At 43.0% G+C, this 144,179-nt stretch overlaps 1 long non-coding RNA gene across 2 annotated transcripts; it reads right to left on the bottom strand.

Moving 5' to 3' along the window:
• Window positions 1-80,086: 80,086 nt before the first annotated feature.
• On the bottom strand, window positions 80,087-130,141 carry LOC132390884 (uncharacterized). 2 transcript variants are annotated; one of them, XR_009511039.1, is made up of 3 exons: window positions 130,012-130,141; window positions 91,663-91,859; window positions 80,087-80,823 (listed from the first exon to the last, which is right to left on the bottom strand). It is a non-coding gene; the product is annotated as an uncharacterized LOC132390884 (long non-coding RNA). The 2 variants fall into 2 exon arrangements; XR_009511040.1 differs by lacking the exon at window positions 130,012-130,141 and adding an exon at window positions 129,735-129,928.
• Window positions 130,142-144,179: the final 14,038 nt, after the last annotated feature.

Here is a 144,179-nt window from a genome sequence, read left to right as displayed (position 1 = left end):
CAACCTGGCAAATCCAGCCACGAACTGCCCCTCCTCACAGGGTGGGGTCTACCTTTTATAACCTGTAAAAAAAAACCGTCACATGATCTCTACTGGCGGGAAAATGACGTCATTCCACCATCACAAGACCATCACCTCAAGTCCAGTACAGCTTCAAGCCCAGTCACATGACAAGGGCTCCACTGTCATGTGTCACGAGTACGTAAAACTAGGTGTGGGGCCTGCAACTTGGCTTCACCCAGGGAGAACATCTGGAAAGTCTCAGCATGTACCAGTCTTTTCCCTTGCAAGTCGACCAGCAGGCTGTGAGCTCGCAAGAAGTCCGCCCCCAGGAGTGGTTGGGTCACCGCGGCCAGTGTGAAGTCCCACTTGAACCAGCTGGCGCCAAACTGCAGCTGCACTGTGCAGGTGCCGTAGGTCCGTATTGTGCTGCTGTTTGCGGCTCTCAGGGTGGGTCCTGCCTTCCTGTTGCGGGTGTCGTACCCCGTCGAGGGCAAGACGCTGATTTTCGCTCCGGTGTCGACCAAGAAGCGGCGTCCCAACTGTTTGTCCCAGACGTACAAGAGGCTGTCCTGGTGGCCAGCTGCCATAGTCATTAGCGACAGCTGGACCTGGCCCTGGCCCTTGCAGGGCGGGCGACAACGGCAGGCTTCTGTGCCTCACTGCTGGTGGTAGAAACACCACTGTTCACTGTCCTCCTCACTCCTGCCTCTGTGTTGTGTGCGCCCCCCTGCCGGGCCTGGTCTGGTCTGCTGTTGGGCGCGTGGCCTGGTAATCTGACCGACTGACACCATGCTCTCCCTCTTGGCTTTCCACAGCACATCTGCCCGGGCCGCCACCTTCTGGGGGTCACTGAAATCTGCGTCGGCCAGCAGCAGATGTATGTCCTTGGGCAGTTGCTCTAGGAACGCTTGCTCAAACATGAGGCAGGGCTTGTGTCCGTCAGCCAGGGACAGCATCTCGTTCATCAATGCTGAAGGCAGTCTGTCTCCCAAACCGTCCAGGTGAAGCAGGCGGGCACCCAGCTCACACCGTGAGAGGCCAAAGGTCTCAATGAGCAGTGCTTTGAATGCTTCATATTTGCCTTCTTCTGGGGGCAACTGTATGAAATCCGCAACCTGGGCGGCCATCTCCTGGTCAAGGGTGCTCACCATGTGATAGTAACAGAAGATATCTGCTGAATCTGGAACTGGGCTTCTGCTTGGCTAAACCACATACGTGGTCACAGCGTCCAGAAAGTCGGCAGTTTTAACGAAACTGCGTGAACAGATGAAGAGTCGGTCATCTTTGGTCCAAATCCAGTTTGGACCGTTGGGGTCACCGATGTAGCGATGTGCTACATACAGAGCTAGAGACAACAACACGCAGTCGGTAAGTCATTTTGAGACTAGTTCATTCAAACTTCGCGGCGCTGGCATTTAATCCCTAGCGCCCGCCCTCTCCGGGTGGAAATGACGTCAGAGGTGCATCACCAAAGTCTCTCCCCGCGCGCTGGCTATTTGTGAGCCGGTTCGCCTGCACAGAAAGTGGGTCGCCACAAAACCTCGTTCAGCTGCGTGAGGAGTCGCCCGGTTACAAATCCGTACCGCAAAGTATCAGACAGTACACCATGTGCAATTAAATGATTGAAATCTTACTCTGGATAGAGGTTTAGTTAAGAAAATAAAAAGTAAAAGAGCCCATTGAAAGGAAAAAAGTCAGAAGTACATGTTGGAGCTCACTGATATGGTTATTCATCAACCATCGAGCTCCTCCGAGCGTCGTCAGCCCTCAGACCCTCGCTCCTCAATCCACTCCGTCCAGTGGTCTTCCAGCTCTCTGCATTCACGTCCTCTCTCTCCATTGCTCCTTGTCAAAAGACCAAGAAGACCCGGCTCCCATACATACAAGAAAGAACAACATTTCTGTCATTGGTTAGCCCCTGCATTCCAAAGTCCCGGTATCTCTAGTCATAACCCAAACATTGCTGCTGCAGAGAAACCATTACCTTAACAGTGGAACACTACACAGAATCTTAGCCTTAGCAGTGAAACCTTACTAGCCAATAATATCAAAGAGAATACCGGCTTTTTTTCAGATATATGAAGAGTAAAAGAAAGGTGAGAGTAGATGTTGGACCACTAGAAAATAATGCTGGTGAGGTAGTAATGGGAGACAAGGAAATGGCAGAAAAACTGAAAATGTATCTTGCATTCATATTTACTGTGGAAGACACTACCAGCATGCAGGAAGATTGAGAGTTTCAAGGTGCAGAAGGGAGTGCAATTGCTATTACTCAGGAGAAGGTACATAGGCATCTGAATGGTCTGAAGGTAGATATATCACTTGGACCAGATGGACTACACCCCAAGGTTCTGAAAGAGGTAACTGAAGAGATTGTAGAGGCATATGTAAGATCTTTCAAGAATCACTAGATCCTGGCATGGTTCCCATGGACTGGAAAATACCAAATGTCACTCCACTCTTCAAGAAGGCAGGGAAGCAAAAGAAAGGAGACTATAGAGCAGTTAGCCTGACCTCAGTGGTTGGGAAGATGCTGGATTATTAAGGATGAGGTCTCAGGATACTTAGAGGCACATGATAAAATAGGCCAAAGTCAGCATGATTTCCTTCAGGAAAAATCTTGCCTCTCAAATCTGTTGGAATTTTTTGAGGAAATAACTAGCAGGATAGACAATGAAGAATCAGTGGATGTTTTGCACTTGGAGTTTCAGAATGTCTTTGACAAGAGGCAACTTAATAAGATATGAACCCATGGTACTACAGGAAAGATACTAGCATGAATAGAAAATTGGTCAATTGGAAGAAGGCAAAAAATAAAGGGAGCCTTTTCTTCTTGGCTGCCAGTGACTAGTGGTGTACCACAAGGGTTGGTTTTGGGATTGCTTCTTTTTACTTTTATATTGGTTGATCAAATTATTGGCTTTGTGGCCAAGTTTACCGACGATATGAAGGTTGGTGAAGGGGCTGATAATGTTGAAGAAGTCAGGAGGCTGCAGAAGGACCTAGACACATTAAGAGAATGGTCTAAGTGGCAGACGGGATACAGAGCTGGGAAGTACGGTCATGCAATTTGGTAGAAGGAACAAAAGCATAAACTATTTTCAAATTGGTCAGAAAATTCAAAAATCCGAGGTGCAGGATTCCCTGAGGGTTAACTTGCAGATTGAGCTGGTGTTGAGGAAGGCAAATGCAATGTTACCATTCATTTTGCAGAAACTAGAATATAAAAGCGAGGATGTAATACTGAGGTTTTTATAAGGCACTGGTGAGGACTCACTTGAAGTTTTGTGAACGGTTTTGGGCTCCTCATCTAAGAAGGAATGTACCAATATTGGAGAGGGTTCAGAGGAAATTCAGAAGAATAATTCTGGGATTGAAATGGTTATCATATAAGGAGTGTTTTATGGCTCTAGGCCTTTACTTGCTGGAATTTAGAAGATTGAAGGCTGATCTCATTGAAACCTATTGAATGTTGAAAGGCCTAGCTAGATAGAAACATAGAAAACATACAGCATAATACAGGCCCTTCAGCCCACAAAGTTGTGCCGAACATGTCCCTACCTTAGGAATTCCTAGGTTTACCTATATCCCTCTATTTTTCTAAGCTCCATGTACCTATCCAAAAGTCTCTTAAAAGACCCTATCGTATCTACCTCACCACCATTGCTGACAGCCCATTCCACGCACTCACTACTCTCTGCATAAAAAACTTACCCCTGACATCTTCTCTGTACCTACTCCCCAGCACCTTAAACCTGTGACCTCTTGTAGCAAACATTTCAGTTCTGGAAAAAAGCCTCTGACCATCCACATGATCAATGCCTCTCATCACCTTATACGCCTCTATCAGGTCACCTCTCATCCTCCATCGCTCCAAAGAGAAAAAGCTGAATTCACTCAATCTATTCTCACAAGGCATGCTCCCCAAACCAGGCAACATCCTCGTAAATCTCCTCTGCACCCTTTCTATGGCTTCCATATCCTTCCTGTAGTGAGGCGACCAGAACTGAGCACAGTACTCCAAGTAGGGTCTGACCAGGGTCCTATATAGCTGTAACATTACTTATCGGCTCCTAAATTCAATTCCATGATTGATGAAGGCTAATACACCGTACGCCTTCTAACCACAGAGTCAATTTGCACAGCTGCTTTGAGCATCCTATGGACACGGACACCAAGATCCCTCTGATCCTCCACACTGCCAAGAGTCTTACCACTAATACTATATTCTGCCATCAAGTTTGACCAAACAAAATGAATCACTTCACACTTATCTGGGTTGAACTCCATCTGTCACTTCTCAGCACAGTTTTGCATCCTAGCAATGTCCCGCTGTAACCTCTGACAGCCCTTCACACTATCTACAACATCCCCAACCTTTGTGTCATCAGCAAAATTACTAACCCATCACTCCACTTCCTCATTCAGGTCGTTTATAAAAATCTCGAAGAGTAAGGGTCCCAGAATAGATCCCTGAGGCACTCCACGTACAACCGTCTACAACCACTCTTTGCCTTCTGTGGACAAGCCAGTTCTGGATCCACAAAACAACATCCCCTTGGATCCCATGCCTTCTTACTTTCCCAATAAGCCTTGCATGGGTTACCTTATCAAATGCCTTATGAAATCCATAAACAGTTCACTACATATACTGCTCTTCCTTCATCAATATCTTTAGTCACATCCTCAAAAAATTCAATCAGGCTCTTAAGGCACGACCTGCCCTTGACAAAGCCATGCTGACTATTCCCAATCATATTATACCTCTCCAAATGTTCATAAATCCTGCCCCTCAGGATCTTCTCCATCAACTTACCAACCACTGAAGTAAGACTCATTGATCTATAATTTCCTGGGCTACCTCTACTCACTTTCTTGAATAAGGGAACAACATCAGCAGCCCTCCGGTCCTTCCCTTCCCCATTGATGATGCAAAGATCATTGGCAGAGGTTCAGCAATCTCCTCCCTCACCTCCCACAGTAGTCTGGTGTACATCTAATCTGGTCCCAGCAATTTATCCAACTTGATGCTTTCCAAAAGCTCCAGCACATCCTCTTTCTTAATATCTACATGCTCAAGCTTTCTGTCTGCAGTAAGTCATCACTACAATCACCAAGATCCTTTTCCATAGTGAATACTGAAGTAAAGTGTTCATTAAGTACCTCTGCTATTTCCTCCACTGCAAAACAAACTTTTCCACTGTCACATTTGATTGGTCCTATTCTTTCACATCTTATCCTCTTGCCCTTGACATACTTGTAGAATGCCTTGGGGTTTTCTTTAATTTGGCCCACCAAGGCCTCCTCATGGTCCCTTCTGGCTCTCCTAATTTCATTCTTAAGCTCTTTCTTATTAGCCTTATAATCTTCTAGATCTCTAACATTACCTAGCTCTCTGAACCTTTTGTAAGCTTTTCTTCTCTTCTTGACTAGATTTATTACAGCCTTTGTACATCACAGTTCCTGTACCCTACCACAACTTCCCTGTCACATTGGAACATACCTATGCAGAACTCAACACAAATATCCCCTGAACATTTGCCACATTTATAACCATTTAACCATATAACAATTACAGCACAGAAACAGGCCATCTCGGCCCTTCTAGTCCGTGCCAAACGCATACTCTCACTTAGTCCCACTGACCCACACTCAGCCCATAACCCTCCATTCCTTTCCTGTCCATATACCTATCCAATTTTACTTTAAATGACAATACCGAACCTACCTCTACCATTTCTACTGGAAGCTCATTCCACACAGCTACCACTCTCTGAGTAAAGAAATTCCCCCTCGTGTTACCCTTAAACGTTTGCCCCCTAACTCTCAACTCATGTCCTATTGTTTGAATCTCCCCTACTCTCAATAGAAAAAGCCTATCCACATCAACTCTATCTACCCCCTCATAATTGCAAATACCTCTATCAAGTCCCCCCTCAACTATCTATGCTCCAAAGAATAAAGACCTAACTTGTTCAATCTTTCCCTGTAACTTAGGTGTTGAAACCCAGTTAACATTCTAGTAAATCTTGTCTGTACTCTCTATATTTAGTTGACATCTTTCCTATAATTCGGTGACCAGAACTATACATAATACTCCAAATTTGGCATTACCAATGCCTTGTATAATTTTAACATTACATCCCAACGCTTATACTCAATGCTCTGATTTATAAAGGCCAACATACAAAATGCTTTCTTCACCACCCTACCCACATGAGATTCTACCTTCAGGGAACCATGCACTATTATTCCTAGATCACTCTGTTCTACTGCATTCTTCAATGCCCTACCATTTACCATGTATGCCCTATTTAGATTATTCCTACCAAAATGTAGCACCTCACATTTATCAGCATTAAACTCCATCTGCCATCATTCAGCCCACTCTTCTAACTGGCCTAAATCTCTCTGCAAACTTTGAAAACCTACTTCATTATCCATAACGCCACCTACATTAGTATCATCTGCATACATACTAATCCAATTTACCACCCCATCATCCAGATGTATATGACAAACAACATTGGACCCAGTACAGGTCTCTGAGGCACACCACTAGTCAACGGCCTCCAACCTGTTGACTGTTCCTAATCAGACCCTGTCTATCCAGATAATTATATATACCTTCTCTAAGAATACTTTCCATTGATTTGCCCACCACTGATGTCAAACTGACAGGCCTATAATTGCTAGGTTTACTCTTAGAACCCTTTTTAAACAATGGAACCACATGAACAATACGCCAATCCTTCAGCACCATCCCTGTTTCTAATGACATTTGAAATATTTCTGTCAGAGCCCCTGCTATTTCTACACCAACCTCCCTCAAGGTCCTAGGGAATATCCTGTCAGTACCTAGAGATTTATCTGCTTTTATATTCCTTAAAAGTGCCAATACTTCCTCCTCTTTAATTGTCATAGTTTCCATAACTTCCCTACTTGTTTCCCTTACCTTACACAATTCAATATCCTTCTCCTTAGTGAATACCAAAGAAAAGAAATTGTTCAAAATCTCCCCCATCTCTTTCGGCTCCACACATAGCTGTCCACATTTATCCCTCACTATCCTTTTGCTATTAATATAACTGTAGAAACCCCTCAGATTTATTTTCACCTTACTGCCAAAGCAACCTCATATCTTCTTTTAGCTTTTCTAATTTCTTTCTTAAGATTCTTCTTACATTCTTTATATTCCTCGAGCACCTCATTTACTCCTTGCTGCCTATATTTATTGTAGATATCTCTCTTTTTCCTAACCAAGTTTCCAAAATCCCTTGAAAACCATGGCTCTCTCAAACTTTTAACCTTTCCTTTCAACCTAACAGGAAGATAAAGATTCTGTACCCTCAAAATTTCACCTTTAAATTACCTCCATTTCTCTGTTACATCCTTCCCATAAAACAAATTGTCCCAAGCCTTTCACATCTCCTCAAAGTTAGCCTTTCTCCAATCAAATATCTCAACCCTGGGTCCAGTCCTGTCCTTCTCCATAATTATATTGAAGCTAATGGCATTGTGATCACTGGACCTGAAGCGCTACCCAGCACATACCTCCGTCACCTGACCTATTTCATTCCCTAACAGAAGATCCAACACTGCCCCTTCTCTAGTTGGTACCTTTATGTATTGCTGCAAAAAACTATCCTACACACATTTTACAAACTCCAAACCATCCATTCCTTTTACAGTATGGGCTTCCCAGTCTATGTGTGGAAGATTAAAATCTCCCACAATCACAACTCTGTGTTTACTACAAATAACTGCTAAATCCTTGCAAATTTGCTCCTCCAATTCTCGCTCCCCATTAGGTGGTCTATAATGCACCCCTATAAGTGTTACTACACCTTTCCCGTTCCTCAATTCCATCCAAACAGTCTCCCTAGATGAGCCCTCTAATCTATCCTGCCTCAGCACCACTGTAATATTTTCACTGACAAGCAACACAACACCTCCCCCTCTTGTTCCTCCGATTCTATTACACCTGAAGCAATGAAATTCAGGAATATTTAGTTGCCAATCACACCCCTCCTGCAACCATGTTTCACTAATAGCTACAACATCATATTTCCAGGTATCAATCCTTCTGTACTTTTCCCTGAAAACATCTGTTCCCAAATTAAGCTGGCAATTTCCTGCCTGATAGACTCATAACTCCCCTTACTCCAATTAACCACTTTTCTAACTTGTCTGTTCCTATCTCTCTCCAATACTATTGTAAAGGAGGTAGAATTATGATCACTATCTCCAAAATGCTCTTCCTCTGAGAGATCTGACATCTGACCAGGTTCATTTCCCAATACCAAATCAAGTACAGCCTCTCCTCTTGTAGGCTTATCTGCATAGCGTGGATGCGGAGAGGATGTTTCAAATAGTGGGGAGTCTAGGACCAGAGGGCACAGCCTTTGAATAGAATGAAGATGTAAAGGAGTTTCTGTAGCCAGAGGGTGAGTATGTAGAATTTATCGCCCATGCTGTGTAGGTCAGGTGGCTGGGTATATTTAAGGCAGACTTTGATAGTTTCTTGATTAGTCAGGGCATGAAAAGTTACACCCTTCCTATATTGTGTTTACCAGAACTGCACACAATGCTTCAAGTGTGCTTTGACTTAAGATTTATTCAGAATGTTTAAACTTCCCTTAAGGTTTAAGGTTTTTTCCTTAAAGGTGGTGATGAGCTACCTTCTTGAGCCATTGCAATCCCTAAGGTGATTGTATACTCGAGTTGAGAATTTGAGGTCTCAGCCTAAAACGACGATTGTTCATTTCCCTCCATAGATGCTGCCTGATCTGCTGAGTTTCTTCTGCATTTTATGTGTGTTGCTCAAGTTTTCCGGCATCTTCAGAATCTCTTGTTTCTATAAAAACTTAAGCCTTTCCCTTCTCTGGACAGCACATCTATAGATTAAACACAAGAAAGAACAGCCTTCAAGGAACAGTGAAAAATGCTCCCTTATTTCTCTGTAATATAAAATCTCTTGAGGACAGAAAGAAAATCTTAATTTAAACCATTGGAAATAAGTTTCTGGGCATTGTGGATCACAGAATGCACACTCACCTTGAAGTAACATTCACTGTTTGCGATATACTGCTTAGTTGAGGCCCATTGACTGACGTAAGCTTTTAAGCAATAAACTGTTTCTTTTGAAGTCTAACGCATCTATGCTTCTGACTGCCAAAAGACTGTAACAAATAAGAGCAGGTGTATATGCTCTGGGAGCTCCTGAAACCTCCTCTAGTGGTCAATGGAATTGTGATTTATCCTGCGCCTGAATCCATTTTCTCACTTCTTTAATTCCCGTGGTGCCCAAAATTTATTGATCTGAACTTCAATATATTCAGATGCTGATTATTCTCAGCTCTCTGAGGCTGAAGATTCCAAAGATTTACAACCCTCTACATGAAAAAAAAATTCTCAATATTATGGCTGAAGCTTCACGGTGAGACAATGAATTCTGGTTCTAGATACAGACAGAGCAAGCAACAGCTGGACATTTACCCCACCAATCTTTCAGTTCATTTTTCAACAGGCCACTCATACTCTATCAATATTCCATGAAAAATACTTTCATTTGAAGAATTAACCCAGTGAATCTGCACTACGTTCATTCTCAGAACATTCTGTTGGAATGGAGATTAAAAACTACATGTCACAATCAAATGAGGGTCTCACAAGTGCTTACAATCTCAGCAAGACTTTGTTTCTTTGGTGCTTCAACCTCCCTTTGTAATGAATATCAAAGCACCACCTTCCTTCATCATTTACCTAGAACATACCATAGAATATTCCAGCACAGTACCGGCCCTTTGGCCTACCATGTGGAGCTGACCTTTTAACCTATTCTAAAATCAATATAAAACTTCCCTCCTACATGGTGTAGTGCTCCAGAAGGTGTATGATCAACGAGTCCAGCATTCCTAGTGGCCAGCACCATTACTGTTCTTGTGTTAAAATGCTTTCATGGGATTACAGTGGAATGTTCAAGTTCATTCATTGTTATAATTTAACCATAGGTTGTAGTGTTTGTGTTTGTGAGTCACCCTGAGTGTAAATGGGGTGTGTGATCATCACCTCCCCCATCTCCCCGGGTCATAACACCCAGTCTGTCTTTGTGCTTGTCGCAGGCTGTTGAGTTAAATGAGTTTTCCTTGTCCGTCTTTGTGGACTGAATATTCACTGCATTGATATCAGGAGTGGGATTAGAAATTGACGGCGAGATTGAATGGCTATGACATCAGATAGTGCATCCAAAGATGCGGCACCGGAGGTTGGGCCTGGGATCTGAGGATTGTGTTTTCCCAGGGAACCCCAATGTGGCAAGTGTACTAAGACTCTGCAACCCAAGGGACACAGTGGAGTGTATCATCCACCTCCCTTGTGGCCCGCACAGGGGAACCAAGATACTGCAGCCATGGCAAACACCACCGATATCGCCTGAGCAGGAGAAAGACTAATGGGCCTCAGCAATTCACACCACAGGATCCACCCTGAAGCTCCCCAGATACAGCAGTGCCAACCTTACCTGCCGCAGGTCAAACTTACCGCATGGCACAACGGGTGGATGCCCACCGAGACGCCTGTGCATCTTGCCCTGGAGCAGGAGGGGGATAACCTGTGGACCTTCCTCAACCTGACTACAGGGCCCACATAGTGGTGCTTGAGCAGCATTTTGGGCAGGAGCCATTGGAGGAGGCAATGAGGTAAGAACTGGGCAGTGGACAATGCAGTGTGAGAGAAAGCCTGGGAGTGCTTGCAACAGTTCACGGCTACCCCCAGTTCCCTCCCGTGGCACAGGAAGAGCTTGCCCTCCACGCCCTTGCATAGGTGCTGACGCCGGAGTACCTTTGGCAGCGTCTTCACTTGACATCACCATCATTGCTGTCGGAGGCGTTGGCCCAGGTAGGGAGGGTAGAAGCAATTTTGGTCTCCCAAGGCATTCCAGTGTTACTCCCCATGCTGTGGGTCACTGAAGCAGAAGAGGAAACTGACGAGGAGGAGCCTGTGAGCCAGGTAAGACCAGCACTGCGCTGGCGCCACCGCATGCCACCAAACGATCTCTGCTATCAATGTGGTGAGACAGACCAGGTAGCCCAGAACTGCTCCACACTGATCCAGTGTGACTATCGGGAAACACCGAGCGGGCAGTGCCGCCCAAGTCCTCCAGCAGAATCCCTCCGTTGTCGCCTCAGTGGATGGGTCGTTTGGGTTAAGAGCGAGGTTTATACGTGGACTGCATGGTGGGGGGCAACAGATGCCGTGCGCTGGTGGACACAGGGTCAACCGTCACCATCACGGACCAGCCGTCCCCGCCTGGGTGGACAACGACGACAGTCCAGCTAACCACAGCCACCGGCGACTGTGGCAATGACAGGGAAGAGAAGGCTGCACAGCACAGTGGGGAAAAATCACGGTCGAGCACAAGGTGTAGCTAGCCGACATCCGGGGGACCTGTATCATTGGGCCGGACTTGCTATCCCATTGGGGAGCTGCATAACTCTGCCAGGGCAACACTCTGCCTCGGTGCTGAGGCCATGGCTCTTCGGCAGGGCGGCTCCAGGAACCAGGCCTGACGGGTGCAGCAACGACCTCCGGTTTCACAGCGGCCCGCAACGGCCCAGGGCAACACAGCGGAGCCAGGGGCAAGCGGCGGGGCTCCAGGTGGCAGCCGGAGGTGATGTAGACCTCCCCTCCATTGACCGGCAGCAAGCAGGTGAGGGGTGGCTGAGCGTGGAACGTTGGTCAGACTGACCAGAGGTCTTCACCTTGGATCCAGGGCTCAATACTCTCAGTGGGGCACACCGGAAATTCACCATGAGTTTCAGTTCCTGCCGTGGCAATTTCCCGGTGATGACAAACACCTGCAGCTGGTGGTCACCCAGGCACCCCACGCCATGGCGCCCGCCATTTCAGGGTCATAAGGACTTGGGCAAGCTGCTCGAGCGCTTCTACTGAACTGGGTACAGGCAGGACGTGGAGCCATTCGTGCACTGGTGGGTGGGGGGGGGGAGGGCACGGTTGAGATCAACGGCCGCCCCAGCACTCCTAGTGTCCGGCGCTATTTATTGTTCTTATTTTAAAATGCTTTCATGGGATTATGGTGGGAAGTTCAAATTCATTTATTGTTACTTTTTATCTTGGGTTATATGGTTATTCGCATGCGTGTTTGTGGGTCACCCTGACTGTAACCAGGGGGGACCTCCCTCCGGGTCAGAGCACCTGGTCTGTTTTTGTGCTTGCTGCAATAAAAAATGGCTGTTTGGGTTAAATGAGTTTTGTTTGTCTGTCTTCGTGGACCAAATGCTTGCCACATTACCATTCCACTCTATCATTCATGTGCCTATGTAAGAGTTTTTTAAATGTCCCTCAAGTATCAGCCTCTACTGCCTCCCCTGGCTGGGCACTCCAAGGACACACCAATCTCTGAGTAAAGAACTTATTTCTGATATTCCCCCTATACTTTCCTCTGATCTCCTTAAAATTATACTTCTTTGTAATAGCTATTTCCGTCCCACGGTAAAAAACCTTTGCCTATTCACTCTATCTTGGCATCTTATCATCTTGTATACCTTTATCAAGTTACTCTTCATTCTCCTTCAGTCCAAAGAAAGAGCCCTAGCTCTCTCAGCTTATCTTCATAAGACATGTCTTCTATTCCAGACATCATCACAGTAAATCTCCTCTGCATCCTATCTAAAGCTTCTTCATTCTTCCTATAATGAGGTAACCAGAACTGAACATAATATTCCAAGTGTGGTCTAACCCGGGCTTTATCAAGCTGCAACGTTACCTTGCAGCTCTTGATCTCAATCCCCTGATTAACGAAAGCCAAAACACCCCAGCAATTTGTGCGGCAACTTTGCGAGATCTATGCTTGTGAATCTATACACCCCAAGATTCATCTGTTCCTCCACACTGCCATTAAACCTGTATTCTGCTTTCGAATTCAAACTTCCAAAGTGAATCAATTCACACTTCTTCAGGTTGAACTCCATCTGCTACTTCTCATCCTAGCTCTATATCCTGTCAAGGTCCCATTGAAACCTACAACAAGCCTCCACACCATTCATTCCACCAACCTTCCTGTCATCTGCAAGCTTACTAACCTGCCCTTCGACTTCCTTGTTCAAGTCATTTATAAAAGTCACAAAGAACTTTTGTTGTCCAACAAAGTAGCTTGTCAATCTAAATTATCTGTGGAGAAGAAAACTTATAGATTGACATTAATACTGCTACTTTTTTCTATAGACACTGCCTGACTTTTGAAAATTTTTGACATTTAACAGAAGAATATAGAAAACTTCTCATTGAAGCTGGTCAGACTATCACCTTGCAGTTTCTGACACCATTCTGGCTCTTATCTGTCCATTACCCCCTCCTCTATCACCTCCTAGTTTGCTTCGCCATTTCATTCTATACTGGCTAAGTCCCCTGTCTTCAGTCCAGATAAACAGACTTGACTTACTGACTACTTGTTTATTTCTCTTGATAGATGCTGCCTGACCCGGTGAGTTCCTCCCGCGGTCTGATGTTGTAGTGTGTGAAGGAAGAGAAGTGGGTGCAGTTACTAATACAAGAGAGAAGGTGCTCAAAAAGCTAAAAAAATCTAAAGGTACGTAAGTCACCCAGACCAGATGAACTGCACGCTAGGTTTCTGAAAGAGGTAGTGTTAGAGATTGTGGTGGCATTAGAAATTAACTTCAAAATTCTTGGACTCTGGCTGAGGACTGGAAATTTGCAAATATCACTCCAATTTTAAGAATGGAGGAAGGCAGCAGAAAGGAAATTGAAGACCAGTTAGCCTGACCTCAGTGGTTGGGAAGATGTTAGAATCAATTATTAAGGATTATGTGATAGAGTACTTGGTGACACAGGACAAAATAGTACACAGTCAGCATGGTTTCCTTCAGGGAAAATCCTGCCTGACAAACCTGTTGGAATTCTTTGAGTAGATTACAAGTAGGATAGTTAAAGGTGATGCAGTGGATGTTGTATATTTGGACTTTCAAAAGGCCTCTGACAAGGTGCTTACCAAGTTTAGAGCCCATGGTATTACAGGAAAGTTTCTAACATGGTTAGAGCATTGGCTGATTGGTAGGAGGCAGCGAGTGGGAATAAAAAGATCCTTTTCTGGTTGGCTGCCAGTGACTAGTGGTGTTCCACAGGGGGTTGGTGTTGGGACCACTTCTTTTAATGTTGTTTATAAATGATTTAGATGATTGGCAAGTTTGCAGATGATGCAAAGAATGGCAGAGGGGCAGGTAGTGTTGAGGAAACAGGTAGGATGTAGTAGGACTTAGACAGATTAGGAGAATGGGCAAGGAAGTGGCAAGTGAAATACAATGTTGGGAAATGCATGGTCATACACTTTGGTAGTAGAAATAAATGTGCAGACTATTTTCTTAACGGGGAGAAAATCCAAAAATCTGAGATGCAAAAGGACTTGGGAGTCCTTGTGTAGAACACCCTGAAGGTTAACTTGCAGGTTGGGTCTTTGGTGAGGAAGGCAAATGCCATGTTAGCATTCATTTCAAGAGGTCCAGAATACAAGAGCAAGGATGAGATGCTGAGGCTTTATAAGGCATGGGTGATGTTTCACCTTGAGTATTGTAAACAGTTTTGGGCCCCTCATCTTAGAAAAGATGTGCTAGCATTGGAGAGGGTCCAGAGGAGGTTCACAAGGGTGATTACAGGGATATTTTCATCATTCGAGGAACGTTTGATTGCTCTGGGTCTGTACTCACTGGAATTTAGAAGGATGAGGGGGGACCTTATTGAAACCTTTTGAATGTTGAAAGGCCTAGACAGAGTAAATGTGGAAAGGATGTTTCCCACGTGAGGTGAGTCTAGCACAAGATGGCACAGCCTCAGGATAGAGGGGTGCTCTTTCAAAACAGAGATGTGGAGAAATTTCTTTAGCCAAAGGGTGGTGAATTTGTGGAACTTGTTGCCCAGTGCATCTGCGGAGATCAGGTCACTGGGTGTGTTTAAGGTAGAGATTGATAGGTTCTTGATTGGATGTGGCATCAAAGGTTATGGTTGGGATCTGAGGATGAGTATGAGAAAAAAATAGGATCAGCCATGATTGAATGGCGGAGCAGACTCGATGGGCTAGATGGCATAATTCTGCTCCTATGTCTTCTGGTCTTATGCTCTATGGCTTTTGTGAGACAGAGTGTGTTAGTCAACAACAAAGATGAGTATGATGTAGTAAACATCCAAACATATGGGAGGCTTGCAACACAGTTTCTGAGGGGAAAGTAAGAAATGAAAGTTCAAACACATCAAGGTTTATGAAAGTACTTCACCAATCAGGTGACTCACTCATACCTTCTCTGTAGAGTATAGAGATGTTTCTCATGGACAACATCAGGTGGAAAGCTTGTGCAGAGGGTGAGCAAGCATTGCTCACCACAGCAAAGGAACTTAATAATGTAAGCTGACCTGAAATGATCTGCTCTCACAAGGAGATCCTCAAAAAGGTAAAGAGATCCCATTTGCCACATCGATTTGATACACATGGTGGAAAGCTTCCTATTCAACGCAATCAAACAAAAATGGGAGAAATCATTGTCCACACTGAAAGACATTGCCTGGTATTCTACAAGTGGCTGAGTTTCAGAGTGTGGACTGAGAGATTCAAGCTCGTTTACTGTCATTCTTCAGTACACTAGTGTAAAGGAGAACAGAATGATTGTAACTCCGGATCAAATGCAGCATAAAAAAGACACTAAACACAAAGAACACAATAGCTATAAATATAAAAGCAATCCCATGCAACATAATGTACAACTGTTATTTGCACAGACTGTTGGCATGTGCATAAAAGTGACTCTAGGCCTCGATATGTCCTGGTGGTGTGTTGGGTTAATGGATGGAAGTGTACATCAGTCTGATAGCTTGGGGAAAGGAACTGTTTTTCAATCTAGTGGTGTTGGTGAGGGTGCTGAGAAGCCTCTTCTAAGATAAGAGTGAGACAAAGAAGGGTGGACGGGATCCTTCATGATATTGCGAGCCTTTTTCCCTCAGCTTTCTGTGTGTATGTCATTGATGGCAGGTAGACTGGTGTTGGTGATGCAACGGGTTTAACTTCCCATTGTAGAGCCCTCCTGGCAGGATCACATGTGGTCTAAAAGGAGAGAGAATCTGGTCTAAACTGTTCAGCATATGAGCCTTTTGTTCAGTTTAGATTGTAGGACATCCAAGGGGTTGTAGCAAAAATGCCAGTGATTCTGCCCTCTTGACAGCAGCAGTGCAACGTTCAACGATAGCCAGAAGACATCTCCTAATGTTTTGGTCCAGATACAGGAGGAATAGCAGTGATCAAACGCTTGCGAAGTTAATGTTACAGGAATATTGGCAGTCATTACCTTGTAATTAGCCTGTTGAAGAATCCAAGTTTTATACATGCCAGAAGAAAAGATAGATTGCAATGGCCTCAAAATCAAAACACAAAGCAATAGTTGAGCACTCTTTTGAATTCAACGCCAGGACCAAGAAATAGTTTTCTGACAACATGGAAATCTTCACCACATTAACACTGCTGTAGATATACATTGTAGTATCCACACTCAGTGGCCATTAGGTACACCTGTATACCTGCTTGTTAATGCAAATACCTAATTAGCCAACCAAGTGGAAGCAACTCAATGCATAAAAGCCTGCAGACATGGTCTGTTGTCTCTCAGATGAAATATCAGAATGGGAAGAAATGTGAACTAAGTGACTTTAACCATGCAATGATTGTTGGTGCATATTTAATGGTTTGAGTATCACAGAAACTGCTGATCTCCTAGGATTTCAAAAGTTTCAAAGGTACATTTAATGTCAGAGAAAGGTGTACAATATACATCCTGAAATGCTTTTTCTTTGCAACCATCCAAGATGGAGTCCCAAAGACAGTTAAATATTGGAACCCCAAAGTCCCCCTCAACTCCCCTCCCTCCTGCAGCAGCAAAGCAATGAAATCCCTCCCCACCAGCAAAAAAAAACATTGACACCCATCACCAAGCACCCAAGCGTGCAGCAAAGCAACAGCAAAGGCACAGACTTGCAGTACTCCAAAGTGTACTCACTCACCCAGTATTCAACATACCACAGGCATTCAACATCCACAACATTCAACATACCTCTCTCCCTAATAGTTCCACAATAGTCTCTAGAGTTTACAAAGAATTGTGCAAGAAAGGAGACATTCAATGAGCCGCACTTCCGTGGGAGAAAATGCTTTGTTGATGAGAGAGGTCAAAGGAGAATGCCCAGACTGGTTCAAAGCTCACAAGAAAGCACCAGTAACTCAAATAACCATATTACAACAGTGGTATGCTAAGGAGCATTTCTGAATACACAACACGTTGAACCTTGAAGTGGATGGGCTACAGTAGCAGAATACAACAAACACACACTCCATGGCTACTTTGTTAGGTACAGGAGGTATCTAATAAATTGGCCACAAAGTGTATACTGTTATCAACCATAGTATGAGACCACAGAATTTTACGATTACAGTCCTGATTGATGGAACACTGATGGATGTAGCTGCCGATTTTTCAAGTATGGACAAGGATATATATGGCAACCAGTTCAGCTTCCTAATCTTGGTGAGGAACACCGTTAGCTGTTAGTCTTAATACTTATCCAGAACTTCTGAAAGTCTGGGAAAATTGCAATGTTGTTCATGGTCAGAATGAGTTACCAATGGCCATTCTGGATGTTTAGCGTCAAGGCGATGACTCTTAAGTTGTGTTGAAACTCAATTGGAAGGATATGTTCACCACTCAATCAGAAAAGCTTATGTTGTGTCGGGAGACACTATCGTCTAAATATAATGATATCTTCAAAGATGCAAACACAGGAATCATCAGCTATAAGACATACACATGCATATCAAGATGATTTCTTTATTCATGATCTAAGTGGAAGAAGAAGTCACAAAGTTGGAAGGCAATGGAGATTTGGGCAGTCATTGCAATGGGGCAAATCTAATAGTACTACACAGAAGACAGATGTAGTAAGATAGTGGTGGCAACTACAAGTGAACTGCAAATCAGTTGATAATGAACAACATATCCTTTATAAATGTAGGCACAGTTGGCAGTCAGGTTTTGTATAAAAGTTGATTAGTCACAGAGGTACAAGAGGATGTCAGAGACATCTCCCAATCAAAATAGTTGGCAAAAGACTGAGAAATTACATGCAATGTTGTTGTCGGTCTCCAATGCAAACAGCTATCAATAGAATGTGATCTTAAATGATCAACATTCACAGTCCATCACACTTTTGCAAAGTTATAATGTCAAAATTCATCTCTAACTCTGTCTGAGTGACAACTGTGTAAAATGACTCTTGTTGTGAGCATCCAGCTACATGCCACCTAAGGCATCTGCTTCAATACCTGCAACATCACCAGCACCTACACCTATCACAGCCCTCTGCAATACATTATCTGCATTACCTTTAGACCTTCTAAATTCCTGGACTCCATCTTGCAACCTACCTTGATCTCATCCAAAATCCGCATTCCTCCATGCTTTCTGACCTCAATAGGCACCCAATACAACAAAACAAAACATTCGCACTACTTTTGGGCTTTCCCACACCCTGTTTCTCCAATGCATTGACCCTCCAGGATCTCTACACGCATCCATCTTAACCTATTGAAAATGCTCACTTCTGTGCGACCAGAGCTGTTGACTCACTCTCCCCTGAGCTCTGAATTGCTGTCTGTTAACCTCTCAGACTCACAGAACAGAAAACAATGCGACAAACGAACAGTCCATTTGGCCCACAATATTCTGTGTTGTTCATTATTCCAAATTAAACTAGCATGAATGCTTATGATCCATATCCCTCCATCTCCTGCATATTCATGTGCCTCACTAAGTACAACCATTTTGTCTGTTTTCGCCACTACCTCCAGCCATACTTTCCAAGCACCTACCACTCTCTGTGTAAAGCATAACTCACACCAGTTTTAAACTTTCTCCCTCTCACCTTAAGTTCTCCAGTAGCTGACATTTCTACCCTGGGGAAGATCTCTCTGCTTCTCTCATCCCCAGAAACCCCCTCCTGCAATCTTCCTATGTGGCTTAGTGTCAAACTTATCTGATAACACATGAATGATGCATTTTGGGACATTTAACTAACATGTACACCTTATGTACATATCGTTATCACAGACATGAGAAAATCTGCAGATGCTGGAAATCCAAAGCAACATACAAAGTGCTGGAGGAACTCAGCAGGCCAGGCAGCGTCTAAGAGAAAGAGTAAACAGTTAATGTTTCGTGCCAAGACCCCTGATTGGACCCTGCTGAGTTCCTCCAATATTTTGAATGTGTTGCTTTGTTAATATTATATTTTATTTACAGTAAAGGTATCCAAACTTGACTCAATATAAGGGAAATGTTGTTTTATTTGATATGTTCAGCAACATCAAAAAATATAGATTTATGGGTTTGTTAAAATTAAGGTCCAGAAGAAATTCTTAGCTGTTTACGTCCATATGCCTGTCTTCCCTTGGTATTCAATAAAGTAATTTCTTTTTGATCTCAGAATATCCCAAATCTCTTTTCAGCCAAAAAAAAAAATTACTTGAGCGGTATAAAGGGTTGTTATGAAGCACTACTCCGAAGTCTCATTAATAATACTTGCTTCCCTTTATGACAATGTAATCCCCAGGCACCATTACAATGCATGTCTTTTTTTAAATCATGTTAAGCTGTTGCAAAAATATTAGAGAATTTTACAGACAAGTAATAACACAGTTAGTTAAAAACTCTTAAAGTAGTACAACATTGATTTATACAGCACCAGTAATGAAAATAAATTTGATATTAAACAAAATACATCAGTTTACAATTATGTTCTAAATTTAAGTACATAAATTAATTCACTTGGCATTGAAGCACAGAACAATTTGACTAATTTTCAATTGAGCTGTAATTATCTGTTAAATTTTTATAAGTGTAATTCTCTGATATTAGGGAAATGATTTTAACTCCTTGAAATCTGTATTAAAGGAGTAGATCTGGCCTCATGTATTATTTCTCTCTTTACAGATACTGTCTGGCTTGTTGAGTATTTCCAGCATCTTTTACTTTTATTTCTGATTCTCAGCATCCACGAGATTTTGAGTTAAAACAGGATAACTAGATTTACCTAATCAGGGAGTCTTGCTGCTGCAATTTTGAAAGTGGTGAACAAAAATACTTGTCCCAAGCGCAGCCTGGGGTCATGTTGGTTGTTAATGCAAGTGACACATTTCAATCTATGTGTGATAAAAAAGGGAACCTGAATCTGAAAGTTGATTCTAGGCACTGAATCCTTTCTAACATGCAACATGTGATGTGGTGAGGTGTCATTTTAGGATATAAATAGTTGGACAGAGCTTCAGCTTCACTTATAGTAATGAACATCCAAACCTGGCATGCTCTTAACAGCCTTGTGGAACGAAGAGGAGATGGAGTACCCTGTAAGTAGCAAACATAAGACAGTGTTCCTGAGCCTTATATTCAAATATAAGACAAAGTATAAAGACAAAATCAAGTTCGACTTCAATTTTTTGTTGTCATAGGCTACATACATGAGTATGTGCCATTAAAATTAGCTTTTTGCACCAGCAGCACAGTACACTCAAAGATGAGGATAAACACAGGTAAATATAGACTTAAATTACCACAAAATATACATAACTGCCATCTGTGCAAAATAAACATAAGGGCTCTAGTCAAGATTGAGACAGCAACAGAGACAATGGGGGAGAGACAGAGACAGAGAAAGAAAGAGAGAGACAGACAGAGAGACAGAGAGAGGGGGAGAGAGACAGACAGACAGAAAGACAGAAAGAGAGAGAGGAAGTGAGACAGAGAGATAGAAAGAGAGACAGACAGAGAGGGGGAGAGAGAGAGAGACTGTGTGTGTGTGTGTGTGTGTGTGTGTGTGTGTGTGTGTGTGTGTGTGTGTGTGTGTGTGTGTGTGTGTGTGTGTATGAGAGAGAGAGAGAGAGTGAGCCGGGGCGAGGAACTTTATTTATTGATTGATTGATTGATTGATTGATAGATAGATAGATAGATTGAGATACAGTGTGGAATAGGCCCTATGGCACTTCAAGCCACACTGCCCAGCAATTGCCTGATTTAATCTGAGCCAAATCACTGGACAATTTACAATGGCCAATGAATCTACCAACAGTACATTTGGGGAGAACAAGCTCCTTACAGGTAGCAGCAGGAATAGAACCCAGCTTGCCTGAACTGTAAAGCATTGTCCAAGTGTTAGGGCTCTACAGTTCATCTCAAAAACATGCTGGCAGTAGGAAAGGAGCTGTTGTTGAATCTTGAGGTGTGGATCTTCAAGCTCCTGTACCTCCTGCCTGATGGCAGCATAGAGAAGAGGGTGTGGCTTGGATGCTGGGGGTCGTTGATGATGGATATTGCCTTCCTGAGACATCACCCCTTGTGAATGCTCTCGATGGTTGGAGAGCAGTACCCATGATGGAACTAGCTGAAAACATCACTCTGTTTAGTATCTTGCATTCCAGTGCATTGGAGCTTCCATTCCAGGCCATGATTTTCACTGTGCACCTGTGGAGGGTTGTCAGTCTTCAATTACACCATTTATCTCCTTAAACTTCTTCATACAAAAAACCTTGAGACTACTTTGTCCCAGGTCATAATTTGACCTTCACTGGAGTGAGACCAGCCTTCAGCCATATTCAAATCCAGAAGCCTGCAAGTTGTCACTGAGGTGGCATCTCCAGGTTACTACATGAATGCAACTCTGATTCTTCCCAGGAAGCAACTGCCAGAATCCCAAAGTTTGATACCTTCTCAAAGCTCCCTTCAAAATATTGAGGTTGCAATTTCCAGTTGATTATTCACTGATTTCACAGGCATCTGCTCAATGTCCTGGATCAGGAGACAACCAGAAGAAACTGGGGCTAAAAGGCAAGAGTCAGAGAGAAGAGCAGACAAGTAGAGGGCTTTTGATTTTACATCTATGGCATCTATGTGTCATGGTCCGGTCCGTGAATTCTGCATTCCGGTTCACGGTCCGGTCCATGTCCCTTATTCCAGGTTTTCCGGGTTTCCCCAGTTTCTGTTGAGGCACCTGATTCTTATTTGGGCTGGCTTCATAAATAGCTTCAGGATTCAGCCTCTGGCTGCTGGATTGTTCCTGTCCAACCTCCTTGTCTATAATCCCTTCCCTTCACCTTCCTGCCTGGAGCCTCACCCTGTTTGGAACTGTCTCATCGTGGTTAGTGTTCTGAGTAATGAGTCCCAGCCCTACATCCTTTACCAAAGGAGGGTTCCCAGCTCGGTGTTCCATGTTCCTGTTTCTCCCTCAACCAAGGATCTGGGTTCTTGTCATGTCCATGTGCCTTGCCCAGCCTGGTTCTGGGATTCCCTCATCCTGTGCTGGGGTTCCCTTGTCCAGGAGTCTCATGTCCAGTCCTGTTGTCTCTCCCTCGACCAAGGCTCTGTGTTTTTGTCTTGTCCATGTGCCTTGCCCAGCACAGGAGTACCTTGCCCAGCCTGGTTCTAGGATTCCCTCGTCCTGTGCTGGGTTCCCCTTGTCCTGTCCAGGAGACTTATGTCCAGCCCTGTGCCTCTCCTCGTCCTGTAGCCAAACCTTGTCCTCGCTGGGTTCTGGAGTCCGAGCCTGAGTCAAGACCCAGTTTCTGGGTCCTCGTCCAGTCTCTGGCTAGGAGCCCAAGCCCAGGCTCCTAGTCCCCAGTTCCATGTCCTGGTTCCACTATCCTAGTCAGCTCCTAGCCCAAGCCCGGAGTCCTTGTCTCGTTTGGGGCCGGTGTCAAGTCCAGTGTCCTTTCTTCCTCTCTTTCCTTGCTTCCTTCTCATTCCTAGTCCTGTTCCTGGTAGTTCAGTGTCTGTGTCTTGCATTTGGGTCCGCTCCCAACGCCCCCCCCCCCTTATGACACTATGTACAAATTTAGGTGCGAAAGAGATTCACTAGGATGTTGCCTGGGATGTGGATAATTAGCTACAAGGACAGTCTGTTATTGTCCTCACTGGAATGGAGAAGGCTAAGGGGTTACCTTATCAAGAGTAATGTTGGGACATGCTCCATCATGGCTATTATCAGGGTGGAAGTACAAGAGTGAGAAGATGCACATTCAATGTTTTAGGAGAAGCTTCTCTTCTCCTCTAAGAATGGTCAATGAACTCATAAGACCATAAGACATAGGAGCAGAACTAGCCATTCAACCCATCAAATCTGCTCTGCCCATGAACATTACCTCACTATTTTGCTCTCTTTGTACTACTAATTTATTTTTATACCTCTTATTTTACAGTATTTTTACATTTTTTATGTATTACACTGTACTGCTAGTGCAAAACAACAAATTTCACAAAACCCATTCCAAAAAAGCTGATTCTGATTCTGGGTGTTTACAAAAGCATAAGGAGTATGGCCAGTCATGATATTTTTCTAAGATGAAGGGAATGAGCAACAGAAGGGTAGAAGTTATGGTTGAGAAGGAAAATCTCTTAGAAAGATCTGAAGGGCTGTTTTTTTACACACAGAAATGGTGTTGCTGGAAGAGGTGGTAGCAATAGCAACAATCACAACATTTAAAAGAAAACATTTCGACAGGTACATCACACCGACAGGAAATAAACAGCAGAGCGTGGGCCAAAAGCTGGAAAATGGGATTGGTGCTAATAGGCATCTGGTCAGATGTCAAGCTGTAGGAGTTTTCTTGTGCTCCATGACTAATGTCTAAAAGTTGATCTAAGTAGATGATATATTTTATTAGTCTAAAAATTCATCGGAAGCCTAACTTTAACTTAACTGTTGTCTTGCTTCTGTGTTGGCTCCCTTATAAAAATAGATGGTAATGGCTCAGGACAAAAATGCATATCTGGGATGAACTATTCAATGAGGTATTAAGGAATCAGATCAGAATTAGATTTATTATCACTGACATGTCATAAAAATGTATTATTTTTGTGGCAGTAGAGCATTGCAAGACATAAGAATTTAATATAAGCTATAATTTTAAAAGTAAGTAAGTAAGTAAATATATAACTAGTGCAAAAAAGGAATAGTGAGGTGGTATTCATGGGTTGTTCGGTCAGACTCCTGTTCTGATTCAGATTTAGTTATTGCACGTACATGCAAACAGGCAGTGAGATGTGTTGAATGCGTTAGAAACGAGCAAGCCCCAGGCTGTGCCAGGGCAGACTGGAAGTGTCACCACACATTCCAGCATCAACTTAGCATGCCCCCAATGGTTGGCAGGACAACACCATGCCCACCTGCTGAGTGCAGGCAGGTATGACAGGAAGACAAATTCTGTTTTCCTTGTTACTGATACTAATATGACAAACGAGCCAAGTGAACACAGAGGACATCACAAAATGAATAGAAACCTCTGACGGCCCTCCACACTATCCACAGCACCTCCAACCTTTGTGTCATCAGCAAACTTACCAACCTATCCCTCCACTTCCTCATCCAGGTCATTTATAAAAATCACAAAGAGTAGGGGTCTCAGAACAGATCCGTGAGGCACTCCACTAGTCATTGACCTCCATGCAGAACATGACCGGTCTACGACCACTCTTTGCCCTCTGTGGGCAAGCCAGTTCTGGATCCACAAAGCAATGTCCCCTTGGATCTCATGCCTCTTTACTTTCTCAGTAAGCCTTGCATGGGGTACCTTATCAAATGCCTTGCTGAAATCCATATACTCTACATCTACTGCTCTTCCTTCATTGATGTGATTAAACACAAAATTTCAATTAGGCTTGTAAGGCATGACCTGCCCTTGACAAAGCCATGCTGACTACTCCTAATCATATTATACCTCTCCAAATGTTCATAAATCCTGCCTCTCAGGATCTTCTCCATCAACTCACCCACCACTGATGTAAGACTCACTGGTCTATAATATCCTGGGCTATCTCTATTCACTTTCTTGAATAAAGGAACAACATCCACAACCCTCCAATCCTCCAGAACCTCTCCCATCCCCATTGATGATGCAAAGATCATCACCAGAGGCTCAGCAATTTCCTCCCTCGCCTCCCACAGTGGCCTGGGGTGCATCTCATCTGGTCCCGGCAACTTATCCAACTTGATGCTTTCCAAAAGCTCCAGGACATCCTCTTTCTTATTATCTACATGCTCAGCATTTCAGTCTGCTGCAAGTCATCACTACAATCACTAAGATCCTTTTCCATAGTGAATACTGAAGTATTCATTAAGTACCTCTGATATTTCCTCCGGTTCCATACACACTTTCCCACTGTCACACTTGATAGGTCCTATTCTTTCACGACTTATCCTCTTGCTCTTCACATACTTGTAGATTGCCTTGGGGTTTTCCTTAATTCTGTGCACCAAGGCCTTCTCATGGCCCCTTCTGGCTCTGGTAATTTCCTTCTTAAACTCCTTCCTATTAGCCTTATAATCCTCTAGATCTCTAACATTACCTAGCTCTCTGAACCTTTTGTAAGCTTTTCTTTTCTTCTTGACTAGATTTATTACAGCCTTTGTACATCACAGTTCCTGTACCCAATCATATCTTCCCTGTCTCATTAGAACATACCTATACAGAACTCCACACAAATATCCCCTGAATATTTGCCACATTTCTTCCGTACTTTTCCCTCAGAACATCTGCTTCCAATGTAAGCCTCCAGTTTCCTGCCTGATAGCCTCATAATTCCCCTTACTCTAATTAAACACTTTTCTAACTTGTCTGTTCCTATCTCTCTCCAATGCTATTGTAAAGGAGACAAAATTATCCATCAGCACTCCTTCCGAAAATGCAGCTTATCAGAGAAATTAAATACCATTCCTGGCTAGAAACATAGAAACACAGAAAACCTACAGCACAATACAGGCCCTTTGGCCCACGATGCTGTGCCGAACATGTCCTTACTTTAGATGAGCTCTTCTGAGATGGACACACCATAAATTCCAAAGGGGATACAAGATTTGGGAAGGAAACGAAGAGACAACTGCTTGATGCTACAGTCCTAAAACAACCATAACCTTTGAAGGCCTTTTCCTCCTCTGAATCACAGAAAACCCAATTTCCTTTACTACCAATATCACTTACAATTCAGTTGCTGTGAGATTTATATGTCAGGCCTTTTAATGAGCTGCAAAATTTAGCTCTCCCGACAGGCTGTTCACATTCATCCATCTCTATCCTCAAAATTGCTGCAGGCTTTAAATTATAGTGAATTATATGATCCTGACATAGTTATAAAGATGTTTTAGCAGATAAGTTTTTGCAGTCATGACGAAGGATAGATCGCAGCGGAACAGTAGTGGAATGTTTCACAGTGCCAGTGACCGCGTTCTATTCCGCCGCTGTCTGTAAGGAGCTTGCACCTTCTTCCTGTGACCACGACACATAGTGAGAGGTGAAATGGGTAAAGCCGGCAAACAGGGCTCTGGTGGAGCTCTATAGGCCAATGCCGTGTGTCCTCCCACATCCCAAAAACGAACCGGCTAATAGGATAATTGGGCGGCATGGGTTCATTGGGCTGGAAGGGCCTGTTACTGTGTTGCATTACTAAATAAAATAAAGAAATTAATAAATATTCAGAAGTATGCGAACAGACAAAGAAACAGGATGTCAAAGGGCGCAGACTGAAATAAGAGAAAATATCTTTAATTGTTACCTAAATTCAGATATTCACAGGTGTATTCACTGGATTTGTATCAATTAAAGGTACTTATATATTTTATAAATTCATAAATCTGCAGAAAGTTGTTAATCAGTGAAGTCATTGCACATAAGCATAACTTTAGATGAAAAAAGGAGAGGGTTCCTTTAGACAGAGATCTCAAAAGACACAGAAAAAAATCAAGTAGGTAGCTAAAACATGTAATTGAGATAAGGATAAGCATATTATAACAGGAAAGACAAAGCATTGAAATGCAATAACACACAAACAAATTGGATCAGAGTTGAATAGAAATGAAAATAAGGTTAGTGCAAAACAAAATCCCAATATGTTTAAGAAGTGTCAAAAGACATATTTGCTCAGTATATGAATCCTTGAAGTATTCACAGTAAAGCAGATGAATGCACAAAAGTTCAAAGTACATTATCTATGTATATATTATACAACCGTGAGATTTGCTTCCTAATATGCAGCCAAAAAACAAAAAAAAAGAACCCATTAAAAAAGACCATCGAACAACCAATGTGCAGAGAAAGGAAAAGAAGAATCAAATTATCCAAACGATAATCGCAAGCAAATGGCGTTTCTGAAATTAAGTTCACAGAGAGTCTGAGACCCCCAGTTCAGCCGGTGACGGTGCCTAAGTCATTGTCCGAACATCAGTCTCAGTCACTTTGATACACTCTGAGGCCTAGACCCCAATACCTCAATTCAGCCTCAACCCGAGCTTTCTGATTTGGCCTGGTGCTTACATTGATCGAACCTTGGCTGGTCTTCATTCATTGCTTTGCCTATAATTGCCTCCAAGTCCAAAGGCAAGTTAAAGACTATTGCTTGCATTGATTGTTTTCCAGAAAAAAAGAGTGATTAACGAAGTTTGTGATTTGTTTTCCTTCTTTCATCAGCTACCAGCCAGAAGTTGCTGGGATTCGCCAGCACTATCTGAAACCAGAACTGGAAAGTAAATGTTTACAGTATGATTTCCTTTGCAGAGACATAGCAACAGAGTGACTGGGTCAGAAAGCTGAATATCCAAGGAAATCCAGAATTTAGGAAGTACTGACCAAAACTGAAGGAGATAATGTGAGGTGGGGAGTAAAGGATGAGAGTAAAGCAGTAGAAGGGATACTGGCTCAGAAGTTATAGATGAACTTTATTTGCATATAAAGTTGGCAAAACAACCTTAGCAATACTGAGAATTAGTTCCCAGAGTAGATGTAAGATGTTTTATATTTTGATTTGTTCATGAGCAGCCAACCAGGGAAGAGGTTAACATAGACTTGTGGAGCAAGAACAATCCTGTTATGCTGGATTCTTCAATGAAGAATGATCATAGCATGATATGCATTCTTCCTTAAGATGGAATGTGATCTAATTCTGAAACTGGGGGTTAAAATTTAAGCTTCGTCCACTTCAGCGCACTGGATTCAGCGCTCATAATGAGGCCTCCTCAACACTGGGAAAGACAAATGCAGATTGTTAGACAGCTTTGAGGCACATATGTGTTCAGCCAATTCTTTATCCCATTCACATTCCCTGCCCTCTATGTGGCCTCCAGCACTGTTATAATGAATAATACAGGCATGATGAACAGTGGCTCATCTTTGGTCTGGGCACTTTGTGGTTGTAAAAACTCAATAATGAATTCAATAACTTTGGGTAACTGTTCTTCTGAAGATACAGATAAATAAAGCCATGAGCAGAAAACAAAATGTCAAAGTGTGTGAAAATGCTGAAGATTTTTGAAACAAAAGATAGCATTTCTGCTGTAAGTCCCCTGTGATGTTGGCTCAGTAACTTTCTCTCCATTAGAACAATCTGACCTGCACATGGAATATCCGATAGCCCTGCATTCATAACTTTAGATCTTTCGTTGTCTCTCACTTCCCACATCTAAAAGCTTACTAATTGCTCCACTAACTTCATAAACTCTACAATGTATCCTCACAACAATCCTGCCCTCACCTTACCAGAACTATTCCCTTTGTTTTATCCTCCCCTCATCCATATTCTCTGCAAGGTAAGAATCACTTGTTTTCTCTCTTTCCCAGCATATTTGCGGAGGTCTACAGCAAAAAAAGACACGTTACACAAACATGAGAAAGTCTGCAGATACAGGAAAACCAAAGTAGCACAGAAAATGCTGGAGGAACTCAGCAAGCCAGGCAGAGTTTGTGGAAGTGAATAAACAATCAATGTTTTGAGCTGAGGCAATTTTTCAGATCAGAGAAAGAAGGGGGAAGATGCCAGAATAAAAAAAAGTTGGGAGAGGAGAAGGAGGCTGGCTGGAAAGTGATAAGTGAAGCCAAGTGGGTGGGAAAGGTAAGCAGCTGGAGAAGAAGGAATCTGGTAGGAGAAAGAGAAGGAGGAGGGAACCCAAGGGTACGCCACAGGCAGGTGAGAAGAGATAAAAGACAAGAGAGGGGAATAGAGGAAGAGGGCAGGGCAAAGTAATATTTTTTTACAAGAAAGAGAAATCAATATTCATGCCATCAGATTGGAGTCTCCCCAGATGGAATATTAGGTGACACCCCTTCAATCCAAGGGACAGAAATGGGAATCGGAATTAAAATGTTTGGCCACTAGGAAGTTTCAGATATGGTGGATAGAGCAGAGGTGCGCAACCAAGCAGTCCTCCAATTTACGACAGGTCTCACCAGTGTAGAGGAGGCTGCATCAGGAGCACTGGACACAATGGACTACCCCAGCTGGTTTGCAGCTGAATTGTTGCTGAAGAGTGTTTGAGGCCTTGAAGGGAGGTGAGGGAGGAGGTGTATGGGTAGGTGGAACACTTAGGACACTTGCAGGGATAAGTGCCGGGAGGGAGATTAATGGGTAGGGGCGAATGGAAAAGGGAATCGTGGAGGGAATGATCTCTGTGGAAAGCAGAGGGGGGCAGTTAAAGACATGTTTAGTGGTAGGATCCCTTTGGAAATGGTGTAAGCTGCGGAGGATGATGCATTGGATGTGGAGGCTGATGGGAGGATTTCTATCACTGTTAAGGCAGCAGCAAAATGGGGTGATCACATACGTTTGGGAAAAGAAGGAGTTGCAGGTGAGGGGAGCATCAATAGTGGAAGGAGAGGAACCTGGCTCTTTGTAAAAGGACAACATGTTTGATGTCCTGGAATGGAAAGCCACATCCTGGGTAGAGGCAAAAGAACCGAGAGAGGAGAATAGTATTTTCACAGGAGGTAGGTAGAAGGAGGTATAACCAAGATAACTATGGGAGTCAGTAGGTTTATCAAAGATGTGGGTTGACAATTTGTCTCTAGAGATGGAGACAGAGAGATCAAGAAAGGGGAGGAAGGTGCACTGATCACCTTCCAGCTGGTCTGCTTTCCCTCTCCGCACCTTTTCATTCTGACATCTACAATCTTCCTTCTCAGTCCTGAAGAAGGCTCTCGGCCCGAGATGTCGATTGTTTATTCATTTCCATAGATGCAACCTGACCTGCCGAATTTCTCCAGCATTTTGTGTGTGTGTTGCAAAACATTATATATATTTCTATATCCATGGACTGATGAGTACTTCAGCATTTCCTATACTGCAAGGAAGAATGTAATTGGATAAGAAATTCAAAGGTCTCAAAGGTACATTTAATGTCAGAGAAATATATATATAGTATACATCCTGAAATGCTTTTTCTTCGCAACAATCTGCAAAAATGGAGGAGTACCCCCAAACAATGTATGACAGTTAAATGCTAGAACCCCAAGTCCCCCCCCCAGCTCCCCTCCCTCCCTTGTGTAAGCGGCAGCAAATAACGATCCCCCTCCCCCCACCGGCAAAAAACACATCGGCACTCACCACCGAGCTCTCAAGCGTGCAGCAAATCAACAGCAAAGACACAGACTTGCAGTACTCCAAAGACTACTTGTTCACCCGCTATTCAACATACCACAGGCTCTCTCTCTCTCTCTAATAAGAGAGGAAGAGGTGTCTCCGTTTCATAGCGAGAGGGGAGACATAACAAACAGCTCACGGGTTTATGATGTCAAAAGTCTGTTGCATCACTTTTTCTGAGCTCTGTGCCCAAGGATCTCAGGTCTCTGGGCACACAGCCAAAGATCTTCTGGCTCCCACAACACACCGGTCTGTTGGGACACCGACCTTCGATCCGCCCGTCTCCAGAGCCCCGAGATCCTAGGCCTCCAAAGGTGAGCCAGACTCTTAGGTCGAGCCCTTGGCATGTCGGATAACGGCCCATCGTGAAACCGCCGAGAGCGGGTCCCATTCCCGCAAATGATAAGAGATGTCTTATTCTGTGATTATTTGTCATGAATGTTAGAATACCATGCCCACATTCTGGACACCTTGTCATTCTGATAAGTGTAAGTTCAGGATTCCTTGGATCAGAATCATTTACTGAATATTTTAAAGATATTTTACATGCCCATCAATAAATAAAGATTAAGGGAACCTGAACCAAGGTTGTCTTTGTATTTCCCAGGTAGGAGAGTAATAAGAATAAAGGGGGAATTAGATGAACAATGAGTGTATTTACATGGAGCATAAATTATTAAAGTATCATGTATGGCTTCAAAAAATTAATAAAGCTAATGTAATCCTTTCCATTAGTTGGTACTATTAGGTATAAATTTTGCTATGGTGTCACAAGACGGTGATTTTGTTATGGTTTGATTTTTGTGGGCACTTCCAGAGAACCAAAGCAGAGTAAGAATAAATTAAGACATGAGAGATGGCAGATCCTTGAATCTGGAGCAACACACAAAGAGAAGGAGGAACAGCAGGTTGGACAACATCTGGAGGAGGAAGTGGACGGTCAATGCTTCAAGCCATCTGGACTGGAGAGTAGAGACAAAGGAGGTGAGAGGGAGAGGCTAAGTGGTTGCTGCAAAGCAGAAAATGCATCCGAGTGAGGAGGTGGATTGCAGAGGGAGTGACGTTCAGTGAGTTCAGAGGTGGACATTACAGCAGCACATCATGAGCCTCTAAACGAACACAAGCAACACTAGCAGTGATAGCAAAATCACAGAGAATTCAAAATCTAGTTAATTGGTTAAATTTGCTGAACTATTTTCACTTTTTTTAAAAAAGGGAACATCAATCTAGTACAGGTAAATACAGCGACGTAACTCTATAACATGTTTGATCAGGTGTATTTGTATGTGCACTTTGAGAAGAAATTCAAATAAAGCTTCAAGATCTCTATGTTACTGAGTTAGTTCCTCTAAATCCTGTGAACTGTTTGGTGATCTGTAATATAGCCCGAATAACGTGGTCATACTTTTCTTATTCCTCAGGTCCATCCATAACACTTCACTAGTTGAGTTCTCCAGTTTGTTCTGACTGAGAATTGTTGGGACATCTTAACTGAATAGTAATGCCACCCTGCCTCCTTTAATACCTCCCGCTCTGTCATGTCTGTAACAACAGAACCCCGGAATACTGAGCTGCCAGTCCTGCCCTTCCTGCAATCAAGTTATACTAATAGCTACAATGTCATAATTCCCGGTGTTGATCCATGCCCTGAGTTCACTTGCCTATCCCACAATGCATCTTACATTGAAATTTAACCAGCTCTGGACATTAGTTACATCATGCCTGACTTTGTCTGAAGTCTTAGCAACATCTATTTCCACAACCTTTCCACTACTTGTTCTGTCATTCTGGTTCTCATCACCCTGCAACTCTACTTTAAACACCCTACCCACCCCTCGTGCAGCACTAACAAACCTTCCCACAAGGATAATTGTACCCTCTAGTTCAGGTGCAACTGTGTTTTCTGTACAGACCCCACCTTCCCTGGAAGAGAGCCCAACAATGCAAAAGTCTGATGCCCGCCCTTCTACATCAACTCCTTAGCCCCTTGTTAACTGCATAGTCTTCCTACTTCTGACCTCACAGTACACGACACAGGTAGCAATATTGAGGTCACAACCCTGGAGGTTCTACCCTTTGACTTAGTAACGCCTCATCATTCTTCCTACCTACTGTATGTCATTAGTAACTACATGGGCTACATCCTCTGGCTGCTCACCCTCCCAGAGTAGAATGCTGAGGATTTGATCTGACATGACTCTGGAGGCTACACACTATCCAGGAATCTCATTCTTATCCACAGAACCTCCTTTCTGTTCCCCTCACTAACGAATCTCCAAACACCACAGTTTGCCTCTTCTCCCCACCTCCCTTCTGAGTCACAGAGCCAGACTCATTCCCAGAGGCCCAAGCACTGTCACTTTCCTCAGCTAGGTCACCACCCCGACAGCATCCAAAGTGATATATCTGCTGTTGAGAGGGATGGCCACAGAGGTACTCTGTACTGGCTGTTAACTCCCTTTTCCCTTCCCGACTGTCATCCAGCTTCCCATGTCCTGCACCTTGGCTGTTGCTACCTCTCTGTATGTCCTACCTAACACCCCTCAGCCTCTCAACTGATCTAGAGTTTATCCAGTTCCAGCTCCAACTTCTTAATGCAGACTGTCAGAAGCTGCAGCTGGATGCACTTCTCGCAGGTGTAGTCATCATAGACACTGGAGATCTCCCTGCCTTCCCACAAGAGGTGCGTTCAACTATCCTTCCTGGCATCCCAACTGAGTAAATATACAGAAGGAAAAACAATATTTATTTACAACGAGCTACAGCGTTTCACTTTCTCTCACTCAAGCCTCTCCTTACTGAAGTCTCAAGACCCCACTCACACAATGGCTGCTCGACTTCCCCCTTCCCTAGTTTAATCTATTCATACCAATCAATCCCAATTACTAATTGGTCACTGCGCAAATCACCAAACTGCCATAAATGGATGTCTTCTGTACACACTTGGTGAACCTGAGTGCACTACGTCTGCTCACACTTCAGATCACAACCGGCCGCTGCTCAAAATGCCAAACTACCGCAAGTTGAAGCTGTCTGTACTCAGTCAGAGAGCCTGAGAGAGCTACTTCTCTTCACCCTTTAGAACGCTGACTGGCTACTGCTCAAAAAAAAACAGTGATGAAGTCTAGGACCTGAGGGCAATGCTTTCGAATAGAAGTAAGTCCATTCAGAACAGACTTAAGCAGAAATTTCTTTCACCGGAGGGTGGTGAATCTGTGTTATTCATTACTACAGAGATCTGTGAAAGCCAAGACATAGAAGCATAGAGACAGAGAAAACATAGAGCACAATACAGGCCCTTCGGCCCACAAAGCTGTGCCAAACATGTCCTTACCTTAGAACTACCAAGGCTTACCCATAGCCTTCTGTTTTTCTAAGCTCCATGTACCCATGCAGGAGTCTCTTAAAGGACCCTATTGTTTCCACCGCCGGCAGCCTATTCCACCCATTCACCACTCTCTGCATAAAAAACTTACCACTGACATCTCCTCTGCACCTACTTCCAAGCATCTTAAAACTCTACTCTCTCATGCTAGCCATGTCAGCCCTGGGAAAAAGCCTCTGACTATCCACATGAATAATGCCTCTCAAAGATCTTGTAGACCTCTATCAGGTCACCTCTCATCCTCCGTTGCCCCAAGGAGAAAAGGCCGAGTTCACTCAACCTGTGCTCCCCAATCCAAGCAACACCCTCGTAAATCTCCTCTGCACCCTTTTTATGGTTTCCACATCCTTCCTGTAATGAGGCAACCAGAACTGAGCACAATACTCCAAGTGGGGTCTGACCAGGGTCCTATGTAACTGCAACATTACCTCTTGGCTCTTAAACTCAGTCCCATGTTTGATAAAGCCAATGCTCCATATGCCTTCTTAACCACAGAGTCAACCTGCATAGCAGCTTTCGGTGTCCTATGGACTCCGATCCCGAAATCCCTCTGATCCTCCACACTGCCAAGAGTCTTTCCACTAATGTTATATTCTGCCATCATATTTGACCTACTAAAGTGAACCATCTCACACTTATCTGGGTTGAACTTCATCTGCCACTTCTCAGCCCAGTTTTGTATTCTATCAATGTCCTGCTGTAACCTCTGATAGCCCTCCATACTATCCACAACACCCCCAACCATTGTGCCATCAGCAAATTTACTAACCCATCCTTCCACTTCCTCATCCAGGTCATTTATAAAAATCACAAAGAGTAGGGGTGCCAGAACAGATCACTGAGGTATACCACTGGTCACCAATCTCTATGTAGAATATGACCAATCTACAACCACCCTTGCCTTCTGTGGGCAAGCTAGTTCTAGATCCAGAAAGCAATGTCCCCTTGGATCCCATGCCTCCTTACTTTCTCAATAAGCCTTGCATGGGGTACCTCATGAAATGCCTTGCTAAAATCCATATACACTACATCTATGGCTCTACCCTCATCAATGTGTTTAGTCACATCCTCAAATATTTCAGTCAGGCTCGTAAGGCATGACCTGCCTTTGACAAAGCCATGCTGACTATTCCTAATCATATTACGCCTCTCCAAAAGTTCATAAATCCTGCTTCTCAGGATCTTCTCCATCAACTTTCCAACCACTGAAGTAAGACTCAATGGTTTATAATTTCCTGGGCTATCTCTACTCCCTTTCTTGAATAAGGGAACAACATCCGTAACCTTCCAATCCTCTGGAACCTGTCCTGTCCCCATTCATGATGCAAAGATCATCGCCAGGGGTTCAGCAATCTCCTCCCTCACCTCCCACAGTAGCCTGGGGTCCCAGTGACTTGTCCAACTTGACGCTTTCCAAAAGCTCCAACACATCATTTTCCTTAATATTTACGTGCTCAAGCTTTTCAGTCCACTGCAAGTCATCCCTACATTCTCCAAGATCCTTTTCCATAGTGAACACTGAAGCAAAGTATTCATCAAGTACCTCTGCCATCTCCTCCAGTTCCGTACACACTCTTCCACTGTCACACTTGATTGGTCCTATTCTCTCATATCTTATCCTCTTGCTCTTCACAGACTTGTAGAATGCCTTGGGGTTTTCCGAAATCCTGTCTGCCAAGGCCTTCCTGTGGCCCCTTCTGGCTCTCCTAATTTCACTCTTAATCTCCTTCCTGCTAGCCTTAAAATCTTCTAGATTTGTATCATTACCTAGTTTTTTGAACCTTTTGTCAAGTCTTTTTTTCTTCTTGACTAGTTTTACAACAGTCTTTGTACACTGTAGTTCCTGTACCCTACCATCCTTTCCCTGTCTCATTGGAATGTACCTATGCAGAACCCCACGCAAATATCCACTGAACATTTGCCACATTTCTTTCTTACATTTCCTTGAGAACATCTGTTTCAAATTTATGCTTCCAAGTTCCTGCCTGATAGCCTCATATTTCCAATTAAGCATTAACCTAACTTGTATGTTCCTATCCTTCTCCAAAGCTATGGTAAAGGAGATAGAATTGTCATCAATATCTCCAAAATGCTCTCCCACTGAGAGATCTGACACCTGACCAGGTTCATTTCCCAATACCAGATCAAGTACAGCTTCTCCTCTTGTAGGCTCATCTGCATATTGTGTCAGGAAACCTTCCTGAACACACCTAACAAACTCCACCCCATCTAAACCCCTCACTCTAGGGAGATGCCAATCAATATACGGAAAATTAAAATCTCACAACACAGCAACCCTGTTATTATTACTCCTTTCCAGAATCTGTCTCCCTATCTGCCCTTCGATGTCCCTGTTACTCTTGGGTGGTCTATAGAAAACACCCATTAGACCCCTTCGAATTTCCTAACTTCCACCCACAGAGAATCCATAGACAACCCCTCCATGATTTCCTCCTTTGCTGCAGCCGTGACGCTATCTCTGATCAGCAGTGCCATGCCCCCACCTCTTTTGCCTCCCTCCCTGTCCTTTCTGAAAAGTCTAAACCCTGGCACTTGAAGTAGCCATTTCTGCCCCTGCACCATCCAAGTCTCTGTAATGGCCACAACCTCGTAGCTCCAAGTGCTGATGCACACTCTAAACTCATCAGCTTTATTCATATTAGTCATCACATTAAAATAGACACATCTCAAACCATCAGTCTGAGTGCGTCCCTTCTCTGTCACCTGCCTATCCTCCTTCTCGCACTGTCTCCAAACTCTCTATATGTGAGCCAAACTCCCTTTCCTCCGTCACTTCAATTTGGGTCCTACGTTGTGCATATTTAAAGTGGAGATTGATAGTTTCTTGATTAGAAAGGGCTTCTGATGTTATGGGCAGAAGGCAGGAGAATGGAGTTGAGAGGATAATTAATCAACCATGAAGGAATGGTGAAGCGGACTCAACAGGCTAAATGTCCTAATTCTGCTCCTACACTTTATGGTCCAACACGAACAGGAACAGTCTCAGTTCCGAAGCACAGCAGCTGCCTTCAGGATAATAAAGTATGCCAAGCATCATCAAACATTAAGCCAGAGAAGGAAGCATTAGAACGGATAATCAAATGTAATCTTTAGGTTTTACTTTTGAGGAGTAGCTTAAAGATAGAAAGAACAATATGATCAAGAAAAAATTTTTCAGGAAAAAGTTCTAATTCCTCCTTAAGACACAGAGCGGCGAAGGATTGGCTGCCAGATTACGTATCCCTTACCTCATCTGTCAATCTGACAGAGTGAACTGATTTTTCTGCAATGCAGCCTGATTCATGCAATGCAGAGAAATGCAGCAGCTACACAGCTTTCCGTGAAAAGCATACAGAGGGTGAACGGACCATTTAGCTGCTATTTCCGGCTGATCAATAATTGTTTCCCACAATGGCCACCAGTGGCACACTGTAAAGTCATACAGCATAGAAATAGGCTCTTTGATCCACCTGTTCATGCAAACCACGATGCCTATTTACACTAATCCCATTTCCTGACATGAGCCTCTATTGCTCTATGCCTTCCTATCCAAGTACCAGTCCAAATGCCTTCTATAGCTGACTTCATCACCAGTGGCAGCTCGCTTCAGATAGTAGACCAACAGAAGTGATCTATATCAAATGGAAAGGACAATCCAGCTGGCGATACCTTGCTTCTTGAGACCAACTGTTGGCTCTCAGCTTGGTTTAGGTCTTAATGTGAGTGACCCACAACTCTCTGGCCCCCAAAGCATGGACAAAATTGGCTGAGGCAAAACTTCTGATTACTAACAGAGAAATATGAGATAAAGGTCCATTACTGTCCAGAACAGAATAAGTCAAGACCAGGGTAAAGGTTGGCAGAACAAAAAGACATTAGTGAATTAGGGGGTCATGTCAATTACAGCGTGGTCTTCTCTTAAGACCATAAACCATAAGATGGAGAAATATTCCATTTTGGCTGATCTATTGATTCTCAACCCCATTCTTCTGCCTTCTCCCTGTAACCTTTGACACCAATACTAATCAAGAACCTACCAACCTTTGCTTTAAATATACTCAAAGATTACCTTCACACTACCTGTAGCAATGAGTTCCACAGATTCACTTCCAAAAATGATAAGAACTGCAAGACAATCTGCCTTTTTTACCTTGCCTCCAAAGGGCGAATTTTACTCCTGTAGTGTTCTGGATTGATAATGTATTCAAATACTTCAAACCCATAGCACCCCAGAGTCAATGTATTGATTTTGAATAAATACCATTATTTACAATGATGAGAAACGGTGTTGTATGATGCTTCCATGAAATTATTCCGCATGAACAAAATACACCACAGTTACACACAGTGACCATTTTATTAGGTACACCTATACACCTGCTCATTAAAGCAAATATCTAATCAGCCAATCATCTGGCAGCAATTCAATTTATAAAAGCATGCAGTCATGGTCAAGAGGTTCAGTTGATTTTCAGACCAAACATCAGAATGGGGAAGAAATATGATCTAAATGACTTTGACCACGGAATGAGTGTTGGTGGCAGATGGGGTGGTTTGAGTATCTCAAAAACTGCTGATCTCCTGGGATTTTCACACACAAGTCTCTAGAGTTTACAGAGATTGATACAAAAAACAATAAAAACATCCAGAGAGTGAGTGTTCTCAGGGCAAAAATGTCTTGTTGATGAACTAGGTCAGTGGAGAATGGCCAGCCTGGTTTAAGCTGACAGGAAGGCAATAGTAACTCGAATAACCATGTGTTCTAACAGTGTTGTGCAGAACAGCATCTCTGAATGCACAACACACTGAACTTTGAAGTGGATGGGCCTCAGCAGCAGTAAGCCATGAACATACTCTCAGTGGCCAATTTATTAGGTAAAGGAGGTGCCAAATAAAGTGGCCAGTGAGTGGATGTTGACTCTGCGAAGTCTTTACACATTCAAAAATATACACCAGAAATACACTATAATGCAATGCACAACGTATTTGTGTGCTTGATTTACAGTGTCTTGACTTGATTTATACAGTTCAGTAGTTCCTGATTTCTGAAGTGATATTTGAATGGAACAAACAGTGCACACGGAGATTACAATATCTCAAAATGATTCCAGCTCAACACACTATCTGTAATCCCCAAAGTGATGTGAGTTGTTTTTTGAAATGATTATTCATATACTTAATAGTTCTCTTTGACAGGATATTGCAGGATTAGGGAAAGGTATGAGGGCCATTATTTGAGTGCAGTGGGAGTCAATATTAATGGGAGACAGATGCTGGAATGGAGCAGAGCAGACTTGACATAACCATCGAGGTGCATAACATATGTTTTGAACGTGGCAGCAGAGGGGTACAAATTCTTGACTGATCTAATTTTAGCCACGGACTAGATGAGCAAACAGATTTGGAATTAAAGCTGTCTGCTTGGAGTGCTACTGTGAGGATTGTCACCCCACCCAGAGTGGATTTATGAATATTAGGAGAAAGACGGGAACAAAGCCAGTCCTTACTTGTTAACAGTCTTGTTAAGAGGTCATTAATAATCAGCTTGTGCTCAGCTATGTGCCTGCAGGGACTGACGGGCAGTAAATACTTAACTCCGAGCCAGCCCTGGTTTTAATCAGTGTGTGCGAGAGAAGATTCAATTTTAAGCCATTAATTCAGGCAGTGACTCAAGTAAAGAATACTCAGCTGCCTTCGGGAGAAATGTGGCTGATGGAAGGAGAAAGGGTATAGACCCATAGGTGAGAGAAACTAAGGTGAGATGTGGATCCTGTACCCGTATACCCTCCAGCCCCGGCTGGCTGAACACATCACTGTGTGGTGAAGCTCTTCCAGTGATCGCCTCACTTCCTTTCAATTCTCGCTAATACTTTCTTTCAGATTATCAGATTTGGTTTTTGATTACACCATGCAATCAACATTCAGTGGTGTTCTTTATCAGGTACACCTGTACACCTGCTTGGTAATACTGATGTCTAATCGGCCAATCACGTAGCAGCAACTCAATGCATAAAAGCATGGTCATGAGGTTCAGTTGTTGTTCAGACCAAACATCAGAATGGGGAAGAAATGTGATTTAAGTGACTTTGATCGTGGAATGTATGTTGGTGTTAGATGGGGTGGTTTGAAACCGCTGATCCCCTGGCATTTTCATGCACAAGTTTCTAGAGTTTACAGAGAATGGGGTGAAAAGCAAATTTTTAAAAATCCAGTGAGCAGTAGTTTTGAGGGCGAAAATGCCTTGTTTAGGAGAGAGGTCAATGACCAAATTGGTTCAAGCTTATAGGAAGGCAACAATAACTCAAATTATTACTTATTACAACAGTGGTGTGCAGAAGAGCATCTCTTAATGTATAATGCTTCGAACCTTGATGTTAATGGGATACAGCAGAAGACCGCGAACATACATTTAGTGTTCACTTTTTCAGGTGATAAGGGTGCCTAATAAAATGGCTCCTGAGTGTAGGTGTTGCTGATAAGGCTTGTCTTCTTCAATTTCCCTTGATCTGAGTCTTTCAGAGATCAGTAAAGAGCTAATCGCATTGCTAGCAAGGACATTAGTGAATGAAGTAGGCATTTACCCTGGTCCAAATGCTTCATGGCTGTGATTACTTTCCTTTCCATGTCACATTGCTACCTCTTTAGAAAATGGTTAATCAGTAAGCTTAATTTATTCCCCAGAAGATAAAGTGGGATTTGAACTCCCATCTTCATGCCAAGACTTATGATTTAAAGGCCCGAATGTTAAGCTAGACACAAGAGATGCTGCAGATGTTGTAATTCTTGGGCAACACACACAAAATGCTGGAGGAAGTCAGGGGGTCAGGCAGAATCTAGGGAAATGAGCAGTTGACACTTTAGGCTAAGACTTTTCATCGGGACTGGAAAGGAAGAGGTAGAAGCCAAAATAAAAATGAAAGGAGGAAGGGAGGGGTACAAATTGACAGGTAATAGGTGAGTCCAGATGAGAGGAGGAAGTTGGTGTGAGGAAGGGGGAACATGATCAAAGGGAGGCTGAGAGATGATAGGTGGAAGAGCCAAAAGGCTGAATAAGAAGAAATCTGATAAAAATTAGATTTATTTGTCATATGCGTATCGAAACATTAAAACACACAGTGGGAAGCATCATTTAGTATGAAGTCAAATCATCAAGGATTGTGCTGGGCAGCCCACAAACACAGCATTACTAACCCTAATCATACATCTTTGGAACATGGGGGGACACAGAGCATCCAGAGGTAATCCTTGAGAGCAGACACTAAAAAGGAGATGGACAATCAAAAGGAGATGGTGATGGGCAGTTGGTGAGTGCATGGGAGTGGAAGAGAAGAGGTGAGGGGGGCCAGAAAAATGTGGGAAAGCAAAGGGAAGAGATTAACCCAGATGTTTTTGGTGTCTAACAAATGTGACAGGGACTGGTATACATTGGCTTGAATGGAGATCAAATGCGTTCTTCTCACATTAAAAGTAAAGAGATAATCTAACGTTATCAATATTGGTTACAGAAGGTGGTCAGATTGGGCCATAATAAATTTGTGAGAGTAAGCGTTCGGCACAGACTAGAAGGGCCAAGATGGCCTGTTTCTGTGCTGTAATTGTTTTATGTTTATATGGTTACTACAAAGTGGTACGAATTTCAGGCAATGTCAAAATTCAGTTACTGGAGAGAACCATGGAAGGTGACATGGTAGCACAGCAGCTAGTGCATCACCTTATAGCAGAGAGGAAAAATGTGACAGATGAAGAGTTAAAGAAGGAAAAATGTGACGGATGAACAGTTAAAGGGGAATACGGGTGGGGTTCTCAGAGATGGGAGGTGGAAATATTACAGAGCCTCCACTCCAACCTGATCATCCTACATGTGGTCACATCTTGACCTCAGAGATATCCTCATGTAGAAAGTCAGGTTCCTATACCCAGAGGCTTCCCACTGACCAGATACATTCAAGCACGACTGTGGTGGGTCTCATCAGCAAGAACGATGACGAGGTGATGCGGCTAACAGACTGGTGCAGAGCCAAAAACCTGTCTCTGAATGTGAACAAAACAGAAGAGATGGTTGTTGACTTCAGGAGGGCACGGACCGACCACTCCCTGCTGAACATCGATGGCTCCTCGGTAGAGATCGTTAAAAGCACCAAATTTCTTGGTGTTCACCTGGCGAAGAATCTCACCTGGTCCCTCAACACCAGCTCCATAGCAAAGAAAGCCCAGCAGCATCTCTACTTTCTGCAAAGGTTGAGGAAAGTCCATCTCCCACCCCCCCACCCCATCCTCACCACATTCTACAGGGGTTGTATTGAGAGCATCCTGAGCAGCTGCATCACTACCTGGTTCAGAAATTGCACCATTTCGGATCGCAAGACCCTGTAGTGGATAGTGAGGTCAGCTGAGAAGATCATCGGGGTCTCTCTTCCCACCATCACGGACGTTTACACTACATGCTGCACCCACAAAGGAAACAGCATTTTGAAGGAACCTACGCACCCCTCATACAATCTCTTCTCCCTCCTGCTGTCTGGGAAAAGGCACCAAAGCATTTGGGCTCTCACAACCAGACTATGTAACATTTTCTTCCCCCAGGTTATCAGACTCCTCAATACCCAGAGCCTGGACTGACACCTTACTGCCCTATTGTCCTGCTTATTATTTAACCATATATAACCATATGTCAATTACAGCACAGAAACAGGCCATCTCGGCCCTTCTAGTCCGTGCCGAATGCTTAGTCTCACCTAGTCCCACTGACCCGCACAGCCTAATATAACCATATAACAATTACAGCATGGAAACAGGATTTATTGTAATGCCTGCACTGTTTTATGCACTTTATGCAGTCCTGGGTAGATCTGTAGTTGTTTTTTTCTCTCTGTGTTGTTTTGTACATAGCTCACTTGAGTTTTTGTACTGTGTCATGTAACACCATGGTCCTGAAAAATGTCTCATTTTTACTATGTACTGTACATAGCAGTTATGGTCAAAATGACAATAAAAGTGACTTGACTTGACTTGACAGTTACCCTGGCTGCCAGTATGAAGTAAATGCTCCAGCACTTTGTCTGTGTTGCATGAATTAAACTTTATTGGCTGTGAATCATAATTTAAGGATGACCATTATTTTAAGGATTCCTATGATTAACATCTCTCTGAGCTACACCAATGTCCATTGAAAGTTCCAGACTCACTCTGTGAAGGTCCGTTGGATAAAATAAAACACACAGCGTTGTAGTTTCATGTGTCTCATGTGTGTTACTCTGTCCGCTCTGCAGCAGACTTTAATCCAAGTTACAAGCTCAGTGGTAAGGATGTTTAATAACATGTCTTCCTTGGGAAGGTGAACCTGGAAAGTTCAGAGTTCATTGTGGCAGGTCTGAGTTACACTTGAGGCTGAAGTTAGCACCTCAAAAGTTGGATGAACTAAAAAAAGTAAGCCTGTTAAAAGTTGAAGTAGGAGGCAACAAAACTGGCAGTCCAATATCACACTATTACATTGGAGATCACATTTGTTGCGAAAAAACATGGGAGCCTTAATTTGAAAACTGAATGGTTAAGATTATTTGGGATGACTAATGTTGCCAATGTAGAGTAAGCTGTAAATGCTTAGGCGGGACTTAAGAAAAACTAGACATCGTCCTATTAAAGAAAAGCAGGTCAGATATTTATACAACACTGGCAAATTAATTAAACTGATTAATTTTAAATTAAATTATAGAGAAGAATTTCTACCCAGTCAATAGGGGATGGTTGGAAGTATCAGAGATTAGGACAGATAATAATGTGAAATGTGATGTGATGGTTTCTGTTGGTCAGAGTTGACCTTGGATATTGCATCCTAGCTGTCTAGATACACAAGCCTGGGCAATATAATATGGAGAGCAAGCTCCCCTTCTCCATGCATCTGATGAAACCAATACTGTTTGGTACCAGCAGCAGCACAGGAGTTGCCAGTCAGCATTGAACACAATGTAGGACTACTTAGGGATTCCAGCTCTGGACTTTTCCCTTGGGGTTAGCTCCTGGAGCAGTCCCCATGAGTGGGTATAGACGCAAGGCAGCGGAAGATTGAGATCAGAGTTTTCCTTCACCTAGATGATTGCCAATCACAGCTGCCTGAAGTTTTAAGCTGCCAGTAACCTGCCTTTGCTCCCCTTCTCCTGTCAGTAGAAATAGTTTGGCCAGGCTTAGTAGCTAAACCATATGTGAAGGCCAAGAGCTGGACTTGGTTGTCAGAGGCTAATACTAGGATATTGTTGACACCTTCTCTGTAACTCTAGCACCTCATTCTGCATTCTCCTGTTGTTTTCCCTTGTACTACCCCAATGCACTGTTGTAACAAAGAGATCTGTTTGGATGGCACGCAGAACAACGTTTGTCACTGTACCTCAGTTATGTTGACAATAAAAAACCATCTTTCCAATTTACTAGAGGACATATGTTTAAGGTGAGAGGAAGAATGTTTAAAGGGGACTAATGAGGCAAGGTTCATACCCAAAGAGTGGAAGTGTCTGGAACATGTTGCTGGGGATGTAGTGGTAGCCTCTTACATTTAAGAGATATTTAGACAGACAAATGACCAGGTAAAGAATAGAGAGATACGGATTTAGTGCAGGCAGGTGGGATTATTTTTGATTTGTATCATGGTTTGCATGGACTTCATGGGCCAAAGGGCCTGTTAGCCTGTTACTGTGTGCACTGCTCCATATTCAATGATCGAAAGTGGATGCTTGTGCAGAATGCACAATGGACATTGCTCTTTTAATAGTCAAGTGAATTAGTACTGCAATCACTTTTAATTAATCTTTGCTGTAGAATTATAATACTCCTGATGGTTTAAGCAGACCTTTACAAAACTCCAGCATAACACACACCTTACTAGTTCAGCCCACACTGAACTGAAAGCTCTTTTATGTTTTGTACCCCCACTGGAGCATCTGTCTACTAATTTCCCTAAATTTCTTGTCATATCCTGGAAAAACTGCTGACACCCAAGAGTTAAACCTTCCTAAACTGTTTAGGAGTACAGATGGTACATTCATCATTTTGAGAAATTTAATTGAATGTTTTCTTTGAGCAGTTTTCTTGTTTTTAGTATCAATCCATTTGGTTATTGAATGATTAACTGGGAGTTGGTGCGAAAGTTTCCAGCGTAGCTGTTCAGAGCATCCTGATCCAAGCACAGCAAGAACAGTTCCTTGGGCAAACAAATAACCAGTAATCAAGCTCCGTCTGCATCAACCTTCAGTATTAATTGTGTGGGCCATTTATTATGGAGAGGCCTCTGTTAAATAAAGCAGGGGAAAGGGAGTGCATCCACCGCTTGATGGGTCAGTGTTTAGAGGACAGAAACCGAAGACCTGCCTAAAAATCATCATGAAAGATTACTGAAAGAAAATGTGACACTGATGATTAAGACTAACTTTCTTTGTCACATGTGCAGTACTTCGAAGCATCAAAGCATACGCTGAAATGCATGTTTGCATCAACAACCAACCCAGTCCAAATATGTGTAGTGCACAAAGTTCATGTGCAGTGTAGCTACTAGTGGACACCAGATAACAGCATAATCCTGCCGACGTGGAGCATCACACCACAGCAGTTACCCAGATGAAAAATAGCTAAGTACTATTATTGTGATACAAGAACAGCTGTTTTAGATGCTTGAGTTGAGGGGCATTGTTGGAACCTTGTGAAAACAGCTTGAAGATTAAAGATTATTTGTCACAAGTACAGTACTGTGCAAAAGTGTTCGGCACGCTAGGTTTTTTATCTGGTCTCAGAGGGCGTGGCCTCCACAGAGCCCTGATCTCAACATCATCGGGGCTGTCTAGGATTACCAGGAGAGACAGAAGCAAGCCAGACAGCCAAAGTCTGTAGAACTGTGGCAAGTTCTCCAAAATGCTTGGAATAACCTATCAGACGATTTTAAAAAATAAATACTGCATGACAGTGTACCAAAGAAAATTTATGCCATTTTAAAGGCAAAAGGTGGTCACACCAAGTATTGATTTGATTTAGCTTTTTAGTGTTTAATGCTCTTTATGGTAATTTTTTTATTTTTAGAAACATTTCATTATTTTTGAAAGCATCTCTGTTTTACAGAAGCTTTTTACATGTGCCTAAGACTTTTGCACAATACTGTACCTGAAACATCAAAACATACTGTGAAATGTGTATTTGTATCAATGACCAACACAGTCCGAGGACTGTTGAGAGGGCAACCCATATGTGTCACTGCATTTCCGTCACCAACATAGGCTACGCGTATCTTACTAACTCTAAACCGTGCATTTCATGAATTGCAAGGAAACTAGAGCATCTGAGGATAACCCACCCAGTCAGGGGAGAATGTACAACTGGTTACAGACAGCAGTGGGAATTAAAACCTGTTTGCTGATTTTTAGCATTGTGAAGCATTAGACTAAACACTACACTGCCATGCCTTGTGGTGGTTGCTAGTATTATGAACACTGGCCTAGGAATCCACCATGGATGATAAAAGTTCGAAAGAGACGCTTAAGATTTTAAGGCACCAAATACAACAAATGGATGCACTTGAACATTCTTGCACAAAGTTGGCACAGAATTTGGCCTTCTTTTTGCATTGTAGGATTCTTTGGACAAGGAATTTGCCAAAGTCAGACACTGCAAGATATTAGTGTTGTGCCAGCTAATCAACTGTGGTCAGGCTTCATTTCAACAGAGGTGGGAGGCTGTCTACATGAAATGGGTATTTGCAATGCAGCTGGCTGAGAGAGGCATTGTAGCCACACCTGACTTCAATCTGAAACCAACTGGTTCTTGGAACATCGAGGGACAGGCGATCCAGGTTCTTTGCACTCTTTGGTCTAGCTTATGCTCCATAAAAATATAATTGAAGGACTGAGGTTAGGATTCCTGCTATATTCCTAAATCTGTCAGAACATAATACATAGAAGCAGGGTAGGCCTTTTGGACATCTAGAGAGCTTCTGACACGGTGCCATGTAACAAGTTAGTCAGCAAATTCAGAGCATGTGGTGTAAATAGGACATTGATAACATGGGTACAGAGCTGAATAGTAGCAGATGACAGAAAGTCAAGGTTAATGATTGCCTTTTGGCCCAGAGCAACATGACTAGTGGCATTCCCCACTGTTTAGTACTGTTGATAAATACTTCAGCTACTGAACAGTGGGAATGAATATTTTGGGTGCCAGCTCTGGAATAGACACAAAGTCAAACTGGTGCTTTGTCCTTGAGTGTTGTTGAGACTACACTTATCCAGGCAAACGGAGAATATCATCATTTGAAGATGCTGGGAAGCCTTTTGATGTTAGAAAGTTTACACCCAGCTTCTGACCTGATCAAGTAATTATAGTAATTAGTAAATTTTGACCAATTAACCTGCCAGGATATGAACAGTGAGGTGTTTAACAATGGTAATGTGATTGAATGTCATGTAGAAGTGGCTGTTAAAGAATAGTTTTATTTTTCACATGTACATCGAAACGTCCTGTGAAGTTCCACCATTTGCATCCAACCTAATCGGTGAAGATTGGGCTGTTGTTAGCCCACAAGTGTCTCCTCCGCTTCTGGCACCAGCATAGTATGTCCACACTTCATGATCCTTAACCATCCGCCTTTGGAACGTGGTAGGATACAGGCACATCTAAAGGACACCCACGTGGTCACAGGTATCGAACCCTGATCTTACAGCTGGTAATGTCCTCTGTTCATCAGAGCAATCTATTACCAAAAGAGGCTCTTAATTAGTTTATAGATGATCTTGTCTGTCACTCAAGAGGATTTCATTAACCTCTTCCCGGCATTTTCATGATCAAGGAACGGAAGCATTCACAGAAAAATGTCCCACGTCCTTTAGAAATGCCCTGCCCATTTTTGCCTAAGTCTGCATGCAGTTATAACCTGGAACTTAATTCCCAGAGACTGGAAGGTCGGCTAGATGGTTAGGTTTGCCTTGAGACACAAACCATTGTGATGTCTAGAACAGATATGAATAGAGCACAACACCTTCATTTGTATTCTGCACACAGGCACTTCTTATTCATGAGAAGCATAAAGCTCGTATGGAAACCATTGCACACTCAATATGGAATTAACGTCTGAACAGCCCGGAGTTTCCAGAGAAATCCTGGCATTCCAAATGGAGCTGCTGGGATTCTCCCACTTACCCATCAGGAAATTTGGGTCTGCTCCTCGAAATACTGCAATCCTGAACTTGCTCGAAGGTGCTGGGCATTGTCATTCTGAACTGCATTCCACATGAGGCTCACCAGCGGGGAGCCAATTTACTGCAGTCACTCTACGAATGCCCCAGGTCCAGGTTTGGCATGATGCTATGTTCATGGCTCCATTCTCTGTAATGGGCAGGAGGCTGTGAGGAAGGTCATTTTTGAAGTTATAACTATTAATTACATTTATTTGTTTGTTTTCTTGTGTTTTTAAGTGTTCCTTTTCAAATCACCTTTCAAATATTTTTTAATTGTTTATGATGCTTGATTTTTCATTCTATTGAATATTAAATGATGTCAAGGATAACAAAGATATTGCAAGCACTCCAACTTTTTTAACAGAAGTCCTGATGAAGTGTGTTCCGTCTTTGCTGATTTGGATTGTTATTTTATTTCTAATTGCCAGATCTCACTGCTTAATTGTAAATTCACAGCTGCCGTTGATTACTCATTACTGCCTTGTTAAGCTTTTGTCATCAGGTCAGCTATTTTATAGCATTTGTGCATTTTACTCAGTGAGAAGCAATGTGTTGGAAGATGAGGGAGGTTTGATCATTGTTTGAATCTGCCTTTTGTTAGAATGCTGATGTACTGTCTTTTTTACATTGGCTCCTTATGTACTGCATTGGTGAATAATAAAACCTCCTTCAACTGCAGCTATGCCAGCACTGGAGTTATCTATCTGTCTAATTTAAGAAAATAGGGAAATCTCTTGAGCCAGGGCAAAATGAACACTGATGTTCATTTCCCTCCACTGGGGCTGCCTGACTTGCTGAGTTTCTATAGCATTTAGATACATTGCTCATTTGTACAGGTGATGGTTTTCAAGAAGTGTGCAGGGTCACATAGTGTGTGAATCCAGGATGTGTAGGGTCAAAGAAGACTACCCACTGAGACAAGATGGAATTCTGAGCAGGAACTGGATATCGTCCAGCCAACTCAGGCAATAGCTATCAATTGAAGGCCCTGACAGCACTCACAAAATGCTGGAGGAACTCAGCAGGCTAGGCAGCATCTGTGGAAAAAAGTACAGTCGACGTTTCGGGCAAGACCGTTCTGCAGGACAACAGTTAATGAACAACACTGCATCAACCTCAGGAAGAAATGCCCAAAGAGGATATCTCACAGGGATTCTCACAAGAGGAGATGTGACAGCGCGTGGCATCGAGCTGCTGTTTGTATAAACGAAGAGTCAGCTTTATTTACAATAGCAAGGAACATCTACCGGCAGCTTACTTGAAGCAAAACAAAACCATCAAGCATCTGAGTAATGTGAAATATATTGAAAAGAATAGGTTAGGGGAATCACATACATGAACCATGTGATGATACTGGTGACCGAGACAGATCCTACAGATGACTCACAATAAATCAAAGGGCTACTGAACTCCTCTGCACTGAAAGAAAGAGAATGCTGATATAGTTTGATACTGCTGCTGCAGGTTCAGTGGTGGAAACTAGCTAGATCGTGCAATGATAGTCAAGGAGACATCACCTTCCATCATACCTGCACCGTGATGGATTCAGGGTGAAAGGGGTGTGTGAAGCTGGTGTGAGAAGCAAAGGTCTCTCTTTCAGAACAACGATAAGGGAACAAGCAACTGCCTGGATCAGCTGTACTTGACAAGTATTTTGTGATCTTGGTAGCAATCAAGATACCGAAGCCAAGATTCACATGAAAGACACTACATCTCAGTTCTTCAAAGCATAGCCTAACTAGGAAGAAGAAGTCAAAGTTGACATGTTGTACCAAGTTACTGAAAAAAACTTTAGCTAAATAGCTTCAGTGGTGCGGTTCTTTGGAGATGAAGATCTTTGTTCCATCAACCACAAAAGCAGTAATATTGAAGCTGTTCACTGAAGTATATTCCTACTTGAATAAATTGCTATTTGATTGTAATAACCTCATGGCCAGAAGGTTTTGGTAAGTTCATAATGCAGTGTGGTGGTGATTTGAGGTACAGTGAAAAGACCACCAATATTGTCATAGATTGGGTGGTCTGGATATGCTATTTCCTGTGCTGTATAGTTGATATTATTCTACATACAGTACTGAGCAAGTATATTAGATAGATAAATATAGAAAGATAGATAGCTAGGGTGCCTAAGACTTTTGGACAGTACTGTATTTGTCAATGTGGAGCAAGTTTGTGAATCTGGCAGAAGCAAAGGATGCTGGCAATGGCGAAAGTGAAGTACTGGGAGAGGAGAAGTGCGTGGGACATGTGACAGAGAAGGAGTGCCAAGAGCAAGGGGCGGATGGAGGATGGTGTGAACACAGACACACCAGGCAAGGCTACTTGATTCCAAACAAATAGTTTATTGATCATTGCAGAATGTCTCTCTGGTGTTTCCCACTCCCTCTCCCCTCCCTTCCCCTTTTCCCAACCATGGTTCACCTGTCCCTGCCCCCTCCCCACTCTCAGTCCACAATAGAGACTCAAACCAGGATTAGGTTTATCATCACTCACAATGTCAGGAAATCTGTGTTTTTTTACTTGCGGGTGCAGTACGGTGCAAAACATAAAATTACTACAGTACTGTGCAAAATTCTGCACCTTAACTTTATTTAATTCTCTGTACTGTATAATTCCATGCAATTTAGAATGCAATGAAATTTATTTTTTGCTGAGTATTTAAAGTTGTTTGAAGTTGGATTGAGTCAAATCCCAATTGGCACAAGCCACACCACTGACAACAATTTGAATATGCACAGCAGATGTTCTCTCTACCCTGACAGCAAATGGGTGACATTAGTCAAGCATTAGCAATTAACGATCTACAAAGGTTGTACTCTGTAGGATTTGAAACTCCATGTTAGGTTGGACACTTTAACTCTCTTTTCCACCTGTCTGTAGGTATTTCCTTTTAAAATACCACACCCTCCACGACAGGACGGCCAAGTGCAACTGATCTACTACCCGTGCACTTACTTCAAATGCTTGTTTGCTGGCTTTGCTGATGGAATTGTAGAATAAACCAATACATTAAGGAGAAAATCTGTCATGTTGAGATTTTATGGGATTGAAATATTTCCCTACTTCTTTCCTCTGACTTACTGGACCCGTTTCTCAAGTCAATAAAACTGTCTGCATGCAAAGGAATGAAATAAAACTGAGCATTATATATTTAAGCTACTACAGTATGGTTGTAAATAAGTGGAATTTAGAAAGTGACCTTGTAAATTTCACTCAGTGCTGCTACCACTGTTAATACAAATCTTATTAAACAGTAGCTACGTCGCATTATGATATAGCAAATGAATTATAATGGTTGTGACCTCACTAAATAGCAAACAGGCCAAACAGCCTCTTGCTGTTCCAATACTACATTTTATAAAACAAAACAGCACCAATGATTAATTTCAAAAGTATGTAACAACTCTAAAATTTTAAAAATCCATAAGTCTTCAATCACTTTGGTTTGAAAGTCAGAACGCACTACAGCCGTGCGAATCCCCACAACATCTGGCAATCTTGTGATATCAGTTTCAGAGGCCCGTGTCTGAACATCCTTCAAGAGGATTAGACCTTCTGAGGTGACAGGGCCCGATGGTGTACCTGCGCTGGCAACTGGCTGGAGTGTTCAAACTCTCACTGCTGGCTAAGTGGATCCTACCTGTTTTGAAAGTGCAGCAATTGTACTGGTTCCCAAGAAGAGCTCGAAAAACTGACTCAACAAGTGGTGATCAATGGCACTTACATCTGTCATAATGAAGTGCTTTGAGCAATTGGTTATGGCTGGAGTTAGTTCCTGGCTGAGCAAGGACAACATCCCATCAGGGTCTTAGACTATATTTCTTTTTTTCTTTTTCCGTGACTCTAGGATTTTTCTGCTATTGTAACTATATGTGCTATATACACAAAATGCTGGAGGAACTCAGCAGATCAGGCAGTATCTATAAGAGTAAACTTCTGACATTTTGGGCTGAGACCCTTCTAAAGACCATGTTCACCCACACCTTCAATACGGCACATTATGATGATGATGACTGATGAAAAAGTGCTGCCGATTAGCACTGTCAATGACAAATTCCATCACTTTTCTAATGATTGTGAGTAGACTGACTGAGCCACACTGGATTTGTCCTGCTCTTGATGAATGCAACATTCTTGAGGAATTTTCCTCACTGTCATTGTGTATTAGAACAGCTTTTCTAGGGATACACCTAGTTCTGGAGTGTTGGTTTTCAATTCTGCAGCTGGGATTTTGCTTGGTTGATGACACCACAGTCACTACTACAGTGAAAGTGCATGAATAAGCTGATAAATTTGGAGAAAGTTGGGTGGGGCTTAAACACGGGCACAAACCAACCAATTCCCTGCAAATGGTCATGAAATAGAGGCCTCTGCCACGACAAAATTAGGATTTGCCATCAGAACATCTCTGGCTCTACTATGGTGTAGAAAGCCTTCCTCTAGTGTGTCATAGAGCAGAGAAAGGGTTACTTTTAAAAAGTGTGAGGCACTTGGGAAAATGGACCAGTCCTAAAACAATATTGTAAGCAGAAAAGAATGTTGTTCAATGTTTGTATTAAAAGTTGATAATATAAGAGCAATGAAGTGAACACATCTTCACTGCCTCGTAGATACAAACTAATTTGTTCTGCAATTATTCCATTATTCTATAAAAACAAAGAGGCTCTTAGCAGGTTGCTGCAGAATCAGATACAGCATTCAATGCTAAATAATCTGACTTTATTACTCGTCTAACCACGAGCAATTTCCATTTAAAGTTCAAATTAAATTAATTATCAAAGTACGTATATGTCACTATATACAACCCTGAGATTTGTTTTTGTGTGGACATTCACAGTAAATACAAAAAAAAACAAACATACATAATAATAAATAAATAAGCAATAAATATCAAGAAAATAAGACAAAGAGTCATTGAAACTGAGTCCAGAGGTTGTGAGAACTGTTCAGTGTTTGGATGAGAGAAGTTGAGTGAAGTTATCCACTTTGGTTCAAGAGCCTGATAGTCGAAGAGTAATAATTGATCCTGAATCTGGTGGTGTGGGTCCTGAGGCTCCTGTACCACCCTCCTGATGGCAGCACTGAAAAGGGGGCATGTACTGGATGGTGGGGGGGTCCCTGATGCTGGATGCCGCTTTTCTGCAGCTGTGCTCCAGTGGTGGAGAGTGTTTTACCCAAGGTGGATTGGGGGTTGTGTTTACTAAACTTTGCAGGCTTTCCCATTCCAGGGCATTGATGTTTCCATACCAGGCAATGATACAACCAGTCAATATACTCTCCACTGCACATCAAAAGAAGTTGCTAAAGTTTTGAATGACATGCCAAACCTCACAAACTTCTAAGAAAGTAGAGGAGTTGCTACGTCTACATTCAATAATCAATTTAATTGAGGCATAGTAACAGCTCCATTCTTTGCTGCTTATTCATTAAGAATGTTGTCCTGCCTTGCAGAGGATCAGTAAGTTCTCTACCTTTTAACAAAGAAAAAATCATTTAGCCTCTGCATCCAACACCTCTACAACTTTCACCATCTCCACAGGGATCCTACCGCCAAATATATCTTTACCTCCAGCCCCCCACCACTACTTTCCACCAGGATCGCTCCCTCCACGATTCTCTTATCCATTCATCCCTCCCCTCTAATTTCCTTCCCAGCACTTATCCATGCAAGTGGATAAATTCTACACCTAGCCATTTACCTCCCCCTCTCCTCCATTCAGAGCTCTAAACAGACCTTCCAGGTGAGGCAACATTTTACCTGCGAACCCACTGGGATTAGCTATTATATCCGATGATATCGATGTGGCCTGCTCTACATTGAATGGATTCATTGTAAATTGAGAGGACGCTTCATTGAACACCTCCTCTCCATCTGCCAAAAGCAGAGCTTCCCTATGCCCAAACATTTTCCTTCCGATTCCCATTCCAGTTCCGACCAGTTGGTCATGGTGTCCTCTTGTGTGAAGATAAGGCAGGCCTTAGGGTTGTGGAGCAACACCTTACGGTACATTCCATCTAAGTAGCCTCAAACCTAATGGCATGAATATTGAATTCTGCTTTGGGTTAAAAACATATTCTCCCTCCCTTTCCTCTTCTTCTATTCCCCACTCTGTCCTCTTACCACTTCCCACCTACCTATCACCTCCACCTGGATCCCCTCATGCTGCCCTTTCCCCTATGGTCCACTCTTTCCTCCTATTACGTTCCTTCCACTCCAGCCTTTTTTCTTTTAATCCACCTGGCTCCACCTATCACCTTCTAGCTATCCTCATACCCCTACCCCTATCTTTTTTATTCTGGTGTCTTCCCCGTTCCTTTCTAGTCTTAATGAAGGCCCTCAGACCAAAACATCAACTGCTTATTAATTTCTATAGATGCTGCCTGACCTGCTGAGTTCTTCCAGCATTTTGTGTTGTTTTGGATTTTCAGCATCTGTGGACTTTCTCATGTAGAAATAACTACATTCTGCACTTTTTTTTCTCTTGGTATAGTTATGAATAGGATGATACTAACAAAATCTTTACGCTGCATCTCAGTGCATGTGACAAAGATAAACCAATTACTAATTACCTACTACTAAGACATGAACTTCCTTACATAGCCTTGGACAACCAACAATCTCCAAAGTGACATCAAAATTGGTGGTATAGTGAACAAAGAAGGTTATTTAAGATTACAACATGATCTAAATGAACTGGGAAAGTGGGGAAAAGGAATAGCAGATGTGCAAGGTGATGCATTTTGGGAAGTTAAAGCAGACCAGGATGTACCAGTTGAATGGCAAGGCCTGGAGGGTGTTGTTGAACAGTGAGATCTCAGGATAAAAATACAGTTGCCTGAACAAGTTATTGGTACGGGAGTTGAAAAGTCGTGTAACACTTGGACAAACCATTGGTTAGGCTGCACTTGGAGTACAAATCCAGTTGCCATGCTGTAAAATGGATACAATTAACCTAGAGATAGTGCAGAAAAGTTCACAGGACAGAACTGAAGGGCTTTTGTTACAAAGAAACTCTGGATAGGCTGGAGATGTTTTCCCTGGAGTGAAAGAAGCTGAGAGGTGACCTCATTTAGGTTTCTAAAATTCTGATGAGCATCAATAGGGTAAATAATTACATTCTTTTTCCCAAGGTAATAGAGTATAAAACTAGGCTCTATAGGTTTTTGGTGAAAGGGGAAAGAATTAAAAAAACATCTAAGGAGCATGTTTTTCACAAGGTGATGGGAAGTATGTGGAATGAACTGCAAGAGAAGATGGGAGTGCAGGTAAAATTACAGCATATAAAAACCATTTGGACAAGTACATGAAAGGGAAGGTTTTGATTTGCCAAACACAAGAAAAGAGGATTAGTATAGATAGGCAACTAGTTTACCATCAACAAGTTGAGCTGAATGGCCTGTTTACAGTTGTATTACTTTATGAATTTTAATGAGCCTCAAGTTCTGTTACAGGAAATACATAAATTCACACACAATGCATGCATATACAACGAGCTGATAATGACCAGATCATATTTTCCTTGTCTTCTCCGAGGAATGTCACCTCGAGTTGGTGGAGAGCTTTGTGAGTTCCTGAGATCCCGAGATCAACGTTGTCTGGAGCTGCAGGTAGGGTCACCCATGGTGGTGAGGTCAATGGGGAGGATCCAGAGGAAGAGCAATCCACCCACAACCTCAGCAGTGGAGCTGGTGAAAGATGATGACAACTCACAGTGGCAGTGAAGGCTTCCTAACCATCCTGCATTCATGCCACTGGAACCTGACCCCAATCTGTCAAGGACCCGGCGGTGGCTGCCTGGGCAACAGTTTCCCCATGTTAAACAAAGTCACACACAGGCATTCTCCATGAAGGGGAAACCCACTTGGGAGAACATCATACTCGACTCAAATGATCTATATGTATAACTCCTGGTATACTCTGAGAAAGTATCATGAAATCTGCATCTATTGGATGGTTTCATGACTCATCCAAAGCTTATCACCTGCAACTGTGTAGCCAGTACAGCCTACCCTCAGCACTGCAATGGAATATCCCGCTTGACTTCTGTTCATAACACTCTGAATCAGAAGAGAAGCACCTCTGTTTGTTGGCCCACTGTTTGGTGACGGACTCCACTCTTGTGCTGGTTATTGAACCACAGACTGAAAAGTTCCCACGTAAAATGAAGCTGGATATTTTTTTTTCCTCAACCACTGCAAATAATTTTTGTGCAGAAATTAACAAATCTTATTGAAACCATCAAAATTATGAAAGGGATAGAGAAGACAGAGGCAGGAAAGTTGTTTCCACTGACAGATGAGATGAGAACTAGCGGACACAGCCTCAAGATTTGGGGGAGTAGATTTAGGACAGAGATGAGAAGGAACTGCTTTTCCCAGAGAATGGTGAATTTGTGGAATTCTCTGCCCAATGAAACAGTGGCTTCCTCAGTAAATATGGTTCAGTCAAGGTTCGGTAGATTTTTTGCATAGTAGGAGAATTAAGGGTTCTGGGGAAAAGGCAGGTAGGTGGAGATGTGTCCATGGCCAGATCAGCCATGATCTCATTGAATGGAAGAGCAGGCTTGATGGGCCAGATGACCCACTCCTGCTCCTATTTCTTATGTTCTTATGTAACTGCAAATATGAGAAAGAATCGGCAGGTTACCTGGGGTTTTATACAGATGCCTTACGTAACTCTGCCATTATTCTTGCATTGAAATTTCAGCTGCCAACCAAAATGAAAAATATTAGCTTTAATCAGAGGCCATTCCTAGAAATGGGACTGATTCTAAATTTAGAGACCAAGGAAGTGAGATTAGATCAGGCACAGTGCCAAATTCATTTGCCTTATGGACAGAGTTAAAACTGAATTTCGACAGAGAGTACATACTTTATTATTGTGAAACAAGAGCAAAATACCATGCATGCTGAAAAAATGAAATAAAAACAAACTATGCCGGAACCCCTCAACTGGCCAGAAAGCAGCCATGATAGATTGTCTTGTGCCAGAACAACGTTCAGAGCTGGAGAAAGTGAAAACAGAGGCACCCAGGTTTGATGTGTTGTAATTACCACCTCATCACTGGCTCTTTTCTTGGATTTCATCTTCGCTATCAGTGAACTCACTGGAACTGAAAGTGACATTAAGGAGTTGGTCACACACGCTCAGGTCGAGCTGAAGCCACTAGTTGTGTGTTCTGTGAATAAAAATGAGCTCGTGTTTTACACATACTGTTTGTCTTTATTAAGAAAAACCATAACATGATATCAGGAGTCAGCGTGAAATCTAAACACGGAGCGTAAATGAATACCATGCACTACTGTGAAAGAGACAATAGTTATGACAGGGCAAAGAAGGGTGGGGAAGATGCAGCAAATTAGATTGGCTAGTGAGGCAAGAGAGCCAGGAGTTCACCAAGAGATTAAGGCAGGAAGCACTGAAAATCCCCATAATGGATAAGCTAAGTCCTTCAGCACCTATGCAGCTTACTGACAATCTAACTGATAAATGGAAACATTTAAAACAGAGAGTTGATATATATTTGACATATAAAGCTGGAGGGAGAAACATTTACCTTTCCACACCAAACTGGTGTGCTTTGAACATCTACAAGGGCACAACTGAGCACATTCTGACTGGCTGCATCACTGCCTGGTATGAGAACTGTACTGCCCTGAATCACAGGACTCTGTAGAGAGTGGTGCGGACAGCCCATTGCATCTGTAGATGAGAACGTCACACTATTCAGGACATCTACAAAGAAGGACCACTGGAGGCACAAGTCACAACAAGCACAATCTGTTCCAGCTGCTACCATCTGAGAAACGGTACCACAGCATAAAAGCCAGGACCAATAGGCTCCGGGACAGCTTCTTCCACCAGGCTATCAGATGAACTCATGCTAATGCAATTGTATTTCTATGTTATATTGACTGTCCTGTTGTACATACAATTTATTATAAATTGCACATTGCACATTTAGGCAGAGACATAACGTAAAGATTTTTGCACCTCATGTGTATGAAGGATGCAAGTAATAAAGTCATTTCAATTCAAATCTATCTAATGTAGCTTTCAAATTGAAGAGCTAGCTGTGCGTTGGGTACTCTGATGACAAAATTTGAGGAATATTTTGTCCCAAGTAAAAACATCCCATTTGGAAGTCTTTTTCTGTGACCAGAAATAAGGTGTTAGCTTTGACCAATACTTAGCTGAGCTTCACACACTGAGTAAGTCTATTGAGCCTGGAGATCTGAGAGACTCACTAGTTAGACACAAGATAGTTTGCTGAACTTCAAGAAGAAAGAAGAAAGAACTTAGAGAAAGATTTAATGCTAGAAAGGCTGTGGATATATGTAGGGCAGCAGAGACCACATGATCACAAGCTAAGGAGCTGCCCAGGGCAGAAACAACAGTGACCTGCTGTGGGAAGAGAAGGGCATAGTAGAAGACATTTTCCAAAGCAATGACGATGCAATGAGATAGAGTCAAACAGCAAATACAGCAAATGTGGAGGTAGGCACATCCCAAAGATATGTCCTGCTTATTAAAAGTCCTACAATAATTATGGGAAGAAGAATCATTTTGCAAAGGACTGCAAAGCTGGGACTACTATGAGAAAGGTACGCATGATTGCTAAGGAAATAGAGGAAGTCTTTGTAGGTTCTCTACAGACTGCTGGTGCTGGTAAAACAGAATGGATTGTTCCAGGGACTGTGAATGAGAGAGTAATTCCATTCAAGCTTGACACTGGAGCCAGGTGAATTTGTTGTCCATGGATCATTGCAACACTCTCAAAGTAAAGAGCAAGATTTACCCAGTTAAGGTAAAAGTGACAGTCTATACTACAGAGAACATTTCAGTAAAAGGGGGTTTTATAATGACCTTCAAGCACAAGGGGCAGCACAGCTACTGACTGTAGTATAGCCAACATTAGGTCTGAATGTATGTGAAAAGCTCAAGCTTGTGCAATGAGTTTTCATAGTGGCTTCAGAAACCAAAGATGATCATGCAGCACTCATGAAAGAGTACACAAAGGTCTTTGAGGGGCTCAGGTGCTCATTTGATGTAACTTGAGAAAATCATAGCTACATCCATGAGAGCTCCAGAGAGATTATGTGAGAGAAGCTCAAGAACTCCACCTTCCATAGTCATCTGTATCAGCATGACAGCCAGGATGCCAGTGCTGAACAGAGAGATCACGATGAAGAAGTCATCAGTCTTGCTTACACATCATGCAGCTGTGATTCAAAATCTGACAATCATTGACTTCCTGTTAAAGACTTGAAATCAAAAATATCTCCACGATCCTCTCCGAAGTTGAAGAGGAAAAGAAAGGACAACACAGATCCAAAGGTCAGAACAATGACAACAGTTCAACACAAACCAACAGGAGGAGTTGCTACCTATGACACAAGGACAATAGAAGTAGCTCTGTGAATTGAGACGATCAGCTGGAACTTGAGCAAAGACTCACTGATCACATGGAAATTGTCCAGGGCTCCATTATGAGGCACATGGAGTGAATTATGGTCACACAGCAAGAACAAGAACAGAGACTGAACACAGCACATGAAAGCAAAACATCTGTGGAAACAAATGGCAGACCAAAAGGCAGCATTAAACCACCACAAAGATGGAAAGAAAGTAGATGAGTGATTTAGGGAGAATATTAACTCATTACAATTGTAGTTAATGTAAATGTCTTTGTTTGAAAGGATTATTGTTTCTTGCAGGTTTATGAGGGCATAATGTGTTTTTTTTTTCTTTAAAGGGGGAAGATGTGTTAATATGTGTGTAAACAATAAAGCACTGTTGTTTCCAGTGTGCAATACGGACTGTTCACCTGGATCTGGAAGTGACATTGGGGAGCTGGTCACATTCACTCGTGTGGAGCCATATGTATTAGCTTTACCCATGCTAAGTTTGTCATTTATTAAGAACAAGCATAACACATACAATGTGCTGGAGGAGCTCAGCAGGTCAGGCAGCACCCATGGATAGGAATAAACAGTCAACATTTCAAGTGAGACTTTTTATCAGGACTGGAAAGGAAAGGGGAAAACTAAGAAGGTGGGGGAGGGGGAAAATAATTTCAAGGTGGCAGATGATAGCTGAAACCTGGAGAGCAGGACAGCTAATGTAGAGAGCTGGGAAGTTGATTGATGGAAGAGATAAAGGGCTGGAGAAGGGGGAATCTGATATGAGAAGACAGTGGAAGAAAGGGAAGGGAAAGGAATACCAGAGGAATTTGATAAACAGGTTAGTAGAGAATGTGTGAGAGAGAAACAAGAATAGGGAATGGTGATGGAGAGGGGGGCAGTTAGAGAAAGTTTGAGAAATTGTCATTCATGCTATCAGGTTGGAGGTTACCTAGAAGGAATATAAGGAGTAGCTTCTACCGGAGCGTGGCCTCATCATGGCAGTGGAAGAGGGCATGGACTGACATATGGGAATGGGAAGTAGAATTTAAATGTGTGGCCATCGGAAAATCACACTTTTTGTAGTGGGTGATACAATGTAGAATTGTTGATGGTGGAGGAAAGGGAACCCCTGTCTTTGAAGAAGGAGGACATCTCAGTTGTTCTGAAATGAAAAGTCTCATCCTGAGAACGGATGCAGTGGTGACGAAGGAACTGAGAAAAGGGAATGTGATTTTTACAGGTGATTCGGTCAGAAGAGGTATAGTCAAACTAGCTGTGAGAGCCACTAGGTTTATAAAAGATATCAGTAAATAAACTGTCTCCAGAGATGGAGACAGAGAGATCGAGAAAGGGGAAGGAGGTGTCAAATGATGGAGAAAGGAGAGAAGTGACATAAATGGTCAAGAAAGGGGAGAACGGTGACAGAAATTATCAAGAAAACAAAGAGAGTTGTCAGAAGTGATCGAGAAAGGGAAGAAAGGTGCCGGAAATGCCAAAAAAAAGGGAACTAATTTCAATAATTCACCAGGCAGAATGTTATGTTCATTTCAAAATTGAATCTCTGCTCTCACTGGTGGGGATTTAAATTGGGTGAATGGAAAAAAAGTGAGGAATCTCATGTATTTACTATCACCATTCATTGACTTGAAATCATTATTATTCTTGCATGTATTGAGGTACAGTGAAAAACTTTGCCTTGCGTATTATCCATAATCAGTGCATAGAGGTTGCTGCTTTGTAGCAACTGCAGAGTGGGGTTAGCATTCCAATAACTTCAAAAAGAAAATTGTGTTGCAGCTCTCCTTATGATTCAGTAAGCTCCTTTGACTTGTATTTACATTTATACAGCCCTTTCAATAAAGTAACTTCTCTAAGTTATATTACTTAAGTGGAATCAAATCCCAGCTATGTTTAATAAACTTCAATTCCTAAGCACTAGACCTCCATAAAATATAACAACCAGAGAAGCTATAAATGTCAGCATACAGGCAGGAAGAAATTTGCTTTTACAGGTGACTGAGGCAATCATTGAGGCAATTTTAAAATATCACCATTGTTGCAAATGGGGGAATTCTGCAAGCACCCAATAATTTTTGTGTTAATGTCCAGGTAATTTGCCTTTAGAGATTGAACAAGTGAAAACCAGCGGCCAGTGTACCGGAGATGACTGTTCTTCCAAAGAGAACCTTCGGATTTTTATATCCACCTCAGATGGGGGGGGTGGGGGGATCGACCTCAGTTTAATACAGAACTGCATTTGAAAAGTATTTCTCAAGACATCGCATAGGGATTACTTCATTACTGGCCAGTGGTCACAATTATAGAGTCATACTGTATGGAAGCAGCCCCTTCGATACCACTTGCTTGTCTGACCATTTGAACTACTCCCATTTCCCTGTATTTGGCCATTATCCATCTTGAACCTTTCCCATCTATGTAGTTGTCTAAATATCTTTTGAACTTTGTAATTGTACCTATCTCTACCATTCTATTTCCCCATCACCCTCTGTGTGAAAAATTGCCTGTCGTTTCCCTTTGAAATCCTTTTTCTCTCATCTTTCACCTATATGCTCAAGTTGGGGAAAATACTGTGACCATACACATTATCTATGTCCCTCATAATTTAATAAAGAGACTCAAGGGATTCAAGGTTGTTTATTGTCATTCTTCAGTACACATGTAAAAGAAAACAAAATGATTGTTACTCTGGATCTGATACAGCATAATAAACACAATAAGCATAAAGAGCAGGGTAAAAAAAAAATAAACACAATAAATAAAATCATTGAAGTTTCCTGTAATTTAAAAGCGAGAAGAGTTTAAAAAGAGATGGTTATTTCTTCCGAGGTTTGTTGGGGACACGACTGCGCAAGCACGTGGAGATCAGCCAGGTAGAACAGCGAGAATGATTTAAAAGGAGACAGCTTCATAAAGCATCAGAGGAGCGGGCGACGGAGGACAGGGAGGCAGAGTAGGAAGGCTTTGGCTCAATTGATCTTCAGAGATAACGGGTCAAGGCGAGGTAGATTGCCTGTATAGAATACAAACAGGAAGAATATGTGTGAGACCAGTGTTCTGTGCTCAGTGTCAGGTTTGGGAAGACCTGGAAACTCCCAGCCTCCCCGGACAGCCACATGTGCGCCAGCTGCAGCTCCTTAGGGACTAGGTTAGGGAACTGGAGAGGCAGCTCGATGACCTTCATCTGGTCAGGGAGAGTGAGGAGGTGATAGAGAGGAGCTATAAGCACACCAGGGCCTTGGGACACAGATAAATGGGTAACAGTCAGGAGTGGGAAGGGCAGAAGTCAGAAGGTAGTGAGTACCCCTGTGGTTGTCCCCCTTAACAATAATTATCTTGCTTGGCTACTGTTGGGGGGGGTGGGGGACGGCCGACTGGGTGAAGCAACAATGGCTGTGCCTCTGGCATGGAGTCAGGCCCTGTAGCTCAGAAGGGTAGAGAAAGAAAGAGGATGACAGCAGTGATAAGGGACTCTACAGTTAGGGGGTCAGAGAGGCAATTCTGTAGATGCAGGAAAGAAACCCGGATGGTAGTTTGCCTCCCAGGTGCCAAGATCTGGGATACTTCTGATCGCGTCCACGATATCCTGACGTGGGAAGGAGAACAGCCAGAGTAGACAGATATTGGTACCAGCGGCATAGGCAGGAAAATGGAGGAGGTCCTGAAAGCAGACTACAGGGAATTAGGAACGAAGTTGAGAAGCAGGACCGCAAAGGTAGTAATCTCGGGATTACTGCCTGTGCCACGCGACAGTGAGTATAGGAATTGAATGAGGTGGAGGATAAATGTGTGGCTGAGGGATTGGAGCAAGAGGCAGGGAATCAGATTTCTGGATCATTGGGACCTGCTTGGGGGCGGGTGTGACCTGTACAAAAAGGATGGTTTGCACTTGAATCCTTGGGAGACCAATATCCTGGCAGGGAGGTTTGCTATGGCTACTGGAGAGAGTTTAAACTAGAATTGTTGGGAGGTGGGAACTGAACTGAAGTGACGGAGGAAGAGGGGATTGGTTCACAAACAGGGAAAGCTTGAAGACAGTGCGAAAGAGAGGATAAGCAGATGATAGAGAATGGATACACTCACTCCGATGGTTTGAGATGTGTCTATTTTAATGCAAGGAATATTATGAACAAAGAGGATGAGCTTAGAGCGTGGATCAGTACTTGGACCTATGATGTGGCCATTACTGAGACTTGATGGCTCAGGGGCAGGAATGGTTACTTCGAGTGCCAGACTTTAGATGTTTCAGAAAGGACAGGGAGGGAGGCAAAACAGGTGGGAGCATGGCACTGTTGATAGTGTCAAGTCTGCAAAAAGGAAGAAGTCATGGAGGGTTTGTCTACAGAGTCTTTGTGGGTTGAAGTTCGGAACAGGATGGGGTCAATAACTCTACTGTTTTTTTATAGACTACCCGGTTGTAACATGAACATCCAGGAGCAGATAGGGAGACAGATTCTGGAAAAGTGTAATAATAACAGGGTTATTGTGGTGGGAGATTGTAATTTCGGAAATACTGATTGGCACGTCTTTTTAGGGATGACTTACAGTGGACTGAAAAGCTTGAGCATGTAGATATTAAGAAAGAGGATGTGCTGGAGTTTTTGGAAAGCAGCAAGTTAGATAAATCACCGGGACCGAACAAGATGTACCCCAGGCTACTGTGAGAATCAAGGGAGGAGATTGCTGACCCTCTGGCAATGATCTGTTAGGTTGCGGATGTTGTTCCCTTATTCAAGAAAGGGAGTAGAGATAGCGCAGGAAATTATAGACCAATGAGTCTTATTTCAGTGGTTGTTTAGTTGATGGAGAAGATCCTGACAGGCAGGATTTATGATCATTTTGAGAGGCATAATATGATTAGGAATAGTCAGCATGGCTTTGTCAAAGGTAACTTGTGCCTTACAAACCCGATTGAAATTTCTTAGGGTGTGATTAAACACATTGATGAAGGAAGAGCACTAGATGTAGTGTATATGGATTTCAGCAAGGCATTTGATAAGGTACCCCATGCAAAGCTTATTGGGAATATAAGGAGGCATGTGATCCAAGGGGACATTGCTTTGTGGATCCAGAAATGGCTAGCCCACTGAAGGCAAATAGTGGCTGTAAATGGGTCATATTCTGTATGGAGGTTGACGACAAGTGGTGTGCCTCAGGGATCTGTTCTGGGACCCCTGCTCTGCATGATTTTTTTAAATGACCTTGATGAGGAAGTGGAGGGATGGGTTAGTAAATTTGCTGATGACACAAAGGTTGGGGGTGTTGCGGATTGTGTGGAGGGCTGTCAGACATTGGGAGACATTGATTGGATATTTATTGGATGCAAAACTGGGCTGAGAAGTGGCAGATGGAGTTCAACACAGATAAGATTGAAGTGGTTCATTTTGGTAGGTCAAATATGATGGCAGAAGATAGTATTAATGATAAGACTCTTGGCAGTGTGGAGGATCAGAGGGATCTTGTGGTCGGAGTCCATAGAACACTCAAAGCTGCTGCACAAGTTGACTCTGTGGTTAAGAAGGCATATGGTGTATTGGCCTTCATCAATCATGGGATTGAATTTAGGAGCTGAGAGGTAATATTGCAGCCATATAGGACCCTGGTCAGACCCCACTTGGAGTACTGTGCTCAGTTCAGGTCACCTCACTACAGAAAGGATGTGTAAACCATAGAAAGGGTGCATAGTAAATCTACAGGGATGTTGCCTAGGTTGGGGAGCATGGCTTATGAGAATAGGTTGAGTGAACATGGCCTTTCTCCTTGGAGCGATGGAGGATGAGAGGTGACCTGATAGAGGTGTACAAGATGATGAGAGGCATTGCTCATGTGGATAGTCAGAGGCTTTTTCCCAGGGCAGAAATGGCTAGCATGAGATGGCACAGTTTTGTGGTGCTTGGATGTCAATACAGAGGAGATGTCAGGAGTAAGTTTTTTACACATTGAGTGGTGAGTTCATGGAATGGGCTGCCGGCGATGGTGGTGGAAGTGGATACCATAGGATCTTTTAAGAGACTCCTGGATAGATACATGGAGTTTAGAAAAATAGAGGGCTATGGGTAACCCTTGGTAATTTCTAAGGTAAGAACATGTTCGGCACAGCTTTGTGGGCCAAAGGGCCTGTATTGTGCTGTAGGTTTTCTATGTTTCTATGTAATTATGAAGAGACTGCCCAGGTGCTTGTTTTGTAGAGAGCTGATGGTACTGTAAAGCTCTCCATATTTCTGTATATGATGAAATTAAGTCAGTAATCCTAAAAGTGATTAAACATGGTTCATGGACTGGTTCACTATCCCTTCAGATATCTGATGGTAGAGTGGAAGAAGCTGCTCCTAAAACACTGAGTGTGTGCCTTCAGGCACCTGTACCTCCTCCTTGATGGTAGCAATGAGATGAGGGTGATCCAGGTCCTTAATGATAGATGCTGCATTTTTGAGGCATTGCCTTTTGAAGATGTTCTTGATGCTGGGGAGGCTAGTGCCCATGATGGAGCTGACTGAGCTTACAAACCTCCATAGCTTTTTCTGATCCTGTGCAGTGGCCTCTCTGTAGCAGGCAGTGATGCAACCAGTTAGAATGTTCTCCACAGTACGTTTGTAGAAATCTGTTAGATTCTTTGGTGACATAGCGAATCTCCTCAAACTCCTAATGAAATATAGCTGCTAATGTACCTTCCTTGTAGTTGTATCAATATGTTGGGTCCAGGTTAGGTGTTCAGAGATGCTGACACCCAGGAACTTGAAACTGCACTTGGGGGAGGTGGGTGGTGGAGGTGACCAGGCAGTGATAAATACAATAGTAAACTTTATGAGCAGGCAATGTGACTGGTATTCAACTGCATAGTGTTCAATTGCTGCAGAACAGAAACTACCAGCTACAGAAGGGTCCGTGTACCAACCCTTGTCGAATATAGGGTTAGGCCATTCCCACATTGAGCGGTCCATATGCACAAGCAGAGTCAACAGGTATGTGGTAATTAGTTTATTATTGTTATATGTACTGAGATTCAGTGATTAGCTTTTGTTTGCCTGTCATCAATTCAGGATGTACATCGAGGAAAGCACCAAACAGAATGCAGAACATACAGTTGTTGTACAGTCCTGTGCAAAAGTCTTAGGCGCATATATTTAAACCAAATTTCATGGCATATGTGAGTGATGACAAAACTGATTCTGATATGTGTCTCTTTTGTGGATTGAGAGTGGGAAGAGGACAGAGAGAGTGGAATCATGGCTGGGAAAAGGTGAATGGGGAGGAGAGGAAGTGGGAAGCACTAGAGAGATCATTTGCATTGATTATTAAATCAATTATTTAGAATCAAATTACCTTGCTTGGTGTCTGAGGGGTGGGTGTGTCTGTACTTCTGTCACCCCCTGCCCGGCCTTCCTTCTCTACCACCTGTCCCACACCCCTCTCATGGTGCTCCACCCATGCCATTCCCAACATCCATTGCTCCTGCCGCATTTACAAACTCACTCTCTGCTCCACATTGACAAATACAGTACTGTAAATCCTAGTTATATATTTGTGTCGAAGACTTTTGCACAAAACTGTATGTCTAGAGAAGGGGTGGATTCTCCAGTTTTCAAATAAGGGGTGTAGATGTAAAAAAAAAGTGAACAAAGAGTGGACAGTTATACATCAGAGAGCATCACCATCTGGAATCATAAACCAAGATGAGGAGGAACTTCTTTAGCCAGAACGTTGTGAATCTGTCAAATTCATTGCCGCAGATGGCTGTGGAGGCCAAGTCATTGGGTATAGAACATTGAACATAGAACAATATAGTACAGTAAGGCCCTTTGGCCCACAATGTTGTGCCAACCCTTAAACCCTACCTCCCATATAACCCTCCATCTTAAGTTCCTCCATATACCTGTCTAGTAGTCTCTTAAATTCCACTAGCATATCTGCCTCCCCCACTGCCTCAGGCAGTGCATTCCACGCACCAACCACTCTCTGAGTAAAAAACCTTCCTCTGACATCCCCCTTGAACTTTCCACCCCTTACCTTAAAGCCATGTCCTCTTGTACTGAGCAGTGGTGCCCTGGGGAAGAGGCGCTGACTGTCCACTCCATTTTTAAGGTAGAAGTTGATAAGGGCATGAACTGATGCAGGAATAAAGCAGGAGATTGGGGCTGAGAGGGAAGATGGATCAGCCATTATTAAATGGCAGAGCAGACTCAATGAGTCAAATGGTTTAATTCTGGTCTTATCTTCTGGTTTTATAATGATAAAGAAAAAGATTCAGTTCATTAAATCCATACCAGTTCTCTGTAGAACATTCCAATCAATCTCATACCTGTTTTTCTCCACAACCCTGCAAATTTTTCCTCAATTTGTCGTTAAAGGTTTTTTATTTACTAAATTACAGCACAGCCAACAGGGAATTCACGTTTAGAATAAATAAAGCACTTGGTATCTTTTGAGTAAATATACTGAATGCAAAGCACTGAAAAGAAATCAATTGGATTTCATTTATTATCTTTGCAGTCAGAGTGTGTCTTCCTGGTGCTGCAAATAAAGTGGATACTAAGAGGCTTTGTCCATCAGTTTAAGAGTGGAATACAGTGATGAAAAATGCTGAGAAAGTACCTGCCACATGTAAGATACAAGTAACTTGCCAGGGGGTACTTGACACACTTAAGTTACAGTCCAGAGAAGAGTAAGCAACAATGTGCACCAGCTTTTTAACAGTACTGAAGGAACTGCTTAGGTTGCAGAGGTTCTAGAAGAAGTTTATTCAGAGTCTCAATTCTACCTGCCATTCCCATTTCGACATGTCAGGCCACATCCAACCTGATGACGTGAACACTGATTTCTTGAACTTCTGGTAATTGACCCCTTCCCTACCTCTCCTCCACCTTTCCCAACCCTGTTTCACTCTCACACTTTATCTCCTTACCTGGCCATCACCTTCCTCTGTTGCTCCTCCCCTTTCCCTTTCTTCCATGGTCTTCTGCCATTTCCTGTCCAATTCCCCCCTTCTCCAGCCCTTTATCTCTTCCACCAATCTACTTCCCAGCTCTTTACCCACTCCAGCTCTCTGGGTTTCACCTACCTTTTGCAACCTTGTAATTATTCCTCCCCTTCCCTCAACTTCTTATTCTGACTTCGTCCCTCTTCCTTCCCAGTCCTGATGAAGGATCTCGGCCCAAAATCTCAACTGCTTATTCCCATCCATAGATGCTGCCTGAGCTCTTCCAATGCATTGTGTGTTTTACCCTTTAGTTGCAGTTCTGTTACATTCCAGAGAAGTGTAGGCAGCAACGTGCACCAGCTATTTTTCAGATCCAGCACTGAAGGAGCTGCCTAGGGTGCTGAGGTTCTGGAAAAAGTATATTCCGAGACTGTTGTCTAGGTATTAATAGCTAAGGAGTTGGTGTAGGAGGGCAGGCATAAGATTTTTGGATCATTAGCCTCTCTTCCAGGGAAGGTGAGACCTGAAGAGAAGGGACAGTTTGCACCTGAACTGAACGGGACTAATATCCTAGCAGAGAGGTCTGTTACTGCTGCATGGTGGGGTTCAGACTGGAGTTGCAAGGTGGTGGGAACCAGAGTGCCAGAATAGTTAGTGGAGAGGTTGTGGAGGCAGATGTTGGCAAGACTTCAGATGAGGTTAGGATTCAAAAGATTGAGCATGGTGCGACAAAATTGTGAGGGTGAATACAGGACAGAAGGAGTTGCATCTGAATGTGCACAGTATGCAGAATAGGGTAAATGAACGCAGCACAGTTGCACATTGCCTGGTATGATGGTGTAGGCATCACTAAACTATGGCTGAAAGATTATAGCTGGGAGCTTAACGTAAGAGGATGCATGTGGTATCGAAAGGATAAGCAGGAAGGCAGATTTGCTATTTTGGTAAAAAACTGAAATGGTAACATAGGGTTGGAAGGTGAGTCATTGTGGATAGATCTAAGCAACTGCAAGGGTAAAAAGGCCATGATGTGAATTGTATACAGACCCCCAAACTATAGTAAAGATATTGGCTTCAAATTGCAATGGGAGATAGAAAATGCATGCCAAAAGGTCAATGTTACAGTTGTCACAGGGAATTCAATATGCACGTAGACTGGGAAAATCAGGCTGGTGCTGGTTTACAGGAGGGTGAATTTCTAGTGTGCCTATGAGACGGCTTTTTAGAGCATCTTGTGGTTGAGCCCACTAGAAGAACAGGTACTCTGGATGGGGCTTGTACAGTGAACCAGAAGTGATGAGAGAGTTTAAGGTAAAAGAACCTTTAGGGACAATTGATCAAATTCACCCTGCAATTTAAGAAGGGAAAGCTAAAGTCAGATGTATCAATATTAAGTGGAGTAAAAGGAATTACAGAGCATGAGAGAGGAGTTGGCCAGAATTGGCTGGGAAAAAAAAAACACTGGCAGGGATGACGGCATAGCAGCAAATGCTGGAATTCCTGCAAGCATTGCAGAAGGCACAGAATATATACATCCCAGAGAGGAAGACGTATTCTAAAGGAAAGATGAAATAACCATAGCTAACATGAGAAGTCAAAGCCAACATAAAAGCTGAAGAGAGGGCATATAATAGAGTCAAGATTAGTGGGAAGTTAGAGAATTGGGAAGCTTTGAAAAACCCTCAGAAGGCAACTAAAAAGTCATTAAAAAGGTAAAGATAGAATAAGAAAGTAAGCTAGGAAATAATATTAAAGACAGTACCAAAAGTTTCTTCAGATAAATAATGTGTATATGAGAGGTGAGAGTGGATATTGGACCACTGGAAAATGTTGCTGGAGAAGTAGTAATGCGGACAACAAAATAGCAGGCAAACTGACAAAGTATTTTGCATCAGTCTTCACAGTGGAAGACACTAGCAGTATGATGGAAGTTCCAGGTGTCAGGGGCATGAAGTGTGTGATGTTACCATAACTAGAGAGAAGCCAAACTGATAGATACGTCGTCAGGACCAGATGGAGTACAGTCCAGAGTTCTGAAAGAGGTGACTGAGGAGATTGTGGAGGCATTAGTAATGATCTTTCAAGAATCACTGGATTCTGGAATGGTTCCGGAAGACTGGAAAATTGCAAATGTCACTCCACTCTTCAAGAAGGGAGAGAGGCAGAGAAATGAAAATATAGGCCAGTTCGTCTGACTTCAATGGTTGGGAATATATTGGAGTTCATTATTAAGATTGATGTCTCAGGGTGCTTGGAAGCACAAGATAAAATAGGCCATAGTCAGCATGGTTTCCTCTAAGGAAGATCTTGCCTGACAAATCCGTCAGAATTTTTGGAGAAATAACAAGCAGGATAGACAAATGAGAACTGGTTGATGTTGTGTACTTGGATTTTCAGAAGGCCTTTGACAAAATGCCACACATGAGGCTGCTTAACAAGCTACAAGACCATGGTATTGCAGGATAAAGCACTCTAGCATGGATAAAGTAGTGGCTGATTGGCAGGAGGCAAAGAATGGGAATAAAGGGAGCCTTTTCTGACTGGCTACCAGTGAATAGTGGTGTTCTACAAGGGTCTTGGGACCGATTCTTTTTATGTTATATGTCAATGATTTGGATGATGGAATTGATGGCTTTGTTGCAAAGATTGCAGACGATATGAAGATAGGTGGAGGGGCAGGTAGTTCTGAGGAGGTAGAGAAGCTACAGAAGGACTTAGACAGATTAGGAGAATGGGTGAGAATACAGTGTTGGGAAGTGTATGGTCATGCACTTTGGTAGAAGAAGTGAAAGGGTTGACTATTTTCTGAATGGAAAGAAAATATAAAAAACTGAGATGCAAAGGGACTTGGAGAGTCCTTGTGCAGGATTCCCTAAAGATCAATTTGCAGGTTGTGTCTGTGGTGAGGAAGGCAAATGCAATGTTAGTATTCATTTCAAGAGGATTAAAATATAAAACCAAGGATGGAATGTTGTAACTTTATAAAGCACTGGTGAGGCCTCACTTGGAGTATTGTGAGCAGGTTTGGGCCCCAATCTTAGAAAGGATGTTTTGAAACTGAAGAGGGTTTCAAAAATTATTCCAGGATTGAATGGTTTATCATATGATGAGCTGTTGATGGCTCTGGGCCTGTATTCACTAGATTTCAGAAGGGTGACCTCATTGAAACCAATCAAATGGTGAAAGGCCTTGATAGAGTGGATGTGGAGAGGATGTTTCCTAGGTGGGAGAGTCTAAGACCAGAGGAGACAGCCTCAGAATAGGGGGGCTTTCAATTAGGATGGAGATGAGGAGGAATTTCTTCAGCCAGAGGGTGGCGAGTCTGTGGAATTCTCTGCCAGAGGCAGCTGTGTACAAGTTTTTATGTATATTCAAGGCAGAATTTGATAAATTCTTGAGTAGTCAGGGCATGATGGGGTACAAGGAGAAGGCAGGAAATTGGGGCTGAGAGGAAAATTGGATGAGCCATGATGAATTTGCAGGGCAGACTCAATGGGCGAAATGGCCTAACTCTGCTCCTATATCTGATGGTCTAATATTTATCCCTGATCAGTGGTTCTAAATATACAACCCCACTGCTAGTGTTGGGACCCAGCATATAAGATGCAATACATAATATGTTACTGACACTGAAAACAAAATCAATCAATCTCTCTCTCTCTCTCTCTCTCTCTCTCATCTTCTCCCCCCCCCCCCCACGAAATCTGTCAGGCTTGACCATGAATAGTGCATCTAAGCTCTCGACATATGCAAACCAGTGCAGTTTGGTATGGAGAGCAACCTGGTGCCCAAGTAACATGCCCAGTTTGGTACCAGCAGCATCACAAGATTTGCCATCTGTGTTGAACTCAAAGTAGGAGTGTCTAAGGAACTCCAGCTCTGCATTTGGTTCTCCCTGGGTTTACTTCTCAAGTAAACAGCTTTACTGCTTTATTTGCCCATGAGTGAGCATAGCCACAAGGCAGCGAGGGTTTGAGATCAGAGTTTTCCTCCTCCTAGATGAGCTGCCAATCACAGCTGATGACCCCCGTCTGCCTGAAGCGACTGGTTTTAAGATGCCAATAACCCACCTTTGCCCCGTCTTCTGTCACTAGAAACTGTTCCATTGGGCTTAGTAGCTAAGCCACACGGGATGGCCGGGGGCTGGACTTGGTTGTCAGAGGCTATTTGAGCCGCACGCCATTGGAAGAATTTAATAGGTAGTGGGAGCTTGTCCCCACTACCACCCCTGACTATAACAACCATAAGGACCAGAAAGGTTCTGGAAAAAGGCCAAGAGCAGTACGAAGGATCCCACCTATCCTGCTGTTGGACTATTTGTGCCAATCACATCAGGGAGGAAGCTTTGTAGTATCCATGCCAGGACCACCAGACTCAAAAGTAGTTACCTTGCCTGAGCAGTAAGGCTGATTAACCTCTCCACCCACTAACCCATGCCACAACACCCCCCACCACCTCTACTTTGTCATTTCCTGTCAGGAACACCTTATGCACAGACACCTCTGTACCTATTGTCAATCTATGAAAATGTTTTCTTGTGTGTTTACAGTATACTTATTCTTGTGTTTATTATTTTTATTATTTTGTGCTATATAGGATCTGGAGTAACAATTATTTTGTTCTCCTTTACACTTGCGTACTGGAAATGACATTAAATGATCTTGAATCCTGAAACTGCTTTAACGCCTTCTCCAAGCAAGTGGAAGTGATGCTGGGCTGATTAAATGAATCATGAGAAAGGAATAATTTCTATATGTTTTGCAATCATCTCTAAAATGACTTTGATAAATGTCAATTTATAGAGAATAAAGTTGGTCGTGACTTTCATGTCACGGAATTATTTCTTTGAAAAGTCTCAGAACAATGCTACAAAGCAGGACTCATAAAAAAACATGTCGGTTTAAGCATAATTGAATTGATTGCTGTCAACTGAACAATTAGTGCATCGTATGCCGAGGCTTTGTGGGTTAATAAAGTGTTGGTCGTCGCTTGTTAAAATGTTAATTAAAAACTCTTCAACGTAAGACCTCATCTGCCAAAATCATTTTTAGCTCGTAACTTATGAAGTGTAATCAGTTCATCTTCAAACAGCTGGTACCAGCTGTTCTGAGCTTTTCCTGACTCGATCTTATCTGAAGTCAAATGTCCATGGCATTGCTTTACACTTTTACACCGTTTACACGACTTTTATTCTCTCTCAAGGCAAATCTGTTCTGAGCCCTTGATAGCAGCAATTGAAATGCATCGGTGTCGCAGTTGTGTTATTCGCTGGAGATTTAGAGTTGCTGAAGTCTATGTAAAATGAACAGTAGACTTCTGATCTTTCTTTCCCATTTTTTTGGTGCCAGGAGTATTATCTGCTGCTGCATTATAATTCCTAGTTAAAAGCTTTACATGTTTCTCTCCTTTTCCTCAGATCTCGGGAGAGGCGAAGAAGTAAATTGAGAAGTTGTGAAGCTTGCCTTGGTTTTAAGATTGTTGCAAGCTGTCTGAATTCTACTTTCTCCCTGAAACAATGTGCTGGAGGAACTGAACAGGTGAGGTAAAGTGGTCAGATGTCCGATGTCCTCTGTGCTTAAGTTCTCCTTGCAGACTCTGTACTGAGGAGTTTCCCAACTCATATAAAGTGATTGCACAGCCTTCCAGCATTCCAGCTCTCACCAGTACGTGTATTGGGACCAGGCACACATGACAAGGATGGAACCAGCAATGATGATTTAGAACTGATTGGTTCAAAAACCCAGATTTTACTTAGGTTGTTATAAATGATGGTGGATAGATGCAGAAAAATCTCACTCTTTCTTTCTTCACACGGAGTCATGGAACCTGCTACATCCTCCTGGGAGGGCAGATATCCTGAGAACATTATGGTCACACAGTAGTTAGTGTAACACTGTGGAAGGAAACAGGGGCACCTCTAGGAAAACTCTGCAGTTCATGGGGAGAATGTATAAACTCCTTACAGACAGTGCAGGATGAGAACTCCAAACTTGAGAATGCCTAACCTCTACATGGCACATGCTTTCAAATTCACTTAAATTTAATCCCACCCACTGCAAGGGTGCAATTTGAGCTCATGAACAAAGATCATTGGGCCACTATTTTTGGTAAATTGTTGGTAGACTAACCACCATGCATTATGGTTAATTTATGATGTTGATGATGATAATGGCTGGTTCTTCACCTGCGAAGATCAGGAGTGAAGAAGAGCCCTCAGGAGTGACGGGGTGATCATTGGTGAATGGATCTGGATCTGCATAGTCTGGAGCACTAGGGATACAGGAAAAGCTGGGATGCTGGCACTTGAGTAATAGGGTCCTTCCCAAGTCTCTTCTTCTCTTCAGCAGTCACTCTTCAAGATTCCTCAAAATACTTGGCTAATCCATGGATCAGCATTGTCCAGTGGTCTTTGCCACAAGCCAGCTGCTGCCACTTGTTGACCTCGATACATGCCTGAGAGAGCTGCTGCTTAAATTGGTCTTTGTATCTCTTGCCCAGGGCACCACGATCTCCCTTGTCCTGAGAGAGTTCACCATAGAGTACTGCTTTCAGTGTCCTGGTGTCCGTGCGAGGCACGTGGCCTGGCCGGCGCAGCTGCCTGAGCAGCAAAGTGGTTTCAGTGCTTGGAAGTTCAGCCTTGTCCAGGACCTTGTTGCTGGAGACACGATCCTGCCAGCTGATCCCATGAAGGAACAGAGGCAGCACTTAAGCAAGCGCTGAACAAATGGATTTGCTTACGGTACAAGACCCAGGTTTCGGAACCGTATAGCAGTGTTCTGATAATGGCAGCCCTGTTCACCTGGATTTTTGTGGACAGATGCAGCTGGAGGTTCTTCCACACAAGTTTCTGGAGGCGCCCGAAGACACTGCTGGCTTTGGAAGTCAATTGTCAACGTCCTTTGCCACTGTCGTTGGAGATGATGCTGCCCCAGTAGGTGAACTACTCAACCATAGTGAGAGGGTGATCGTCAATGGTGATCTGAGGTGGGTTGTAAATGCAACAAGTGGGATTCTGATGGAGGATCAGTGTTTTCCTCAGACTGACCGTTAACCCTAAAGCCCTTGCAGCCTTGGCGAGCTGAATGACCGCAGCCTGTAACACATCCTCTGTGTGCGTGAGAAGAGCACCATCATCCGCATATAGTAGCTCGATAATGGGCTCTTGCATGGTTTTTGTTCGGGTAAGAAGGTGGCAGAGGTTGAAGATATTTCTGCCAGTGCAGAATCAAACGTAGGTGCTCCCCGAGGTCATCTCTTTCACTTTCCGTAGCATCATGCTGCAAAAGGTGGCAAAGGGCACTGGTGCCAAAACACAGCCTTGTTTCGCCCCAGTATCAATGGGGAATGGGTCAGACAGGTCGCCATTGTACTTAACATGATTTCTTTTAGCCACTGCAAGGTGGTGAGGAATTTTTGGGGACAGCAAGCTTCGACAGAATCTTCCAGAGACTGTTGTGGCTGATTATATCAAAGGCCTTGGTCAGGTCAATGAATGTCGCGTACAGTCCCATGTTCTCTTCACAACACTTCTCCTGTATCTGGCACAGGACGAAGATCATGTCGGATGTGCCTCTGTTCGATCTGAAGCCACACTGACTCTCTGAGAGGTTGCTTTGGTAATGGTAGAGATGATTCTGTCCAGAACTCTGCTGAGAATCTTCCCAGTGGTGGACAGCAGGGTAATACCTCTGCAGTTTCAGCAATCCAATTTCTCCTCATTGTTCTTGTACAGTGAGGTAACTACAGCACCACATAGGTCATTTGGGACTGAACCTTTCTCCCAACAGAGTGTGACCAGGTTTGTGAGTTTGCTCAGGGAGAATGTCTCCACCCATTTTGTACATTTCCGCTGGGATCACATCAATGCCTGGAGCTTTATGGCATTTCAGCTTGGAGACAGCAGCTTTGACCTCGTCCAGAGTTGCCAGGCCATCATGCTTAAGCCTTACCTTGTGCTTCGTGTACTTGACGATTACCCCCAAAAAGGCTCTTGTAGTACTCTGTCCATCACCTCATGATGGTTTCTTCATCTGTCAGCAGGCTGGAGTCATCGGATGAGATAGAGCGGCTTGAATCTGACAAGTCGGACCACACGCTACACTCAGCAACTCATAGAAGGCTCGAGTGTTGCTGATGTCTACATAGTGCTATGTTCATTCTGCTAGGGCTGGCCACCAATTGTTTCAGTTCGGTTGGAGGGTGCTGCATGCAGATCTGTATTCTGCCTTGTCCACTTTGTCGTCGGTCTAGACAGCACCACTTGACGAGAGGAGCATTTCTTCTAGATCATGTTCTGGATTTTAAGGTAATTTTCATCAAACTAGGACTGGTTGATTTAAAGGATGCGACAACTTATAGTATTTATTGCTCTGACTGCAGAGTGATATCAATAGTCCTTGCGTTGCATTATTGTGAAGAACTACAATGATGAATGTCATAAAGTTAAAAGTGAAAATTCCAAAGTAAATTTATAATCAAAGTGCATATATGTCACCATATATAACCCTGAGATTCAATTTCCTGCAGATACATTCAGCAAATCTATAGTATCGTAACAAATAACAGGATCGATGAAAGATCAGCTAGAGCACAAAAGACAACCAACTGTACAAATGCAAATATAAATATCGAGCACATGAAATAACGAAGTACAGAGCCCTTTAGTGGGATCATTGGTCGTGGGAACATCTCAATGGATGAGCAAGTGTGTGTAGAGCCTGATGTTTAAGAGCCTTTGTTTAAGAGCCTGATGGTGGTGGGGCAGCATCACAAAGGATAAGGACACGAGAACTTAATAAGATAGGAGCAGGTGTAGCTCATTCCTCCTCTCTGTGCTGCCCTGATTCAGTATGATCATGCCTCATCTCCTCTCCTCTGCCAGTCCCCCAGAACAATCAATCCCATGATCTTTCAAAAATGGATCTACCTTCCCTTTAAATATGAGTTGGTCTCCACAACCTTCCAGAGTTCTACCTTGCAACTCCAGTGACTCAGGTTTGCTCCTGAACTCTGGTGCTGTCTGTGTGGATTGGTAGGTCAGCCATGAGGTTATTATAGGCAATATAAATTAGACTACCAGGTTCGACTATAAATTGCCTCTAATTTGTGAATAAGAGATAGAATTAAGGGTAAACTGATGGGAATAAGGGGGAAACATAGCCTTTTTTTAAAATGGCTGCTTGTCAGTCTGTGCAAATTCAAGGGGCCTTTCTTCATGCTGTCTGACTTTATGAAAAAACTGGTTTCATTGGGGTGCCACCAGAGAAAATGGATGCTTGTCTTTGCCAACAAAAGGGTTCTATCCTGTTAGATTTATGTTTGAAGATCTCATTCACTGCAATGTGTGAGAATTATATGAAAGAAAAAGGTATGCTGACATTGGAGAGGGTCCAACGAAGGTTCACAAGAATTACTCCGGAAATGAAAGGGTTAATGTGTGAGGAGCACTTGAAGGCTCTGGGTCTGTGCTCACTGAAATTTCAGAGAATGAGGGGGGAATCTCAATGATACTTATCAAATATTGAAAGGCCTTATCAAATAGGAAAAGAAGATCATTTTCGAAAGATCAGGGTGTGGAGAGGATGTTCCCTACAGTGGGGGAGTCTAGGACCAGGGGGCACTGCCTCAGAATAGATGGATGTCTTTTTATAGCAGAGATAGGGAGGAATTTCTTTAGCCAAAGTGTGGTAAATCTATGGAATTCATTGTAATACACATGGCGTGGAGGCCAAGTAATTGGGTATATTTAAATTGGAGGTTAATAGGTTCTTGATTAGTAAGGGATATAGGAGGAAGGCAAGAGAATGGGGTTGAAAGGGATAATAAATATGCCATGTTACAATGGTGGAGCAGACTAGATGGACCAAAAAGCCTAATTCTGTTCCCATATGTATGGTTTTATGGTCTACTACGATTAGAAATTAGTATTTAGAACATTATTGAGAAATGTGAGTTGTAAATAAAATTAAATCACTTGAAAAATCTGTATCCTTTTTCTGCATTTTGAAAGTCAGTTTAAAACCTTAATCCAATATAAATACACCTTGATGGCAAAACAAATAGAAAGTATTTTTCACAATTTCTTTAATAAAAACAGGAAGAACCTATCACAAAAGACAACGGTTGCAAGTAAAGTCAACATTTCAGGCCAATAGCCATCTGTCACAGTCTTCCGTTTCCTTCTGTTAACTGTTTCCTTCATCCTGCCATCCCTTCCCTCCCTCAATGGGACAGATCTATCCAGAACCCCATGCAAATGCTCCCTAAACAACCTCTACTTTTCCATTGTACATTTACTTAAGAACATCAAGTAAAGATCAGAGAGCTGTTCTCATTGCCTTTGAAATACTCGCCCACCAAGAGCTCTGTCATCCAACCAGGTTCAGAGTCTAGCACCAGATCAGTCTGGTCACTTTTCTGGTCGGCCTCTATACACAGTATGCCAGGAATCTTTCCTGAACACACCTAACACATTCGGTCCCATCTAAGCCATTTGCACCGAGGAGGTGTCAATCACAATAAATCCTGTTATTTTTGCACCTTTCCAAAGTCTGCTTACCAATCTGCTCCTAAATGCTCCTGTTGCTATTGGAGGGGCCTAGACAATAAGAGTGATTGCTCCCTTCCTATTTCTGACATCCGCTCGCACTGACTCGGTAGACAATCCCTCAATGACATCCCCCTTTCTGCAGCTGAGATACCATCCCGAATTAACAATGCCATTCTCCCCCACCCCAGCCTCTTCATTCTCCCTCCTTATCCCTTTTGAAACATCTGAGTGAGAGTGAAGTCTGCACAGTTCCATGCCCTGATGTGCGCTCTATGTTTATCATCTTGTCATGATACCTGTTGCACCTTTTTCACTAAGTGGAGCAAGCTAAAGCTCTTCTCTTTGGAGCAAAGAAGGATAAGTGGTGATCGGATAGAGTGTATAAGATGATAGGAGGCAAAGATAGCTTGGCAGCCTCAATTGTTTTAAAAGTGGAAAACGGGTATTAGACTGCCTGATAAAATACAGAGTCTTTACAGAGTAATACCTAGAATTTTACATTTCTGAAAGAGGCCCTTCTTTTCAACTTGTCTATGCCCACCATCAAATGTCTGTCTGTACCAATCATTTTTACCTGCACTTGCTCCATATTCAGCTAAAGAAGGGCAATTCCACATTCAATTCTGAAAACTTTACCAGAGTAAATTACCTTAACTGGGACAATGGGTTTAATGGCCTCCGGTTCTGATTGTATGATTGATGGAATTATTGACCTTCAGACCAACAACTTTACCCAGCAGGCCAATGAGTTAGCCATAAGTGAACCACCAGGTTCAGGAACAGATATTACCCTTCAACCATGAGGCTCCTAAAACTAGTATGGATAATCTCATTCACCACTTCTTTGAACTGATTTTACCAACCACAGGCTCACTTCAGGGATTCCTTACAACTCGTGTTCTCAGTATAAATTTTATTTTGCACTGTTTGTCTTCTTTGGCACTTTAGTTGTTTGCTAATTTTTGTTTATATATTCATAAATTCTAACATATTTTTGCAAGTAAAAGATTCTTAAGGCAATATATGGTACTGTAGTGGTGTGCTATACACAGAGCTGAAATAACGACACGCAGTCGGTGAGTTGCAGTTGCAAAAGAGATTTATTCAAACTTCACAGCCTCACTTTAAAGCCTTCCTGTTCCCACCCTCCCCTGGCGGGAATGCTTTAGGGGGCACATATTCACAGTCCTGTCCTGTGCGTGGGCTTTTCCCCTTGCTGGTGAAGAAGGCCTGGCGCCCTTTTTGGGACCGGCCTCAATGCCGGCGCGTGCCACTTTGTGAGCCAGTTCAAGTGCGCTGGGAAGTGGGTCGCCACATAACCCCCCCCCCCCCAGAACCGGCGATACATCCCCCAATGTCCTCAGTCTGGGTGGGTCTCTGTTTGGGAGGTCTGCCTCGGCACCGCGGTGCCTGAACCTTGACCGGCTGCGCCAAGTCCACATGGGCCGGTTTGAGTCGGTCCACTGTGAAAACCTCCTCTCTCCCCCCAATGTCCAGCACGAATGTGGACCTGTTCTTTCTGGTCACCGTAAACTGCCCCTTGTAGGGCTGTTGTAGTGGTGTCCGGTGTCTGCCCCTTCATACAAACACAAACTTACAGTTCTGTAGGTCTTTGGGTATTCAGGTCGGGTTCTGCCCGTGCTGTGAAGTGGGTATGGGGGCCAGGTTACTGAGCCTCTCGCGTAGTCTGGCCAGGACTGCTGCGGGTTCTTCCTCTTGCCCCCTTGGGGCTGGTATGAACTCTCCTGGGACGACCAGGGGTGCACCGTACACAAACTCGGCCGACGAGGTGTGTCATCAATTGTAGCGGTGTGCTACACACAGCGCTGAAATAACAACACGCAGTCGGTGAGTTGCAGTTGCAAAAGAGATTTATTCAAACTTCGTGGTCTCACTTTAAAGCCTTCCTGTTCCCGCCCTCCCCAGCGGGAATGCTGTAGCAGGCACATATTCACAGTCCCGTCCCGCGTGCGGGCTTTTCCCCTTGCTGGTGAAGAAGGCCTGGCGCCCTTTTTAGGACCGGCCTCAATGCCGGCGCGCGCCACTTTGGGAGCCGGTTCGAGTACGCTGGGAAGCGGGTCGCCACAGTACGTAATTTGGCAATAAATTTACTTTGAACTTTAAAAAGATATTTTTACATGTGCTTTTTTTTGTACTGATGGTCAGAAAGTTTGGGAGAAATAAGAAATTAAAGTTGTTGCACCCAATAAGTTAAACATGCTTTCTAAGGAACCCAAGCAATTGAGGTGGTTCAAATGAGGCTTTACAAGGTAATCTCTTCAGAAATTCTTGCCCTCAATTGAAAATTGTTTTTTGGGCAGTGATTTTACAGTCCAAGAGCGAGGTAGTGAGAATTTGTAAGAAACAGCTCTGCAGCTGACTTGGATCAGATAAACCAATACCGACATTAGAGCCTGCTTTCATTAAGGAAGATTGGGGATTGGACCAATGTGCTTTATAAATTGCCAGTCTCCATGAAAAACTAGGAACAGTCTGACCTGAACAATTTCTCAGCAAAGACTCATATATCAATAATGGTAACTGGAGGCACTAAATTATGACTCCGTCACTGTTTATGCAATCAGGGCATCTTTTTTTTGGATGTGATTCACATTGAAGGTTTAAGTAAAAGCACTTCATAGTATTTGTACCCTATTTTCTTCTCTCGAGGGACAAACATATCTCAGACAAAGTCAGCAATCCCAGATTGTCCTTAAGAAGGTGCTGGAGAGCTGTCTTCTCAAGTGACATCAGCCCTCCTAGTTAAGGTATTTTTAGTTCAAAGTAAATTTATTATCAAAGCACATGCAGCATATGTCACTATAAATTATCTTGAGATTCATTTTCTTGCAAGCATTCGCAGGAAAACAAAGAAATAGAATAGAGTCAGTGAGAAACTGCACAAACAAAAACTGACAAAACACCAATGTGCAAAAGAAAACAAATTCTACAAATAAAAATAAGTAAATAACTAAACAAACAAACAAATAAGTAAATAAAACTGATAAGGTGAGTAGTAGAGTCCTTGAAAGTGTGACCATGGGTTGTGGATTCAGTTCGGAGTTGGGGTGAGTGAAGTTATCAGGTTCAGGGGACTGATGGTTAAAGGGTAATAACTGTTCCTGAACCTGGTGGTGTGGGACCAAAGGCTTCTATTCCCTCCTTCCCGATGGCAGCAGCAAGATGAGAGCATGACCTGGGTAGTGGGGTTTCTTGGTGATGGATGCTGCTTCTTGTGGCAGCACTCTTCGTAGATGTGCCCAATGGTGGGAGAGCATTCCCTGTGTTAGACTGAGCCATTTCCACCACCTGCTGTAGACTTTTCCATTCCTGGGCATTGGTGTTTCCATGCCAGGCCGTGATGCAACGAATTCTTCACTGGACATCAGGGGAAAAGCTACCTTTAAGAGAAGTTCGCATAGGTGCATGGAGGAAAAGGGCATGAACTGGGTGCAGGAAGATGGGACTTTGTTAAGACTGGGTCGGCATGGACTAAATGGGCCAAAGGGCCTGTTTCTGTGCCACAGTGCATTATCATTCTGACTGTACTCCAGCAGTGCTATTGAGTGGGGATTTTGAGGATAAATCCAGCAGTGATGAAGGATTTGGAATAATGTGCCACATCATGATGACAGGCAACTTGGAATGTGTTACATTTTATTGTTCCCAGACCTCATTTTCCCAATTAGGTTTTAAGACTAAGATCTGTCATTTGCATCTTGTTTACTTTCAGTCAAACAGATCTTATGTGTTTCTTGCACTGAATCTGACCTGTGCATTGCAGCAGAAGCAGTATAACTTATTTATTTCCAAACCTCATCCAAACTCTGTTATTGATATTTTCATACTTATTCACATGGTACTGTCATGTCTGGTGCATTGAGATGGTGATATGCTGCTTATTACTTCAAGGTTCAACTCAGATGATGATATGGTGCTTGTTACTCCCAGGTTACTCCAAATTGGCGCGTGGCCAAGTGGTTGAGGCGTTGGTCTAGTGATGTGAAGGTCGCTAGTTTGAGCCTTAGCTAAGGCAGCGTGTTGTGTCCTTGAGCAAGGCACTTTACCACTTGTTGCTCTGTGACGACACCGATGCTAAGCTGTATCAGCCCTTGCCCTTCCCTTGGACAACATCGGTGATGTGGAGTGGGGAGACTTGCAGCTTGGGCAACTGCCGGTCTCCCATACAACCCTGCCCAGGCTTGCGCCCTGGAAAGTTTCCAAGGCACAAATCCATGGTCTCTTGAGACTAACAGATGCCTATAAAAATTAAAAACTCCCAGGTTCAACTTGGATAGTGATATGGTGCTTGTCACTCCCAGGTTCAACTCAGTATTGCTGGTTAAACACAAGAGATTCTGCAGATGCTTGAAGTCCAGAGTAACACAGATAAAATCTTGGAGGAACTCAGCAGGTCAGGCAGTTTCTGTGGAAGTGAATCAACAATTAATATTGAAGTGTCACGGCCCAAAACGCTAACTGTTTATTCCTTTTCAAAAATGCTGCCTGACCTGCTGAGCTCCTCCAGCATTTTGCATGTATTACAAAATATTGCTGAGAGGATAGGGGTGGATTCCAGTCAGTATCATTTTGCCAGTCTCAGTCTCAATGATATACTATATGTATTTTTTTATTTAGAGACATAGAACAGTTACAGGCCCTTCCAGCCCACCAAGCCTGCGCTGCTTAACTCCACTTTTGTACCCAATTCAGCAACTAACCATTATTTAGTTGTTTGTTTGTTTATTGAGATACAATGCGGAATAGGTCCTTCTATCCCGTCAAGCCGCTCTGCCCAGCATCCCCTGATTTAATCCTAACCTCATTACGGGACAATTTACAACTAATTAACCCATCAAACAGTACATCTTTTGGCTGTGGGAGGAAACTGGAGCACCCAGAGGAAACCCACATGGCCACAGGGAGAACATACAAACCCCTTTAGAGGCAGCAGCAGGATTTGAACCCAGGTTGTTGGTACTGTAAAGCATTGTTAGCGTAGTGCTAACCACTACGCTCATACCCCTGAAATGTGGAGGAAACTAGAGACCCCGAGGAAACTTACCTAATCACAGCTCCTTACAGGCAGCAGTGGAAATCAATTAGTTTGGCTGGACTTTATGATTACATGTGTATTTACTGTTCACCCTCTCAGTAACGTAGGTGATAAGTTGCCATGACTGTCGAAGTCAACACAGTCAACAACATTCCAATGAAGTTGACCCAAAATATTGATTGCTTCTCCTCCAGCATTTTCTGTTGTTGTTTCAGATTTCCAACATCTGTATTGTTTTTGATTTTCTTTGACTGTTGTAGTATCAAAGTTCAAAAGCTCAAAGTAAATGTAATATTGAAGTACCTATCCGTTACCATATCCTACCTTGAGAATCATTTTCTCGCAGGAATTTACAGGAAGGAAAGAATTACAGTAGAATTTTATGCAGCACACTACATAAACTGAGAAACACTTTGTGCATCATTGAGTGATTTCCTAACTCTGCATTGTATATATCTTTCCTTGCAAATTTGTTTTGTACTAACTACCATCGAGTCACTGAGGATTTCATGACAATTTTTAGAGGAACAACCTGGAGTGGAAGTACAGCCTTCCTTTGTCTCTCTCTGTTTACTAAGGTCCCCTCGTCAGTCTAGACATGCTTTTGCAATCAAAACCAGATCTCACTGATGTATGGGAGACCAAACTGTGAGCAGCAGATACAACAAATGACCCTGACAGATTCACAGGGTAAAGCAGTCCGTCACCTGCAAGGACAGTTTATGGCCCTGACCGGTGGTGAGGGAGGAGGTGTAGGGGTAGGTGTCGCACATAGCATGGTTGCAGGGGTAAGTGCCAGGAGGGAGATCAGTGGGGAGGGGCGATTGGGTAAAGAAGTCATGGAGAGAGCCAAGGAGAGAGAGTCTGTCAAGATCATTTCTTGCATCCGGTGGTTCCAGTGTGGCCTCCTCTACAGCAGTGAGGCCCAACACGGGTTGGGAGCCTGCTTCATCGAGCAACCTCACTCATTGTGCTCTAAAGGCCGGGATCTCCTGGTCACCACACATTTCAATTCCACTATCCAGTCCCACACCAACATGTCTATCCATGGCCTCCTCTACTGTCACAATGAAGCCAGTCACATTTTGGAGGAGCAGCACCTCATATCCAATCTGATGGCATGAACATTGATTTCTCTAATTTCCAGTAACCACTCCCCTTTGTTCCTCCATCCCACCCTTTGTTTTCCCTCATTCTGATGGCTCTCTCACCTTTCTCTTCCTCTTTCCTGTTTTCATAGCCTGCATCCCACTCCCTCCGGTCTCTCCCCAACCCCCACCCACACTTCTTCCCTTTACTCCCCGGTGCACTGTCGCCTCCTATCAGATTCCTTCTCTTACAGGCCTCTACTTCTTCCACCTATCACCTCCATGACAATTTCACCCACAAAACTGCTGTTCGTGAGATTTTTTTGTTTCTCACGCCATTCTCTGTAAGCTCTAGAGACATTTTGCTTGAAAATTCCAGGGGATCAGCAGGTACAAAAAAAAACACAATTGTAATGGGAGACTTCAATGTGCAAGGGAATTGGGAAAATCAGGTTGGAGTCCAATTGTTGAATACCTCCGAGATGGCATTTAGTGCAGCTTGTGCTTGAGCCTACTCAGGGAAAGGCTATCTTAGATTGGCTGTTGTGTAATAGTCCGGATCTTATTAGGGAGCTTAATGTAATGGAGACCATAGGAGGAGGAGAAGCAAAAGTCACATGTATATGTATCACAATGGAATTAAGGGACTTGCAGAGGCATGAGAGAGGAGCTTGCCCAGGTGGATTGGAGGGGGATACTGGTGGGATGACGGCAGAGCAGAGGTGGCTGAAGTTTTTGGGAATAATTCACAAGACGCAGGATAGATATATCCCACAGAAGAAGTAGTTCTCAAATGGCAGGGCTAGGCAACCGTGGCTGACAAAGGATGTTAAGGACCACACAAAATCCAAGGGAAGGGCATATAAGGGGGCAAAAGTGAGTGGGAGGTCGGATGATTGGAAGGCTTTTAAAATACAACTAAAGGTAACTAAAAAAAAGTTGTAAGAAGGGAATAGATGAAATATGAGGGCCAACTAGCCTATAACATAAAGCAGGATATGAAAAGTTTTTTTTAGATATATAAAGAGTAAAAGAGAGGTGAGAGCTGATATTGGACCACTGGAAAATGATACTGTTGAGGTAGTAATGGGGGACAAAGAAATGGCAGATGAACTTAGTGGGTACTTTTTTTAGTGGATCTTCACTGTGGAGGACACTAGCAGCGTGCAGAAGTCCATGCGTGTCAGGGACAGGAGTAAGCGCCATTGCTATTTCAAAGGAAAAAGTGTTAGGCAAACTCAAAGGTTTTAAGCTGGATAAGTCACCTGGGCCAGATTAACTATGTCCCAGAGTCCTGAGAGAGGTTGCTGAAGAGATAACGGATGCATTGGTCAGGATCTTTCAAGAATCACTTGATTCTGGCATGATCGTGGTGGAGTGGAGGATTGCTAATGTCACTCCACTCTTTAAGAAGTGAGGAAGACAAAAGAAAGGAAAGTAAAGGCCAATTAACCTACCCTCAGTGGTTGGGAAAGTGTTGGAGTCTATTATTAAGGATGAGGTATCAGGGTACTTGGAGATTAATGATGAAATAAGTTAAAGTCAGCATGGTTTCTGTAAAGGGAAATCTTGCCTGACAAATCTGTTCGAGTTCTTCAAGGAAGTAACCAGCAGTTGGATAATGGAATTGATGTCTTTGTGGCAAAGTTTGTGGATGATACAAAGATAGGTGGAAGGGTAGGTAGTGCTGAGGAAACAATGCAATTGCTGCAGGACTTAGACAAATTGGAAGAACGGGCAAAAAAGTGGCAGATGGACTACAGTGTTGGGAAATGTATGATAGTGCACTTTGGTAAAAGGAACAATAATGCAGACTAATATCTAAATGGGGAGAAGGTTCAAACATCAGAGTTGCAGAGGGACTTAAGAGTTCATGTGCTTGACTCCCAGAAGGAGCCTGTAGTACAGCTTAATTTACAGCTTGAGTCTGTAGTAAAGAAGGCAAATACAATTTTGGCATTTATTTAACCATATAACATAGAACAATTACAGCACAGAAACAGGCCATCTCGGCCCTTCTATTCTGTGCTCAATGCTTACTCTCACCTAGTCCCACCAACCTACATAACCATATAACAACTACAGCATGGAAACAGGCCATCAATTTCTATTTCAAGGGGAATAGAATATAAAAGCAAGGAGATAATGCTGAGGCTTTATAAGATACTAGTCATGCTGAACTTGGAGTATTGTCAACAGTTTTGGGCTCCTTATCTCAGAAAGCATGTGTTCTCATTGGGCAGAGTTCAGAGTAGGTTCACAAGGATGGTTCCAGAAGTGAAGGGGTTAACATGTGTGGACCCTTTTGCAGTTCTGGGTCTGTACTCAGTGTAATTTAGAAGAATGCGTGGGGATCTCATTGAATCCTACTGAATGTTGAAAGGACCAGACTGGGTGGATGTGGAGGTATCCAGAACCAGAGGGCAGAGCCTCAAAATTGCAGGAAAACCATTTAGAACAGAGGTAAGCAGGAATTGTTTTAGGCAGTGAGTAGTGAATCTCTGGAATGCTCTGCCACAGACTGCGTGGAGGCCAAGTCCGTGGGTATATTTAAGATGGAAGTTGATAGTTTCCTGATTGGTCAGGGCACCAAAGGATATGGTGAGAAGGCAGGTGTACAGGGTTGAGTGGGATCCAGGATCAGACATGATGAAATGGCAGAGCAGACACAATGGGCTGAATGGTTTAATTCTGCTCCTATGTCTTATGGCCTTATGGTTCTAAGATACTGAAGCTACCCCATCTGGCACCAGCAATTATTCCATGGTCAAAGTCACTTAGATCGTATTTCTCCTCCATTCTGATGTTTGGTTTGAACAACAACTGAACTTCTTGATGATGTCTGCGTGCTCCTGTGATGGGTGATGAGATATTTGCATTAACAAGCAGAAGTATAGGTGTACCTAATAAAATGCCCACTAAGTGGACATACAAAAGAAATGAGACCTTCAGAATTCCCTGCATATATCAGATTTTTGATCAATCTTTGAGTTCAGTCTGGATCAATGTAGTGTGATACTGGACATATCATGCAGATCACCTTCTCTTCATCCTCAGTACTGTCTGAAGTGTTTTTTCCATAATACCACAATGCCAGATTAGTTAAAGGAAGCAAATTACCTTAAACTTTTTCCATTAGCTATGCTATGGGAAATCAATCAGAGTTTGATGGCTTATTGTGTTTCAGGATCGTTGAAGTTGTTACTGTTTTGAGGGTGATTCCTATTGACAAATGCAATTGAAGGGACGTCACATGATGCCATCAAGAAATTGGAAAGAAGAAAGAAAATCAAGTGATGAGAATCAGGAAAGGTCAGCCCTAGACCAAGTTGCTTTGCTTTGTCCCTTTTTAAAGTTTGAAGGAGTTTTTGAAAGAAAAATCAAAAAGATGAGCAACAACCCAGCTTGAAAACCTGAGAAAGAGTGAGACAGATATGAACATATGAACATACAATTCAGTCACAGAAGTAGCCACTCGGTCCCTTAAACCCGCTCCATCATTGAATCTACCATAAGACATAGAAGCAAAATTAGGCCATTCACCCATTCAGTCTGCACACTATTCCATCATGTTAATTAGGTTATTTATTGACTTACTGTGTCCTTCCGGCCCCTCGGGCTCTTTGAGCTGTGCCCCCAGTTTCATCCTAGCCTAATCATGGGATTTACAGTGACCAAATAACCTACCAACCGCTATATCTTTGGACTGTGGGAGGAAACCGGAGCACCTGGAGAAAATCCACATGGTCATAGTGAGAACATACATACACCTTTCAGGCAGTGGCAGGAATTGAACCTGGGTCACTGGTATTGTAAAGCATTGTGCTAACCACTACACTACCGTGCCGCTCCTCTCAACCCATTCTCCTGCCTCCTTCCCGTGATTTTTGACACCATTACTAATCATGTGGATATCAAGTCAAGCCAAGTCTAGTCACTTTTTATTGTCATTTTGACCATAAACTGCTGGTACAGTACACAGTAAAAACGAAACAATGTTCCTCCAGGACCAAGGTGCATCACTGCAGAGGAAACAAGAGGATATAAATGAGAGGCTAATCCATGTTGAGAATCTCCATCCATGTCCACTTTCACAGCAAGGAACATTTGATTTCAACAAGAAGGTAGATATACTGAGAATTGGTAGATAGTCAAAGTTTCAAAGTAAATTTATTATCAAAGTACATATATGTCACCATAGACTACCCCAAGATTTGTTTTCTTGCAGTCATTCACAGTAGGACAAAGAAATTCAAGAGTATCAGTGAAAAACTACACATAAAGACTGACAGCAACCAATATGCAAAAGAAGAGAAATTTAACCTGTAACCTTCAGCACCCTTCATAATTAGGAGCCTATCAATCTCCATGTTAAATATACCCAATGACTTGGCCTCCCCCATCCACCACCCGCTGGTTAAAGCAATTCCTTATCATCTCTGTTCTAAAGGGATATTCCTTTAATCAGAGGGTGTGCCCTCTGGTCCTGTACTCTCCCACTGTAGGAAATACCATCTCCACATTCACTCTGTCCAGGCCTTTTAACATTCGATAAGTTACAATGAGACCCCCCCCCCCCCCATTCTTCTAAATTCCAGCAAGTACAGGCCCAGAGCCATCAAATGTTCTTCATACATTAACCATTTCCTTTCCAGAATCATCCTTTTAAACTTCCTCTGGACTCTCCATGGCCAATCTAATTGTCGTTTTAATTAGAATCAGATTTATTTTCACCAGTATAGACAATAGACAATAGACAATAGGTGCAGAAGTAGACAATTCGGCCCCTTGAGCCTGCACCACCATTTTGAGATCATTGCTGATCAATTACTATCAATACCCGGTTCCTACCTTGTCCCTATATCCCTTGATTCCCCTATCCATATGATACCTATCTATCTCCTTCTTGAAAGCATCCAGAGAATTGGTCTCCACTACCTTCTGAGGCAGTGCATTCCAGACCCCCACAACTCTCTGGGAGAAGAAGTTTTTCCTTAACTCTGTCCTAAATGACCTACCCCTTATTCTCAAACCATGCCCTCTGGTACTGGACTCTCCCAGCATCTGGAACATAATTCCTGCCTCTATCTTGTCCAATCCCTTAATAATCTTGTATGTTTCAATCAGATCCCCTCTCAATTTCATTAATTTCAGCGTGTACAAGCCCAGTCTCTCTAACCTCTCTGTGTAAGACAGTCCAGACATCCCAGGAATTAACCTCGTGAATCTACGCTGCACTTCCTCTGCAGCCAGGATGTCCTTCCTTAACCCTGGAGACCAAAACTGTACACAATACTCCAGGTGTGGTCTCACCAGGGCTCTGTACAAATGCAAGAGGATTTCCTTGCTCTTGTACTCAATTCCCTTTGTAATAAAGGCCAACATTCCATTAGCCTTCTTCACTGCCTGCTGCACTTGCTCATTCACCTTCAGTGACTGATGAACAAGTACTCCTAGATCTCTTTGTATTTCTCCCTTACCCAACTCTACACCGTTCAGATAATAATCTGCCTTCCTGTTCTTACTCCCGAAGTGGATAACCTCACACTTATTCACATTAAATGCCATCTGCCAAGTATCTGCCCACTCACCCAGCCTATCCAAGTCACCCTGAATTCTCCTAACATCCTCATCACATGTCACACTGCCACCCAGCTTAGTATCATCAGCAAATTTGCTGATGTTATTTTTTATGCCTTCATCCAAATCGTTGACGTAAATTGTAAACAGCTGTGGTCCCAATACCGAGCCCTGTGGCACCCCACTAGTCACCACCTGCCATTCCAAGAAACACCCATTCACCGCTACCCTTTGCTTTCTATCTGCCAACCAGTTTTCTATCCATGTCAATGCCTTCCCCCCGATGCCCTGAGCTTTGATTTTACCCACCAATCTTCTATGTGGGACCTTATCAAATGCCTTCTGAAAATCGAGGTACACTACATCCACTGGATCTCCCCCATCTAACTTCCTGGTTACATCCTCGAAAAACTCCAACAGATTAGTCAAGCATGATTTACCCTTGGTAAATCCATGCTGGCTTGGCCCAATCCTATCACTGCTATCTAAATATGCACTATTTCATCCTTAATAATGGACTCTAGCATCTTTCCCACCACCGATGTCAGGCTGACAGGTCAATAGTTCTCTGTTTTCTCCCTCCCTCCTTTTTTAAAAAGAGGGATAACATTAGCCATTCTCCAATCCTCAGGAACTGATCCTGAATCTAAGGAACATTGAAAATGATTACCAATGCATCCGCAATTTCCAGAGCCACCTCCTTTAGTACCCTAGGGTGCAGACCATCTGGACCTGGGGATTTGTCAGCCTTCAGTCCCAACAGTTTTGTCATCACCGTTTCCTTCCGAATGTCAATCTGTTTCATTTCCTCTGTTACCCTATGTCCTTGGCCCATCCATACATCTGGTAGATTGCTTGTGTCTTCCTTAATGAAAACAGATCTAAAGTACTGCATCTGGTTTACAAATGCCTTTCAAGGCAAGGAAATCAACCTTCCTCACCTGATCTTGAAACTTGTGTCCTTCCTGCGTGACTGACTTTTAAAAGTATCTTCTGAAGATCATTAAATGAATCTTGAAGAACAGCAAGTCACTTAACTGTACAGTTACCTTCATCACAAGGACAGTAATGGTCCACAAAGGAGGCTCACCAAATCTTCTCAAGAATAACTTGGGCGTGCAATAAATGTTTGCTTTGTCTGAAATGCCAGATATTGAAAAATTAATAAATAAAAACAAAAGTGACATTTGTTTTTAAGCATATTTGTATCCTGGTTATTGATTCTCCTATGAGAAAACATCCTTTCCATATCTGTCCTGTCAAGACACATCAGGAGCATACAATGATAGAGATACAGTACTGAAATGGGTGGCTGACCAGCATCCATCCATTTACACTAACCCTACATTAAACCCATGCCTTAATCATATGAAGCAAGTGGAGATAAAGTTACACAGTGTAACTTAGTGAAATCTGTTACTTCTCTGCCCTGCTCCCCTGTTCTTTCATCTTTGATGATGTCATGTGCATTGATCCAGATCAAGCTCTCCCTCAAAACCACATTCAAGAATTCCGGGCAATCACCAATCACCTGATGTTTTTATTCTCCCTCTACCCCATTTTCTTGCTTTCTCCCCATAACATTTGACATCCTGACTAATTAAGAATCTGTCAACCCAAAAGATAATTTTGCCCAGAACAATTATAGTCCTGGATAGAGCAACAGCATGAAGGGGGTCTTCCCCACAGGCAACAATCCCTCACCCGACAGATCGAAGACATGAGTGCCTACATCATCCGACTTGACACATAATGATGATGATGATGAATCTTTGGTAATGATAACCACAAAAGCTACAAAAACTGCTTCTTGGACTAATGTAGCAAGAATGTAAACCAGAGGGCAAAATCAGATTCCACATCTCAACACAAACACGAGGAAATCTGCAGATGCTGGAAATTCAAGCAACACACACAAAATGCTGGTGGAACACAGCAGGCCAGGCAGCATCCATAGGAAGAAGTACAGTTGATGTTTTGGGTGGAGAACTAACTGAAAGAAGAGATATTAAGAAATTCAAAATCTCTTACTATCTCTTGCTCCATATCTCAACAACCTGATTCCCACCTCACGTCTGGGATTGGGAACAGACTATTCCAGTTTGGGACCTCAAAACTTCACAAAAGGTGAGCAGATTTGGGCCCAATATCGAAGGAAGGATGTGCTGGTACTGGAGAGGGTCCAGAAGAGGTTTACAAGAATGATCCCAGAGATGAAAATGCTAATATATGAGGAGCATTTGATGCCTCTGGGCCTGTACTCACTGGAGTTTAGAAGGATTGTGGTGGGGAGAGGGGCAAAAGTCTCATTGAAACTTATCGAATATTGAAAGGCCTACTCAGTGAAAGTGGAGAGTTTGGGAATGTCTGGGACCAGTGAGCACAGGTCCAAATAGAAGGATGTCCCCGAGAACAAAAATGAGGAGAAATCTCTTCAGCCAGAGGGTAGGGAATCGGTGGAATTTGTTGACACAGAGAGTTGTGGAGGTCATGTCATTGGGTTGACAGATTCTTAATTAGTCAGGATGTCAAATGTTATGGGGAGAAAGCAAGAAAATGGGGTAGAGGGAGAATAAAAACATCAGCCATGATCAAATGGCAGAGCAGACTCAATGGATCAAATGGTCTAATTCTGCTCATATGTCATATGGTCTTATTAGAAGTTCATCTAATGACCCAAGCAAATAATGGGGCCTGATTTCACTTGAATATCTATTAATAGTAACAATGCCAAATACTTAACAAGAAACCCACTGCAAAACAAAGTATATTAATAATGTGGCAGTCCAGCAGCATGGTCAACAGCTGGTCCCAGCATTCCCAGCAGCCAGTGCTACTTACTGTTCTTATTTTACAAAGCATTCATGGTGTGTGTTCAGTATGGGATGAGTTCTCCTGGCTGTAATCTGGGTGTGTAATAATCATCTCCCCTAACTGTATGTGACTGAGCAAACTTGTGGGCCTGAAAGTAGACAAGTCCCCTGGTGCCGATGGAATGCATCCCAGGGTACTGAAAGAAATGGCAGAAGTTATAATAGAGGCTTTGGTGATGATTTACCAAAATTCTCTGAACTCTGGGCAGGTCCTGGCAGATTGGAAGAGGCAAATATCATGCCACTGTTCGAAAATGGATGTAGGCAAAAGGCAGGTAATTAAATGCCAGTTAGTTTAACATCTGTTGTTGGGAAAATGCTTGAAGCTATCATTAAAGAAGAAATAGTGAGGCATCTGGAAAGAAATGGATCCATCAGGCAGACACAGCATGAATTCAGTAAAGGCAGGTCCTGCTTGACAAACTTACTGGAGTACTTTGAAAGTATAATAAGCACAGTGGATAGAGGGGAACAGATGGACGTTATTAACTTGCGTTTCCAGAAGGCATTTGATAAGGTGCTATATAAAAGGCTTATCTGTAAGATAAGGATGCATAGAGTTGGGGGTGATGTATTAGCATAGATAGAGGATTGGTTAACAAAGAGAAAGCAGAGAGTTGGGATTCATAGGTGTTACTCTGGTTGGCAGTCAGCAGTGAGCAGTGTGCCGCAGGGGTCGGTGCTGGGCTCACAACTGTTCATGATATATATTAACGATCTGGAAGAGCGGACTGAGTGTAGTATATCTAAGTTTGCTGATGATACTAAATTGAGTGGAAAAGCAAGCTGTGCAGAAGATACAGAGAGTCTGCATAGATTGGTTAAGTGAGTGGGCAAGAACCTGGCAGATGGAGCACAATGTTGGTAAATCTGAGGTTATCCACTTTGGAAGGGAAAATGAAAGAGCAGATTATTATTTAAATGGTAAAATATTACAGCATGTTGCCATGCGCAGGGACTTGGGAGTGCTTGTGCATGAATCACAGCAGGCTGGTTTGCAGGTTCAGCGGGCTGTCAAAAAGGCAAATGGGTGTTGGCTTTCATTGCTAGAGGGGTTGAATTTAAGAACAAGGAGGTTATGCTGCGACTATACAGGGAACTGGTGAGGCCGCACCTGGAGTACTGCGTGCAGTTCTGGTCTCCGTACTTGAGGCTATGCGGAGGATGTTCATCAGGTTGATTCCAGAGATGAGGGGGTTACACAATGAGGACAGACTGTGTTGCCTGGGACTCCAGCGCGCAAGGGAGCCTGGAAAGCGTGCAAGGGAGCCAGCTGGATTCGAACTCCAGGTCCTTTGCTCCAAAGTCCGGCGCTGATACCACTACGCCACTAGCCAGCAAGATAAGATAGAGGAAGGAAAGTTATTTCCACTGGTAGGACGAGACTAGAACCGGGGGTCATAGCCTCAAGATTTGGGGGAGTAGATTTAGGATGGAGATGTGGAAGAACTGCATTTCCCAGAGAGTGGTGAAACTGTGGCATTCTCTCCCCACTGAAGCAGTGGAGGCAACTTTAGTAAATATATTTAAGACATGGTTGAACAGATTTTTGCACAGTAGGGGTATTAAAGATTATGGGGAAAAGACAGGTAAATGGAGATGTGTCCATGGCCAAATCAGCCATGATCTTATTGAATGGCAGAGCAGGCTTGATGAGCCAGATGCCCTATTTCTGCTCTTATTTCTTATGTTCATATGTTCATACGTTCTCACCAAACCATGGCACTCTCCCTGTTATTGTACTTGCGGAATAAAAACGGCAGTTGAGATAAACAAGCTCTTTTTGTCTGTCACCATGGACCAGAATAATATCCTGCCAAACTTATTGCCAGACGTTCACATGTTACTGCTTTGAGCGCAACCTGTCATTCAAACATTATTAGCCTTTGTACAATGTTTGGACCTCAGGCCTACCCAATGCCTCACTTCCACTTAGTGATTTCCATACATCTGTTAATAATCTCACTCCAATGCACTCTTTTAAATGGCTTGAAAATCTCATTACCTTGAGCATGGCAGAGGATCCATATTAACATGCCTTCAGTGTAGCTGTTATTAATAAAGATGGCCAGCCATTATATTAACAGACGTTCTATTTTCCCTTCAGCTTTTGAAATTGTTATAAATAATTCAATTTCCCATTCTCTTATTTGAATAATCATTTTTTCTCCTTCTATTGCTCACCTAACAGAACCATTTCAACACTTGTTGTAAAGGTGTCCTTTGCCTACTCTCGTAAAATAAATGACTGAGTCCTCCTTCTGCTCATGATAGCAATTATTCCTGAAAGTAAATGTGTTTTGCTGCTTTAAACATATTCATCTAGACAAGTATAAAAAACTGTGAGATGTCACTAATGATATACTCAAGAGTCCTATTTATAAGCTTTCAAGGTCATTTAATCATCAAATTGCTAACATGAAAGACAAAGGGAAGAAGTCCAATAGTGCCAGTCAAATCTCCCTCGTTGAGGAAAGACGTCACTGCAATTTTATTTCATATGCATTTTGCTAAATAGGATTTGTCAAAAAAGGTAACACCTCTATGTGAAGTTTGACAGAACAGCAAGTGCAGCCTCCATAAACTATGCAAGGTGGACTGTAATTAAGTTGCTCTGTTCTTAGCGCAAGGTGAATGTGCTCCCCGCAGATCGTAGCTAGTTTAAATACCAGAGATTCTGTAGATGATGGAAATCCAGAACAACACACAGAAGATGGTGGAGGAGGAACTCAGCAGGTGAAGCAGCATCTATGGAGTCATCAGGCCAAGACCCTTCATCAGGACTGAATGAAGTGGGCTCTTCATTCCTTCTCATAGGTGCTACCTGATCTTCTGAGTTCTTCCATGATTTTGTGTGTGCTACAGTTGTTCTTGATGCATAGAGTATACTCTCAACCATTCAGCATCCATGGGGAATAGAGGTGCTGGGTGCATGAATATTTGTGATATTTGCTCAATCAAAAACCTCCCTGTACATCGCACACTAGTAATCTAAGCTTTTAAATACGTATTTTTTTATTGCTTTCATTTTACTGTAGAGATACAGGAAAGTGGCAAGCCCTTTTGGCCCAGAGATCCCGTCTGTCTAGTTACATGCATGTGACCAATTAACCTTCCAACCTGTAGTCTTTGAAATGAGGAAGGAAACCAGAGCTCCTGGAGAAAATCATGGGATTATGGGAAAAATGTACACACTCCTTACAGACAGTGGTGGGAATTGAACTCGGGTCACTGGTGGTGTAACAGTGTTACACTAATTGTTACACTACCATACGAGCCCTTGGTTGGAGTCTGGCATAAATGTTGTGTCCAAGCTGTCACATGGAAGCCAGTACACAACCCAGGGCAGCACGACGTGGAGAGCAAGATGTTGCCCATGTAGGCGGCTCCCCCCTCCACACAGCCAATGAATCCAAAGAACAGCAGAGTCTGATTCAGTTTTGAACCAGCAGTGTCAAAGGAGTTGCCAGTCAGCACTGAAGTGCCTTAGGGACACAAGCTGCAGATTTTTGTCTTCGGGTTTACTCTGGAAGCCTTCCCCATGAGTGGGGATCGCCAAAAGGCAGCGGAGATTTGAGATCAGAGTTTTCGTTCGCCTAGATGAGCTGCCAACCATGGCTGATGGGCCCCGCCTGCCCAAAGCCGACTGGTTTTAAGACACCAGTAACCTACCTTTTCCCCTCTTCTGCCAGTAGAACAGATTCCACCGGGCTTAGTAGCTAAGCTACTCGTAAAGTCTAGGAGCTGGACGTGGGTGTCAGAGGCCATTTGAAATGCACACCTTTAGTAGGTAGTGGGAGCTTATCCTCAGTACCTGCCCCCACCCCCACGATGGGCAATGATAACATTAAGGAAGCTATGCTACCATAATGTCCCTAAATCGTCTAACTTTATTTCATCTCCAAACTTCCTCAACATTAGCAAAAGAATAGATTTGGCCATTGACTTCAGGAAGGTGGGTGTGGTGCACCTGCTATTGTCTGTATAAATTACGTTGAGTTTGAGAGGGTTGAAAGCTTCAAGTTCCTAGGAGTGAACATCACCAGTAATCTGTCCTGGTCCAACTATGTGGACATTATGGGTAAAAGAGCTCACCAAGTCCTTTACATCTCAGGAGGCTAAAGAAATTTGGCATGTCCCATATCAATCTTGACCAGTTTTTATCAAAGCACCTTATCTGGATGCTTAATGGTTTGGAATGACATCTGCACTGCACGTGACCACAAGAAACTGCTGTGAATTGTGGACCCAGTTCAGCACATCACAGAAACAAGCCTCCCCCATGGACTCCATCTGTATTTCTTGCTGCTTCAGTAAAGCAGCCAGCCAAACACAAGACCCCACTCAACCCAGACATTCTCTCGTCTCCCCTCTCCTGCTGGGCAGAAAGCCTAACAGCACATACCAGCACGCTGAAAGCCAGCTTCTATCCTGCTATTATGAGACTATTGAATGGCTCCATGGTATAAGATAGGCTCCTGACCTTGTAATCAGAATCAGGTTTAATGTCACTGGCATAGGTCGTGAAATGTATTAAATTTGAGGCAGCTGTACAATGTAATACTTGATAATAGAGAGAAGAAAAATGGTGTATTATTGCAATTGTATAACAGTTAAAGTAAATAAGTAGTGCAAAATATAACAAATAAAAAAGTTGTGAGGTAGCGTTCATGGGTTCAATGTCCATCCAGAAATCAGATGCCAGAGGGGAGGAAGCCACTCCTAAATCATTGAGTAACTGTATCTCATTATGATTTTGCACCTTATTGTTTACCTGAATTGCTTTCTTGTAACTTTTATACTTTATTCTTCATTCTGTTGCTATCTCACCTTGCTCTACTTCAATGCACTGTGTAATGATTTAATCTGTATAAGACAAGTTTTTCATTGTAGCTCAGTACATGTGACAATAAAAAAAACTAATTCAATTTCCAAGTAAAAGTTTAAAGTAAAATACAAGAAAATTGACTGTTCTCACCATTACATGACATGCAAAGTACTTTAAAAGAATTTTGCTAATAATCAGCTTACTATTGCATGGACCTTGTGCAAACACATAAATGTACTAAAAATGTTTTTTGACATTGAAATAAAATTCATTGCTTGAGCTTTTTATGAAATTGCTTAATTTTCTCAGAAATGGTTGTTGGTTACACAAGAATTCTGGATGCATTGTTAGATTGATCTTGGAGGAGGTTAAAAAGTCAGCACAACATTGAGGGCTGAAGGGCCTGTACTATGCTGTAGTGTTCTATGTTCTATGCTTTATATACTGCAGATAAATGAGAGTTTACTGTCACAGTTAAGTGAGTGGGAAAATACGTGGGATGCAGAGTTTAAAATTTGACATGTGGAAAAATTCAAAAGACAGCGTGATTTGTAAAAGAAACTTAGGTGGTGTGTCACAGATCAGAGTTTTTCACCTACTGATTTGCTTCCAGAGCCAAAGCATTTGAGCAGATTTTCAGCTAAGTTTAAGGCTGATGTCCTCAGAAGGAGGACTACCGATCTACTGTAGCAGAAGCTCGTTGGTACCGTTCTTGACCCACTAGAAAGGCCCCACTGCAGAAACCTGAGGCAAATAAATCAGACTTTGCTGGTTTGGGTTGAGGTATTAACCTCTCTGCTCCCTGAAATGGATGCAAAAAGTACCATGGCACTATTTTGAAAAGGAGCAGCATATTAAAACTGGTGATCTGCACAATGTTAACCACTCAATAAACACCACTAAACAGATTAATTAGTAAACTCAAAGACATGGGCCTCAATACCACCTTGTGCAATTGGTTCCTGGATTTCTTCAATGTTCTCACCAGCCAGTTCAGATCGGCAAAAGTATCTCCTACACAATCTCCATCAGCACAGCACCACAGGGCTGTGAACTTAACCCCCTGCTCTACACTTCACACCTATGACTGTTTAGCTAAGTACATCTCCAACACATTGCCTTGACAGTCCATCCTCAGTCTCTGGAGTTCACTATACCGTATGCAACAATACCACAATGCAAAGTGTTTAACACTATAGTTGCTGATAAAGTGATTCTGGCACATTTGAGGTCATAATCTTAGAATAAGAATCAGATCAGGTCTTCATATGGTGACAATATAATTACTCACAAGTTATAAATCTTTGGAATTCTTTCTCCCAGAGGATAATGGTCATTTAATCATTGACTACACTCAGGAGTTTAATAGATTTTTTGTTCACTGGGGAAATCAAGAAACCTGGTGTGAGGATGAAAAACTGAAAATGATGTGGTAGTTCACATTATTGGCAAAGGGAGCTCAAGTAACTTATTCAATTAAACAGTTTCACTCAAGTGTTGTCTCGTAATATACACTCAGTGGACACTTTATTAAGTACATCTGTACACCTACTCATTAATGCAAATGTATAATAAGCCAATCATGTGGCAGCAGCAACTCAGTGCATAAAAGCATGCAGACCTAGTCAAGAGGCCTGGTGGTTGTTTAGCCCAAACATCAGAATGGGGAAGAAATTTGATCTGAGTGACTTTGACTGTGGAATGATTGTTGGTGCCAGACGGGGTGGTTTGAGTATCTCAGAAGGTGCTGATCTCCTGGGATTTTCACATGCAACAGTCTCTGGAGTTTACAGAGAATGGTGTGAGAAACAAAAAAAAATAGTAATAAATAATGAGTATGAAGTAACAAGATAAAGAGTCTTAAGGTGAGATCTCTTGAGGAAGTAGAGTGAGTCCTTAAATAGAATGAGTGTAACTATCCCCTTTCTTTCAAGAGCCTGATGGTTGAGGGGTAGTAACTGTTCTTGAAGCTGGTAATTTGAGTCCTGAGGCACCTGTATCTTCTATCTAACAGCAACAGTGAGAAAACAGCATTACCTGGATGGTGAGGATCTTCTGGTCTAACAAGACCATGCTGTCAATAACACAGATGTGGCCTATTAACTCACTTACCTGGATGTCATAGAAATATGTGAGGGAATTGGAACGCCTAGAAGAAACCCACATGATCAAAGGCGAATGTACAAACCCCTTACAGACAGCATTAGAATTGAACCCAGGTCACTGGTGCTGTAATAGTATTATACTATCCAGTACGCTATAAATCTGGAATGTGAGAGGAAAACCGATGCATCTGTGGGAAACTCATACGGTCATATGGAGAACATACAAACAGATCTATGCCATTGTTCATATGACATCATGCACGTTTCCTCCTTAAGCACACTTTTACTTCCTTATTGGTAGTTGGATCTATCTCCATTTTCCCACACAGTAATGCAAATCAGATGCGTAATGTTTCTTTCCGCACAATGCGTTCATTTCTTCTGTCTTCATTAATCCTAAACTTTCTGAGCAGGGGTTTCTCTGTACTAATTTGATGACGCCCTGCCTCTTTCATACTTTTAGGAGGGGATGAGATGCCTACTTTCCCCAAGAACATCTTAGACTGAGAATACGAGGGGAAGACGTGAAAGTTTCAAGATTGAAGGTTGTAAAGAATGAGCATACAGGAGGGAGATTGAAAACTTGGCTGAGCGGTGTGATAACAACAACCTCTCACTCAACGTCAATAATACCAAGGAACTGATTATAGATTTCTGGAGCGGGAAACCAGAGATCCACAAGCCAGTAATCATCCGAGGATCAGAGGTGGGGAGAGTGAGTAAATTCCTGGGTGTCACTGTCTCAGAGGACCTGTCCTGGATCCATCATCCAAATATAATTGCAAAGAAAGCATGACAGCAATTCTACTTCCTCAGAGTCTGAGGAGATTCAGCATGTCATCAAAAACCTTGGCAAACTTCTGTGGTGGAAAGTGTGCTGCCTGGCTGCATTACGGCCTGGTATGAGAACACCAATGCTTTTGAGAAGGGTAGTGGATTCAGCCCAGTACATCATGGCAAAAATCCTCCTAAACATTGTGCACATGAAATGTTACTGCATAAAAGTAACTTCCATTATCAGAGATCCTCACCACCCAGGCAACGGTCTTTTCTCACTGTCACCATTAGGTAGAAGGTACAAGAGCCTCAGGACTCACACCACTAGGTTCAAGGACAGGTACTACCCCTCAACCATCAGGGTGGTGAACGAAAGGGGATAGCTACACTCATTCTATTTAAGGACTCACTCTACTTCCTCAAGAGATCTCACCTTAAGACTCTTTATCTCATTACTTCATATTCATTATTTATTACTATATATTTCTATTTGCATTTACACAGTTTGTTAATTAATCCTGTTTAATGGTCACCATTCTATACATTTGCTGAGTATGCCCATTGGAAAAAGAATATCAGGGTTAGACATATGTGGTGACATGTTTGTACTCTGATGATAAATTTTATTTTGAACTTTGATAAAGTTGATCCTTGATCTGTGATCATTACAGGCACCAATAGGAAGATGTTAGAAAGATGACTGGCCTCAATCGCCCAGAATTTATGAAAAACAAAAGGACCTCATCCAGAATTCCTGTTCCTGATTGTCATCCAACAAAGATGCAGGGGAATGTGTGTCTGTGGTCTGGAAGTGAAAATCAGATTGCTCTTGGTTTTCGGGCCTGCACTCTCAGGCAGGCAGCGGAGGCCAGGAAATTGCTTTGTATTCATGCCACTGAAATACAGTCAGAGGTGTAAGGCTGCAGGCGAGTAGGGACACAATTAAGCAAAAACAAGTGGTAGCCTAGAAACCGCCTCTGATGATTCCTTCATGCATTGTAAAAGTACCTGGGTTAAATGAGCAAGCAAAGATGTCACGCCACCTCCCTCTGCACATCGTTTCAATGATTTAATTTTAATATTCAGAGATTTACTTTTGGCAATATTTGGGGTGAATGCTAAATCTGCTGGAATGCAATCACAAGATTCTCACAATTTATGGACAGAAGGATTTTTTATCCCTGTGTTGGGTGCATTAGAAACCAAGAGTTGGGATGGACTATTTAGCATCTTGAGCCTGTCTGTCATTTAATAGGATTGTAGCTGATTAGAGTCTTAACTACATCCACTTGCCTTGGCTCCCTCTCGTTTCATCCACTTGCCCAACAGAAAATCTATTGATCAGATTTACTCCCAGAGTGAACACTTAACTGCTGCTTAAAGCTGAGAGTTCTGCAATTCTCCTACTTAGTGAAAATGTGCTTCCCATTCTCCATTGAAAGAGTTCACTGGCTCTAAAGTTTTATTCTTTTGTCCCAGACTTTAATGCCAACTGGGAAAAAAATGTACTCAATTCAACCATCAACTTCTTTAAAAAATCTAAATCAATCCTTTTTAATCCTCTTTTGTCCTCCTTGTTAAGTACACGGACAGAAGGGGTACGGAGGGCTATGGTCCCAATGCAAATCGATGGGACTAAGCAGACTAATAGTTTGGCACAGATTAGATGGGCTGAAGGGCCTGTCTCTGTGTTGTAGTATTTTATGACTCTAATCCTTTATATACCAGAGCATAAAAAAAAACAATTTTTATAATCTTTCTTTATAAGCTAACTTCAGAGTTCTGTAACAAATTTGTGATGCACTTCTTTCAAGGTCAATGTTCAAAATTCGAAGTAAATTTATTATTAAGGTAAATACACTGTATATGTCACCATATACTACCCTGAAATTAATGTTCTTGGTGGACTTACAGTAAATAAAAAGAAGCATAATAGAATCAATGAAACTCTGCACACAACAGAATTCTGCACTGCTCCAGATGTGGTCTATTCTGGATTTAATATAATCATGTTCAAACCTGCTCACATTATATTTCAGAACTTCAGTTATAAAGACCTTCATTAATTCTGTTAATAATTTCGGCTACACCTTGTACCTGACTGATAAGTTTGGATTTTCATACAAGTTTTTTTTTAATTTTCTATTTCTCTGTTCTGATCTTGATATGAACTGCATTTCTATTAATTTCTGATTTTATTCACTAATGATGTTTTTAGCCCTCCTTCAAATCCACTCTTTCGGTTTTCTCATGAGATGGAATTTCTAGACATGGGCTTGTCAAAATTTTAAACTGAAGAAACCCCCAGCATTACAATGAAAGTAGTAAGCCCCTAAAGACACTATATATACCACAAAATGCACTATATCAGAATCAGAATCATCACTGGCATGTGAAGTGAAATTCGTTAACTTAGCAGCAGCAGTTCTAGCAGAGAGAAAAAAATAAATAACATAAAACATGATAATAAATAAACAAGTACGTAAATCAATTACGTATATTGAATAGTTTTCAGAAAGTGCAAAAACTGAAATACTGTGTATTAAAAAAAAGTGAGGTTAGTGTCCAAAGCTTCAATGTCCATTTAGGAATCTGATGGCAGAGGGGAAGAAGCTGTTCCTGAATTGCTGAGTGTGTGCCTTCAGGCTTTTGTACCTCCTACCTGACGGTAACAGTGAGAAAAGTCAAGTGAAGTTTATTGTCATTTCAACCATAAACTGCTGGTACAGTACACAGTAAAAATGAAACAACGTTCCTCCAGGGCCCTGATGCTACATGAAACAACACAAAACTACACTAGACTATGTGAGACAGCACAACACTAGACTACGTAAAACAACATAAAAACTGCATTAGACTACAGATCTGACAAGACTTCATAAAGTGCACAAAACAATGCAGAATAGTACAAAGGGCATAGCCTGGGTAGTGGAAGTCTTTAATAATAGACGCTGCCTTTCTGAGACACCACTCCCTAAACATGTCCTGGGTTCTTTGTAGGCTAGTGCCCAAGATGGAGCTGACTAGATTTACAACCTTCTGCAGCTTCTTTCAGTCCTGTGCAGTAGCCCCTCCATACCAGACAGTGATGCAGCCTGTCAGAATGCCCTCCACTATAGAACTATACAACTATAGAAGTTTTTGAGTGTATTTATTGATATACCAAATCTTTTCAGACTCTTAATAAAGTATAGCTGCTGTCTTGCTTTCTTTATAACTACATTGATATGTTGGGACCAGGTTAGATACTCAGAGATCCTGACACCCAGGAACTTGAAGCTGCTCACTCTCTTAACTTCAGACCCCTCTATGACGATTGGTGTTCCTTCATCTTACCCTTCCTGAAGTCCACAGTCAGTTCTTTTGTCTTACTGACATTGAGTGCCAGGTTGTTGCTGCGGCACCACCCCACTAGTTGGCATATCTCACTCTTGTACACCATCTCGTTACCACCTGAGATTCTACCAACAATGGTTGTAACATCAGCAAATTTATAGTTGGTATTTCAGCTATGCCTAGCCAAACAGTCAAATGTATATAGGAAGTAGAGCAGTGGGCTAAACACACACCCCTGGGGTGGGCCAGTGTTGATCATCATCAGATGTTATCACCAATCTGCACAGATTGTGGTCTTCTGGTTAGGAAGTCGAGGATCTAATTGCAGAAGGAGGTACAGAGGCCCAGGTTCTGCAACCTCTCAATCAAGATTGTGGGAATGATGGTATTAAATGCTGAACAATAGTTGATGAACGGCATCCTGACGTAGGTGTTTGTGTTGTCCAGATGATCTAAAGCCATGTGGAGAGCCATTGACATTACATCTGCCATTGACCTATTGTGGCAACAGGCAAACTGCAATGGGTCCAGGTCCCTGCTGAGGCAGGGGTTCAGTCGAATCATGACCAACCTCTCAAAGCATTTCATCACTGTCGATGTCAGTGCTACCAGACAATAGTCATTAAGGCAGCTCATGTTACTCTTCATATCCACTGGTATAATTGTTGCCTTTTTGAAGCAAAGGGAACGTCTGCCTATAGCAGTGAGAGGTTGAAAACGTCCTTTAATAGTCCCACCAGTTGGTTGGAATAGATTTTCAGAGCCTTACCAGGTTCTCCATCAGGACCTTCTGCCTTGCAATGATTCACTCTCTTTAAAGACAGTCTAACATCAGCCTCCGAGACAGAGATCACAGGGTCATCAGATGCAGCAGGGATCTTCACAGCTGATTCTCCCTTTCAAAGTTTGCATAGAAGGCGTTGAGTTCAGCGGGTAGTGAAGCATCGCTGCCATTCATACTATTGGGTTTCGCTTTGTAGGAAGTAAAGTCTTGCAGACCCTGCCAGAGCTGCCGAGCATCCGATGTCGCCTCCAACCTCGTTCGAAGTTGCTTCTTCGCCCTTGAAATAGCCCTCTGCAAATCATACCAGGTTTTCTGGTACAGGTCTGGGTCGCCAGACTTGAATGCCACAGATCTAGCCTTCAGCAGACAACGTACCTCCTGGTTCATCCATGGCTTTTGGTTTGGGAATGTACAGTAAATCTTTGTAGGCACACACTCATCCACACAGGTTTAATGAAGTCAGTAACAACTGCAGCATACTCATCCAGGTTCAGAGATGAATCCCTGAATACAGTCCAGTGCACCGATTCAAAGCTGTCCCGTAGGAACTCCTGTGCTTCCCTTGTCCATATCTTCTTAGTTCTCACCAAAGGGTATTAACCAAAGGGTTAATTTTCTGAGGCAGGGAATAAAATGGTTTCACCACATAATCAGTTAAACAATACAGATGTGCTTCATATATGAGAGCAAATACAGAGGGAGCTGACTAACTGCTTCTATCTAGAGTTTAAAATCTATTAAACTTCAAATAAGTCTTCACAACGATCTTTGCAGGTGTCCAGAGAAGTTGCCTGCGTTAATATGAATAATGTGTCCTTTCCCTGCCAGTTAACTGGATAGCAATGAATCATTCAAACAACTGGAAACTGTTCAGAAACACAAGAAATTCTGCAGATGCTGGAAAGCCAAAGCAACACACACAAAATGCTAAAGGAACTCAGCAGGTAAGGCAGCATCGATGCAAATGAACAGTCGACGTTTTGGGTTGAGAACCTTCTTCAGGACTAGCAATGAAGGGGGAAGAAGGTAGAGGGAAAAGATGGGGAGGAGGGGAAGGAGGACAACTAGAAGGTGATCGATGAAGCCAGGTGGGTAGGAAAGGTAAAGGGCTGGAAAGGAAGGAATCTGATAGGAGATGAGAGTGGACCATAGGAGGAAAGGAAGGAGAAGGGGCACCAGAGGGAAGCGGTAGGTAGGTGAGAAGAGGTAAGGGGCTCGGGTGGAGAATAGAAGAAGAGGGGAGGGGAAGGGATTTTTTTTTACCAGAAGGGGAAATCAATAATCATGCCATCAAGTTGGAGACTGCCCAGATGGAATATGAGGCATTGTTTCTCCACCCTGAAGGTGACCTTATCGTAGCCCTCGAGGAGATCATGGACTGACATGTCAGAATGGGAATGGAAATTGGAATTAAAATTTTTGGCCACCAGGGAAGTTCTGCTTTTGGCTGATGAAGCGCAGGTGCTCAGCAAAGCAGTCCCCCAATTTACATTGTGTCTCAGCAATGTAGAGGAGGCCACAATGGGAGCACCAGATATAACAGACAACCAGGAAGGACTGCTTGTGACCCTGAATGGAGGTGAGGAAGGAGGTAAATATACAGGCGTTGCACTTTGGCTGCTTGGAGAGATATGTGGCGGGAGGGAGATTAGTGGGCAGGGATAAAGGGGCAAGGTTGCTTGCAGGGATTTGTGGCGGGGTAAAGCTACAAAACATATCCCAACACTTCTAGAAATGAGCCAAACAACTTGCACGTGATTAATTGTCCTTACAACTGTCCAGTCCTTTCATTATTTTATTTCCTAAGCTTGGAAATTCATTGATGCATTCAACATTTCCTCATAAAAACAATAAATTAATTATCAGCAAATGTCAGTCATCTTACACCAATATCTGCACATCAATGGAATCTCATTGGCTGCTGAGTAATGCATTGGGACATCCCAAAGTTCCAGACCCATGGAAATAGCTTCTTGTTTTACCTCAAACAAAGGTTTTGATCACTTGAAAATTAATTGCCTTTTCATATGAGTCAGCATTTGGGGCTCCCCCACAAAGGTTACCTTGGAGAATGAAAGCTTTTCAAAAGGAAATTCAGTCACATTTTTTTCAGGATAAATAAATTACTTAGTGGTAGACATACAGTATGTTCAGGCAGCAATTATGCTAATTTAGAAATTGAAAGACCTTAAATCCAGTCTTGAGCCTTAATCACCTCATCTTTCAAGGTGCAGAACAAGACCTGGATAAGCAGTTTACTCATGGGGGAAGATTCTTCAGTTAAGTAATCTGATTTAGCTGATTATCAAATTACTTTTAGCTCATTTTGGCCAGGTTTTCCAGCAGATGGGCAGAGCAAACTTTAACAACTATTGTCCAGTAGCACTCTCATCTTCGGTGAGGAAGTGCATTGAGAAGTTGGTTATGGGTAGAATCAACTTCTGCTTAGGCCCCGGTCCCAATACAATTTGCCTATTGCCACAGTAGGTCTATAGCAGATGGGATCTCGTGAGGCTTTGGATCACCTGGACAACACTAATACCAGTGTCAGGCTGCTGTTTATTCACTACAGCTCAGTGTTCAACACAATCATTCCTGCAGTTCTGATCAAGAACCTCCAGAAACCTGGACTTCTGGACCTCCCTCTGCAACTGGATTCTCGACTTCCTCACCAGTAGATCATAGACTGTGCGATCGGAAACAATATCTCACCTCGCCGATAATCAACGCTGGCACAGCTCAAGGACGTTTGCTTAGCCCGCTACTCTACTCGCTCTACCGCCATGACTGTGCGGCAAGGCACAGCTCAAATGCCATCTATAAGCTTGCTGACACAACTATTGTTGGCAGAATTCCAGATGGTGACGAGAAGGCAGGATAGATCAGCTAGCTGAGTGGTGTCACAGCAACAAACTTCCACTCAGTCAATAAGACCAAAGAATTGATAGTGGGCTTCAGGAAGGATAAGATGAGGGAGCACTTCTTATCCCTCTTTGTAACTGCATTAGTATGTCGGGCCCAGGATAGATCCTCAGCGATGTTGACACCCAGGAACTTGAAATTACTCACTCTTTCCACTTCTGATCCCTCGGAGGACTGAACAACAAAAGAACCTACAGCACAATATAAGCCCTTCGGCCCACGATACTGTGCCGAACATGTACTTATTTTAGAAATTATCTAGGCTTACCCATAGCCCTCTATTTTTCTAAGCTCCATGTACTTATCCAGGAGTCTCTTAAAAGACCCTGTCGTATCCGCCTCCACCACCGTCACCAGCAGCCACGCACTCACCGCACTCTGCGTAAAAAACTTGCCCCTGACATCTCCTCTGCACCTACTTCCAAGCACCTTAGAGCTGTGTCCGCTCGTGTTAGCTGTTTCAACCCTGGGGAAAGCTCTGATGATGCGTCAGAGCTGGAAGGCGGGGGAGGGAAGGAAGGTGATAGGTGAATCCAGGGATAGGGGTGAAGTAAAGAGCTGGGAAGTTGATTGGCAAAAGAGGGCCGGAGAAGGGGCAATCTGATAGGAGAGGACAGAAGGCCATGGATGAAAGAAAAGAGGAGAGGAGCTCCAGAGACCAGAGGAGGCAATGGACAGGTAAGGAGATAGGTGAGAGAGGGAAAGGGGAATGGGAATGGTGAAGGGGGAGGCATTACCAGAAGTTAGAGAAATCGATGTTCAATGATTATAGTCTTCAGAAAAGGTAAGACGAGGGAACACACACCAGTCCTCACAGAGGGATCAGAAGTGGAAAGAATGAGCAATTTCAAGTCCCTGGGTGTCAGCATCTATGAGGATCTAACCTGGGCCTAATATGTTGATTCAGTTACAAAGAAGGCACAACAGCATCTGTATTTCATTAGGAGTTCAAGGAGATTTGTTCTATCACCAAAGACATTCACAAATTTCTACAGATGCATAAGGTTTTTGTTTTAATAGCCCAGTAGTGCATTCCAGAGGGGTGGGGGGCTTTTGGAAAAGGCAGTTTACAAGGTGGGTAGCGTCCACAATGATACCTTCTGCTCATTTCTTTGTCCTGGACACATACAAGTCCTGCAGTGATGGTAGACAGCAGCCAATGACCTTCTCCGCTGACTCAAGTTTGCTGGAGAGCATTACAATTGGCTGTATCACCGTTTGATATGGGGTGGGGGGGGGGGGCACTACACAGAATTAAAATAAGCTGCAGAAAGTTGTGAACTCAGTCAGTACCATCATTGGCACTAGCCTCCCCAGCACTAGGACATCTTCAAGGAGCAATGCCTCAAAAAGGAGGCATCCATCATTAAGGACCCCCCATCACCTAGGACATGCCCTCTTCTCAATGCCACCATCAAGAAGGAGATAAAGGAGCCTGAAGGCACACACTGAATTATTCAAGAACAGCTTTTTCTCCTCTACCATCAGATTTCTGAATGGACATTGGACCCATGAACACTAGCTCACTACTTTTCTTTTTCTTTCTGCACCACTTATTTAATTTAACTTTTTTAATACATAGAGAATTCCTACTGTAACTTATACTTTTTATTGTTATGTATTGCAATGTACTGCTGCTGCAAAACAACAAATTTCAAATTTCCAGTGATATTAAGCATGATTCTGATTCCGAACTTCTAATAGGAAGAGTATTTCAAGGATCAAGGATCGCAGATCAAGTTGATTCACTGTATAAATATAAATGAATGAGGAATTTGCTGTGATGTGTTGATCAGGATGTAACGTAACAAAAACCAACAACGTTCAACAATTATAGAGGATAATGCATTACAGGAAAGTAAACTTAGAGATTAAAGTACATACACAGAATAATATGTGTGTAAATACATAAATATCAGGATGTGCTTACAATATAAATAGCATTATAAAAAGTAGTTTAAAATGCTTACAATGCAGTGATGGAGGAATTAGATGGAAGGGGTTGAGGGAGGAATAATAAGGATAGGAACAGATCAGATTAACTGGCTGGTGGAAGAAATTTTTTAAATGACATGAGGTTTTGTTTTAATAGCCCAGTAGTGCATTCCAGAGGGGTGGGGGGCTTTTGGAAAAGGCAGTTTACAGGGTGGGTAGTGTCCACAATGATACTTTCTGCTCATTTCTTTGTCCCGGACACATACAAGTCCTGCAGTGATGGTAGACAGCAGCCAATGACCTTTTCAGCTGACTCAGGTTTGCTGGAGTTGTTGTATTCTGTGAGAAGATGCTGCAGCAAAGCACACTGTAATACTGTAGGTGGTGCCTTGATGTATTTCCTTGGGGACATCCAGTAATCCACATCTTCTCCATGCCCTACCCCTGCCCACAGAAGTCACATGAACTCTTCGCCTCTCTCTAACAACAGATCATCAGCTTCATCCTTACATTCCACTAATACAACTTGCCACAAACCCATTAGCAATCCTCATAACCACTCAGAGCCACCATTTCTTGCCGTCCCACCTGTCCTGATCATCAACCTTCTGTAACAATGCTTCTGAGATCATTGGTTTTCCAGTGCCCTGTTACATGCCCACTCCATTCCCTTCAACTTTGGTATATCACTAAAGACTCCGGCAAGTTTCCACAGAGATACCATGGAGAGTATTCTAACTGGTTGCACCACTGTCTGGTATGGAGAGGCTACTGCACAGGATCAGAAAAATCTGCAGAGGATTGCAAACTCTGCCAACTACATCATGAGCAAGATCCTCCCCAGCATCAAAAGGACATCTTCAAATGATGATGCTTCAAAAGGGTGGCATCCTTCCTTAAGTTCCCCCATCACACAGCACATGCCCTCTTTTCATTGCAATCATCAGGGACTATGTACAGGAGCTTGAAGACATGCACTCAAAGTTTTAGGAACAGCTCCTTCCCCACCAGCACCAAATTTCAAAACAGAAAATGAGCCAACCCTGAACACTATCTCACTACTTTTGCTTCCTTTTTGCTTTGCACTACTCAATTTAATTTTTTATGTGGTAGATGGTCGTATGAGAAGCTGGTGCATATCACAAGTCTTGGTCATGTGACCACTGACGCCAGGCAGAATATTGATAATGGCTGGGGGGTGGGGGGGTCACCCATCTTGTAAAGACACTGCCCAGAAGAAGGCAATGGCAAGCCATTTCTGCAGAAAAATTTGCCAAGAACAATCATGGTCATAGACCATAATTGCCCACATCATAAGATAGTGCACAAACGATGATGATGATGATATGTCTATGTATTGCCATGTACACACATTGCAGTCCCCTGCAAAACAACAAATTTCATAACATATGTCAGTGATATTAAACTTGATTCTGATTCTGACAACAATAGGGTCTTTTTGAGTTCACTTTCCACCCCACCACATTCAGCAGAGCATGGCCTGCGACATAATGGCACTTCCCCTGCCCAGTCTGTATCGTCTCAACCACCGTTCCCCTTACCCATTGCAGCAAACATTAGCTTTATTTGTCACATGCACATCAAAAGCATTGACACAGTGAAATTCGCTGTTTGTGTCAGCAGCCAGCACATTCCACTGGGGGCAGCCTGCAAGCGTCTCCATGCTTCCGGCACCATTGTTGCCACGCTTCCAACTCACTAACCCTAACCCATGGGTCTTGGAGTGTGGGAGGAAACCAGAGCACCTGGAGGAAATTCACGGGGAGAAAGTACAGATGCCTTACAGACAGTGCTGGAAATTGAACCCCAAATGCTGTTTACTGGCGCTGCAAGCATTGCAATAACTATTGTGCTACCGTGTCTCTACTGTTGTTACAGTAGATGAAACAACTGTGCTTTTATCTCTTCCTTTCCTATAATCTAAGGGCCAAAATACTTCTTCAGCGAGAGCTTAGCTAACCTTCCTTCAGGGATATGGGTTGGGAAACTGTGTGAGTGGTCAGTACAGACTACTTACCCCCACCACCTTCCCCGAACCTTTAAAATATAATCAAGGATCTCAGTACATATCAGTATGTAATATACCTTTGTTTTAAAAGCCCTCCAAAAGCAATCACTGTGCATTTCGCTGACTTCTTAATATCCACTGTCACAAAGAGGATTTCTCTGGGAGACCAAACATGAATTGGATGACCTTAGAAATTTACCGTTCTGATGGCAAGCAGAAGCTCGAGCTTCTAATCGAGTGTCACTTTAATTCTCTATTTCACTTTGACTCCTCTGACCTTCCGCACCATTCCAAAGAAGTGCAACGTATGGCTTATGTGCAGAATCAGAATCAGTTTTAATATCACCGGCATATGTTGTGAAACTGCGGCAGCAGTGCGATGCAATACATAATAATAGAGGAAAAACTGAGAATTACAGCAAGTTTATATATTGAATAGTTAAATTAGATGAGTAGTGCAAAACTAGAAATAAAAATGTAGTGAGGTAGTGTTCACGGGTTCAGTGTCCGTTCTGGAATTGGATGGCAGAGGGGAAGAAGCTGTTCTTGAATCATTGAGTGTGTGCTTCAGGCTTCTGTACCTCCTACCTGATGGTAGCAATCAGAACAAATCATGACCTGGGTGACAGGAGCCTTTAATGATGGACACCTTCTTTTAGAAGTATCACTCCTTGTCCTGGATACTATGGAGGCTATTGTCCCTGATGGAGCTAAGTTTACAACACTCTGCTACTTACTTCAGTCCTGTGCAGAAGCCACTCCACCCCAACATCAGATGGTACGCAGCCAGTTAGACTGCTCTTCATGACGGCACATCTGTGGAAATTTTCGAGTGTTTTTGGAAACATACCAAACTTCTCAAACTCCCATTGAAATATAGCTGCTCTCGTGCCTTCTTTATAGCTGTGTTGATATGTTGGGCCCAGGTTAGATCCTCAGAGGAATTGACACCCATAAATTTGGAATTGCTCACTCTTTCCATTTCTGATCCCTCTATGACCATATTGCAGCCAGCCTATGGATTCTTCTTTGGTATCAGTCTGTCCTGTTCATTATAGTCATGGCCAATCCACTAACCCCCAATACACTATCCATGAGCAATATTGCTCATTGTGCACCCACTTAAACATTTACATTCTCTATGTTGTTACTTTGCTGCTCTCTGTGTGCCTCTTTTCCTTGCAGCTTCACCCTTTTGTCATCCAATCTCTCTCATTTCTATCCAATCACAAAACCTATCTTTTACTCATTCCACTCCTCCTCATTTCTCCTTTATTGCTGCTTACAAGAAATTTTATCCATCAACTTTGTCTGCTTTTATCTGGCTCAGTGGCAGAAGTTTGGTAATACTTTGATAACGTTTCTTGGAATCTCTTAGTAATACTAACAGCAAACTGCTACATAAATGCAGGCTCTTCAAACAGCAACAAAGCAATGTTTGTTTAATTCCAGTAATGATTGTCCTGCTCCTGAACTGATCTCAGCTCAACTGACATCCTCAGGTTCAAATGATACCAGCCAGTTGCGTTATGGAAGTATTGATTATGTTAAGCCACTCTCACCCTTTTAGGCATTGAAGCCCCAGTTGTCAGCGTAAGATCCTGTGCCAGAGACGGCTTTGATTCATTCTGAAGGATCTTTCAGGAGAATGTGACACTCTACAGATGTCGTGATTTCTTCTGAATTATCCACAGAGAACTCCTGCGTGCTTAAGTGCAAATCGATGAACAAGGCAGTGTTTAAAACTTATTTTTTCGTGATCCAATTTCCTGGTTAATTTAAAATCTTCTACTTCTTTCAGTGAGATGCTCTTTGAATTATTAGCCTTCCTGGGCATGGCTGGGCAGTATTTCTCAGCTGATGATTCAACAGCTGAAACCACTTAATGCCTCTATATTAATTAACCATGGGATGGGAGAGATGAAAAAGCAAAGAATTTCAGTAACTCTTTTCCCACCTACAGCTGAAAAACAGGAATCTGTCTGACCAATGTTTTAGCTTGAGAAGCATCCAGTTATCTTAGTGCAGGATATCACTGAATAGGAGGGATGCCTCAGAAAGACAGCATCCATCTTTAAGGATCCCCATCATCCAGGACACGTCCTTTTCATTGCTACCATCAGGGAGGAGGTGGTGGAGGCTGAAGACACACACTCAATGTTTTAGGAACAGCTTCTTCCCCACCTTCATCCAATTTCTAAACCGACAATGAACCAACTTGTGAACACTACCTCACTGCATTTTTGTTCTCTTTTTCCATTGTGTATTTAATTTATGTATATATACAATACTGTGCAAAAGTATTGGGCACACATATATAGCTCGGGTGCCTGAGACTTTTGCACAGTACTGTATTTGTCAACATGGAGCGGAGAGCGTGTTTGTAAATCTGGCAGGAGCAAAGGATGCTGGGAATGGTGAGGGTGCAGCACCATGGGAGAGGTGTGGCACAAGTGGCAGAGAAGGAGTGTCAGGGCAGGGGATGTGTCAGATGCAGACACATCCAGCCACGAGACACCAGGCAGATCATTTGATTCCAAACAATTGGTTTATTGATCATTACAGAATGTCTCTCTGGTGCTTCCTGGTCCCGTCCTTTTCACAACCATGATTCCCCTCTCCCTACCTTCTTCCCACTCTCGGTGCACAGTGGAGACCCAATTCTGAATCAGGTTTATCCTCATTCAAATGTGTCATGAAATTTGGCCTCAGAAGGACTAAGACAGATTAGGAGTATAGGCAAAGAAACGGCAGTTGGAATACAGTTTCGGGAAGTGGAAAGCCATGCACTTTGTTTGAAGAAATAAAATTGTAGACGATTTTCTAAATGGAGAGAAAATTCAAAAATCCATAGCACAAAGGGCTCAGAAATCCTTGTGCAGGATTCCCTAAAGGTTAATTTACAGGTTGAGTCAGTGGTGAAGAGAGCGAGTGTTGGCATTCAATTCAAGAGGACTAGTATATAAAAGCGAATATATAACGTTAAGGTTTTATAAAGCACTGGTGAGGCCTCACTTGGAATACTGTGAGCAGGTTTGGGCCCCTTGTCTTAGAAAGGATGTACCATTGACGCTGGAGACGGTTCAAAGGAGGTTCACGAAAATGATTCAAGGATTGAACAGCTTGTCAGGCGAAGAGTGTCTGATGGCTCTGGGCCTGTATTCACTGGAATTCAGAAGAATGAGGGGTCAGCCAATTTAAACCCATTGAATGCGGAAAGGCATCAATAGAGTGGATGTGGAGAAGATGTTTCCAATGGTGGGAGAGTCTAGGACCAGAGGACATAGCCTAAGAATAGAGGGCCATCCTTTTAGAACATGGATGAGGAGGAATTTCTTCAGCTAAAGTGTGGAGTATCTGTGGAATTCTTTTGCACAGATGGCTATGGAGGCCAAGTCTTTATGCATATTTAAGGCAGAGGATGATAAATTCCTGATTTACCGTAACATGAAGGGATAAAGGGGGAAGGCAGGAAATTGGGGCTGAGAGGAAATATAGATCAGCCATGATGAAATGGCAGAGCAGATGTGATTGGCCAAATAGCCTACTTCTGCTCCATTATCTTAGAGTCTTCTGGAAATTTGGTGTTTTTCTGCAGCAGCAGTACAGTAGAATACGTAAAATTACTACAGTACTATGCTAATATCTGAGGCATCCTAGCTATATATATGCGCATAAGACTTTTGCGCAGTACTGTACGTATATGTATACATTCTGATTCTGAAGTGAGTGTCACTTTATATGACCCTTTGTATTCTTGAGGCTTGGACAAGCTCACCTGCAGCGGCTGCAATATTTTCCCTAATATGTTGGCCGTTTCAGTAATACAGTCCTTATGGAGAGAAGGAAAAAATGCTGCCTTTCATCTATGATACAAAATCCAGCTCAAACGTCATATAAGGATCGATTACAGGCTCCAAAACTATTTCTGTTGAATGCGTGGCGAGGTAAGATGTCCGCAGCCTATTCAATCTCAACACCTCCTCAACAAAGACTGCATGAACAGTTTCCCGGTGCAAATGTGCACCTAGTAATGTGCAGCAACAGCTCTGCAATGTTGCTGTCTTCAAATTGTCAACCACATTGAGTGAAGCAGCCATCTGAGACCAACAAAGAACAGGAAAATACAACTCAAAAGCATTTTTTTCTCTTTGAGGTGTAACATGGCATAAACGGTCTGCATATCTTTATTTTGACAATGACAACTGCTTCAGATATTTGGCTCTAATCTTTCACATTGGCTTGAAGACTACTTTTTTCCACACTGACTCATCCCACATTCACAATAAATTGGTGTGAAATTCAGCTGCAGTGGGCATACAATAGAGGACACAGGCAGGTAGGAACAGATTACTGTTCATTATTCACTCCATGTGATCCATACTTGTCGACAGCACCTTTCCCAGGCACTACATCCCAGTATTTAATCCCGTTACTCATATCTCTGCACCTAATCCATAATCAAACATAACAGGCAATTCCAATCCACTATCGCCCATAACACTAGGCATCACTGCCCTGAATACGCCCACCTGAAATACCTGTTAGAAACCTGCCCCATTCACTAAATCCTCACACTAGGCCTCACAAGGCTGAGGTGACAACAGCCAATATAATGCCTGATCCTAATCCTTTAGGTCGTGCTGCCAAAGATGTTGGTTGTTTGGCCGCGGTGCAAACTCTGACCAGTCTGGCCCGACACGGTGGCAGTACTCCAGAGCAACACACAAAATGCTGGAGGAACTCGGCTTGTCAGGCAGCACCTATAGTAAAGAATACCCAGTCGGCATTGCCAGCCAAGACCCTTTTTCCGGACTGGAAAGGAAGGGGGAAGACGACAGGATAAAAAAGGTGAGGGGAGGGGAAGGAGGATAGCTGGAAGGAGATAGATGAAGCCAGGTGGGTGGGAAAGGTGGTGGGCTTGAGAAAAAGGAATCTGACAGGAGAGGGGAGAAAGGAAAGAGGCTAGGGCACTAGAGGGAGGTGATAGGTAGGTGAGGAGATGAGGTAAGAGGCCAGAGTAAATATAAGAAGTGGGGGGGGGGGGGGAATTACCAGAAGAAGAAATCGATATTCATTAGGTTGGAGGCTAATTTAACAGAATATGAGGTGTTAATCCTCTACCCTAAGAGTGGCCTCATCATGGTAAAAGAGGTGGCCATGGACCAGGATGTCAGAATGGGAATGGGGATAGAAGTCAAAATGGTTGGCCACCAGGAAAGTCTGCTTTTGGTGGATAGAGGTTAGCGTGACACTATTACAGCTTGGGGCACTGGAGTACAAAATTCAATTTCACTGTCCTCTGTAAGGAGTGTCTCCAAGGAACGTGTGTGTTTTCTCCAGTTACCTCCCACAGTGCAAAGACATCCCAAGTAGGTTAACTGACCATTATAAATTGTCCTGTGTTTGGGGTAGGGTTAAATCAGGGCTTGCTGGGTACTATAGCTCAAGGGGCCAGGGGGTGCTATTCCACACTGCACTTCTAAATCAGGGTTCCCAATCTGGGATCCATGGACCCCTAGCTTCACGGTGCTGGTTCATGGCATAAAAAAGGTTGGGAAGCTCTGCTCTAAATAAAATAAATCAAACGTAGAGGAGACTACATCAGAAACACCAGATACAATAGACGACCCCAGTAGACCCACAGGTGAAGTTTTGCCTCACCTGAAGGACTGTTTGCGGCCTTGAATGGATGTGAGGGAGGAGGTGAATGGGCAGTGTAGCATTTCTGTCACCTGCAGAGATATTTAGCCAGCTCTCTGAAACAAGCCGGTGTTAAGTTGATCCTTTGTAGGAGAGGCAGGAATTTTCACAAATGCCTTTAAAGGGCAGTAAATCTACTTTGAAGTACTTTTCTTTATCTTAATTGATTAAAATCAACCCCAACCTGTTGAAAATGTTTCTTAGCAACACAGTACAATTTTATTGTCCAATTTATTCTTTAGGATAATTGGGTTAACATAAAATTTCCAGGATTGAGTTATGAAATAACATAGAAACTGTCAGGGGCACAAAACGCTGGGTTAGCTCAACAGGTCGTCCAACATCTAAGGAAAGGAATAAAGAGTTGATATTTCCATCCCGGCCCAAAACATCAGTTCTTTACTCCTTTCTATTGATGCTGCCTGATCTGCTGAATTCCTCCATCATTTTGTGTGTATTACTCTGCATTTCTAGCATTCTGCAGAATCATCTTGTGTTTCCTACATTGAAAGAGTCTCCATGTTTCAATTCACAACCTGATTAAGCACCATTTTGAAACATGGGAGAGATCTACAGTCTCCAGCCACACACAGCTCACCTGCCAATTGCACACAAGGTCGTCAAAAATCCTGCAAGGTCCTCTTTCAGCTTCCCGACTGCTGATGTTGAGATGCAGCATTTATAAGTGCACCCAGGACAGCTGGGAAGCTGAAGGGAGATAAAATCCACTGCATAGAAATCCTCTGAATTATGGCATACTCAGTGAGAAATGAGGAAATGGGTGAAGACAGTGTATTTGCCTTCTCTAGGGACTGGATGCCCATTCGTCTTCCATGATGCTGACCAGGGAGGAAAGATATTAGACCTTAAGATATAGGAGCATAATTAGGCCATTCAGCCCTTTGTAACCGCTCTACCACTTCATCATGGCTAGTTTATTATCCCTCACAACCCCATTCTCCTGCCACCACCCCAGCCCTTGACTCCCTACTAATCAATATCTGCTTTAAATATATCCAATTACTTGGCCTCCACAGCCATCTGCAGCAAGGAATTCCACAGATTCACCACCATCTGGCTAAAGAAATTCCTTCTCACCTCTGTTCTAAAGGGGTATCCTTGTATTCTGAAGCTGTGCCTTCTGGTCTACTATCCCCCACTATAGATACATCCTCTCCACATCCACTCTGTCTAGGCCTTTCAATATTCAATAGGTTTGAGGCCTCAGTGCCATTGACCTGAACACCAAATTCAGTATCAAGCTTCAGTATGGTCCTAGGAGATTGCTACACTAACTTTCAGATACAGCATATGAACAAACATTGATCCCATGGATCAATTTTAGAGAATTTGAAGGTAATTATGTTCAGACTCCAAGTCAATATTAATCCTTCAACCAACAGTAAAGGAATCTCTGTTAACAATCACACTAGGGGGTTGCTTGCACAAACTGGCACACAAATTTCTTACGGTATATCATACCAGAGTACATCATTGACTGCAAACTATGTTAAGAGGATCTAACATCATGAAATATCCTATATAAATGCAAGTCTTCCATTTTTAAAAAAACATTTTCATAGTTGGCTGTACTGCTGACATCCTGATGGAAAATCTTACTCACCCCATCAACTCTCAATCTAAAAATATCAAAATATACCAGAATACCAATAGAGAAAATGATCTCAACCTCACTGAACTTTTCATCTGACTCCACAACAATGTCACCTCAAGCTTATTCAACCCTCTCCCAATTCTACATGTGAAACAAAGAGATCCTCAAATATTTGAATATTCAGTGTGCAGCCTGGAGGAAATGAAGAGGAGGAGGAGGAAGAGGAAGGAAGAGGATGTGGAGGAAGAGCAGGAGGATGAGGAGAAGGAGGAAGAGGAGGAGGAGGATAAGGAGGAAAATGAGGATGAGGAAAAAGAGGAGGAGGAAGCAGGTTGCCTGGAGACAATACTTGTGAAGATCTTAAGATGTAAAAATTCTTCCCTAATATTACACCATTTATGTGTGAAATGGTAAGCAGCTTCAAGCTCCTGTTTGTCAACATCTCAGAGGATACAAATACTTTATTGTCATCAAACAATTGATAGTAGAGCGTACAACAATCACAGTGATATTTGTTTCTGCGCTTCGCACTCCCTGAAGTACAAATCGAAGTAAGTATAATAAAAATTTAAATTATGAATCATAATTAGAAAAGGGAAAGTAAGGTAGTGCAAGTCAGGTCCGGATATTTGGAAGGTACAGCCCAGATCCAGGTCAGGATCTATCCCAGGCTAACACATTGATACCGTCATGAAGAAGGCACACCAGCAGATGTACTGCACTTCATTAGGAGCTTGAGGAAATTTGGTATATCACCAAATACAGATTTCTACAAATGTATGGTGAAAAGCGTTGTGACCGGTTAGATCACAGAACAGTACGGAGGCTCCAATGGACAGGACAACAAAAAGCTGTATACTGACAGTTGTAGACTCAGCCATTTCCATCACAAGCACAACACTCTCTGCTATTGAGAACATCTTCAAGAGGTGGAAACCCAAGAAAGCAGCATCCATCATTAAAGACTTTCACCATGTGGGTCACACCTTCTTCACATAACTACCATCAGGGAAGAGTTACAGAAGCCTAATGATGCAAGTCATAACTTTGAGAATGTCCACCATCATATTTCTTAACAGTCCATGCACCCATGAACATTACCTCGTTATTTGTCTTTTGAATTTATTTTGTAACTTATAGTAATTGTTATGTCTTGCACTATACTGCTGACACAAAACAAATTTTACAACATATGTCAGTGTAAGTAAACTTGATTCTGATAAGTAATTTTACTGTAACAAATACAGTTAAGAATTTTTTAATAAGAAATTCATTCCAACGAGACATTATCAGACCAATGCCAATTAAAGAAATGGCTGGGAGGCTTAGTTATGTGGTTCTGCCAGAAAAGTATCTTTCAGTACATGATGCATATTTATAAAGCTAAAAAAAGTCAAAACAATAAGCATGTCAGAAACATGTACTAAAAAGCAAAAGAAAAATTATATGATAAACTTTTGTTAGCCTAATATGGATTGTTGTGTGACTTAGAGATTGAATGATCATATTACAATAGGTCTGAAAGGATTTAAAATTCCTTCTTCCCCAGATTTGCTGTCTGTGCATTGCTAAATGATACAATGCACCTGTGACAACTTCAACATAGTAATGATGTCTATTTTTCAGTATAAGCAAGGAGGTACATGATGTTGAGTTGGACATAAATTATCTTTAATAGCCCTTCTAAATACATTTGAAAATTTGATTTGGCAGGCTTGCTAGACATAAATCTATAAGATATTTTCCTGCAGAAAAAATATTTGGACTTTTTTGGCTTAAGTCTTAAGAGCCTTGGTACTTATCCCTGGCATGCTGAGAATGTGCAGAGTTAGTACAAACAGCTCCTACCCCCAGCAGTAATGGGTGCATTCTACACAGAAAAGGAATCAAGACAAACCCATACATTGTTTCTTTCTGGATCTGTTGAATGCATCTTCTTGACAATGATCTGTGAAATTATTTGTGATATGTGCTGAAATATTCCAGAACCTCTTTTCTAACCTTAACATGCAATTTATTTGCTTTGCTGCCAGAGTCTTAAACCTTGGATTTAACTTGGACAAAATCTTTGCCAGGCAGCTTGCCGAATTGAGATGATCAAAAAAAATCTTCGCTCTCTACCCCCACCTCTGCTTGAGGCAGTTATCCACTTATCTGCCCTGGATTATCATCTGGGGGATGATGCCGAGAAGACATTGACAAGTGATAAAGTTTTTTGAAGGGGATAATCAAAAGGAGAAGAGAAACCAAAATGAAAAAGCAAAACATGATGAGGATGAAGAGAAAAATGAGCTATAAAAAGACCAAGGATGAAACAAATATTTTGATGTTTCTCAGTCTTGATTTGTTACAGACATTGAGTGGACCAACACAGATCCAATCTCATTAGCCCACTAGGTCCAGACCAATCAAAAAGCATTGATTTAGTCCAGGCGTTCCCATCCTTTTTTGATGCCATAGACCCCTACCATTAACCGAAGGGTCCATGGACTTGAGGTTGGGAACTCCTGATTTAGACAAATCCTACACTAACCCCATTTATTCTTCCAGTGTACACATCTCCTCCCACTAGATTTTACCACCCACTTTTAGACCAGGATAAATGACCCCATCAACCCACACATCTTTGGGATGTGGAAGGAAACTGGAACAGCCAGAGGGGTCCTGTGGAAATTCTGTAAAGGCAACAACAAAGATCAGGATTGGTCTTGATTCACTGTAGCTGTGAGGCACTCCCTCTGCACTATGACCTCTTTGCATTAAAAGGAACTTTTTTGTTTGATTGAATTGTGTCCTTTCTTGCAGAGAACGTGCATGATTAATGTTCATTTACGTTTTTGTCTTGTGAATGTCACTTATCTGATACAATGTACCTGCGATGTAATGTTTTTCCTTGCACCTGTGCATACATGTACTCACGCATATGAAAATAAACTCAACTTTGACTGTCAATTTGCCACTGGGCCACCCTTATAAAAGTGATACAGTATCATCAGTTTGCCATGAGCATCTAAGGTAGAAACAGGCAGTATTGCAGGAAAGCAAAGCTAATATCTTAACTTAATTACCCTTAATCTGTTCACTGGCTTTATTTCTCTCTTCGTTGGATATTTCCATCCTTAGAGTCATAGAGTCACACGGCATGGCTGCACTGAAACAATCCCTTCGGCCCAGCCAGTCTGTGCTATTGTTTGATTTTCACATCTGCTGTATTTTTTAATTTAGATGTACAGCATGGAACAGACTCTTCCAATCCAGTGAGCTGCACTGTCCCCAACCTAACTCTTTAACACTAGCTTATTTACAATGACTAACTAACCTACTAACCGGTATACCTTTGCACTGTTGGAAGAAACTGGGACACCTGGGGAAACCCTCCCATTCATGGGAAGGACATGGACATCAATATGAAAGTTTTCCCCAAACATTTCATCTGCACAGATGAATGGTTGGTCAGTCTCTCTGACTTCAGAAATCCTAAAAGAAATCAAACAATAGGGCATAAACTGAAGGAGGCTCATTGGCACCACTTCTTTAACCTGGCCCCACCTTCCCACACAAACTCCATATTCCTTCTTTCAATAAAAATGCAAAAACCAATGGATGTTTGAAATAATGAGAGGCTCCATTACCATTAACTGTTGCTTCCAAGTATTCTTCTTTGTTCCCATGTTATTGAGTCAAAATAAACATTTGAGCAGTATAATTTTCATAATCTATATAAACCTAAGGGGCAAGATGTGTGCATACTGGAATGGGGAGCAAAACTGAGATTAATAGAACACAGAATATTACAAACATGAGAAACTCTGCAGAATGCTGCAGGAACTCAGCAGGCCAGGCAGCATCTATGGAAAAGGATAAACAATGGGCATTTTGGGCTGAGACCTACGGAAGGGTCTCGGCCCGAAATGTAGAATATTACAATACGGTACAGGCCCTTTAGACGATGATGCTGTGCTAACCTTATAACCTACTCCAAGATCAATCTAACCCTTTCCCCCCACTTATCCCTCCATTTTTCTATCATCCATGTACTCATAAAAGAGTTTCTGCCCCTAATTTATCTGCCTCTACCACCACCCCTGGCAGGGTGTTCCACACACCCACTACTCTCTGTGTAAAGGATATACCTCTGACATCTCTGCTATAATTTCCTCCAGTCACCTTGAAGTTATGCCCCATTGCTCCATTCTGGGAAAAAGTCTCTTGTATCCACTCTAAAATATTGGAATATAGCAAAACCAAATGTGATGAAGTAATTTATATAGAACAGTTATTCTTACTATAGTACGCTGCAGCCAATTTATCTATATCAGATGCAGGCTTGTTCTATAAATTATCCCGAGAAGCAATGATTTGATTTATGCAGAGCCCATAATGTATTAAAACATACCAAGACATTCCAGGTTCTCTGAGAAAATGTTGTCAGTGAGCCACGCAGGAAGATATTACAACAGATGGTCATGGAGGCAAGCTTCACAGAAGGAAACAGTAGTAATAAGCTGGACGGCTTTTGAGAGGGAATTTCAAAGATTGTGGTCTTGGTGGCTGCAGGTACCAGCAGTAATCGAGCGATTGTTAATGAAGAGGAATAGCAGACCAAGAGAAACATGGAATGCAGACAACTGGAGCACTAAATGAAAGTGCAAATATTTTCTTTACAACATAGAAGGAGGATAATCGACCCATTGAATCTATACCATATACCAGAGCAATCCTGTCGTTCTAAGTAAATCCCTGTAATCTATCATTTTTCACAGGGTCTTGAACTTCGTCCCAATTTTACTACCAATTTGCTGTAACAAATTAGCCCACCAGCTAGCACACCGCCAGGGTGTGGGAGGAAACTCTGGAGTCACGGGAAGAACCTACTAACTCCACAACACGCAGCATCAGAGATCACCAGGATATTGGACCTTTCAGACAACAATGGCCTCTGGACAATGTAGATAACGGAAATGAATGCACTAAATGAAGGAAGGCATAATGGTGCAGCTAATAGCCCTTGCTTCACCATGCCAGCAAGCGGGGTTCAATCTGGACATCCAGTGCTTTCTATGTGGAGTTTGCATGTTTTCCCTGTGACCACATGGATCTTTCTCTGTGTGCTCTGGTTTCCTCCACATCCCAAAGATGTGTAATTTGGTAGGATAATTTGTACTGCAAATATTTTCTCTTGAATGTAAGTAAAACCTGCGGCAGTTCATAAAAAGTTTGGAAAGAAATAAGAAATGGGAAATGGTGTGAAAGATGCCTGATAGTCAGTGTGGGTGAGCAGAACCAAAGCTTAGTATCAGGATTTTTTCACAATCTTAAAGACTTCTTTCAGATTTATTCTCACACAGTATAATCTTTTCAAAAGGGTTCTATTTTAGTGGTGCCTGGCTCTTCATAGCTCACATACCTTCATACTTATAAAGGAATGTACAGAGAATGGAAGAATATGGACTATGTGTTGTCAGAAAGGACTGGGCATCATTAGCTAAATTAGTTCAGCAAAGCATTATGGACCAAATGGCCTGTTCCTGTGCTGTCCTATCACTGATGTATTAATGCTTAGATCTGTAGATCCTGTGTTCATGAGATCTAGCTGATCTGTCAGGAATAGGTGCCATTACTGTTCGGTTACAACACGGTCTGATATGGAGGGTCAGCTACACAGGATCGGAAAAAGCTGTAGAAGATTGTAAACTCATCCAGCTCCATCGCAGGCACTAGCCTTCGACCTTCGAGGACACCTTCAAAAGACAATGGCTGGAAAAGGAGGAGTCCATCATTCAAGGTCCCAACCATCCAGCCCTCTTCTCATTACTATCGTCAGGGAGGAAATGGAGGAGCCTGAAGACACACTCTCAGCACCTCAGGAACAGCTTCTTCATCTCCATCAGATTTCTGAATGGTCCACGAACTCATTAACCATATTTGCTCTCGTCTGACACTACATATTTATTATTTTCGATATATTTATTGTAATTTATAATATATTTTGTGTATTGCAATGTTCTCCTGCAACAAAACAACAAATTTCGTGACATATGTCAATGAGCAACATATCGACATCTATTAGAGAAGATTTAGTTAAGGGGAGAGGAATAGAAGGGTTTGGATGGGTACTAGAGCACAGTAATTCATAGCTTAGCTCTAATGTAAGCATTTGTGCATGAAATGCCAATGGAGGGACTTAGGAGGAAGAAACACTGAGGTAATACAAAGTGCATTTTTGAAGTCTACATTGTGAGTGTCCTGGGGGGAAGTACACTTACCGTTAAGTCAGGTAAGCAAGGGCTAATCAAGAAATTAGTAAGTAGAAAACAGTGTGTGAAAAATATTCAGAAATATGATTTTGTGATATGATACACAATGAAACCAGAATAGTTATTTAGAAGTATACAAAAGGTAAGAGATTAGTGAAAGTGAAAGAGACAAAGAAAGAGGAAATCATAAAATAATTATTAGAGAGAATAGTAAATGATTCTTTCTGTGCATTATGTTACTCAACTCCCTAGCATCTAAAGAAATCTATTCTGGGCTATAATAGGAAGCAAGGGAGGAGACTGCTGAGGCTCTGACAGTTTTATGCATCTGCATTTTATTATCTGTCTTCTAGGTAGAAGACACATACAAGAGGTGGAGACAAATAATAAATATAGCAGTGACATGGAAATTAATAAGATCAACACTGACAGGTCTACTAATGCTGAGAGCATACATGGTTTGGGTTTAAAAACTAGATGGCTGTAGAGCTAGTGAATGCTTTGATTTGCTGTCTGAGAACACATTGAATGGCACAGGAGTAAAAATCAGTGTGGCCTTCTGGTGCCGTCGCCCAGTCAATTCAAGGTTCAACATGTTGTGCATTCAGAGACGCTCTGGGCACCAGAGTAGCATAGCGGTTACCACAGTGATATTAGAACTCAGGGCACTCTGGAGTTCAGAGTTCAATTCTAGCACCATTCTGTAAAGAGTCTCTATACACCCTCCCCGTGGAATGTGTGGGTGTATTCTTGGGTGGTCTGGCTTCCTCACATAATCCAAGGATGGGAGGTCCTACGCCATGCTGTATTGCCAAATAAATAGAATTAAAATTCTGCATGCTTCTGCTGTAATGCATGGTTATTTGAGTTAATGTAGCCTTCCTATCATCTTGAACCAGTCTGGCCATTCTCCTCGGACCTGTCTCATTAACAAGACAGAACTGACAATCACTAGATGTTTTTTGTGTCTCACACCATTCTCTGTAAACTAGAGGCTGTTGTGCTAGTATAGCAGTTTCTGAGATACTCAAACCGCTCCATCTGGCACCAACAATCATTCCACAAAGTCATGTAGATCCCATTTCTTCCCCATTCTGATGTTTGGTCTGAACAATAACTGAACCTCTTGACCATGTCTGCATGCTTTTATGCATTGAGTTGCTGCCACATCATTAGCTGAATAGATGTTCGCATTCATGAGCAGGTGTATGGGTGTACCTGATAAAGTGGCCACTGAGTGTACGTGAAATTGTAAAATACTTTCCACAGACTGAAAGGTAAAAATTGCAAACCTGCTACTGAAGAAGGGTGACACACACAAAGTGCTGGAGGAACTCAACAGGTCAGACAGCATCTACGGAAATTAATAAACAGTCAACATTTTGGGCTGAGACCCCTCTTCAGGACTGGAAAGGAAGGGGGGGTGATGGCAGAATAAAAAATGTGGCAGGAGGGGAAGGAGTATGGTTAGAAGATGATTGGTAAGGCCAGGTGGGTGGGAAACGTAAAGGGCTAGAGAGGAAAGAATCTGATAGGAGAGAGCAGAACATAAGAGAAAGAGAAGGAGGAAGGAACCCAGGGAGAGTTGATAGGCAGGTGAGAAGAGGCAAGAGGCCAGAGTGGGAAAAAAAAGAGGGCAAGGAGAGGGATTTCTTTTATCAGAAAGAGAAATTGATGTTCATGTCACCAAGTTGGAGGCTACCCAGACAGAATATAAAGTGTTGTTCCTCCACCCTGAGGGAGGCTTCATTGTGGCACAAGAAGGGTGCTAGTTATCCTGAAGTTTGGCTGTAATAGAATTTGCCTTGAATGGAAGAAAATTAATTTGCATAAAAACCATATTCTTGCAGCGTTTGAACTGGTTAGTCCGATTCCTTGTTTTTATGTTTTTGTTTACAGATCCAAGTATATTTGGATTAAAGTGTTATTATTGATCTACCTGCAGGAATTGCACAATAAAATATGGTCAATCCAATACTTCAACAATGGATTTTGATGAGACAAAAAGGCAATGCTGCCTGACCGCTGAGTGCCTCCAACATTTTGTGTGCGTTGCATTCGATTTCTAGCATCTGCAGATTTTCTCGTGTTTATTAAATGAAAAGACATGTTTTTTATTAGCTCAAATCAATCTGGAAAATGATCCCATCAATTATATAAAGTTTTCATTGCAATTCACCTGGCAGATTACATTCTTTCCACTGTAATGTTCAGTCATTATCAATTCAGCATTTGGAATTAAAAACACAATTCTAACTTTAAGGATGATACTAAATTGGGCTGAAAGGGTACTAATAATGGCTGCAACAAGTTACAGGAGGGTATTAATAAATTTGCAGAATAGGCAAACAATACTGAAGCCTGAAACTGATAAATGCCCTATAGCACATTTCAGCAGGAAGCTGGAAATAAAGCAAATATTTTTCAAAGACTTTTCAAAATCTTTTCAAAGATTTTTCAAAGTCACTAAGACTTGGGCGTACATAGAAGCACAACACTATGACATCGTTAGCAATCTGGATTCAATTCCTGCCACTGTCTGTAAGGAGTTTGGCCATTCTCCCCATGACTGCATGGATTTTTTCTGGGTGCTCAGGTTTCTTCCCACATTCCAAAGCTGTACGGGTTGGCGGGTTAATTGGTCACATGGGTGGAATTAGGCAGCACAGGGTCGCTGGGCTGGAAGGACCTGTTATCATCTTGTGCCCGAAACATCGACAGTACTTCTCCTATAGATGCTGCCCGGCCTGCTGTGTTCCACCAGCATTTTGTGTGTGTTGTTTGAATTTCCAGCATCTGCAGATTTCCTCATGTTTGCTCTTTAAAAGCAGAATGGGTTAGCAAGGCCATAAAAAAAGCCATCAGAGTCTATTTCTAAATGGTTTGAATTAAAAATGTATGGAAGCTGCACTAACTCTTAATTTCACCTTGATTAGTCTATGCCAAGTATTGCACACAAGTTTACAAAGTGGATCCATTGGAACTGTCTAGGATGCATTTACAGTTTACAAGGATGATGCCAGAAATTGAAAAGTGCATATGTCACGAACTGATGAACAGACTGAGTCCATTATCCCATGAGAAGAGAAGGCCGAGGGATGAACTAAAAGTTCTTTAAAAGGATAAAATACTTTTTTTACCTCAAAGTCTGTGTCTACCTCACTCGATATTTCACATGCACTGGTATTCACTTTGTAAAACCAACAGCAGATCTACAATCAGTGGCCACTTTATTAGGTACACCTCTGCATCTGCTTGTTAATACAAGTATCTAATTAGCCAGCTCAGTACATTAAAGCATGCAGACATTGTCAATAAATTGTGTTCAGTTGGACTGCCAATCGTCATTGAAAAGAAGGAAGAAAAGGGAGAGGAAAGGAAGAGGAAGAAGAGGAACAGGAGGAAGAAGATATTGTTCAGACCAAACATCAGAATAGGTAAGAAATATGATCTACATGACTTTGGCCATGGAATGATTGTTTATGACATTTGGGATAATTTCAGTATTTTAGAAACTGCTGATCTCCTGATATTTTCACACACAAGAGTCTCCAGAGCTTACAGATAATGGAGCGAAAATGAAAAGAAAGTTCAGGTCTGTGGGTTTGGTGGATGAGAGAAGTCAGAAGAGAATGGCCAGACTGGTCCAAGCTCACAAGAATAACTCAAAGAGCCTCGCGTTACAACAGTGGTATGCGGAAGAGCATCTCTAAGTGCACAATACTTTGAAACTTGAAGTGGATGGACTACAGCGGCAAAACACCAAGAATATACAGTATACTCAAGAGGCCACTTAGGTACAAGAGGTACCTAATAAAGAGGCTACTCAATGTACAAATACACACTTACACCTCTATTCAGCGGCTTCCTCTTCCGTTGTCACGGCGGAAATAGGCAATAATAAGACCATACGAGCAGAATTGAGCATTTCGTCCCTTCGTGTCTGCTCTGCCACAAGCCACGGATTCATAAACAATACCGCAGCTCGGACAAAAACTAGCAGCAACTTTGGCTCACAATAAGGTTTAGCAGCTCACTTTGTGCTGTTCCCAGCCCACCTCACTTCGTGCCTCGTGCCCGTGTACTTTTGCTGACCCCCTCCGGCTCTTTTCCGGAGATATCTTACCTCAGCCACTGGGTGGTGACTTGAAGGACAAGGTCACATGTGGATTCCACAGTTTTTAACGCATGCTGGTTTCAACACTGAATATATTTTAACAAAAATTTGGGCTGGGATTTACAACTCTCCGGGTAAATCTACATGGGTCGGCCGTGCCTGAGTCACGGGATGCATCAAGAAATCCCAGCCCTTCCCTAGAGCACCTCCCCAGCTCCATTCGCCTCTCTCTCTCTATACAGACGTTGCAAAGGTCTACAGTTAACAGAAAGTGCGACATTACCGGCTTCAACCGTGTCCCAGTGTGCGAATGAACAAAATATATCAGACACATTGAGGATAGTTTTACAGCTATTATAAACGGGCTAAACCGTTAGTCTTGCGACCTGCTCCGTCAATTTGTATTGGTATTTTCTGTGCAGTGGCCAATGGGCTTTTAGCCTGAAAACTCTCCCTGGAGCCACGGTCTATGCATCCACTCTACACCCGTCTCTACTCCCTCATCCACTCACACCCTTTTCCCCACTCTCCTCGCCCCGGAGGATGTGACAACGGGCAACAATCATTTCCTCCAGTATTTCCCACTTCTGATTTAGCACGCCCTCTTCCTTTAATTGGATGAAACGTCCCTTCCGAAACATTTCGGCAAAATTCAAAATTAAGCAAGAAATTAAATTTAACGGGAGAGCAGATAAACCTTTCGCGACTTGTCGCATTAGTCTGCGAGCGAGCGAGTAATTGAGCCTTTCCCGACACTCACTAACTCCCCGGGCGAACCGGAAAGCCGAAGGTATGAAAACTACGAAAGCAGAGAAATTATCTTTCGATCAAAACATTTAGAGTGTTTATGCTGTTGGTTTTGAGTAGACAAGGCGAAATTATTGGCAATACAAATTGCATGGAGTTCACTTTCATGTCCCATTCTGGTCAGTCTGTCCCAAGCTACAACATTGGTAACAACCCTGTCTCAAACCGCATCTCTAGTACCAGACCTGTCTCAAACCGCATCACTAGTACAAGACCTGTCTCAAACCACATCACTAGTACCAGACCTGTCTCAAACCGCATCACCAGTACCAGACCTGTCTCAAACCGCATCACTAGTACCAGCCCTGTCTCAAACCGCATCTCTAGTACCAGACCTGTCTCAAACCGCATCATTAGTACAAGACCTGTCTCAAACCGCATCACCAGTACCAGACCTGTCTCAAACCGCATCACTAGTACCAGACCTGTCTCAAACCACATCACTAGTACCAGACCTGTCTCAAACCGCAACAGTACCAGAACTGTCTCAAACCACATCACTAGTACCAGACCTGTCTCAAACCGCATCACCAGTACCAGACCTGTCTCAAACCGCATCACTAGTACCAGCCCTGTCTCAAACTGCATCTCTAGTACAAGACCTGTCTCAAACCACATCACTAGTACCAGACCTGTCTCAAACCGCATCACCAGTACCAGACCTGTCTCAAACCGCATCACTAGGACCAGCCCTGTCTCAAACCGCATCTCTAGTACCAGACCTGTCTCAAACTGCATCACTAGTACCAGACTTGTCTCAAACCGCATCACCAGTACCAGACCTGTCTCAAACCGCATCACTAGTAGTACCAGACCTGTCTCAAACTGCATCACTAGTACCAGCCCTGTCTCAAACCGCATCACCAGTACCAGACCTGTCTCAAACCGCATCACTAGTAGTACCAGACCTGTCTCAAACTGCATCACTAGTACCAGACCTGTCTCAAACCGCATCACCAGTACCAGACCTGTCTCAAACCGCATCACTAGTAGTACCAGACCTGTCTCAAACTGCATCACTAGTACCAGCCCTGTCTCAAACCGCATCTCTAGTAGTACCAGACCTGTCTCAAACTGCATCACTAGTACCAGACCTGTCTCAAACCACATCACTAGTACCAGACCTGCCTCAAACCGCATCACTAGTTCCAGCCCTGTCTCAAACTGCATCACCAGTACCAGACCTGTCTCAAACCCCATCACTAGTACCAGCCCCGCCTCAAACCGCATCACCAGTACCAGACCTGCCTCAAACCCCATCACTAGTACCAGCCCTGTCTCAAACCACATCACTAGTACCAGACCTGTCTCAAACCGCATCACCAGTACCAGACCTGTCTCAAACCGCATCACTAGTACCAGCCCTGCCTCAAACCACATCACTAGTACCAGCCCTGCCTCAAACCGCATCACTAGTACCAGACCTGTCTCAAACCGCATCACCAGTACCAGACCTGTCTCAAACTGCATCACTAGTAGTACCAGACCTGTCTCAAACCACATCACTAGTACCAGATCTGTCTCAAACCGCATCACTAGTAGTACCAGACCTGTCACAAACCACATCACTAGTACCAGACCTGCCTCAAACCGCATCACTAGTTCCAGCCCTGTCTCAAACTGCATCACCAGTACCAGACCTGTCTCAAACCCCATCACTAGTACCAGCCCCGCCTCAAACCGCATCACCAGTACCAGACCTGCCTCAAACCCCATCACTAGTACCAGCCCTGTCTCAAACCACATCACTAGTACCAGACCTGTCTCAAACCGCATCACCAGTACCAGACCTGTCTCAAACCGCATCACTAGTACCAGCACTGTCTCAAACCACATCACTAGTACCAGCCCTGCCTCAAACCGCATCACTAGTACCAGACCTGTCTCAAACCGCATCACTAGTACCAGACCTGTCTCAAACTGCATCACTAGTAGTACCAGACCTGTCTCAAACCACATCACTAGTACCAGACCCGCCTCAAACCACATCACTAGTACCAGCCCTGCCTCAAACCGCATCACTAGTTCCAGCCCTGTCTCAAACTGCATCACCAGTACCAGACCTGTCTCAAACCACATCACTAGTAGTACCAGACCTGTCTCAAACCACATCACTAGTACCAGCCCTGCCTCAAACCGCATCACCAGTACCAGACCTGTCTCAAACTGCATCACTAGTACCAGACTTGTCTCAAACTGCATCACCAGTACCAGACCTGTCTCAAACCGCATCACCAGTACCAGACCTGTCTCAAACCACATCACTAGTAGTACCAGACCTGTCTCAAACTGCATCACTAGTACCAGACTTGTCTCAAACCGCATCACCAGTACCAGACCTGTCTCAAACCGCATCACTAGTAGTACCAGACCTGTCTCAAACTGCATCACTAGTACCAGCCCTGTCTCAAACCGCATCACCAGTACCAGACCTGTCTCAAACCGCATCACTAGTAGTACCAGACCTGTCTCAAACTGCATCACTAGTACCAGACCTGTCTCAAACCGCATCACCAGTACCAGACCTGTCTCAAACCGCATCACTAGTAGTACCAGACCTGTCTCAAACTGCATCACTAGTACCAGCCCTGTCTCAAACCGCATCTCTAGTAGTACCAGACCTGTCTAAAACTGCATCACTAGTACCAGACCTGTCTCAAACCACATCACTAGTACCAGACCTGCCTCAAACCGCATCACTAGTTCCAGCCCTGTCTCAAACTGCATCACCAGTACCAGACCTGTCTCAAACCCCATCACTAGTACCAGCCCCGCCTCAAACCGCATCACCAGTACCAGACCTGCCTCAAACCCCATCACTAGTACCAGCCCTGTCTCAAACCACATCACTAGTACCAGACCTGTCTCAAACCGCATCACCAGTACCAGACCTGTCTCAAACCGCATCACCAGTACCAGCCCTGCCTCAAACCACATCACTAGTACCAGCCCTGCCTCAAACCGCATCACTAGTACCAGACCTGTCTCAAACCGCATCACCAGTACCAGACCTGTCTCAAACTGCATCACTAGTAGTACCAGACCTGTCTCAAACCACATCACTAGTACCAGACCCGCCTCAAACCACATCACTAGTACCAGCCCTGCCTCAAACCGCATCACTAGTTCCAGCCCTGTCTCAAACTGCATCACCAGTACCAGACCTGTCTCAAACCCCATCACTAGTACCAGCCCCGCCTCAAACTGCATCACCAGTACCAGACCTGCCTCAAACCCCATCACTAGTACCAGCCCTGTCTCAAACCGCATCACTAGTAGTACCAGACCTGTCTCAAACCGCAACAGTACCAGACCTGTCTCAAACCGCATCACCAGTACCAGACCTGTCTCAAACCGCATCACCAGTACCAGACCTGTCTCAAACCACATCACTAGTAGTACCAGACCTGTCTCAAACTGCATCACTAGTACCAGACCTGTCTCAAACCGCATCACTAGTAGTACCAGACCTGTCTCAAACTGCATCACTAGTACCAGCCCTGTCTCAAACCGCATCACCAGTACCAGACCTGTCACAAACTGCATCACTAGTACCAGACTTGTCTCAAACCGCATCACCAGTACCAGACCTGTCTCAAACCGCATCACCAGTACCAGACCTGTCTCAAACCACATCACTAGTAGTACCAGACCTGTCTCAAACTGCATCACTAGTACCAGACTTGTCTCAAACCGCATCACCAGTACCAGACCTGTCTCAAACCGCATCACTAGTAGTACCAGACCTGTCTCAAACTGCATCACTAGTACCAGCCCTGTCTCAAACCGCATCACCAGTACCAGACCTGTCTCAAACCGCATCACTAGTAGTACCAGACCTGTCTCAAACTGCATCACTAGTACCAGACCTGTCTCAAACCGCATCACCAGTACCAGACCTGTCTCAAACAGCATCACTAGTAGTACCAGACCTGTCTCAAACTGCATCACTAGTACCAGCCCTGTCTCAAACCGCATCTCTAGTAGTACCAGACCTGTCTCAAACTGCATCACTAGTACCAGACCTGTCTCAAACCACATCACTAGTACCAGACCTGCCTCAAACCGCATCACTAGTTCCAGCCCTGTCTCAAACTGCATCACCAGTACCAGACCTGTCTCAAACCCCATCACTAGTACCAGCCCCGCCTCAAACCGCATCACCAGTACCAGACCTGCCTCAAACCCCATCACTAGTACCAGCCCTGTCTCAAACCACATCACTAGTACCAGACCTGTCTCAAACCGCATCACCAGTACCAGACCTGTCTCAAACCGCATCACCAGTACCAGACCTGCCTCAAACCGCATCACTAGTACCAGACCTGTCTCAAACCGCATCACCAGTACCAGACCTGTCTCAAACCGCATCACTAGTACCAGACCTGCCTCAAACCGCATCACTAGTACCAGACCTGTCTCAAACCGCATCACCATTACCAGACCTGTCTCAAACCGCATCACTAGTACCAGACCTGTCTCAAACCGCATCACCAGGACCAGACCTGTCTCACACCACATCACTAGTACCAGACCTGTCTCAAACCGCATCACTAGTACCAGACCTGCCTCAAACCGCATCACTAGTTCCAGCCCTGTCTCAAACCGCATCACTAGTACCAGCCCTGCCTCAAACCGCATCACTAGTACCAGACCTGTCTCAAACCGCATCACTAGTTCCAGCCCTGTCTCAAACCGCATCACTAGTACCAGCCCTGCCTCAAACCGCATCACTAGTACCAGACCTGTCTCAAACCCCATCACCAGTACCAGACCTGTCTCAAACCGCATCACTAGTACCAGCCCTGCCTCAAACCGCATCACTAGTTCCAGCCCTGTCTCAAATCACATCACTAGTACCAGACCTGTCTCAAACCGCATCACTAGTAGTACCAGACCTGTCTCAAACCGCAACAGTACCAGACCTGTCTCAAACCGCATCACTAGTACCAGCCCTGCCTCAAACCGCTTCACTAGTACCAGCCCTGTCTCAAACCGCATCACCAGTACCAGACCTGTCTCAAACCGCATCACTAGTACCAGACCTGTCTCAAACCGCATCACTAGTAGTACCAGACCTGTCTCAAACCGCATCACTAGTACCAGACCTGCCTCAAACCGCATCTCTAGTACCAGACCTGTCTCAAACCGCATCACCAGTACCAGACCTGACTCAAACTGCATCACTAGTACCAGACTTGTCTCAAACCGCATCACCAGTACCAGACTTGTCTCAAACCGCATCACCAGTACCAGACCTGTCTCAAACCGCATCACCAGTACCAGACCTGTCTCAAACCGCATCACTAGTAGTACCAGACCTGTCTCAAACTGCATCACTAGTACCAGACTTGTCTCAAACCGCATCACCAGTACCAGACCTGTCTCAAACCGCATCACTAGTAGTACCAGACCTGTCTCAAACTGCATCACTAGTACCAGCCCTGTCTCAAACCGCATCACCAGTACCAGACCTGTCTCAAACCGCATCACTAGTAGTACCAGACCTGTCTCAAACTGCATCACTAGTACCAGACCTGTCTCAAACCGCATCACCAGTACCAGACCTGTCTCAAACCGCATCACTAGTAGTACCAGACCTGTCTCAAACTGCATCACTAGTACCAGCCCTGTCTCAAACCGCATCTCTAGTAGTACCAGACCTGTCTCAAACTGCATCACTAGTACCAGACCTGTCTCAAACCGCATCACTAGTACCAGACCTGTCTCAAACCGCATCACTAGTAGTACCAGACCTGTCTCAAACTGCATCACTAGTACCAGACCTGTCTCAAACCGCATCACCAGTACCAGACCTGTCTCAAACCGCATCACTAGTACCAGCCCTGTCTCAAACCGCATCACCAGTACCAGACCTGTCTCAAACCGCATCACTAGTAGTACCAGACCTGTCTCAAACTGCATCACTAGTACCAGACCTGTCTCAAACCGCATCACCAGTACCAGACCTGTCTCAAACCGCATCACTAGTAGTACCAGACCTGTCTCAAACCGCATCACTAGTAGTACCAGCCCTGTCTCAAACCGCATCACCAGTACCAGACCTGTCTCAAACCGCATCTCTAGTACCAGACCTGTCTCAAACCGCATCACCAGTACCAGACCTGTCTCAAACCGCATCACTAGTAGTACCAGACCTGTCTCAAACTGCATCACTAGTACCAGCCCTGTCTCAAACCGCATCACCAGTACCAGACCTGTCTCAAACCGCATCACTAGTAGTACCAGACCTGTCTCAAACTGCATCACTAGTACCAGCCCTGTCTCAAACCGCATCACCAGTACCAGACCTGTCTCAAACCGCATCACTAGTAGTACCAGACCTGTCTCAAACTGCATCACTAGTACCAGACCTGTCTCAAACCGCATCACTAGTACCAGACCTGCCTCAAACCGCATCACCAGTACCAGACCTGTCTCAAACCGCATCACCAGTACCAGACCTGTCTCAAACCGCATCACTAGTACCAGCCCTGTCTCAAACCGCATCACCAGTACCAGACCTGTCTCAAACCGCATCACCAGTACCAGACCTGCCTCAAACCGCATCACCAGTACCAGACCTGCCTCAAACCGCATCACTAGTACCAGACCTGTCTCAAACCGCATCACCAGTACCAGACCTGCCTCAAACCGCATCACCAGTACCAGACCTGTCTCAAACCGCATCACTAGTACCAGACCTGCCTCAAACCGCATCACTAGTACCAGACCTGTCTCAAACCGCATCACCATTACCAGACCTGTCTCAAACCGCATCACTAGTACCAGACCTGTCTCAAACCGCATCACCAGGACCAGACCTGTCTCACACCACATCACTAGTACCAGACCTGTCTCAAACCGCATCACTAGTACCAGACCTGCCTCAAACCGCATCACTAGTTCCAGCCCTGTCTCAAACCGCATCACTAGTACCAGACCTGTCTCAAACCGCATCACCAGTACCAGACCTGTCTCAGACCGCATCACTAGTACCAGACCTGCCTCAAACCGCATCACTAGTACCAGACCTGTCTCAAACCGCATCACCAGTACCAGACCTGTCTCAAACAGCATCACTAGTAGTACCAGACCTGTCTCAAACCGCATCACTAGTAGTACCAGACCTGTCTCAAACCGCATCACTAGTACCAGCCCTGTCTCAAACCGCATCACCAGTACCAGACCTGTCTCAAACCGCATCACCAGTACCAGACCTGTCTCAAACCGCATCACCAGTACCAGACCTGCCTCAAACCGCATCACCAGTACCAGACCTGTCTCAAACCGCATCACTAGTACCAGACCTGCCTCAAACCGCATCACTAGTACCAGACCTGTCTCAAACCGCATCACCATTACCAGACCTGTCTCAAACCGCATCACTAGTACCAGACCTGTCTCAAACCGCATCACCAGGACCAGACCTGTCTCACACCACATCACTAGTACCAGACCTGTCTCAAACCGCATCACTAGTACCAGACCTGCCTCAAACCGCATCACTAGTTCCAGCCCTGTCTCAAACCGCATCACTAGTACCAGCCCTGCCTCAAACCGCATCACCAGTACCAGACCTGTCTCAAACCCCATCACCAGTACCAGACCTGTCTCAAACCGCATCACTAGTACCAGACCTGTCTCAAACCGCATCACCAGTACCAGACCTGTCTCAAACCGCATCACTAGTACCAGACCTGCCTCAAACCGCATCACCAGTACCAGACCTGTCTCAAACCGCATCACCAGTACCAGACCTGTCTCAAACCGCATCACTAGTACCAGCCCTGTCTCAAACCGCATCACCAGTACCAGACCTGTCTCAAACCGCATCACCAGTACCAGACCTGCCTCAAACCGCATCACCAGTACCAGACCTGCCTCAAACCGCATCACTAGTACCAGACCTGTCTCAAACCGCATCACCAGTACCAGACCTGTCTCAAACCGCATCACTAGTACCAGACCTGCCTCAAACCGCATCACTAGTACCAGACCTGTCTCAAACCGCATCACCATTACCAGACCTGTCTCAAACCGCATCACTAGTACCAGACCTGTCTCAAACCGCATCACCAGGACCAGACCTGTCTCACACCACATCACTAGTACCAGACCTGTCTCAAACCGCATCACCAGTACCAGACCTGTCTCAAACCGCATCACCAGTACCAACCCTGTCTCAAACCATGACACTAGTGACAACCTTGTCCCAAACCTCGATTCAATAGCAAATCTGACCGAAGCTACAACACAATGCCAGCCTTGACCCAAATCACAACACAGTGACAAACCTGTCCCAAACCACCACACAGCACAAGCAGTTGCCAGTCCTGTCTCACACCATGACACAATACCCAACCCTGCCCCAATCAACAATGCAATGCCAACTTTGTCCCAATCCATAACCAAACCAGTAAGCGCTTGCTTTCCCAGGCTAAAATTCCTAGCATTGAAATTCCTGTTATGCTGACTCAGCTCCAAATGGTATCTTTGATTTTATTTGGTATGTTTGATTCCTGTCCTAAAACACATCATCGTCACCTACTCTATATCTTCCATGATCCATGACCACTCACACCAGAGAAGGAACAGGCATTATCACAAGATAACCTCAAATCACAGGATCCCAGTGGAATCTCAGTTTAGAAGAAGGAGGGGGAGATCTCTTTGAAACCTACTGAATATTAAAAGACCTAAATTGAGTAGAAGCAAGGAGGTTGTTTCCTAAAGCAGGGGAGTCTAGGATCAGAATAGATCCTTTAGAACAGAGGAGAGGAGGAATCGATTTAACTGGAGGGTGTTGAATCTGCAGAATTCATTGCCACAGATGGCTGTGAAGGCTGTCATTGGACATATTTAATGCAGAGGCCAATAGGTTGTGATCAGCAAGGATGTCAAAGGATTTCGGGAGAAGGCAGGGGAATGGGGTTGAGCAGGATGATAAATCAGCCATGATGGAATGGCTGAGCAGACTTGATGGGCCAAATTTCAACAGACAAGTCCTGCATAACTCTAGGAGGAATCATAATGGGTTATATTCGCATGAAGAACCAACATAGTCTGAGGATTTTGCTGGGGGCAGCCCGCAAGTGTCACCATGCTTCAAGTGCCAACATAGAATGCCCACAACTCACTAACCCTAACCGTACGTCTTTGGAATGCGGGAGGAAACCAGAGCACCCAAAGGTAACCCTCGCAGTCACAAGGAGAATGTATAAACTCTTTAAAGACAGCAGCAGCAATTGAACCCCGATTGGTAATTGTTGGTGCTGAAATAGTGTTACACTAACCACTACACTAGCACGATACTTTTTTTTTAACAGTATAAGAATAAACTTTGATAGTAACAGTGAAATGGCAGGTACCACTTCATTTTTTTTTAAACAAAGGAAACATGAAAGCAGATTTTTACTAAGAATAAACTTATAACAAATTTTATACTAATGTAGACAGAATGATTGGGAAAAGAGTGTGAGTTAGCTAGAGAGATTGCAGAAAAGATTCACAAGCACTTTGCTGAGGCTGGAGGCATCAGGTTATGAGGAGAAGCTCAATAAGCTACAGTTGTTTTCCCTGCAGCTGAAGAAGCTGACGGGTAAACTTAGAGAGCTTTATAAATCATGAGGGGCAAGCTGCAGATAAAGGTAGATTCTTGCAGACTTTTACCCAGATTAGGAATGTCTAAAATGAGATTGGCATAGTTTTAAAATGAGAGGGGAACAATTTTTAAATGATGTGAGGAGCAGGTTTTTCCTCACAGAGGGTGGATGTATATTGAACAAGCTGCCCGGGGAAGTGGTACAGGCAATTACAATGAAAACAGCCTGACATCTAAAACTTTGACACACTTCTATAGAAGCACAGTGGAGGGTATCCTGACTGGTTGCACCATGGCCTGATATTAAAACACTAATGACATTGAATGGAAAAGCCCAATAAAAGTTGTGGATACAGCACAGTCCATCATGGGTTAAGCCCTCCTCACTATTGCACACATCTTCCAGGAGTGCTGCCATGGGGAAATTGCATTCATCATCAAAGGTTCCCATCATCCAGGACATGCTCTCTTCTTGTTGCTGCCATCAGGAAGATGATATGGGATCTCCAGGTACCACACTACCAGTTTCAGATACAGTTATTACCCTCCAACCATCAACCTCCTGAACTATAATGGTTAGCTTCACAGGCTCTACAACTTGTGTTCTCTATATGTCTTAGCTTTTTTCTGTTTTTTACTTTTTTTGTATTTGCACTATTTGCTGTTGGCCTTTGTGCACAGTATTTCATTGCTTCTGTTGTGTTTCTTTGTACTTAACTGTGAATGCCACAAGAAAATGAATCTCAAGGTAGTATGCACTGACATATATGTACTTTGATAATAAAATTTACTTTGAACTTTGAATATTTAGAAAACTTAAGGATGGCTGCTTGGAAAGGAAATGTTCAGAGGATCTGTGCAGGAATCTCTGCTGTTTATAACCATAACCATATAACAATCACAGCACGGAAACAGGCCATCTCGGCCCTCCTAGTCCGTGCTGAACTCTTAATCTCACCTAGTCCCACCTACCCGCACTCAGCCCATAACCCTCCACTCCTTTCCTGTCCATAAACCTATCCAATTTTACCTTAAATGACACAAATGAACTGACCTCTACTACTACTACAGGAAGCTCATTCCACACAGCTATCACTCTCTGAGTAAAGAAATACCCCCTCGTGTTTCCCTTAAACTTTTGCCCCCTAACTCTCAAAACATGTCCTCTCGTTTGAATCTCCCCTACTCTCAATGGAAACAGCCTATTCACGTCAACTCTATCTATCCCTCTCAAAATTTTAAATACCTCGATCAAATCCCCCCTCAACCTTCTACACTCCAATGAATAGAGACCTAACTTGTTCAACCTTTCTCTGTAACTTAAGTGCTGAAACCCAGGTAACATTTTATCCAGATCATATGTATTCATTGTAATGTTGAAATTGCACAAGGCATTGGTAAGGCCAAATTTAGAATATTGTGTACAGTTCTGGTCACCGAATTATAGGAAAGATATCAATAAATTAGAGAGAGTGCAGAGATGATTACTCTCTGCAATTTCATGTTGCCTTTATTTAAGAGTCAATATTGTTTATTGTAATTTTTTCAGTACACGCTGTAAAAGAGAAGAAAACAATTGCTAGTCCAGATTTGATGCAGGCTAAAAAAACACAAAAAGAATAAAGAAACAATAAAAAACAAAAGAAATGCAATAATTACAAATAAGGTTTCAGAAAAATAATTTCAGGATTGAATGACTTGTAATATGAAGAGCGTTTGATGGCTCTGGGCCTGTGTTCACCAGAATTCTAAAGAATGAGAGGTGACCTTATTGAAACCTATTGAATGGATCCTTAAGTGAATATGTTTTTTTTCTAATTATCCATTATCATCCATCAGTTTTTTTCTTTGATAGTTGGTAGGGGGTTGACTTTTTTTATATAAAAAATTTCTTTTATGATGTATGACTTATCCTTAAATTTTTGATTACAGAGCGGTATACCTTTATGTGTTATGCTATAACATTTTGATTAATTTTATTACAAAATATGAATGTACACAAGTTATGTTGAGATGTATCTATGTGTTGCACTCTGTAAATCTTGTTTTTTTTCTTCTGAATAAAAATATTGTAAAAAGAAAAGAATAGAATGGTGATAGACCTTGATAGAGTGGATGTGGAGAGGATGTTTCTTATGGTGGGAGAGTCTAAAACCAGGGGACGCAGCCTCAGAATAGAAGGGCATCCTTTTAGAATAGAGATGAGGAGGAATTTCCTTAGCCAGAGAGTGGTAAATCTGTGGAATTCTTTACCACAGGCTGCTGTGGAGGCCAAGTCTTTATGTATATTTAAAACAGACGTTGATAGATTCTTGACTGGTCAGGGCATGAAAGGATCCAGGGAGAAGACAAGAAATTGGGGCTGAGGGGAAAATTGGATCAGCGATGATGAAATGGCAGAGCAGACTCGATGGGCCAAATGACCTAATTCTGCTGCTATATCTTATATCTTATAGTCTAAAAACAATCCTATAAAATACGATCTGTAAGTAACTGTTATGTACAGTATGTAGACCAACTGTATAAACATGAAGCAATACAGTGATGTGTATGTACTGGTAGTGGGGGTGGTGGGGTGGGTTAATGGTGGAGATGTTGAATAACCTACTGGCTTGGGGGAATAATTTTTTTGAATCTACTTGTTCTGACACGGGTGCTGAGAAGCCTCTTTCCTGATGGAAGTGGGGCAAACAGTTCACAAGCAGGGTGGGTGGGAGCCTGCATGATATTGCTGTCCTTTTTCCAGCACTTGTCTATACATACACTCTTTCTACTTTGTTATGTACCTGCTTGTAAATGCAAATATCTATTCAGCCAATCATGTGGCAGCAACTCAATGCATAAAAGCATGCAGCGATGGTCAAGAGATTCAGTTGTTGTTAAAATCAAACGTCAGAATGAAGAAGAAATGTGATCTAAGTGACTTTGACCAGACTGTGTGGTTTGGGTATCTCAGAAATCACAGGCTTCTTGGGATTTCCATGCACAACATTCTCTAGTGTTTACAGAGACTGGTATGAAAAACAAAAAAAAAAATCCAATGAGGGACAGCTCTCTGGATGAAAATGCCTTGTTAATGAGAGAAGCCAGAGGAGAACGGCCCGACTGGTTCAAGCTGATAGGAAGATGATGGTGTCTCAAATAAAAACATGTTACAACAGTGGTGTGCAGAAGAGCATCTCCAAATGTGCAACACATCAAATCATGAAGTGGATGGGCTACAGCAGTAGAAGACGATAGACATACACCTGTGGCCACTGTATTAGTTACAGGAGGTACCTAATAAAGGGGTACTGTGTGTGTGCATGTCCTTGATGGTGGGTAGACTGGTGCTGCTGATGAGTTACCAAGCCCATATTCTAGTTGTTGGAATCTATTGATATTAATGCTTTACACTTAGGCACAAATAACTCAGCATCAGAATTTACAATTCTTACCAAATGGTGATGAAGTTGGTGAGGATGAGGAGGAGGAGGAAATAACGATGGGGAAGAGAATTATGAAGCCTGGCTGAGGGGAACGTTGGGTGGGATGGTGAGGAAAAATTCAACATAATGAACGGCGAATCTTAGCAGGTTTGCAAATTAGAAAATTGGGGATTATCATGGATAAATCACAACAAAAAAGCTAGGAGAGTTTTCTACACCCCAGAAAATAAGTCAGAATGTAGCAAAGGGCAAAGGAAAATTCTGGAAGTAGAAGTGTAAAAAAAAGATTAAAAACAGCTTCGCAAGTTAGCAAGACAATTGCAGGTGATAACAAAATA

The sequence above is a fragment of the Hypanus sabinus genome, chromosome 3 (genome assembly GCF_030144855.1).
Source record: "Hypanus sabinus isolate sHypSab1 chromosome 3, sHypSab1.hap1, whole genome shotgun sequence".
In the NCBI taxonomy this organism is placed as follows: Eukaryota; Metazoa; Chordata; class Chondrichthyes; order Myliobatiformes; family Dasyatidae; genus Hypanus; species Hypanus sabinus.
Note: the sequence above shows the minus strand (reverse complement) of the source record. Positions and strands in the feature narration are given on the sequence as shown.